Source organism: Dromiciops gliroides, chromosome 1 (assembly GCF_019393635.1).
Source record: "Dromiciops gliroides isolate mDroGli1 chromosome 1, mDroGli1.pri, whole genome shotgun sequence".
Classification (NCBI taxonomy): Eukaryota; Metazoa; Chordata; class Mammalia; order Microbiotheria; family Microbiotheriidae; genus Dromiciops; species Dromiciops gliroides.
The window spans coordinates 171,542,171-171,686,349 of NC_057861.1; the positions used below are offsets into that span (position 1 = coordinate 171,542,171).

At 37.7% G+C, this 144,179-nt stretch overlaps 1 pseudogene; it reads left to right on the forward strand.

Annotated features, from left to right (window-relative positions):
- Positions 1-4,035: 4,035 nt before the first annotated feature.
- LOC122746855 lies at positions 4,036-75,656 on the forward strand (annotated as a pseudogene).
- The last annotated feature ends 68,523 nt before the right edge of the window (positions 75,657-144,179 follow it).

A 144,179-nucleotide genomic window follows, 5' to 3' on the forward strand; every position in this document is an offset into this window, starting at 1 on the left:
GTGTCAGAATGAGTCAATTCTTTATCATTGACTGGCAATTTCATCTTTCTGCTGGTAACTCATCTTCAATTCAATTAATGAGAGGAAGGAAGAATTGTACAATTCATATGATGAGTAGGTTATATTTATAGCTAAACAATTCTTAATGTTCTGTTACTAATGGAAGTGGGATACAGAGAATAAATGGGGGGGAGTGGTTCATGGGATGTTATGGGAGGACTAGCTAGCACCTATGGTGTGTGGGCCCGTTAAGGCCTTTTTCAGGGCTGCTCATCCACTTTTGGGGTCCACCTGTCACTCAACTCTCACCTGTGGTTCCAAGAAATCATAGGATCACAGTGACCACACTTCTCTTTGTAAAAACCATCTCTTCAAATGAGCTAAAACAGGTTGAGGTAACTTAACAGGCATTAAGCCTCTCAGTGAATTAGGGGGATGGCCACCCTAAGTATGTGAAGACTCCCCCTGGTGGAATGGACAAAGGAGAATAACTTGTTCCAATGGCTATGAAGGCTGCAGAAGCAGGCACTGTGGAATGCTTAGAGTTTGGTCAGATATCAAAGACACCAAGGTCACACACTGTATCCTGGCCTATCACCAGTTATCCTGACTTTTGTGTTGCCACTGGACTTTGATGACTAGAAGAGGGAGTGAGGCTGATGACTTTGTGAAGCTCTTCTTCATTTAAATCTAATTCACACACAAGTCAAGACATCACCCCATGATGTCATGGGTCCTTTTCAAAAACGAAGGATGAACAGCAACAATCATCTGTAGTAACTTGCCAACCAAAACTTCACAACATTAAGAAGAAAAAAATTTTCACTTATTCAAACATTCTGTAACTTGCTCATATTATGGTGTAAAGGTCATCAAATGGTTAAATTGCCAAGCCAAAGAGTGAAGCTCTAGTTAGGAGTACAGATCATCCCTGACCTAGATAATTAAAGGCTAACTACCTTTTATCTACCCATGATGTGACATAATCTTATTCAATCCTATTTCTGCCTTAAAAATATATCCATTTTTTTTTACTCTAAAAATCAGTGACTTTAAAAACCACAAAACTTAGGAATTGAAAGAAACCTCAGAGACTATATAGTTCACTCCATACATAAAGTGAATCCCTACAACATCATACCTAACAATTGATCATTCAACCTCTGTTTAAAGCCCTACAAGGAGAGGGAACCGGTCCATTCCACTTTTAGATAGCTCTAATTGTTAGGAAATTCCTTCTCACACCAAGCCTACATAAGATGCTGCAATTTCTACCCCTTGTTCCTGGCCCTGCCTTCTGGGACCAAATAGAATAGGTCTAATCCCTCTTATGGCTGCTAGGTGACTCAGTAGTTAGAGCACTCGGCCTGGAGTCCAGGAGGCGCAATCTCAGACACTTTCTAGCTCTGTGACCCTGGGCAAATTTCTTAATCCAATGAAGAAGGAAATGGTAAACTACTTTGGTGTCTTTCCCAAGGAAAACCCATGGACAGTATGGTCCACCGGGTCACATAGAATCAGACATGACTGAACAACAACAATACCTCTTCTATATGGTAACCTTTCAAATACTAGAGTTGGCGACTTTTTTACTTGACTTAGAAGATATTACCTTTTCCCCCTTCATTTGGCTACATATCCCCATTCCTTCAACTATCCTTTATGATATGGACTCAAGCTCCTTTGCTGTGATAGTTGTCCTCCTCTAGACATTCTCCAACTTGTCATGGCATCTGGAACTGAATCCAATACTCCAGATAAAACCTGATGAGGAGAGTTCAGTGAGATTATCACCTTCTTATACCTAGAAACTGTGCCTACTCTGTTATTGCATCCCAGGATTGTATTAGTTTTAGGGAATGTCACATCATTCTTTCAAATATTACTAATCATGTCTCAGAAATCACATCTCTTGGAATTTAAATGGGGCCTTAGAAATAATATAATAGAAATGTCTCATCTTAAAGATAATAAAACTAAGATCCAGAGATGATAAGTGATTTACCATAGTCACATATCTAGATGGTTGGAGAGCTTGTATTAGGACTCAGAGCTACTGACTCATGATTCTGAGTTTTTTCTTCTGCACATTTGTGGAGACTCTGACCCCATATAGGGCCAGGACTTTACTCCTGCCCCAAGGAATGTGTGGAGAACCAATATGAAAGTAGGAAGGTGGATCCCATCCCATTATCCAAGTGATAGCCCATCATAAGGCTTTATCTTCAACACAATCTGACTTAACTTTATCTCCTTGACTCCTAAACTCCATTCTCTCTTTCCCATAGTGAGATCTTAACCTCCCTCCTTGCTTCAGTCACATGATTATAACCTAAATGGAACAGAAACACAACAACAGAAGTGGAAAAATTCCACACAGTCCCAAAGATAACCAACATCACCTTGTAGCTACAGTAGGTACCTTAAAGAGAGGATTTTGTACCCTGGGGGAGTAAGAGTCCTACCCCCTATCCTGATCTTTTCATTTGGGGCAGGACAGAGTGAGTGGAACAGGCAGGGATGGGTTGTTATTTGTAGCAAAGATCCCAATATATCACATCCAAATCCCACCCCACTCCATGCCTCCTTTCTTCCAAACCTCCTTACTACCATCCTTTCACCCAGATCCCCAGGTATTACCTGCAACTCTTCAGTCTCCCTCACTACACTTAACCAGAGTTACCAAATCTCATCATTTCTTATATCTCTACACCTTTCTCACTGCTCACTCAGCCACCACCTTAGTTCAGGCCCTTATTATATCTCAATTAGTATATGGTAATAGCATCCTAATTGATCTCCCTGTTTTCTCCCCTTTACCATCCCTCTTTCACATAGGTCTGACTGTTTCACTCTCCTGCTCAATAAACTCCATCAGCTCTTTATTGACTCTAGGGTCAACTTCAGATAGATTAGATAGATAGAAACATAGATACATAGATACACAGGCAGATGGATAGATATATAGATACATACATAGATGATAGATCAATACATATATGATAGATACAGACATAGATACATATATGGTACATAGATGCATAGATACATACATAGATACATAGATGATAGATAGATAGATACATAGATGATAGATGAATAGGGATAGATAGATAGATACATAGATAGACAAACAGATGGGCAGACAGACGGATGGATTAATAGATATAGATATAATGTATCTGTGAATATATGTATAGGCACATATATAGATATGTATATATACATAATTCTTTTTAAATCTTAATTTTCATATAAATTTTATTATACAATAATAGGTAATAATAACTAGTATTTATATAGTGCCTTAAGGTTTGGAAGGAACTTTACAAATATTACGTCAATTTATCCACCTAACAATCCTGGTAGATAGATGGAAAAGAAACAGACATTTTTTAAACACCTAACAAGTGCCAGTCACTGTTTAGCAGTTTACAAATATCGAGTCTGTTGATCCTAACAACAAACCTGGGAAGTAGTTGCTATTATTGTTTCCATTTAATAGATGAAGAAACTGAGGCAGACAGCAATTAAGTGTCTTGCCTCTAGGGCTAGATATGAACTTGGGTCTTTCTGATTCTAGGCCCAGTTTTCTCTCCACTACATTACCCATTTTATAGATGAATATGCTGAGGCAGAATGAAGTCAAATGTTTTGCCCAATGTAATACATCTAGTCAGTGTCTCAAGCCAAATTTGAATTCAAATTTTCCCTGACTCCAAATCCAGCAGAATATCCACTGAACTGCTTTGCTACCTCTGTATACACAACTACTAGAATCATATTACACACATTAATTTATGAAGTAAATGAGCACCCAAAAAAATTCCCAAGGAAAAGAAGAGCAAGAAAGCAAAATGGCTGTCTGATGAGGCTTTACAAATAGATAAGGAAAGACAAAAAGCAAAAGATAAAGGAGAAATGAAAAGATGTACCAAATCAAATGCAAAATTCCAGAGAATAGCAAGGAGAGAGGTTTTGTTTGGTTTTTTTTAATGAGCAAGGCCAAAAAAAGAAGAAGAAGAAAACAATAGAATGGGAAAGACAAGGGATCTCTTCAAGATAATTAGAGATATCAAGAGAATGTTTCATGAAAAAATGGGCATGATAAAAGATAAAAATGGTAGAGACTTAACAGAAGTAGAAGAGATTAATAAAAGGTAGCAAGAATACACAAAAGAACTTAAAATAAAAGATCTTAACATCATGATAACCGTGATGGTTTGGTTACTCATCTAAAGCCAGACATCCTAGAGAATGAAGTCAAGTGGGCCTTAGGAAATATTACTAACAATAAGACTAATGGAGGCGATGGAACTCCAGGTAAGTGATTTAAAATCCTAAAAGATGATGCTGTTAAAGTGCTGCACTCAATAGGCCAGCAAATTTGGAAAACTCAACAGTGGTCACTGGATTGGAAAAGATCAGTTTATGTCTCAATCCTAAAGAAGGGCAATACCAAGGAAAATTCAAATTACCAAACAATTGCATTCATTTCACATACCAGGAAGGTTATTCTTATGCTTCTGCAAGCTAGGCTTCAGCAATATGTGAACCAAGAATTACCAGAAATGCAGGTTAGTTTTTGAAGAGGCAGAGAAACAAGAGACCGAATTGCCAACATTAGCTGGATTATGGAGAAAACATGGGAGTTCCAGAACATCTACTTCTGCTTCAAAAAGCCTTTACCTGTGTGGATCACAACAAAATGGGGCAAGTCCTCAAAGAGTGCCAGATCATCTTACTTTTCTCCTGAGAAACATGTAAACAGGCCAAGAAGCAAGAGTTAGAACCTAACATGAAACAACTGATTGATTTAAGATTGGAAAAAAATAGCAAAGTTATATATTGTCACTTCATTTATTTTACTTATATGCTAAGTACATCATGAAAATGACAGGCTGTATAAATCAAAAGCCAGAATTAAGCTTGACAGGAGGTATATCAACAATCTCAGTATATGCAGATGATACCATTGTAATGGCAGAAGGTGAAGAGGAATTAAGAAGCCTCTTCTTGAGGGTTAAAGAGGAAAGTATAAAATCTTGAAGCTTAACAACAAAAAAACTAAGGTCATGGCAACTGGTCCCATCCCTTCCTGACAAATAGAGGAAGATGAAATGGAAGCAGTGTCAGATTTTATATTCTTGGGCTCACAGGTCACTGCATACGGCAACTGTAGCCAGGAAATAAAAATTGTTTGCCCCTTGGAAGGAAAGCTATGGCAAGTATGGACAGCATACTAAGCAAATATGGACATCACCTTGCCAACAAAGATCCATATAGTCAAAGCTAAGTTTTTTCCAGTAGCAAAATATGGTTGTAAGAGTTGGTCAAAAAAGAAAGCTGAGCACTACAGAATTGATTCTTTTAAATTGTGGTGCTAGAGAAGACTTTTAAGAGTCACTTGAAAAATAAATAAATAAATTTTTTAAAAAATAAAAAGAGTCACTTGAACAGCAAGAAGATCAAATCAGTCAATATTTAAAGAAATTAATTTAGACTATTCCTCGGAAGGTCAAACACTAAAGCTGAAGCTTAAATACTTTGGCCACATAATGAAACTCATTGGAAAAGAACTTGAGTTTGGGAAAGATTGAAGGCAAAAGGAAAAAGGGACAGCAGAAGATGAGATAGATAGATAATATCTTGGATCCACTTAGACTGACTTCAAGAGACAGTGGAGGATGGAAGGTCCTATGTCCATGGGGCCACTGAGTCAGACAAGACTGAACAACATCAAAATAAACACACATTACGTGCTCAAACATATTTTACTAATAGGCATGTACATTCAAAAGAAGTTTGGAGATCAATGTTTTACAACAGAATTTTCCACCTACCTTCGCTCTTTTGGCTATTTCACATGGTATGGAAATTCCAGGCCTTCTAATCTTCATAGGTTTCACAATACCCAGAATACCCCATAGATCTCAGAATATCTGTCCTTTCAGAATAAATCTGAACATTTTAGTTTCTTTTATTTGTTCCTTCATCTCTGCCTCTTGATTTTATGAAGAAATATTTGTTTAATAATTGATTGTTAAAAAATATTGAGGGCAGCTAGGTGGTGCAGTGGATAAAGCACTGACCCTGGATTTAGGAGGACCTTAGTTAAAATCCAGACTCAGACACTTGACACTTCCTAGCTGTGTCACCCTGGGCAAGTCACTTAACTCTCACTGCCCTGTCAAAAAAAATTGAAAAGTATTTCTTCTCATTCCATTTCTTCATCTTTCCTTTGAAGCAGGAAAATTTCTTGGGTCTTTTCTTTTCAGTTTTCTTCTAATCATGTTTTCTATAAAAATTTGGAACAGCAGCAATTAACAACAACAGTAATTAATAATAATAATAATAATAATAATAATAAACATTTGAAGGTTTCAAAGTACTTTGTATAAATCATCTCATTTGATTGTCACAGCAACCCTCACCATTTTATCAATTTAAAAAAAATAAGGCCCAATGAAGATGAATGACTTGCTCTGGGTCACAGAGCTAGTCAGTATCTGAAGTCACATTGGAACTCAGGGCTTCCTGACTCAAAATCTTGTTCATCTTCCACTATGACCCCAGACTCCTCTTCTGGGGAGCTCACATGAAAAGATGCATAATACTAACTTGCTTCTCTAAGCATACATTTAATCTTGTATCTTCAAGTTATTAGCACAATATCTTGCAGATATTAGTCATTTAAGAGATGCTTGTTGAATCGAATTTAGTTGAACAAAGAAAGATAGCCCAGTGTGGTAGAAAGAATGTTGTATTTAAAAACAAAAAGACAAGAGTGGGGCATCTAGGTGGCACAGTAGATAAAGCACCAGCCCTGGATTCAGGAGTACCTGAGTTCAAATCCGGCCTCAGACACTTGACACTTACTAGCTGTGTGACCCTGGGCAAGTCACTTAACCCTCATTGCCCCACAAAAAATTAAAAAAAAAAAAGACGAGTGAAAATCTGGCTTTGTTATTTCTACCTCTGTGACCTCAGACAAAATTGCTTTACCTTTCTGGGCCCCAATTTCTTTCTTTGAAAAATGAGTGAGTTGAGAGCCAAGATGGTGGAGGAAAGGCATTGAGCTCTCAAACCCATGACACAATCACTCCAAAAAACACCAAAATAATGCCAAAGGACAATTCCTGGAGCAGCAAAACCCACAGAAGTATATGCTGAAATCATCTTCCAACTAAGGACAGCTTGGAGGGTCAGAAGGAGGGAGGTGCTGTGCTGAGACAGGAGTGCAGCCCAACCACACAGTTACCCTGACACAGATCCAGTCTCAGGAAGGCCTCTCCAGAGAAAGAGACCCCCCCCCACCCACCCACCCCAGAGCCTCTGAATCAGCTGCAGCACCAGTGTTGTCTAGAACTAAGCTCACAGTCTGGTGAGAGGGCTGAGCCCTTGGCAGGGGGAAGATTACAAGGATCTATCCTGGTGCTGAGGCAGAACTTGGGTTTTTCACCCCTGCTGGGAACCAGGAGGTAGGCTTAAGTAGCAGTGGCCCAGGTTGGGGAGGGGCACAAGCCCATTGGAGCTGACAACCATGACGTACAAAGATGGCTGATTGGCAAGTTGGTCTGGGGTCATCTATGGACCAGGGAACAGGCCAGGCAAGTGAAGAACCTGCTCCTCCTTAAATTATACCATCTGGGACCTTCTGAAGATTGGGATACTGCAGCCTGGAAACAGTGCCCCACTTTAAGGAGCTAAAAGTCAAGTAAAAGAAAGGCAAGATGAACAGACAGAGAAAGGTGAGGACCATAGAAAGCTTCTTCAGTAACAAGGAAGACCAAGGTGTACCTTCAGAGGAAGATGTCAATATCAGGGCCCCTATATCTAAAGCTTCCAAGAAAAATATGAATTGGTCTCAGGCCATAGAGGCACTCAAAAAGGACTTTGAAGATAAAGTTAGAGAGGTAGAGGAAAAAATGGAAAAAGAAATGAGGGTGATGCAGGAAAGACATGAGAAAAACATAAACAGCTTGAAAAGCCAAACTGACCAAATGAAAGAGGAGGTACAAAAGCTCTCTGATGAAAATAATTGCCTAAGAATTAGGATTGAACAAATGGAAGTTAGTGACTTTATGAGGAACCAAGACATAAAAAAGCAAATCCAAATGAATAAAAAAATAGAGGGCAATGTGAAATATCTTTTGGGAAAAACTGTTCACTGGGAAAATAGATCCAGGAGAGATAATTTGAAAATTATTGGTCTACCTGAAAACCATGATCAAGGAAAAGAGCTTAGACATCATCTTTCAAGAAATTGTCAGGGAAAATTGCCCTGATATTCTAGAAGCAGAACGAAAAATAGAAATTGTAAGAATCCACCAATCACCTCCAGAAAGAGATCCCAAAAGGAAAACTCCTAGGAATATTATAGCCAAATTCCAGAGCTCTTAGGTCCAGGAGAAAATATTGCAAGCTGCCAAAAAGAAAGAATTCAAGTACTGTGGAGCCCCAGTCAGGATAGCACAAGATCTAGCCACTTCTACATTAAAGGACCAGAGGGCATGGAATATGATATTCCAGAAGGGAAAGGAATTGGGATTACAACCAAGAATCAGGTATCCAGCAAAATTGAGCATAATCTTTCAGAGGAAAATTGGGAAAACAAAAGTGAGTGAGTTGTACTACATGAAGAAAGGAAAATGTGGTACAGTAGAAAGAATATTAGCTCTGAAGACACAAGACTCAGGTTCAAATTCCACCTCTGACATTTACTATCTGTGTAATCTTGGGCAACTCATAACCTACCTGGACCTTGGTTTCTTCATCCATCAAATGAGGGAAATGGACTACATTTTTTCTGAGGACCCTTCCATCTCTAGGGATATGATCCTATAATCTCTAAAGGAATCCCTCTATCTAAGTCAATTTGTAAATGAAAATGTTCCCCGCATGAGAGGCTGTTTCAGAATTTGGGATTCTTCCCTAGAGATAACTCTCTAAAGGTTAACAAAATAAAGCAATCCTTGAGAGGAAAGCAAGTTGAAAAGATCAAGATTCCAGGAGTTCTACCCACATCAACAGAGCTATGAGACGTAGGGATACTTCTGACCCAAAGAATGGTACTATTCAGGAATCCAAAGAGCATAGCAGTAACCATGGGTGTTTAAACAGACTCTTGGCCACCCTAAGGGATCACTATTATCTGTACACATTCTCACCTGCTCACACCCTGTCTAACATTAGATTGGGGAGCTCTAGGTAAGGATGAGGTGCCTAACTATAAAGTGTGGAAGTAAAAGCCAGTGATAAAGGGAGGGGAAGGGGATAGTATGGATTAGTTCTACTATTGAGTTATTTGGTGACTGAAACAAAAATCTCTCTCTCCCCATTGATTTATTTCCTAATACTGGCTTCTGACACTTACTTGCTGTGTAACCTGGGCAAATCGCTTAAACACTGTATGCCTTGGTTTCCTCACCTGTAAACTGGAGAGAATAAGAGCACCTACCTCCTAGGATTGCTGCTAGGATCAAATGAGATAATGTTTGTAAAGTGATTAACATAGTGCCTGGCACATAGTAGGCCCTTGATAAACACTTGTTTCCTTCCTTCCTTAAAGGGACTACTTTGGGGATACATTTCTCCAGTGTCATTTCCTTTACCTTCTTTTGGGAACCATGGGCAATGCAGGCAATTCCTAGAATCATGAGATCTTAGAGATGGAAAGATCCATAGAGGTCATCTTGTCCAGTCTCTGTTAAAAGTGATGCACCAGGAGATGAAGTGATTTGTCCAACACCTTGGCAGAGTCAAGAATCAAATATCGGGCAGAATTCGCTCCACTATTCTATTCTCTGTCTTTTCCATGGCTCGTTTTTCTCATAAAAATTAAAATCTGTGGGAAGGAGCTAATTTTGAAAGCCCACAAAGGATTACTCAAGAAGCCATTAAATATTTCCCCCACCACCACCACCATCACCCCCTTGGCAGAAAGAACCAATCTGGCATATAAACTGCAATAAGGAAAGATGAATTTGAATAAGGAGAGGCTTGTGATCATTTACTTAAAAGTTACCACATGTGAATGCATGGGTGGGGAGTATATGTAACCCTGAAAACATAAACTCATCAAAAGGAAGTGAGTTAGTACTCCAAAGTATGATTTCCTTCATTTAACTCAGTTCAATGTATTGCCTCCTATGTGATTTAGCCTGGGTTCAAACTGCCTTGATGTTTTTTTGTTTTTGTTTTTTTGTTTTTTTTTTAGTGAGGCAATTGGGGTTAAGTGACTTGCCCAGGCTCACACAGCTAGTAAGTGTTAAGTGTCTGAGGCTGGATTTGAATTCAGGTACTCCTGAATCCAGGGCCGGTGCTCTATCCACTGCGCCACCTAGCTGCCCCCTTGATGTTCTTTTTAAGACTCTGGTCAAACTCTGTAAATAACTAATATTAACATTTTTCAGGAGAAGAATATACCAACCATCATCCTTCTTGAAACAAGAAAATAGCAACCCATTCATGGACTTTAATAGATAGTTGCTATGCTGTATCATATAGCCAACATTTAAATAATGAGCTTCTCTGAACTCATTGGTTAGTGCTAAGAAGACACACACAAAGTCAGTCACTAGGGCCAGAGCTGTGACTTGGCATGTTTTTTACTGGGGAAAAAATAATTTGAGAAGGGGATGAGAAATGGAGAAATTCAGAGAACAGTCTGACAGTGAAGGGAGGTGCAGCATAAGGTTCTATCATTGATACATTAGCACTAGGGGAGGGGTATTGTGAATATTCTCTGGTACAGCTGACCCATGTCCTCTCAAGGTTAGAGGAAAGACAAGCTTTGGAAGAGGGGTATTATCCTGCCAAAATCCTATGAATGCTAGTCTGAATACACTGAAACTACAGCCTATAGCACAGACCAGTGGAGCCCAGGGATGAACCCCTAGACTTTGTATCTTTAGGCAAAGCCCCAGTAACCCCACCCTCGTTACGATTCTGACTAATGCCCCTGCTTAAAGTCTTTGTAGCATGGTAGTACTTGCTAAAACTTGTACTGTACTCAAATATAAAGCTTTGAAAACAAGGTCCCTCCCAGGCATGAAGCCTTAGAATAGGACTCTAGAGGAAGACCAACCAATGTAATTTGATAAAATGAGAAGTAAAACAATAATGACACTTTCTGGAAAAGTATTTTCTAATAATTAGGCCAAGGCTATATTTTCCACTTAAGCACAAAATCACTACTGGACATTCACTCTTGTTTTCACAATGCATGAAAAGACAGCTACTGAAAAATTCCAAACAATAAAAATAATAACTTTTTTTTTGTCCTAGTGCATCATTCCAAGATTTGGTGTATAAAGTCTATGGGAGCATACAAAGTTGGTAGCACACCATGCACTGGGCCCACACTCTATGCATGTCTATGAGACACACACACATACACATATACATAAATATACACATACATACATATAACAAGAATATTAAACAAACTCAAAGTTAGATATAATTTATGAGATTTATGAAGTCAGAGTTCAGGCCCTTCTTCTGATGCATCCTGACTGTATTACCCTGCATAAATCCCTTAACCTTTTGGTGTTCTAGCTAACTCTCTCAGATTGAAAATTGCAAGGGAAGCTAGGTGGTGTGGATAAAGCACCGACCCTGGATTCAGCAGGACATGAGTTCAAATCCAGCCTCAGACACTTCACACTTACTAGCTGTGTGACCCTGGGCAAGTCACTTAACCTTCATTGCCCTGCAAAAAAAAAAAAAAAGAAAAGAAAAGAAAAGAAAATTGCATAAAATGTTTTAACCTGTGCTGATAGAGGGAGTTTTCTCATCTGGGAGTTCCTTATAGAAATGAAATCACAGGACCACTCCATCTATATGGTTTTAAAAATCATAACAAATAAAACTGTATCAAATGTTATGGGCCATTACATCAGTCATTTCTCCTAGCATCTAAAGCCAAAATTCTTGGGCTATGGGTTATATTTTCAAACTCACCAAGGAGAACTAAAACCAGAATAAAATCCAGAAATATAGACAGAATATCCCCAAAATCTTAGTGCAGTTCCAAGCTTTAGTAGCTTAAAACTGCATTAAGACTTTGATGTCATTTTACACATACATAGATGTACATATGTGTGTATATATATTTTGTATGTATATGTAGGTGTTTAGATTATGTGCATTTCCAGTTTTTAAACCATAACAAATAAAACTATTGAATGTTATATGCCATCACGCAGGGTATTTCTTCTAGCTTCTAAACCCCAAATTCTCAGGCTATAAGTTATATTTTCAAGCTCAGTGGGGAGAAATAATAACAGACTTACCTCTAGCTCCATATTCTAACGTTTCATTTTATTGTCTGTCCCCTTGTTTTCTTCTGCTCTTTTTGTGACTATTGGCTATTTGAAAAAAAAAAAAAAGGCTGCCTTTAGGAATTTGGTGTGGGAGATGTAGTCTAGGGCTTGAAAATATTTCTAAGTTCTGGCACAGTTATACACTCTTCCCAGTTGACTTTGAAAGTACTGCTTTGTATTCTCCTCGATGACTCTCACTTCAGATATATTAGTCATCTGACTAGTTGCGCTCAGGACTGTGGCTAAGCATTCTTGTTCTTAAGGGAGGTTCTTGCTAAACTTTTTGGCCACAGACAAAATACTAAATTGCAAAATGTATTTCTCAGCCCTGAGCATAATTAAATTTTGATGATGATTTGATTTTGTAGTTTGGTAAAGAGAACGCTGGCATAATTTAGGGTAATTTATGACCTGCTTCATTAAGAGTGAGATCCCAGATACTTAATGGGACTTCTAAAATTTTATATGCAACTTTGCTCTCCTAACACATATAGCACTGGATATTTGTAAATGTGTCTGCAATGTATTTTGGGGATGTAGGAGGTGGGGGATGCAAACCTGTGATTTCATCAGCATAGGAAATTCCTTGCACCAATGAAGACCAGCAAACAATTCTGCCATTTAAAATATCTGCTAGTTGTCTGGGACACTAAGAAATTTAAAAACTCAGTATGATCACCCAGCTAATGTTTTGGAGGCAGAAAGGCCAGCGCTCAGATCTATCATGACACACAGACTCTCTACATAATGTATAATAAATTCCAGAGACAAGAAAATGCAATTGTCCGCAGAGTTAACTCTCAATTAGCCATGCTAATTAATAGGAGCTTCAATTAAAATCCTCTTCCAATGCCTCAACTTGGCATTGAGGTGACCCTGAGTATCTGAAGGCTGTGCTTTCTGCTAGAAATGCTTCCAGAACCATCTGGCAATGGAGGCATCTGTTGTCTAAGGACTAGCCTGGCTAAGTCCGTCAACAAGTTGGCCACAAAGTGATGAACTCGTCAGGCACAGCAATTCTCAAAGCCCCTACTGAGAAAAACAGAAATCTCCCAAGTATTGAAATAATCAAGGGAAAAAGGGGGTATTAAGTAAATTTAATTGGGTAATTAAGGCAGCTGATGTATCACTCTTTGAGCTGTTATTATGTTGTAATGCAAAGAGTGCTGAATCCAGAGTCATAGGCTTGGGTTCATATCCTGCTTCTGTGTTATTCTACCTCTGTCTGTATGTGTGTGTTTCTAAGTCACTTCATTTCTCTGGGACCTCAGTTAGCTCATCTGTATAGTGAACATTTTGGACTGGACAACTTCTATGGTCCCTTCTAACTCTAAATCTATGTTACTGTATTTTTATCTTGGGCTATAACCTCATTCAGAGAGATCTATATATACACTCAAATGTAAAAAATACAGGAAGGAAGGAAGGGAGGAAGGGAGGGAGGAAGGAAGGGAGGAAGGGAGGGAGGAAGGGAGGGAGGAAGGGAGGGAGGAAGGGAGGAAGGAAGGAAGGAAGGAAAGAAGGAGAGAAGGGGAGAAGGAGGGAAGAAGAAAGGAGGGAAGGAAGGAAGGAAGGATGGAAGGAAGGAAGGAAGGAAGGAAGGAAGGAAGGAAGGAAGGAAGGAAGGAAGGAAGGAAGGAAGGAAGGAAGGAAGGAAGGAAGGAGGGAGGGAGGGAGGGAGGGAAGGAGGGAAAGAAGGAAGGAAGGAAGGAAGGAAGGAAGGAAGGAAGGAAGGAAGGAAGGAAGGAAGGAAGGAAGGAAGGAAGGAAGGAAGGAAGGAAGGAGGGAGGAGGGAGGGAGGGAGGAGGGAAGGAAGGAGGGAAGGAAGGAAGGAAGGAAGGAAGGAAGGAAGGAAGGAAGGAAGGAAGGAAGGAAGGAAGGAAGGAAGGAAGGAAGGAAGGAAGGAAGGAAGGAAGGAGAGAAGGGGAGAGGGAGGGAAGAAGAAAGGAGGGAAACAAGTATTTCTTAAGCACCCACTATGTGCCAGACACTGAACTAAATAGCAAAATGACCCAAGATCATGTAGCTTTAGCCAGCATCAAAGAAAGGACTAGAACACTGTCTAATCCAATGTTTTTCCTCTACTAGTTCACTTCAATTTCCCAGAACATAGTTTGTTTGTTTGTTTTCAGGGTGTATTTGAGATATTCAATAAAAGCAAATGCTTCATCTAAAAATAGAAAATAAAGTCCCCACCTCTGACACAAACTTTGTGACCCTGGGCAAGTTAACCTCTCAGTGAGCCGAGAATATAAAGGTGAAGAATGGCTGGGACCTGCACCTTATACTGTAAACTCCCTGCACTGAAAAAATCACAGGTCTGAACCCCATCTTCCCTCACCACAGGGGAAAGTTAAAAAAAAAAAGTTTAGTATACCTAAATCTATACTTGGTTTCAAATCCAGCTTCCTTATGTCAGTTAGAATTTATTTCCCTTATCCTGTACTTTCTACCAGTCAGTCTCATTACTTGTTAGTGGTCCTTATCCTCTGTACCAATATACATATAAAGAATTATTTTGGAAGGAAAGCTGTTTAGCTCACCAAGGATGTTCTTGACCAATGGCTAGAGACACTGGCAGGGCTCCAAGCTCATTGTCCATTGAAGTTCATGTACTCTATGACATGCAGTTTTGTGTGTGTGTTTTTTCAATTAAGAATCTGAAAGTACTAACAAGATGAATTTTCTAAAATCCACCTTAAACGAATAGCAAAATTTTGCTTGCAATGTTTCAAAGTTGCTGTTTTGTTTTACTCTTCCTCTAAACTATAGAACAAAAATACTGCTCTGATTTTTAACACTGCAGTTTCCCACTCACCTACTATTTATCCTTCTTAATAATGGTGTGTTATTTACAACTCTCCTTCTAGGCTGATATTGATGAGGTGGTAGAAAAAATAATCACCAAGGGGGAAAAAATCTGTGGTAAATTGATAGAATGATTATAACACAAGTAAATAATAATTACATGATGCTATATTTTGTGCTAATAAAACTTATTCTGCCCACCGAGCCTACAATTAGTACCAATGTTTTTAACACCAGCCAAATTAATTTCATAACTGACATTTCAAGCACAAAACATTAGTAATTTGCAGTCTTATGGCTTTTAATCCCAGCACCACCTACTAATGCTATAGAATGTTTAAAACTACCAACAACACTGATTTAGAGCTTCTGAATTACATTGTCTTTAAGTGTATGCTATGGCAGGTGATGTTTATGTATTTTAAAGGGATGCTTCTCAGCCCTGAGGGATCAGCCTGATCAGAATTGATCTTCTGGGAGAACAAAATGGACAAGAGCCATAGCTAGGGGTAGGAGAAAGGTGGCATTTCAATATTTAGGAAACTTTACTTGATTAAAAAGAAGATATAATTTGTGTGTGTGTCTCTTTTTTTTTTTTTTTTTTGGTGAGGCAATTGGGGTTAAGTGACTTGCCCAGGGTCACACAGGTAGTTAAGTGGCAAGTGTCTGAGACTGGATTTGAACTCAGGTCCTCCTGAATCTAGGGCCAGTGCTCTATCCACTGTGCCACCTAACTGCCCCTAATTTGTGTCTCTTTAAGACTATCTATATAAGGGAATTTGGGACTAGAAGACCTGGTTTCAAATCTCTACTCTGCTACCTGCTACCTCTATGACCTTGGGCCAGGTCTCTTGACTTCTGTAGGCCCCAATTTCCTCTACTATAAAGTGAGAAAGTTAAAAGAGATGATCTGAAGGTCCTTTGCAACACTAAGTTTATACCCTGGAACATAAAAGATATACCTCTAAGACTAGAATACTTCAGATATTAAATGAAACTTTACAGAAAGGGGAGGAATGAAAAACCCACAAGCCTTTTTAGAATTATAAAATTATATAGGATTGTATTTGTTATTAGTTTATTTTTCAAGTAGTTTGATTTAGTGTGGGTGTCTAGCAAGTAGTTCACCTTGTTTAAAAAAAAAAAAAGATAGCTACTACTAATCTTAAGGTTTGTTTACCACTTGACCTAAATCAAAACAGTTTCTCAAAATAGCCAGAATAGGGATCTATTCTATCTGAGGATAGAATATCTATCTATGTATACTATCTGAGGAGTTCCTTTTGGTTTCACTGATAAGTCCAAGATAATTGGGTTATTTTGGTAAGAAAATAATGAATATAATAAAATATATATAAATATAATAATAGTGAAGATAATAAACAGAAGAGCAGTGGAAATTATTTTATAGATTGTGATTATTAATAGGCTGGAGATAGGTTTACAGGATCAAAAACTTATTTATTATTTCATTAATTTCAACATTTTCACCTCCTTGAAGTTTGACAATGATTGTCCCAGATTTTCCTTTCTCTCAGCAGCTCATGGAGATAATTAGAACTGAGTTACATCTGAAATAAGTTTGAACTCCTTCTATAAGGCAGCTAGGTGGCACAGTGAATACAGGACCAGGCCTGGAGTCAAGAAGACCTGAGTTCAAATCTAACCTCAAACATTTACTAGCTGTGTGACCCAGGGCAAGTCACTTAACCACTATCTGCCTCAGTTTCCTCAACTGTAAAATGATAAAAACACAACTCACAGGATTGTTGTGAGGATCAAATGAGATATTTGTAAATCCCTTTGCACTGTCTGGCACACTGTAAGTGCTTAATAAATGCTTCCTTTCTAGATTTGTAGGCATCTACCCTACAACCCTATTAATTCCAACAAACATTCATTAAGCATCTCCTGTGTCCATAGCACTGTGCTAGATGGTAATAGATAAGTTATAGTAGCTACATTCATGGAGTGTACTAGGATATGAGATATACATCTTTAACTCTAAAACAAAATAATGTTAGAGAAGTTCAGAGCAAAAGTCTATATTTTACTTAAAGTTTGCTGAAGCTGACTAGAGCAGGAATACCATAAAATCATAGAATGTTGGAGAATAAAGAAATTATCTGATCTAACTCTGTCATTTTACAGATGAGAAAACAGAGACCCAAATCATTATAAGTAATTGACCTGGCACCAAAACCTAAGTCTCTTGACCTCTCAGTTCATTGGTCTTTCAATAATAAATAAAGCATAGAATAATAGAATGTCAGAAGGGGGACCAGGAAGGGACTAAGCATCTACATGGAACCTACTGTGTACCATAGTGCTAAGCATTTTACAAACAACTCATTTGATCTTCACAACAACCCTGGAAGGTAGATGGTATTATTATCCCTATTTTATAGTTGATGAAGCTAAAGCAAGCAGAGGTTAAGTGACTTACCCAGGGTCACACAGCTAGTAAGTGTTTGAGGTTAGATTTTAACTCAGCTAGGTGGCACATTAGGGGCTGAAGTCAGGAAGGCTCATCTTCCTGAATTCAAATCTGGCCTAAGATGCTTACTAGCTGTGTGATCCTGGGCAAATCACTTAACCCTGTTTGCCTCAGCTTTTCTCATCTGTAAAAATGAGCTGGAGAAGGAAATGGAGAACCACTCCAGTATCTTTGCTAAGAAAACCCACATGGGATCACAAGGAGTCAGAAATGACTAAACAACAACAAAAGTTTCCTGACTCCAGACCCAGCACTCTACCTACTGAGCCACCTAAGCTGTCTTAACTGAAATAGGAACTCAAAGAGACATGAGAGATCATCTAGTCCATTTCCTCTTCATTTTACAAACAAGGAAACTAACATCCACAGAGGTGAATTGTCTTGGCCATGGTCAGACTCCATACAAAGAAAAACTTTTTAAAAATCACAGTTGTCTGAAACTGAAATGAGCTGCCTTGTGAGGTCATATTCTCCTCATCACTGGAGTTCTTTATCTGGCCACTCTATGACCACTTGTGATGGGCATTGTAGAAGGAATTATTTTCCAAGAATGGGCTGGACTAGATAACCCCTGAGATCTTTTCCAGTTTTCCTAGTCCAATGTGGTTTCTGTATACTCTGTCTCATAAATTTGACCAACTTCTCCACCACTCCACTTTTTTCAGTAGATTATTAATTCATTCGTTTTCATTAATTTCAACATTTTCAGTTCCTCCAAGTTTGATAATGAACTGTGAACTTCTGCAAAGAAACTAGAGCATTCAACAAATACTCTTTAAAAAATTATTTCCCAAAGATCCTGAGTTTCTCCCAAGGAGAACCTCATTAACCTGAGTAAAGGCTTAGGCCTCATTAGTAGGGCAACTGGAAGAGTACATTTAGTTTAAAGAAAATTTAATGACTTGTTAAATAATATTTTGTATTTTCAAGGCTCTTCTTCATTCCCTCTTAATTTATTTGTAAGAGAACATGATCTTACTCTATTTTTTTAAATAATCCAACTGCTTTCAAGTTAGTAAATAAAATGGATTCATGGCCTTGTGGACCATTTTTCTTGAATTATGATGCTCCTAGATCTTCTATGACAGACGAAAAGGTCCATATTGAAGAGAGACTGCTTTATTTTTTAAAGCACATAGAACATACTTAACATTTTTATCAGACTTGAGGTAAATTTAGATCTTTTGTTAAACTTCTTTGAGCAATTTACATAGCATTTCCTACCCTTTTGTTTAGTGATTCTTACAATTAAATTATAGAATTGTGTGATAGCAATAATATTATTGTATCAACTTTTGATGTATGCCAAAGCCACTCTAGGCACTATTCTAAACACTAACTAGGCACCACCTGTACCTAGAAGTCTAGGATCTTATTAAGGAGCAGGCTCTTCATTCTATTATTAAGAACTTAGACTTCTAGGTAAGAAATACATACATATATACAGACATACACATACATATATACACACTTAGGTATGTGTATGTGTATATGTAGCCTGCTCCTCAATCTAACTATATAGGAATATATATCTTAATTTTATATATAAATATGCAAAACAACAATAAAAATATTCATGTACATATACATGTGTATATTCACATTCGCATATACATGCATTATGTTATTAGTAGATGTTTTTATATACAAATATGTATATGTTGCATGGTGAGTGTGTACATATATCGTGTGGATGTGTGTAGGTATATATACATATGTACACTCATCCACATGTATTAAATGTTATTGTGTATATATATATATACACATATATGCATGCATATGCCTATGTGTACCATGCACATATAAACATAGATAATTAAAATGTACTACAACTATAAATGACCTCTAGCTAATAATGAAATATAATAGCTGCTGAGGCGACATTACAGCCCAGTAGACAATAGCTATATTCCTGTTACATAGTAGAGATGTTCCTTTAAAAGTTATTATGTAAAGGAAATTTCTGTAGATCAAATTCTTCTAAATGCATAAGGAAATGTACTTATTAATATATTCATTTTTAAGTGTAAGGTAATTTCCCCTTAAGATACTGCCTTAAAAGATATTGAAGCAGTTTGTTCATGAGTTGTATGCTATGACCATTTACTTTTGTGGGGCATAGGTCTGTATGCTCAGACTTTTAAGAGAAACGAAAAGAAAAAAAAAAAAGAAAAACAGGTTTGCTTTTGTTTATTTGTTTTGTTTGATTTGGGGTTTCTTTTTTCCTGGCTTGGAGTTCTGAAGTAGGATTTCTCATTTTGAACGTGACAAACTATAGTATACTAGAGCAATATGGACGCCATAATTTTTCTACAATTAGGGAACAAATGCAACATATCTTATTATTGATAGAAGTTGAGAATGTGGTTGCTACAATAAACTCACATGGGGTTGTTCACATAGAGAACCCAGAGTCTGAAACCAAAAGGTGAAAAAAAGAGAAAGAAGTAAAAGCATCAACTAACTTCGAAGCTGAAAGTGATAGATGTGATTGACAGTCTCTGTTAAGGATCAGATCCAGTTGAGCAGAGAAAAATCTTAGAAGCAGAGAATCAGAAAAATCATCCAGCAGACAGATCATTTAGGTTGAGATCTATCCAGTGACACAATATGAATCAATTCAGATTATCACTGGATGCCAATTTTTAATGCGGAGGTTATTTTCATCAAGGAATTTTTTGAACAGTTTTTGAAACAGAGTATATCATAGTTTATGATTCCAAAAGTATGAGTTATGTACAGTGTGTGTTTTCTTTACTCCTCAGCAGATTTCTATAAATATAGGCCCATTATTCCCCACAAATACTGAGTGCATTGCTTGGAGAATGTGACATAGGTTTATGTGTGGGCGTGAGAGCTGCTGAGCTGCTCATCCTCCTTTGGTGTCCATCTACCACCCAACTCTCACCCTATAGCTCCAAAAGACTGTAGTATACACAATGACCACACCCCAGTAAAACCACCTCAGCAGACAGGCTAAACCAGTTAAGGGTAACTGACAGGCATCAAACTCATTGTTGAATTAGGGGGATGTCTACTCCAAGCATGTGAAGACTACTCCTGGTGGAAGGGGTTGTTGAGAACAATTTGTTCCAATGGCCATGAAGATAGCTGAAGTAGATGCTATGGAATGCTTAGAGCTTAGTCAGACATCAAAGATGCCAAGGTCATTCACTGCATTCCAGGCCATTACCATTTGTCTTAACTTTTGTCTTGCCACTAGACTTTGATGACTCTGGAATTGAGAGTGAGGCTAAATCTAATTTATAAGCAAGTCAAGACATTACCCTGTGATGTCATTAGTCCTTTTTCGAAAATCAGGGATAAACAATAATGTACTTATTATTTCTACATTTGCTTAAATATATGAATATTCATGATTTTTTACTTATTCTTATAGTGTAAATGGAAGCTCATCCATAGGGGCTAAAGATCTATTGTAGCAAAGATGGGTAGTATAACCCCTCAACAAGGTTACACCTAGAACCCTGTGTAAAGAATTAATTGTTATTTGAGGTTTTTATGACCCCATCTTTTGGCTGAGAGACTAACAGTATAATTTCATGATAGTGGTCCTTCTCTGAGTACCCAAGCCAGTCAATATAAGGACAAGTTGAAATGATAAAGACAGCCCACCTACTCTGTGTGAGTGACATGACATCCTACACTATTAGTACCCACCCCATGCACACCTACAAATACTCTATATATTAGTTTTATTTTTATACCACACACTTTCTAATATACCCCTACTACTACTAAACCTTTCCTTATAACAACAAAAAAGCATTTAAGAAAGAACAATTAGGGGGGCAGCTAGACGGTGCAGTGGTGAGGCACTGGCCCTGGATTCAGGAGGACCTGAATTCAAATCCGGCCTCAGACACTTGACACCTACTGCTTGTATGGCCCTGGGCAAGTCACTTGACCTTCATTGCCAAGCAAGCAAGCAAGCAAGCAAGCAAGCAAGCAAGCAAGAAAGCAAGGAAGGAAGGAAGAAAGGAAGGAAGGAAGGAAGGAAGGAAGGAAGGAAGGAAGGAAGGAAGGAAGGAAGGAAGAAAGAAAGAAAGAAAGAAAGAAAGAAAGAAAGAAAGAAAGAAAGAAAGAAAGAAAGAAAGAAAGAAAGAAAGAAAGAAAGAAAGAAAGGAACAAAGGAAGGAACGAAGGAAGGAAGGAAGGAAGAAAAAAGGAACAAAGAACAATTGACACAGTGACCAAATCTCTGTGTATTCCTCATCCTGTTCCTAAAGCAGCCCCACCACTCTATTGTTCCCCAGGCTGAGATAGAGCATTGAAATTATTCAGTGTTTGACTGCCTTTTAGTGGTATTATAATTTATATTATAGTAGTCATTATGCATATTGTTCTATTGGATCTACTTCATTGAATCTGTTCATATAAATTTTCTCATATTTCTCTAACTTGTTCATATTTGTCACTTCTCAGGATGTAATCTTAATGTAAGAGTTCTTAACCTGGAGGGGATAGTGAAGGAGTGCTATGAAATTAGGTTTTTTTGAATGTATTTTTATGACCTTATTTCAATATGATTGGTTTCCCTCACAATTCTATGTGTTTTCTTTTATGCATTTGAAAACATTGCTTAGAGAAGGGAGTTCATAGACTTCAACAGTCTGGCAAAGGTGTCCATGATCCCATTTTGAGATTTAAGAACCCCATGATTTAAAGAATGCTTATGGTGAATCCTTTGGAAGTACATGGGAAAAATGAATAGAAAGCTAATAGCTAGGAGATACATATATACATGTATACATATTATTAATATGTATGTATACATGTTATTTTAAGGTTTAAATTTTACAAGTTTTATTACATTTTATCATGACAACATCTGTGGAAAGTAGGTGTCATTATTATGCCAATTTTAAAGATGATGAAACTAAGACAAATTAATTGACTTGCCCAAGTCACAAAGCTTGTCAATATCTGAAGTCACATTTGAACTCAGGTCTTCTTGACTCCAGCTTTAGCACACTATCTACTGCAACACCTAGCATTTCAATTTCATATGCTCTACATTATTTTCTTTCTTTTTTTTATTTTTACTTTTGGTAAGACAGTTGGGGTTAAGTGACTTGCCCAGGGTCACACAGCTAGTAATTGTTAAGTGTCTGAGGCTGGATTTGAACTCAGGTCCTCCTGAATCCAGGGCCAGTGCTCTATCCACTGCACCACCTAGCTGCCCCTCTCTACATTATTTTCTTAAAGCAGAGCAGGTCTATATATTATAATTTACCATAGGAAATGAATAAGGGTATGTTGGCATATTGAAACTATAGAGAATCTTAAAATATGGAATATTACTATCTTAATAAGAAATTGGATTAAGGTTCTGGAGTTATATTTCAGCATCCTTAGGAAAAAGTCCATCATACCTTGCTTTTCATGACAGAATTCAGCTACCTGCTGTGATTTGTTTTAAAAAGCTTAAAGGAAAAAAAAAGCTTAAAGCCAAGTAGAAGGGTTCAAGGGAAAAAGAAAGAGCATAGAAAACTGATAGCATTGTGAAGAAATTCTCAAATCTTTTCTGTGCTTTAAAAGGATGAGACATGTTAGAGATAAATGTATCTTTTGATTTTTAGTTTAGTTTTCTTTCCCACCTATAGTTTTATTTAGTCCCACTGTGTAATATCTCTCAATATAATGCCAATCACAGAGCAAAATTGTTGAATAGTCCATTGGCAGACTCTAGCTACACTTACTTATATATGCTTATGTATTACCAGCTAGGTGGTTCAGTGGAAAAAGCACTGGTCTTGGAACGAGAAGATTCATCTTCCTGAGTTCAAATCTGACCTCAGATACTTACTAGTTCTGTGACCCTGAGCAAGTCACTTAACCCTGTCTGCCTCAGTTTCCTCATTTGTAAAATGAGTTGGAGAGAGGCAGCTAGGTGGCGCAGCGAATAAAGCACCGGCCCTGGATTCAGGAGTTCCTGAGTTCAAATCCGGCCTCAGACACTTGACACTTACTAGCTGTGTGACCCTGGGCAAGTCACTTAACCCCATTGCCCCGTAAAAAAATAAAAAAAGAGCTGGAGAAGGAAATGGCAAAGTACTCCAGTATCTTTGCCAAGAAAACCCCAAAATGGGGTCGTGAAGACTCAAACATGACTGAAACAACTCAACAATGACAACAACAAACATTACCATGTTATGTCTGAATGCACATGGTATATGTGGTCTTCCTGACTCCAAGATTTGGGTTCCAATCCTACCTCTGACACATACTATGTGACTATGAAAAAGTCACAGTTCTTCTGTGGGAGAAAGCATTAGACAGTACAAAAAGTGCAGGGTTTGAAGTTCAGAGGACCTAGGTTCATATGTGAGCTCTTCTACATGCAACCTGTATGCCCACTTAACCTCTCCAAAAATAGTTTCTTCATCTCTAAAATGAAAGGGTTGGGCTAAATGACCTCCAAAGTTCCTTCCATGTCTAAATCAATGATCCTATGATTGGTGCCCCCAGACAACTGTCTAAAAATACAAGTTATTTTTTTTTAAGTTTACTATCTGGGGTAGCTAGGTGGCTCAGTGGATAAAGCACTGGCCTTGGATTCAGGAGGACCTGAGTTCAAATCCAGCCTTAGACACTTGACACTTAACTAGCTGTGTGACCCTGGGCAAGTCACTTAATCCTCATTGCCCTGCCAAAAAAAAAAAAAAGTTCACTATCTTCATGGGTAGGTTGTTTGCGTACCCAGGGTTCTCCAGATGAATGATGTCACAGGTCTAGAGGGACATGTATGTATACATCCATGTTTAGACATATATGTGTTATATAAGTAGAAACACATAAAAATATGAATACATTTTATTTGTATAGGTATATCTGAATATTGTTCTTCCATTCTAGGCTATTGCTTTCCTAACCTTTCTATTAAATAAGCTGGTTTGGCCAGCTGGTAAACCATGTTTGTTAATTTAAAATAACCTGTTTCCTAATTACTTTCAAGCCTAGTCATTTGGTTCCTACACCTTGAACCCTAAAGGTAGTTTGGAAAAAATATGTCTGAGAAAGAGAGGTAATTAATGCAAGCAGGCAGCCATGACTTCCAGGCCCAGGTCACATACAGAGTGGGGGAAGCAGTGACAAAGGTCTGGACCTAGTATGCATGCTCTGAGGAACTGTTCCTGCTGCTTTGTCATTGGGCTTCCTCTCCTGTTCTCTCCTGCCATCTAGTTGCAGGCTACAACTGGCACCTCCTGCCAAAGGAGGGGGAATCCCATCAGCCCTCTGGCACACTGTGTTGATCAGTAGATAAACCTTTCCGGCAGCAGCAGCAACAGCAGCAGCCCAAGCTGTCTCCCCTGGCCCAGCAGTACTGCTCAGTTTACTAAATGCCTTTCCACCTGCAGCCACCTCTTTCTAGGTCCCTGAAGGTTCTTATTGCTGATAGTTACGGTGTCTGCTTGACCCTAGGCCTTTAGGCTGGACAGATTCCAAAGAGTTTCCCTAATGACAAGGTTTATAGAAGATTGTGTTCATTAGATTCTGAGAACAGAGCAAAGAGAGAGAAGTGAAGCCATTTGCAATAACCCAGAACCCCAGCTATTCCCTGCCAGATAGAAATTATATATTTCCTCCACTAGTCCCTCACCTTCCCTTCCCCAATCCCTTGAAGAGTGAGAGAGATACACTGTGACCAGCAAAGAAAAAAAAAATCATTCTCCATTTTCTAGGGCAATGTATTTGACTTGCTACACCCTCAAAATAGGAAACAACTGGCCTGTGAGTAATTTAGACATGAGTGTAACATTTGAAATACAGGCAGCACATACAGACTTTATCTGATTGATGTTCCTGTAACCCTTTGAAGTCCTCCAGCAATCTAGGTAGTTAAATCAATTTATAATTTTTCAATGACTTTTTTTTCTTGTGGTGCCAAATGAAGGATGGCATCAGGCAATGGTTAATGGGATGTGAGGTTGTGAGTACAACAAAAACTGTACTTCGAAGACTGAGTTGACTTAAAACCAGTCAGACTTGTTTTCCAGTAATATATGCAGCACTTTCTGAATGAAGTGGGTTTTTTTTTCCTCTTAGAAACCACATTTGTGTTTGAATGCGGTGGTAGAGAATGTGTCATGATGGTGTGATTGTGCCCAGTTTCATTAGGGTTGAGAGCTAGAGGAACTGAGGTGATGGCTTCTGATGTTTTGAGGGGCCAGTCACGAGCTTTATTGATGTTTCACTTAAAATTGGTAGAAAACGGTAATATTGACCTGTACTTGTCCTTCCACAAATTAAACACATTTCCATTTAATGATATGAGGCCTCTGACTTTTAAAATGACCCCTTGATGCTCTGACACATCTTGAGAAGATTAAAACAGTGACAAAAACAGTTTCATCATTTTGGAAGGGATCTCGGAGGTCATCTGGTCCATCCCCCTTCTTTTACACATCCGGAAACTGAGGCCAGATAAGTTATGTTGTTGTTCAGTCATTTTTCAATTGTGTCCAACTCTTCATGACCCTATTTGGGATTTTCTTAGCAAAAATGCTGGAGTAGTTTGCCATTTCCCTCTCCAGCTTGTTTTACAGATGAGGGTTAAGTAACTTGCCCAAGGTCACATATCTAGTACATGTCTGAGGCCAGATTTCAACTCAGAAATAGGAGTCTTCCTGACTCCAAAGGTGGCACTCTATCCACTGTGCCACCAACTGACCCAGACATGTTATATGATTCACCTAAAATCACATGGGTAATAAATGGCAGAACCTAGGCCTGAGCCCAATTCCTCTAACTCCAAACTCACTACTCTCTACCAAAGTACCACAATGTCCTCTTAATGCCTTAAAACTCCTAGTGAGCTTATAATATGAATGTCACATTTTTCCAAAAAACAATCTGATCAGGGGCAGCTAGGTGGTGCAGTGGATAAAGCACCAACCCTGGATTCGGGAGTATCTGAGTTCAAATCCGGCCTCAGACACTTGATACTTACTAGCTGTGTGACCCTGGGCAAGTCACTTAACCCTTATTGCCCTGAAAAAAAAAAGAAAAAGAAAAACAAACAAACAAAAAAATCTGATCCCTGATACATAAGGTCTGGAATGGACCAGGCCAATGGCTCCTCTGGGAAGGATCCCTGTATCCTCCAAACTCGGATCATGATGAGCTGAAGAGATAAGTCTGATCTGACTTGTCCATGTCTATAGTCCTTGGTGAGACTTAGGTCCATTCTAAAGTCTGTACTACCCAAGGCTTATTCAAACCCTCATATTGTTCCTATAAGTACTTTAGCATATGTCTCCTGGATCCTTGGGACATTAGATGACCCAGGGCTAAGCCAAGCCCCTAAGTCCTGCCTAGTATAAGGGTCTAAAATTCTAGCTATACTATCTAAAATCTAATGAGTGGTCACCAATAAATTATAAGCTTTAGCAAGAGTATTTAAGTGTTTAAGTATTTACTACAAAGCATTAGGATCAGAGAGAAAGGTAAAAATCTAACTACTTCTAAGAGACCCCATCATCTGACCCACCATGGCAAGGTCAGGAACCAAAAGAGACTGAACCCCTCCGCCAGCATCCGCTTTCTCCTTCGTGTCCTCCTCCCAGAAATGGGAGGCTCCTCAAGTTGATTGGGTGGTAGCCTTGATAGACAGTACCCACGAGCAAATGTCACTTCCTGACGCTAAGGACCTTGACCACATGGCTTGCCCTCAGAGTCCTTCTCCTCATAGAGGAGCTTTGCTACCGTAAGTCTCCAGCAGGTGGCGTCATTCCAATCATTACACTAGTGAAGACTTGTAACCTTGGGTCTGGGCATTACCCAGACTGGCCTGCAAGACAGGAGAACATCAACAAGTTTGGCTCATCCTACCATGACATAGTCATACTGCTAATCCATCTGTGTCTCCTTTCTCTTTCATCATTTTATTTACCTAGTTACCAGCCTTAAGGCAAAATGAAATACTACTTTCATTTTGTGGGATTTTGTGATCAATTCCTATAGCTTATAACAACTTATATTTTCATGATTTTCTACTAAACATGTCCACAAGTACTTTCTATAATTGGCTAGCTAGTTCTTTAAGCGCTAATTAATTAAACAAACATTATTGTGGGCTTTCTCTACTTGGCACTGTAGTAGGTCAGAGTTGTTATCCTTGTCTTACTGATGATGGCTTACTTTCCATAAGCAATGACTAGTTCTCACCCTCTCGGATAAAGAAATTATTGAGAATATATTGTAAATTCCTTCAACCCTCATGTATTCTCCCAGAATTTTAGAAAACTTTTTTCTTTAGATCCTTCCCCAAAATGGTCAGGTATTAAGTTTGAGAAATTCTCTTCCCAGGTTTACTCCCATGAAAAGCTTTAGAATCAGAATCCCCATTCTAAACATAGTCCAGGGCTTCTTGAACTTTTTCCACTTCTGACCCCTTTTTACCCAAGAAATTTTTATGTGATCCCAGGTATATAGGTATATAAAATAGATATATAAAACCTTTGTTGCCAATTTTTTGTGACCTCCACATTCAATTGCACTACCCCATTGTGACCCACAGGTTAAGAAGCTTTGCTCTAAGTCATGTTATTCCAAACTACATAGTAGAATTTATCAAAGAATACTTATATCACCCAATATCCCAAAGATAAGACCTTAGTTTTAAATACAGTATGCTAACTCACTCAAATGTTCTAAAGAGGTTCTCTGAGTTTTCTAAAGGTGTTATGGCTCATTATGGTTTTATGTGTATATATGGCATGGTTTTTCTGTCTTTCACCTGGACCAATGATTTCATCCATATGGAGAACTCCCAGTGTGGAAATTCCCTCCACTGGTGCAAATCAATTTGTCATCTCACCTTAGAGACTTGCCTGGGACTGTGAGAAGTTAAGTGACCTGCCCATGGTCACCCAGTGGAAGGACTTGAATCCAAGTCTTCCAGACTCCAAGGCTAGCCCTCTAGTCTCCATGCTATACTATCTCTCAACAGCCACAGTGCTGTTTCATTTTCTTCAAGCATATACACAACAAGCAAGCCTTTTCATACCATCTTCGATTAACTTGATTTTTGGTTTTTTGGTTGTTGTTGGTTTGTTTGTTTGTTTGTTTGTTTGGGTTTTTTTTTTTTAGCTGGGCGATGAGGGTTAAGTGACTTGCCTATGGTCACACAGGTAGTGTCAAGTGTCTGAGGCCAAATTTGAATTCAAGTCCTCCTGAATCCAGGGCCAGTGCTTTATCCACTGTGCTACCTAGCTGCCTGATTAATTTGAATACTGTAATTCTATACTCCCTTCAGAATAAAACTAACAAAGATAATAAAGAGAGTGTGTTTTTAGCCAAAAATTATATTACACAGAGATATTTCTGGCTCCCCTTTTACCTCTCCCACATTTCCAAATCCTCTTTCATTCTTACTACATTTTCCTATCTGCTTTTTCCCATTTCTTCTTAACTTTAGGGCCACTCCCTTAACCTAAACTTCTTCACCCTGAGCTCATCAAAGCTCTTTCCTTCACCCTCTCTTTCAAGTCCTTCCCAAAATCTTATCTCTTCCACTAAGTCTTCCATGACTAAGGCAGAGAGCAATGATGACCAAGATTCAAGGCACACCCTTTTACACAACTCTTGACCAAAAAAACAACTGGCATTTGCAATTCAGGAACCCCATCTTTCACCAACTTGATGTGCTATAGTAAGAGAGTGCCTTGATGGGAAGATAAAATAGTATTTTAAAAACTGGGCAGTACCTGAGACTGATTTGATAATTATGTTTCTTTGAATAACATATTTACATAGCACCTTCCTTCTGAAATGACCAGAGTGCTTTAGAAACATCAGTGCAATTTTTTTTTTACCTTATTTCTTTGAGATACTTATCAGAAAATGCCAGCATTCACACTTTTGCAGACAGGAGATGAAGAAGAAATAACTTATCAAAATAACATGAAAAGTCACACAACTCCAACTGATGGAATAGGGCTAAAAGTCAGCTTCCCAAATCCCTACCCTTCATCCCATTGGATAAAACTACAGTTTAAAGACTAAAGACATATTTGACTTGAGACATATTTGCTCTGCACATAAAAACAAGATATAAAAGAGAGAAAAGAAAGAAAAAAACCACATTCTGCCTGATAATCCCTGACCACAAATATAGGCTAATCTAAAAACAACAGTTAATAGAATTAAAATGGGAAATAATATGAAACAATTGTAGGTTAGATTAATCTAGGGCACTTGCTACTGAGGCATAAAGAAGAAAGAAAATAGACATGAAGGACAAAGGGAAGGTCATTCTGCAAGACCAGATACAGAATTTCCTTTTCTTGGCCTCAATGTGGATGTGTCATTGAGGAAACCAAAGACCTTTAAAAAGCAGGTCACCCACTTCTTGGCAGAGACGTGAATAAGGTTTTGGCCCTTTTAAGAGCAGAAGGAATTTGCTGTCATGTCCTTCACCAAATTTCTGAGACCTTGCTGAAAACCAAAGAAGCCCCATGTATTTCTGCCAAGCTTAGGCCACACTATTACAATAAGATTTGTTTATTCATACTTATTTTTCTTATTTTGGTTTATTTAAGGATAATATAAATAATACATTTCTAGTAGCAGAAATTTCTCATGTAAAACTGTTTGTTATGACAGATGCTCCCATTAAAATGAATGGCCCTGCCTTCTTATTCAAGGTTGGGAGTCACTACTAGATTTATTGCATAGTATTGCAACATATGTTATGTCACATAAAGGTGGGTGACAAAGATGATTCTCACGGTGTTTGAGTGTCTCTGCAACACTCATTTCAGTGGAAGTTTGTGCCAGCAGACAGTCTTCTATCAGATTGTAATGTCTACCATGAGAATAGAACATTTTCTCATACGTTTCTGTAAAGGGAAGAGATTCAGTCAGTAATTCTGTTTTTTCTAATCAAAGTCTCTATGGCCAGTCAATTCATTCAAATGTCATCATGTCTCTGATAGTAACAGTTCCCTCTGAAGAAATGAGACATTACATTCCTTTCCTGTCACTAAGGGAGGATCCAAAGCTATTTTTCTTATTTTGAGATCCCTGACATTTTGATTCTTTTTCACGCTATGGATTCAGCCTAACTTCCATCTCTTAGAATAAATCCACCTTTTAATTTTTCAGTCATCTCTCCAGAAATTTATAAAAGGTTATAGTAAACAATAATTTAGTATTGTGACTTTGAACCACAGCTTTTAAAAACTTCACCCAGCATCCTTTGCATACTAGTTCTAGGTTGTTGGATGTTATGTTGTATTTTATTTTGTTTTGTTTTGTTTTCAGTGTGAGGGGTGAGGGAGTTGCGTTGTTCTAAAGAGATACAAAGACTAGGATTTCTGGCCATAACTGTCTCTTTAATTTAGGAGATAGAAACAATTCTCAAAAAATTTTTTTCAGCAAACTATCCAAATCATTATAAAGAGTAGTTTTTTGCCTAAATAATTCAATTTTTTGTCTTCTACTTTGTGCTATATAGACTTGAACAATGGGTCAGTGCATGATTGTGAGCTGTGGCTACCAGCAAATAAAAAGCTAAGTTATCTGATCCATAAACTTATAGTCTAATAAAAAATTATTTGAGTGATGGGGAATAGAAGTCAAAATGGAATTTTGACATACTACAACTCATATTTCTAACTCAACCCCACCTACAACAATTGAAACAAAATGTTTGTGTTCCCCTTTACTATCATTTCAATAGAAATTCATCTCTGTGAATGGCAACTATTCTCAGCAAAACAATGATCCAAGACAATCCCAAAAGACTAATGATGAAGCATACTATCCACCTCCAAAGAAAGAACTGATATTGATTGAACACAGACTAAAGCCTGCTATTTTTCACTCTTTCATTTTTTCTTTTATTCAAGTTTTCTTAAACACAATGACTAATATGGTAATGTTTTACATAACTGCACATGTATGACCTATATATGATTGCTTACTGCCTCAGGGAGGGGGAGGGGAGGGAGGAAAGGAGAGAGAAAATTTGGAACTCAAAACTATAAATAAAAATGTTTATTGTTTTAAAATTTTAATTTAATTTAAAAAAGAAATTCATCTCTATAATCTATAGACAGGTATTTTCTCCCTTTTGTTAGGATGTGAGGGGAGGGTGGTAGGGAGAGGCAAAAGTAACCATCTATATATTGTTTCTATTTGAAGCTCTTAGAGAAGAATGGGGAAATGTTGGAAATGGTTATCAAGTATGTAGGTGACTCTTGGGACAGCAATACAAGCATGGAATTGAGTATAGGCTCAGCTTAACAGGCAACCAGGTGATTCATTGTATAAAGTGCTGAACCCAGACTCAGGAAATTGTTTTTGTCCAGTTGTTTTTCAGTCATGTCCAAATCTTTGTGACTTCATTTGGAGTTTTCTTGGCAAAGATACTGGAGTAGTTAGGCATTTCCTTCTCCAGATCATTTTACAGATGAGGAAACTGAGGGTAAAGGGTTAAATGACTTGCCCAGGATCACATAGTTAGTAAGTGTCTGAGGCCTGATTTGAACACAGAAAGATGTTTTCCTGACTCTAGTCCCAGCACTCTACGGCCACCTAGCTGCCCTAGAGTCAGAAGACCTGAATTCAAATCCAGCCTCAGATACTAGCTATGTGACCTTGGGCAAATCACTTAACCAATGTCTGCCTCAGTTTCCTTATCTGTAAAAAAGAGATACCCATAAAACCTACTTTCTACAGCTGTTGTGAGAATCAAATGAAATAATATTTATAAAATATTAACAATGCTATAAACATAGTAAATGCTTGTTTTTTTCTTTCCTCTGAGTTTTGGGATAGGTACAAAATATCTTTCTTTTCTCACTAAGGTAGAGGTGAATGATGCTCAAGATTTACCATTATCCAATATTCCTCATTCATTTCAATTCTCTGAAATTCAAAATCTTCACTCAAGTAATACTCCTAATATACCCTATTTATTTAATTTTTTCCACCTGTAAACTATTTCAGATAGCTGTGCATAATGGATGTGGAGTAAAAGCGGTCCTGGGTTCAAATGTTAACTTTGTTACTACCTACATGTTCTTGGACAAGTAATTTGCTGGAGAAGTAGCTAAGTTAGCTCTCAGTTCAATGAACTGATAAGATGGTCTTACTCTTTGCTTTTAGAGACCACTTGCCAAAGCTTGCCAATTTTACCTTTGCAACATCTCCCCCAAAACACCCCTTCTTTCCTCTGACACTGCCACCCCTCTGGTGCAGACCCTCATCACCTCATATTTGGACTGTTGGGTCTACCTGCCTCAAGTCTCTCCCCACTGCACTCAGTTGCCAAACTTATCTTCCTAAAGTACAACTCTAACCATGTCACCTCCCAACTCAAACTCCAGTGGCTCCTTAACACCCCTAGAATCAAATATAAATGCTCTGCTGTTCAAAGTCCTTCATAACCTGCCCCCTCCTACCTATCCATTATTCTTACACCTTACACTTCCTCACCACTGCTTTGCACTCTGTTATCCAGTGACAATGGCTTCCTTGCTGTTAATTAAATAAGATACCTCATCTCCTGACTCCAGGTATTTTCACTGGCTGATCCTCATGCCTGAAATTTTCTCCCTCCTCATCTCCATCTGTAGCTTCCCTGACTTCCTATAAATACCAGCTAAAATCTCGCCTTCTACAGGTAGCCTTCATCTTACACCTTTTCCTTCTCCAAGTAGCCTTTCCCTATCTCTCTTAGTGCCTCCCCTCTTTGATTATTTCCAGTTTATCCTCTATATAGCTTATTTACATATTGTTGTTTGTGTATTGTCTCTCTCCCATTAAACTGTAAATTGCTTGAGGGCAGAGCTTAGCACAGTGCCTGTCACCTAGTAGGTGCTTAATAAACATGTATTGACTGACAGAGTAACATAGTTCAGAAGTAGGCAGGAAGTGGTCAATAATGGAAGTGAAGAGGGAGGGAAGTAATTGACATACTAAGAAGGGCTGTTTCATCCATCCACTCAAGCTTGCACGAGTACAAAACTAAATAAGACTAAGTTACTCTCTTTTTGGGTTGTCAAAGCATTTATGCCTGACAGAAAAGGGAGGGGGTGGAGAGGGCGAGCTGAGGGGATGACTGATATAGAGACCAAAACTTAAAGCAGAAAGAAAATACTTCAGACTGGAGTTCTTTTTGTAAAGGTTAGGTCAAAACCTTACAAGGGTTACAATATGGTCATGAAATATTTGGCTATATTAAATTTAAACTTACAAAACCTAAATTTAGGGGCAGCTAGGTGGAGTAGTGGATAAAGTACTGGCCCTGGATTCAGGAGGACCTGAGTTTAAACCCTGCTTCAGACACTTGATACTAGCTGTGTGACCCTGGGCAAGTCACTTGACCCTCATTGCCATGCAGAAAGGAAGGAAGGAAGGAAGGAAGAAAAAGAAAGAAAGAAAGAAAGAAAGAAAGAAAGAAAGAAAGAAAGAAAGAAAGAAAGAAAGAAAGGAAGGAAGGAAGGAAGGAAGGAAGGAAGGAAGGAAGGAAGGAAGGAAGGAAGGAAGGAAGGAAGGAAGGAAGGAAGGAAGGAAGGAAGGAAGGAAGGAAGGAAGGAAGGAAGGAAGGAAGAAAGAAAGGAAGAAAGAAAGAAAGAAAGAAAGAAAGAAAGAAAGAAAGAAAGAAAGAAAGAAAGAAAGAAAGAAAGAAAGAAACCTAAATTTAAACTTTAAAAACTTAAATGTTTTAAATACTGCTCATTATTCTTTGAAAGAGATAGAAATTCCACAAATCCTAGGAACCAGAAGTTCTAGGTTCTGATTCCAACTCTGCCACTGACCAACTGTGTAAGTGCATTTAAGTTACTTAACTTTTCTGGGTTTTATCTGTAAAATGAAGGAGTTGATCTTTAGGATATAAGAGTCAAGATATCTCAAAATGTCAGTGAACTACACCAATACTTTAAGTCTTGGTGTACATTGGGGTGGGGACAAGAATCAAGAATAATAATAAATAGAATTTTTAAAAATAAGTTTATTTATTTTCAGAGTAGGATAAATATTAGATAATTTTTTAATAGGAAAACAAAAATCTAGAGGAAAGAAAAAGAATTCCTAGGCTAAGGTGGGCAGGCAACAACAATAGTGATAACAGCTAATATTTACATAGCATTTACTATGTACCAGGCACTTTGCTAAGCACTTTAAAATTATTATCTCATTTGATCCTCATAACTTTGGGAGAGAGGTGCTATGATTGTCCCCATTTTTTGCATAAGGAAACTGAGGCAGATGAAAGTTAAGTGGTTTGTCCAGAGTCACATAGCTAATAAGTGTCTATGAGGCCAGATTTGAACTCATGTTTCCCTGACTCCAGGTCCTGTACTCTATGCATTGTGTCACCTCGCTGCCAGCAATGGTGTAATCCAATTCAATCCAATCCAGGAAACATTTCTTAAGCACCTACAAATGTGCCAGGCACTGCTCAAAGCTCTAGAGATACAATTAACAAAAAGATAGTCCCTGCCCTGCTTACAATCTAAGGGATGAGACAAAACACACAAGGAGGCAAGAAAGCAGGTAGCAGGAAAGAGGAAACCAATAATTCAATCAAGTCAAGAACCCTGTATGGGAAGACCAAGGTAGGAGCCAATAGAATGATGACTCTCTGCTTCATTGTACTAAGGTCAATAAAGCAGAGTCATAACAAGGAAGAGTAAACCTGACCCCTGCCCTCCAATGATACAATAAGTTATGGTAACCGGAAAAATCTGGAGAGGTAATGGTAACTAGCAATTCTATCTTCTCTCCCTATTTGAGGCAGCAGGTTCAGTGCCAAGGCGGACAAGGCTAGTCTGAGGCTATAAGTCTAAAGACTTCAGGAAACGGGAAATGAAAGTTCATGCAGGGAATGGATGTGTGTCATGCTTTCGAGTTTATTCTGCATTATTAATATTTTCTCAATCACTTTATTAATAAAGTCTAGACAATCAACAAAACAATAAATTAAGCCCTCATTTGCAGTATTTGCTGAAAATTCAAGCTAGCTCTAGTGTACCCCTAAGTAAGTCTGAAGAACTAAAGAAATCCCCTTGGGGAAGTGGCACACCAGAAAGGGAAGAGATCAAAAAATTATAGGTATAAAGCTGGAAAGGAACCTTTTCTGTCATTAAGAATGACTCCCTTTAGGGGCAGCTAGGTGGCACGGTGGATAGAGCACCAGCCCTGGAGTCAGGAGGACCTGAGTTCAGATTCAGCCTCAGACACTTAGCACTTACTAGCTGTGTGACCCTGGGCAAGTCACTTAACCCCAATTGCCTCACACAAAAAAAGACTCCCTTTCCCATCACTTTACAGTTGAGGAAACTGAGGTCAAGAAAAGTGAAGTGATTTGCCCAGGGTGAAAAAATGATAGGGTTTTGGAAACACCCAAAGGCCCCCTCAGGGGACTGATTGGATTAAGATTGATTGGATTGACTGACTTTGCTGATTAACTCACTTAAAGTTAATTCAATTAAAACCACACCTGCCTGGCCCTCAAGAGGGTGTATTCTCAGAGGGTGTGAACTCTGACCTCAACACAGGTCCACCATCAAGTCCAGTGAACCAATAGATTTGGTTGACGCTAGCCAATTAGCTTGAAGCAGTATGTAAGTACTGCCTCTCCTCTAGACCCATAAAAAGCTTCCACATGCAGTCATTCTCAGACATTCGCAGACATTCTCAGGTGCTCTTAGTGGCAGAGGACTTGGAGGAAGAAGCAGGCCAGGCTGAACTCTATTCTCTCCTCTAGACTAGATAGGCCTTTTCTTAACTTTCTGACCCAGGTGTACTCTCTTTACTAATGTCTAATATACTTTAATAAATGCTTAATGCCCCAAAACTGGTGCTAAAGCTTCTAATTTATAAGTAACAACTATATTAGAAACTCCAGCTAATTTTCCCCAAACTTGGGATAGAATTAAGGTGACCACATATAGTTTTACTTGCCACAAGGGTCAGCTGATGAGTATCTGAGGCAAGATTCAAATCGAGGTCTTCCTGACTCCATTTCCAGAGCTCTAACCACTATAACATAATGCCTCTTGGAGAGCCATCTTGTTTATAAGCTTAAGTAAGAGTCTTTCCATTTTCTGAATGGATAAATAAAACTTGCCCTATCTTGATAGCTTGAATAGGAACCAAGGGCCCTTTTCCTATTTTGTAGAAATGTAAGCATGCACCAAATTATGATATTCCAAGGGGAAATACTGGATGGGGGAAAGATGAGTCAAATTCTGATTTTCCTAAGGGAAACCTTATGCAGGAAGGAACACAAGCCAAAGAGAGAAAAAGCTGAAGCTAGTCTATGTGAATCCGGAGCTGTGGTTCTGGGTCATGTAGGATACTTCCAAGGTGTTCCAAAAAGCAAGGATATTTTCTGAACTAAGCCCATTTTTTAAAAGGAACTTAATATTTCCCTTCTAACCATAATGTATGTGAATTTAGTGATGCTGACGGCTAATCATATAGTTAGACTGCATGCAGTTCTGCTGATTAAATGCTAATCAGAACTATGACATACTGATTCACTTCCTAAAGAAACCTTATGAAAAGGCACCTTCTATGATCTCCTCTAGCCTGGCCAGCCACACAGGCTACAGCATCAGTAGTCCATAATTTAGGAAGTGGCCTAAGGAGATTCTTGATCATCTCATTAGAGCTGTAGTGAGCTGCTCACCAGAGATTTAAATTCCTAGGCATAAGGCCCTCTAGGCTGACTTGAAACAGCTCAAGAACCCAATGCCATTCACCCATTAAGCTTAGGATGAAAAGCAGGCTGGGGAAAAAAAAAGAAGTGGAATAGAGAAGAGCATCACCAGGCCCCCACCCTTCAGGATCGAAAAACACAAAAGCTATTCGTCATTCCTATCTAGTTGCACAAAAAATGATGCAGGGAGGGAGTTCAGTTCACAGGTGATACGCATAACAGGTAGAAGAGGCTCAATTTAGTCCGTCCTTGGGTCATTTGTATGACCAAAGCTGTGAAATTATTTAGTAAATGATTTAATAGCACAAAATGCCCAGGTACATATTTTACCCTTCCTTAGCTTTTGTGAAGATGTTTTCGATCTAGTTGACTTCTGCCAGAAATCTGATGTTTATTATGGGTGCTTACCCAAATTTAGGTGCCTTAAATCCAGTTTTTGTTCCAGCCCTTTCTTCCAATACATGGATTCTCCCACCACCATAATAACAACAACAACAGCTAACAGTAGCAATTTACAATTTTTAAACTCTTTATGCAAGCCTTACAACCCTATGAAGTAGGTGTTATTATTATGCGATCCCTAACCCTAATGCGAACCCTAACCCTAACCCTAACCCTAATTATACAAAAGAGGAAACAAAAGGCCAGGGAGGTAAATTGATTTGGCCAGGGTCTCACAGCTAGTAATTGTCTAAGACAGAATTAGAATTCAAGTCTTCCCCGGCTCCAAGTCCAACCACCTATTTATCCAGTAATGGTGCCACCCAGTAACAAAAAGATTTATGTCAGAAGCAAAGTAGGATGAGTCAGAGGGAGTGTCTGTGACATAAGGTAACAATCATTTTGTTGTAGATTCAACCCCTCATTTTTATTTAAAACATTTAGTGAATGCCTACCTGTGCTAAGCATTGTGCTAAGGACTTTGAATATACAGAACAGAGGAGGAACAGTACCTGCCCTCAAGGATTTTACTATCTAGTGGATGAGATTGAATATACACAAAAAGTAATAATAAAAAGGAGCAGCTAGATGGTGCAACAGATAATGTGCAGGGCCTGAAGTCAGGAAGATTCATCTCCCTGAGTTCCAAACAGACTTTAAACACTTTCTAGCTGTAGGACCCCGGGCAAGTCATTTAACCCTTTTTGCCTCAGTTTCCTCATCTGTAAAATGAGCTGGAGAAGGAAATGGCAAACCACTCCAGTATCTTTGCCCAGAAAATCCCAAATGGGGTCATAAAGAGTTGGACACAACTGAAATGACTCAACACAACAACAAAATAATAATTTTAAAAAACCAAAATGTTGTAAAAACCAGAAAGTGGGACACAGTAGTATGAGAGTTCAGGAAAGGGAAAATTTTCTTCCAACAGGACTCAAGGAGGGTCTTTGGAGGAAGGAGTATTTTAAGAAGGGGGATGGGTAGACTATCTAGTGACAAAGAAAATGAGATGTAAGGAGTAGTGTGAGAAAAAGCACAGAGGAAAGTTCAGGGAATGGCAAGTGGTCCCTCCAGCTTGATTGAAGTACAGGATATCTGAAGGCAAATAGATTAGACTGGAAGGAAGGGTCCAAACTAAGTTATGGAGGACCCTGAAGACCATGATAAGTGGTTTGGACTTTATCCAAAAGGCAATGGTCAGGGGCAGCTAGGTGGCACAGTGGATAAAGCACCAGCCCTGGATTCAGGAGGACCTGAGTTCAAATCCAGCCTCAGACACTTGACACTTACTAGCTGTGTGACCCTGGGCAAGTCACTTAACCCTCATTGCTCGGAAAAAAAAAACAACAACAACAACAACAACAAAAGGCAACAGTGAGTCATTGAAGATCTTCTTGAACAGGAGAGTGATAATTATAAGACCCACTTAGAATTATTCTGGTGTCAGTGCATGGAAAGGACTTAAGGGTCTCCAGTTTCCTTGTGTATAAAATGAGGGGCTCATACTATCAGCTGATCTCTAAGATTATTTCCAAAGCTAGATTCTATGTGAAAAGAAGAAAACAGAGAAGGAGCAGTTGCATCCCTAAGAAGGGCTATTGGGGCAGCTAGGTGGCACAGTGGATAGAGCACCGGCCCTGGAGTCAGGAGGACCTGAGTTCAAATCCAGCCTCAGACACTTAACACTTACTAGCTGTGTGACCCTGGGCAAGTCACTTAACCCCAATTGCCTCACTAAAAAAAAAAAAAAGAAGGGCTATTGTGTGAACTTTGAATCAATGTTGAAAAAATATTGCTTCCCCAATTAGGGAGGGAGAGAGAGAGAGAGAGAGAGAGAGAGAGAGAGAGAGAGAGAGAGAGAGAGAGAGAGAGAGAGAGAGAGAGAGATTGGATAGGGAGTGGGAAAGAGGAGAAAAAGAGGGAGAGGAAAGAGGAGAGGAAGTAGAAGGGAAGGGGAGAAGGAAAAGGAGGAGGAAGAGGAAAAGCAGAAGAAAGAGAAGGGGAAGAAGAGAAGAGGGAAAGAGAAGAGATGGGAAGAAAAGAGAAGGGAAGGGGAAGGAAAGAATTATCAAATAAATTAATTATAAATAGTACTTTGTACAGTGCTTTAGCACATAAAAGGCATTATATAAATTCTTATTCCCTTTCCTTCCTCTAACTTCTGATTCTTTACACCTTCACACCCATTTAAGAAACATAGATTGCAAATTGTTTTAAGAACAAAAAGATTAAATCTACCTTGGTCAAACCTCTGAATCTATAATGAACTTCCTTCTAATGTTTTCCTTTTTTTGCAAGTATTGAACCAAGTCAAATCAATTCAACAAGCATTTATTAAGTACCTACTATATGCCCGATACTGTGCTAAGACCTGGAGATACAAAGAAAGTCAAAAACAATCTATGTACTCAAGCTCAATGTAATAAGGGAAACGACATGCAACTAACCATGTGCAAAGAAGCTTTATATAGAGTAGATAGAAGGTAATCTCAGAGGAAAGGCACTAACCTGGTGAGGGACAAGGGGAAGGAGTCTGGAAAAATTTCTTGCAAGAGGTAGATTTTGACTTGAGATTTGAAGGAAGTCATGGATGCCAGGAGGCTGGAATGAGACAGGAGAGAATTACAAGTATGAGGAACAATCAGGAAAAAGGCATAGAATTGGAAGATAGAGTGTCTTGAACAACAAGGAGGCTGATGTTGCTGGACTATAGAGTGGGCAGAGGTAAGTAAAGTGTAGGAAAACTGGAAAGGTAGGAAAGCCTCAAGCTACGAAGGACTTTAAAAACCAAACAGATTTCATGTTTGCTCCTGGAAATAAGAGGGAGTCAACAGAATTGATTGAAGAGGTGGTGTTCTTTAGGAAGATCACTTTGGCAGTGAGAAGAGACTTGAGGCAGGGAGAGCAACCAGATCCTGAAAGTCTATTGAAAATATAAACCACAATTGGTAGCAGGGGAGACTGCTGGTGGAAGGAAGGAAGGAAGGAAGGAAGGAAGGAAGGAAGGAAGGAAGGAAGGAAGGAAGGAAGGAAGGAAGGAAGGAAGGAAGGAAGGAAGGAAGGAAGGAAGGAAGGAAGGAAGGAAGGAAGGAAGGAAGGAAGGAAGGAAGGAAGGAAGGAAGGAAGGAAGGAAGGAAGGAAGGGGAAAAGAAAAAGAAAAAGAAGGCAATTTGCTGAGTACAGAAATGATAGCCTATCCCATCATTTTTGTCACAGACCAGGAATAGCAAGTGGCTGAGCAGCAAGATGTTGGAGATAGTGTCATAAATTGATCCCAGATCAGGTTATTAAGCACAATAATGTCCAAAATTATAATCATGATTGTTATTGTACCTTACAATTACCAGTAGCTTAATTAATTCAAACTTGGGAAGTACTTTGAGATCTTTAGATGAAAGGTGCTGTGTGTATATGAAGTATCATTATTCTCCTACTGCTCCTTTCATCCAATGCTATTATGGCTCTTCATAAGCATTAATTAATCCTCATAACACCCCCAGAAGGTAGATAAGTGTGGGAGTCCTTACAAGGTGCAAGTCGAAAAGTTTGCCAAAGTATTTGAGTAGCGGCTGTCAGGTAGTCAATCTGGCTGCTGAGAGGTCCAGAAATCAGACGAGGGCTTTGTGGCCTGAGTCTTCATTTGGTATAACCCAATGAAGAGCACATGGCTGATGCTCAAGAGCTTAATACATATCCATTTTACACTCTGCTTTATGAAAAGTTATATCCTCAAAGACTTAGCTGAAGAGGGAAAGAAATATTTAAGGACTTTTTTTGTAGTGTGACAACCTCGGAAACAAGCAAAGTATTCAAAAACATGGCAAAATTACAGCATATTAAAGATCGAAGGAATGTTAGAGACCTAGTCCAACTGGCTTATTCTACTGAAAAGAAAACTTAAGCATATGAGAAGTAAAAGTACTTGATTCCAGTCACACAATTGGCCAAAAACCTACCCCTAAAATATTGCCATGCGTCTGCTTATTCCAGAGTATCCCATAAAGAGAAAAGGACTTCCAGCAACCAGGGCCTATGAATTGCCCCTTTACCTCATATATTCTCTAAACTTGAACCCATTTTCCCCTAGCTTCTATATGTAGTTGTGGAAGAGGATATCACTGATTTCGGAGGGGTTAGAATTCAGTGTTTGGATCAATCATTCTTACTGTGCCACTTTAGTAAATATCTTTCTAAAAACTAATTCATGTTCATTGTTGAAATGAAACCGGGGGACTGGAAGTTAACATTGAGACCTACACACTGGAATAGGGGCTTGAGTCAATAGCATTAGAGTATAGCTCCTGTCCTTCAGGGATAGCCCTTAGAACTGTGAGGAGAGATGTAGCCTCACCAGAAGACCTAACTCATCAATGTTTGAGTTTATATAAGGATCCTCAGAACTTATATGATTTCCCTCTGACCCTCAGCAGAGCTTTTTTTAAGACCTTTTTTGTTATCCTTAACATTCTTTGCCAGCCTTGGTTCATTCTGGGCTTTAGTGTTTCTGATAATATTCTCACAGGAACATGGTGCTCTTTTATATTCATACTCATTACCTGCCCTTTGTTTCACTGACTGTACATTTTTTCAAATCTAAACTTTTTGATGAATTTCTTGTACATCTACATCAGTTTTTTGATATAGCTTCCCTTTACTAGAATAATATGTGTTTTTTCAATATTTCATTCTTGCTAGCGCTCAATTTTTCTTGCATGTATTTTAATCTTTAATAACAGCAACCATTTTAATGAAAACTACTCATATTTATATATCATTTTCCACATTTTTCTATAATTTTAGACTATGCCTTTCTATCAATTCTTTCTTTGAAATCTGCTTTACCAAAATCTAGGGTGTTCATTAGATTATCTTCTCCTCATCTGTCATAAACTGTAAGATGGACTGAATCCCAAGGTTCCAGTGCTTGCTACATAAATATTCACTTTCTTTTTGCTGATTAGAAACTGGTCCAGAATAAGAGTTCCCCTCATTGATTCTGCCATCTTCTGAGGAATTAAATTTCCATTAAATGAAATAACTGGCAATATTTTTACCTGGGGCAAACAGGGAGAATGTAAATCTGGGGGAAGAGGAAGTATGCCACAGGCAACAACCAAGGATACAGCTGCTATGGGGACGAAATACACCCTGGGACACCCAAGGTTTGTGTTCTCCTGAAAGGCCAACCTCCAAGAGAAAGAAACACACAGACTCTGCCACAGGAAGAGCTAGGCAGGGCAGAAAAAAGGATAAGGCCAACAATGACTGCTATCACCATGGCTTGAGCTGGCAAGGGAAGAAGGACATCCAAGGAGGAGCTGCTGGTGCCCTCTAATTTATCCACCCTGAGGCAGAAGTTTGACTGCCCCACCTTAGTTATAACTCTGTTTAGGGAAGACAAGAATTTAATAGTTACTCTGTTTTTAGCAGAGAGAGAGCTGCAGCAGATGTCTAGATAGCCAAAATCCTCAGCATTTAGCAATTTAAAAGCCATTCAGAGGGCAGCTAGGTGGTGCAGTGGATAAAGCATTGGCCCTGGATTCAGGAGGACCTGAGTTCAAATCTGGCCTCAGACACTTGACACTTACTAACTGTGTGACCCTGGGCAAGTCACTTACTCCTCAATGCCCTACCAAAAAACAAAAACAAAAAGCCAATTGTATTGTTGAACTACACTTTTCTTGGGGAGTAACTCTTGAGGTGATTATTAATACTAGCATCACAAGTGACGATGATTATTGTTTATTACTATTATTGTTCTTCCTGCTTCTTTTGTTGCTGTTGCTACTGTTAAGTGCTGAATAATAAAATTATAATCACTGTATGAAGTTTATTGGACTTTAAGAAACTCAGAAAACCCAGAGTCAAACAAAGGCCCTAGCTAGTAGGCTTACAGTTTAAAGAGACAGAAAAATTCTAGTTCACTTTAAGAAAAGTGAAGAAGATTTGCCTTTGTTCACAGAATTTCTAATATTTTCCTTTTTTCCTCTATCCCAAATCAAAGAAATAGAGGAAACTACTTCAGTAATATTTGTCTGCTAGTAGTCAAGTCCAAGTCCTTTATAGGTGATGGGGGGGGGGCGGGCAGCTAGGTGGCCCAGTGGATAAAGCATTAGCCTTGGATTCAGGAGAACCTAAGTTCAAATCCAGCCTCAGACACTAGCCGTGTGACCCTGGGCAAGTCACTTAACTCTCATTGCCCCGCAAAAAAACAAACAAACAAACAAAAATAAGTGACAGGGAATCTGAAAGGATTGACTCCTATATTTCTCAGAACTTTTCTCCCTGAATCTGTAAGTCTATCACTTATACTCTATGTAGTACAATTGGTTTTAAGCAAAAGCTTCAGTAAGTCATGTACTTTCAAATAATTCATTTTAATTTAATAAGTATTTGTTGTATATGCACTCAATGCCCAGTATCAAGGTACTGTTACCAACTTTCTATATAGCTTATGTGATTCAAGCAACCATACTCCTCACAAATATTCAACTACAAAATCTGTTTGGGGAAATGTACAAATATTTTAAAGCAATTGAGTGGGAAAGTGCTGCCTTGCAATGCTAGCTCAGCGCATAATAAGGCTTCATTCTAAATCAAAGTGATGAAAAGATTCTTTAAAAAGATCTTTCTCCATGGCAAAAACTAAATGGTCTCTAGAGATAAGTTTAAAGAGGAAGCTTTTGAACATTTTAGTAGTTTTGCTAAACACACACACACACACACACACACACACATATACACACACATATACATACCATCACCAACACCACCACCAAGGACATTAATGGTTTAGTGCTATTGTTTGCCAGAGTGACTAAGCCCTTTTAATAATAGCTTATTTTCCCAACTTTCGGGATAAATATAATGTTGGGTAGTGAGTAAGAACATGAAGACAAATTGCTTTGACTGCAACAGAAAAATGCTGCTTGCCATCATTGTTTTTTCTGTATATTCTTTCATTTCCAAAGGGTTCTATTACTGCCCTTGAAGGAATTTAAGAAAGGTTCACCACTACTCCCACCTTTTAAAAAATACTTAGATAACTTGGTTCAGTAATATCTGCCCTGCGTGTCTACCTCTTGACATTTTTTTAATAATACACCTTTTTATTTATAGTTTTGAGTTCCAAATTTTATCCCTCCTTTTTTCCCTGCCCTCACCCCTCTCTGAGGTGTCAAGCAAACAGATATGGATTATATATGTGCAATTATGTAAAACATTACCGTATTAGTCATTTTGTACAAGAAAACTTGAGTAAAAGAAAAAAATGAAAGAAAGCGAAAAATAGCATGCTTCAGTCTGTAATAGTATGTTTCATCAATAGTCCTTTGGGATTGTCTTGGATTATTGTATTGCTAAGAATAAAGTCATTTACAGTTCATCATCAAATAATATTGCTGTCTCTGTGCACAATGTTCTCTTGGTTCTGCTCACTTCATTATACATCAGTTCATACTAGTCTTTCCAGGCCTTTCTGAAATCTCTTGCATGTCATTTCTTATAGCACAATCATATTCCATCACCATCATATGCCACAGCTTGTTTAGCCATTCCCCATTTGATGGGCATTCCTTTAATTTCCAATTCTTAGCCACCACAAAAAGAGCTGCTAGAAATAGTTTCGTACAATAGGTCTTTTTCTCTTTTTAGCAATCTGACATTCTTAAGATACTATACATTCCACTTCACAGTTTCCAGCCTCCTGCCTAATACCACCACCAAATACATCCTACCTTTAATTTGACTGGGTAATTAACACCTGAATGTGTCAGGACACATCCGGAAGACCAACATCTTCATCTTTGTTTTCCACTTCCTGTCCCTCTTGACTGTCGGTTGGGTAATAATCAAGATAGAAGATTCTTCCTGCTTAATTTTTCTTCTGGGAATGAGAGGCAGATTTGCATGTGGCCTGAAGTAGACTGGGTGTGGAGCTACTTCCTCAGGTGTCCTTGGATAGGTCACGTCATATAATAGTTTCTTTTTGCATAGAGTGTATTCAATCAACTCTAATATCCCTTCAAGTTATGACATTCCATAGTTTCCTTAGTTATATTTTAATTGCAGAACCACCACTTACAAGTGGAGGTCAAGAATAGACTAAGGTCTATCAATGAACCAATCATTTTGTTGATTTTTTTTTTTTTTGCTGAAGTGCTTTTCTTTATTACAATGTGGGGTTCAATTGAGGGACATATAAAAAACCAAAAAATGACAAATTTTTTTAAAAATAAAAAGTACTGTAGCTTTCTTAAATTCCTACTGTTTTGATAATAAATATTGGACCTTCATGTGACAAAGCACTAAATTAATAACCCTATTGTATTTTCTTGTCAAACTTATTTTGAAACAATTAAATATCTATGCATTTTATTTTTTATAAAAGTATTTTATTTTCCAGTTACATGTAGAAATAGTTTTCAACACTTGTTTTTATAAGATTTCTAGATTAAAATTTTTGTCCTCCTTCCCCTCCCTCTCCCTCCCTCCCCCTCCCCAAGAAGCAAGCAATCTGATATGTTATATATGTACAATCATATTAAATATATTTCTGCATTAGTCATGCTGTGCAAGAAGAATCAGAGCAAAAAGGAAAAACCTCATAAAAGAAAAACAAAAAAAATAGAAATAGTATGGTTCAATCTGCATCTAGATTCCATAGTTCTTTTTTTCTGGATTTGGAGAGCATTTTCCATCATGAGTCCTTTGGAACTATCTTGGACCCTTGTATTTCTGAGAAGAGTCAAGTCTATCACAGTTGATCTTGTTGAATATTTTTTTAAGGATTTAAATATATTTATTTATAGACTACTGCTCATAAGTTGTCCCAGTATTGTATGTTTTGTTACATAAAGATGTATACCGGGGGCAGCTACGTGGCACAGTGGATAGAGCACCAGCCCTGGATTCAGGAGGACCTGAGTTCAAATCCAGCCTCAGACACTTAACACTTACTAGCTGTGTGACCCTGGGCAAGTCACTTAACTCCAACTGCCTCACCAAAAAAAAAAAAATTGTATACCTTCATTATGTGATGTTTTTTTTTTAACCAATATAAGTGTAGCAAGTATTTTCTGACCTCACTCTCCCAGAGCAAAGCCTGCCACAGTAAACTCTCATGGTTCTAGGACACTCTAAAGTATTTAGAGTCTGTCTTTTCTACTGACATCAACTTGAGCCCCAAACTTCTGTGTTCCCCCAATTATTCCATGACAATGACTTGCTTTTACAAAGGGATAGTTACTTCAAAGATATAGCAAGAGCAAATGTATAAACATTTTCCCCAATACCTTTGGGGCATACTCATAGCTCAATTCCTACTAACATTGGTTCCACTAATTTCATGTCCAGATGTGGCATGACTGGTTGCTGATTTCTCATCTCAGCTACTTCTGGGCTACCATCCCAGTGGTCACTTGCAAACACTCCTTATTCTTTTGGGTACCAATGCTGAACTGGCTGCATATCCAGACCCTGCAATGAGGCACTATCCCGACCTTTTGAAATTCTCACAATCAAGATCACAAACTTCAACTTGAAGGGAAATGGACAAAAGCAGAGGCCTGGAACCAGTTCCCATTTCTAAAGTACACAAGGACTTAAAGGGGAGAAGACCTCCAGGACTCTCCCTTTATTTATGGAATTGTCTCTCATTAGAAGCTGTGAGCAAAGAAATCTAACCACATACAGAGTTAAAAGAAACGAGGCAAAATAATAAGCAAAAGCTGAATCATCCTTTTAGAAAATACCTCAGGGGCAGCTAGGTGGTGCAGTGGATAGAGCACTGGCCCTGGAGTCAGAAGTACCTGAGTTCAAATCCGGCCTCAGACACTTAACACTTACTAGCTGTGTGACCCTGGGCAGGTCACTTAATCCCAATTGTCTCACGAAAAAAAAGAAGAAAGAAGGAAAGAAAGAAGGAAAGAAAGAAGGAAAGAAAGAAGGAAAGAAAGAAAGAAAGAAAGGAAGGAAGGAAGGAAGGAAGGAAGGAAGGAAGGAAGGAAGGAAGGAAGGAAGGAAGGAAGGAAGGAAGGAAGGAAGGAAGGAAGGAAGGAAATAGCTCCATGTCCAAATATGGATCAAATAAAAAAACAATTCTCCTAATGGCATAGGTAGCTTATTGGAATCAGTTATACCATGTCTATACATGTTCCAAAATTTCTTGAAGCCATTTTAATTTTAAATCATTGAAACTCTCCTAGAAGCAAGTTCCTCAACTTCTCCACATGGGAAGACACTATTACAGGAACTCTGTACATATGCTATACCCCTGATACAAGATAACTGCATCCTAAGATTGTGGCTGTGTACAGTTTTGCTATCTGAGAACTCTGAAGATCACAGCATAAACACAGTAAATGAGATTAGTTGTGTGAGTCATAAATAATGTAGAATAGCAGGTAGCAGTATTGTCTCATTTAAATACTATGGGCTGGGGGGCAGCTAGGTGGTGTAATGGATAAAGCACCAACCCTGGATTCAGGAGGACCTGAGTTCAAATCTAGCCTCAGACACTTGACACTTACTAGCTGTGTGACCCTGGGCAAGTCACTTAACCCTCATTGCCCCAGAAAAAAAAAAGTTATTGCAATATTTTAAAGAGGTGATGAGAATCTGAATAGGACAGAGGATGTGTAAGGGTAGAGAAGTGAGCATATATGAGAAATATTATGGAGGTAGAGGCCAGGATAACTCTAAGATTGTGAACCTAAGTGACTATGAGAGTGATAATACCATCAACAGAAATGGGGGAGTTTTGAGAAGGCATAGGTTGAGATGAGAGGCAGGGGAGAGACCATGAGTTTAAGTTCACACTTGTTGAGTTTGAAGTGCCTATAGGATATCCAGGCTTCATGTAGGTAGAGCTCACAGGTATATGAGTACTAGGACCAGAGAGCATGGTGTTAGAAGGATCATCGATATGGATATTAAATTTTCTAAGGCTGAAATGGGAAGGAGTGAGAAAACCATGAGACTGATACCAAAATTAAGGGAAAGAGTCAAAAAAAAAATGAAAAGAATTTGACAAACAACAGCAACAATGGAAGAGAATAGATGGCAAGAATTTCAAAAGAGAGATTGTTGAATAATGGTGGCAAAGAAAGATTTTGAAAGTCTTCCACAGGGGAAAAGGGCACAGTAAGTAGCAGAGATTTGTAATGGAGAAGCTCAAGGTTAACCATTCAGAATAGCTGAAGAATGGATGGTGTGACATAAAATACTCCCTATTAAATTATAACCTGATAGGTGAAACTATTCCTTTGATTGACTGAGTGATTTATCCATAGTATTGTTGTGGCAGAAGGACAATTCAGTGTAGGGGAATGGAGAGAAAACCATTTGGAAGCTTTCAAACCAAATAACTAGGGAGTATTACTAAATTCTGAGATCACATAAACTGGGTTGATTCTAAGGGCATTAGAAAAATCTCTTTGGCTCACTTTGCCTCCACTCACTTCTATCCCTGGGATTATCCTATTTTGAGCTGTGTCACTCACTAAGGACTCTGAATGCACCTGTAGGCACTAAGGCTAGCATAACTGAATATAGGACATGTGTCATTTAACCTGAGGAAAAAACAGAGCATTTTCACCACAGCCCATAAAAAGTCAAGACAGATTATCTTCTTCCAATGGGCCATTGCCTTCCCTAGGAAGTTATACTGTATCCCAATTTGATATTACTATCCTGTCTGGGACATACACTCTAATGCATACACATGCACACACACACACACACATAAAGAACTTTAACTTTGCTAGAGGATCAAACAACTCTCTTCCTTCTGGTGAGCCCTTCTTTGCCTGGGAATCTATATAATTTTTCCTGAATTATAGTACTACATGGGACCCAAACTCAAGGGGAAAGAACCCCCATTAAACTGTAAGGTCCTTGAGAGCGAACTATATTTTGACTTAGTACTTAGCACACTGACTGGCATATAGTAGGTGATTAATAAATTATTGCTAACTTATTGACTTTATTTGATTTTAATAGTACCTTAATATAAAACGTTTCACCTTTCCTACACAATCCACATGGCTCACAATACCAATAATGGGAGAGGTCAACTAAATGATGATATACAAAATGTCTTCCATGCTATATGTGTATACATAAGTGTAATTCTGAGCAATGCACGCTCTCTCTCTCTTTAATAACATTTAATATGTTTTAATAAATGTTTAATGCCCCAAACTGGTACAGTAGCCTCTAATTTATAAGCAACAATATATTAGAAACCCCACCTAAGTTCCCTATAACTTAGGACAGAGATAGGCACCCCAATATATTTTCAAACAACACAGAAGCATAAGGTAAATTCATGAGTTGCCTTTTGGTAACAGGACAAAGGAGTCATGAAGAACTCAAGTATTTCTCTTTTACTACAACTCAATTGTACATAAGTTATTTTGGTGGAGAGTTATTGCTATATAGACAGTGCTTCTACAGGATTGCTTTTTTAAAAATTAATTAATTAATTAATTTTAGTTTTCAACCTTTATTTAGATAAGATTTCCAATTTCAAAATTTTCTCCCTCCCTCCCTTCCCTCCCCCTCCCCTAGACAGCAGGTAATCTGATATAGGTTATATATATATATATATATATATATATATATATATATATATATATATATATATATATATATATATGTGTGTGTGTGTGTGTGTGTGTGTGTGTGTGTGTGTGTGTGTGTGTATATGTATGTGTGTGTATATATGTATGTGTGTATATATATGACATTAAACATATTTCTGCATTAGTCATGTTATACAAGAAGAATCAGAGCAAAAAGGAAAAACCTCAAAAAAGAAAAACAACAGCACCAAAAACAAAAGAAATAGTATGATCCAATCAGCATCCATATTCTACAGTTCCTTTTTTTTTCTGGATTTGGAGAGCCTTTTCCATCATGAGTCCTTTGGAACTTTCTTGTACCATTGCATTGGTGAGAAGAATCTAGTCTATCACAGCTGACCAACACACAATGTTGATGATACTGTGTACACTGTTCTCCTGGTTCTGCTCATCTCACTCATCATCAGTCCATGCAAGTCCATCCAGGTTTCTCTGAACTCCTCTTGCTCATCGTTTCTTACAGGACAATAGTATTCCATTACAGACATATACCACAACTTGTCCAGCCATTCCCCAATTGATGGGCATCCCCTCAACTTCCAATTCCTTGCCACCACAAAAAGAGCAGCAATAAATATTTTTGTACATGTGGATCCTTTTCCTTTGTACAGGATTGCTTTGAAGGAAGACATCCCAGCTACCCACGGCTTCATTCCCCTCCAAACTACACTCCAGCCTCTCCTCCTTCATTTTCTCTACAATGGCTTGGCACCATCATTCCATCATATCTCACCCCTTTCCAACTTCCTTTTTTTGTGTCTTATTCTTCCATTAGAATGTTATCTCCTTGAGCGCAGGTACAGCCTTTCTTTCTGCTTGTATTTGTATTCCCAGGGCTTAGCATAGTTCCTGTCACACAGTAAGCATTTTTTTGTTTGTTTTTGTTTTGGTTTGGTTTGGTTTTTTTAGTGAGGAAATTGGGGTTAAGTGACTTGCCCACGGTCACACAGCTAATAAGTGTTAAGTGTCTGAGGCCGGATTTGAACTCAGGTACTCCTGACTCCAGGGCCAGTGCTCTATCCACTGTGCCACCTAGCTGCCCCACACAGTAAGCATTTAATGCATGCTTGGTGACTTAATGACTTGACCTTGTTATAGAGAATTCTTGTAACCAGATCAACAAAGCAGTTTCTATTGACCATCCCTTTGACCATAGAAATAAATTTGTTTTAAAGAGTTTTCTTCATAATTGGCTTTAATGTAAAATGAAATTTGTTCATACCTCTCAAGTTTTTCCAGCTGTCAATTCTCCTATAGTGCATCTTCCCTCTTTGTAGAGAATATATGTGCATACCTTTTAAAATTACATTTTCTTTCCTTACACCGAGATTTCCTGGGCTCTCACTCAAATGAGACATTTCAATAACCCACTGACCATTTTCTGATCTCAGCCCAAGGTCATAATTAACTGGAGTACAGAGCTTTAAGTATCCAGGATGTTCATTCAAACCAATTGCCACCAAATCTAACCTTGTTGATCCCTAACAAGAACACTCGTCAATAGTATTCAGACACTAGAGCTTCCTGGCATAAAAGGATCAGCACTTGTCCCATTTGCATCTTATGGCTTGACATATGACCCCTAGAATGATGCCAACTATTCTTTACAGATGAGTCAGGTAGTGCCTTGCTTGTTCAGGGATATGGCCATCAGACACTGTTACTCTGTAACTGCAGCAGCATCAAACTATCAAGGACCAAATTACATTCTGGTTCATGGTGTATGTTTCCTAGGAATAGGTTGCATGAATGCTTCTAGGTTATCAGTCTATCACTAGATCAGTTATTTTCCTGAATATAAGCAAATGGTTTGAGCATCTGCCCATATTCGCTGGTAGGGTCTAGTAATTATCAACTTTGAACTAGAAACAAAAGACCATCATCCACTCTGGGTCAACCCTTTTCCTAGACTATTCTATAAAACCCCCAATTTAAACTTAAGTATCTCCTCTACCCATTTAGTTTGAGACAAATACTGGACATCCCTATGTCTGTGCTCTTGTACTGAGATGTGATTCCCAACTGGCTAAGAGAGAAAGGAGCTATGCAGTTTTGTAGCTATGTGAGTGGTGAAAGGATTTGTTGAAGTGAGAAGAATTTGAGGGAAGAAAGGCATTATTAACATTTGGATAGCTACCAGCGGTTCTCCAAGTCACAGACACCCTCCACTCTACACCCAGATTATCCTCTGGTTGGTACCTGAGATCCTATCTTGCTTCCAGAGTTCCTCTGCTCTTGTGTTTGTTTTTGCCTACTCTAATCTTCATAACTTGCCTGATTTCTTATTACTGCTTACTTTGATAAAAAAGGTGTTAGTTATGTATAACCTATATCTGATTGCTTACCACCTCAGGGAGAGGGGAGAGGAAAGAGGGAAGAAGGGATAGAATTTAGAACTCAAAATTTTAAATAAATTTTTTTTTTATTTTTTTTAAAGAGGTGTGTCAGCTCTTAGTGATAGTCTTTCATGTAACCAGAATTTGGTTAGGAGAGAGGTAACTTGGTAGTAGTGAGGTATTACTCTCCTTTTGGCCTGGGACCCAAAGTTTTATACTCCTAGAATGCCAATATTTGAAGTATGGTAGATAAATATAATCCTAATCCTATATCCCTCTGGAAAATATGTGAGGGAAGGGTGCCACACCACAGTCCTTCACCTGCTCCCCATAAAGGCAGCCATCAAAGTTTCCACTGGAGAGAAGTGAGCCATATCTCAGATTAATTAACAATCTCTTGGCCATGAGCCAAGTTCTCTTTCTATATTTTGACAGAAACCATACATATGCTTCAAATTTACATACATTTTTAAAAGTTAAAGTCCACAAATAAAATATCAACTAGGTTTATTTGGCAGTATAGTATAAAAAAAGAAACTGAAGTGGGGGTGGGAAGAGGAGGAGGGCAAGTTGAAGGAAACCAAATACTTGATCAATGGAAGGAAAGAAAGAAAAGAAGGAAAAAATAACAACCAAGTAGCTGTGCTCAGAAGGCAGAAGATCTGGGATCTATCACTGACTGTGCAACTGTAGGCAAATCACCTTACCTCACTATGCCTCAGTTTTCTAATCTACAAAAATGGGCCTAATAATACCTGCCTAATCAGTCGTGGAGGTGTCGAGATCAAAGGAGGCTACTGACATGAAAACACTTTACCATGTCAAAATTGTCATACAAAATGTAAGTTCATCATCATCATTATTCTGTTATTATATAAAACAGGGCTATCAGATCTATCTAACACAAAACATCCACATCTTCATTTCTGAGCCTAGTTCTAATATTCTAGTATGTATTTCTTATTTGGAAAATAAATAGGAAAACAACTTAGCTTATCAGGAAAGAAAAAAAACAAACTGCCCGATTCGAGTTCTTTTTCACAACTGCATCTTAGAAGCCAAGATGATCACAATATGGCATATGAGGTCAATATACAAGGTGTGTCATTGGCATGCTGATTGTCAGAGACGATATCATAATGATTGTCCCTGAAAAAGATGGCCTTAGACAGACACATGGGCAGAGGATGACTTCTGGGAGAAGATATCCCACTCTACATAGTCAAGTAAAACCCCTATAATTTAAGGGTGGTAGGTTCTTCCCTCCCTTCAACAAATAGTTCTGAGTGGATTAGGATAGGAAAACACTTTAAGCTATCAGTCCATCAAACTTTAGTATGTCTAAAGGATCCAAGAGCAGATCTTGTAGGAAGGAAAGCAAAAACACCTTGAGGGCACTGCTGGGAGGGAAAATAAACCTACAAGGTGCTTTACAGAGTAAGAAACCACAGAGAGGCCAGGAGAACATTCCACAACTTCACACTGTTTCCTAAAGCCAGGCCTGATTCAGAAAGTAAATACTGGAAATCAGCAGGAATTTTAATTTTGTCCCCTTTCAAGACCTCTTTTTGAAGCTGTTTTTATGACTGAGCTATGACCTCTATTGACGTGTTTCAAACACCTTCTGAAGGGTTGTTGTTCAGTCCTTTTTAGTCGTGTCTGACTCTTCATGACCCCATTTGAGGTTTTCTTAGCAGAGATACTGGGGCAGCTAGATGGAGCAGTGGATAGAGCACCGGCCCTGGAGTCAGGAGTACCTGAGTTCAAATCCGGCCTCAGACACTTAATACTTAACTAGCTGTGTGACCCTGGGCAAGTCACTTAACCCCAATTGCCTCACTTAAAAAAAAAAAGCAGAGATACTGGGGTGGTTTGCCATTTCCTTCTCCAGCTCATTTTACAGATGAGGAAACTGAGGCAAACAAGGTAAAAATGACCTGTCCAGGGTCACACAGCTAGTAATTATCTATGGCCAGATTTGAATTCAGGAAGATGAGTCTTTCTAACTATAGGCCCAGCACTCTTTCGCTGCACCACCTAGTTGCCGCATTCTGAAGGGACTCATACCCTTTTCCTCACTTTCCCTTGTCCTTCCTTCATGTTCCTGTACTTACCCAAACCTATTTGTTATATTAAACCTTACCTGGTACAGAGTGTGCATCTCCCTTTTCTTTCTTCTGAAACTCAGGATGAATGGAATGACTATTTTTTTTTTAATATTAAACATAATGCTAAATCCTCTCCTTTCTGCTCTTTACTTAGAATTTTTAAAAGCAGACATCTCTGGAGGCTGCAGGATGGAACACAGTTGTAACTGTGTGATGCATCATTTAACTAGCCTGCTGGAGGGGGGAGGTAAGAAGAGTAGCAATATTGTGCCACACATGGAGAGCGATTCAATGAAAAAGAGAAATAACAACATCTAGCATTTATATAGAACTCAGAGATTCACAAAGCACTTTACATATATTCCTTCCTTTGATCCTTCCGATAACTCTAAAAGATGGGTACTATGGTTTTCCTCATTTCACAGTTAAGGAAACTGAGGCAGTTAAAGATTAACTGATTTGCCCAGAGTCACAGAGCTAATAAATGTCCGAGACTAGATCTGAACTCAGGTCTTCCTGAATTTCAGCTAAGTGGCACAGTGGAAAGAGCACCAGGCCTGGAGTCAGGAAGACCTGAGTTCAAATCCAGACTCAGACACTCACTAGCTGTAGGACACTGGGCAAGTTGCTTAACCTCATTTGCCTCAGTTTCCTCATCAGTAAAATGAGCCAGAGAAGGAAATGGCAAACCTCTCTAATATCTCTGCCAAGAAAACCCCCAAAGAGTCAGATACTTCCTGACTTCAGGTCCATTGTTCTATCCTTAGCTTTTTGAAAGACAGAGTGAAAGAGGCTTTCATTTTAGTAAATTTTCCTATTCTCAACCTTGTGGAACTAACTTAAGCACAGCCCGTTTGTCTACCCTAACCATTTTATGTGTTTCTATATAGACAGAATAAATTTGTTTCTGGAGAACTGGGGGGTGAGGGGTGGAGTTGACTGGCAGGTAACATTAAAAAAAAAACCAACAATCCTTGCAAACTGCAGAGTTTGCAATACCGATCTAGATGCATGATTTGAATTGACTGAGTAATTCAGAAGTTGAGATGAAGAAAATCAAACTCTTTTTTGCTCCCTCCCTCCCTTCCTCTCTCCCTCTCTCTGTCTATTATTGATACTACTCTGCTTTTTGATCTCTGCTCTCCTTTGTTTTGGCTTCCCAGGTGCCAAGGGAAAATGGCTAGCAGTGAGTTCTTTAGCTCTTCCTATTCTGCAGCCCCTCTGGCTCAGCCAGCTGGATCACACTGAATTAGTCAAGTACTTCATTATCTCCCCTCTCTGCACATTTTGCTCCAGGTAATAAATGCCCAAACAAGAGAGCCAATGCCTTCTGCTGCACTGTCTGTGAAGTTTCAGCGTTTGGGCCAATTCTGCATATCAGCATTGTGCTATGGGAGGGCATCACTTTTCATCCCTTGCCTGCAGTGCTTCCCAATCTCCATTTAGTCACAGCAGTTAGCTAACCATGTAGCTGTTGATAACAAAGCATGGCTTTGGAGCCCTTGAGCCCTCCGGAGGTCCAGAATTTCCCTGCGCAGTGTAGACCTACAGAGGAAGAGTGACTAGCTGGGAGAGCCAGACCAATTACATAGTTGGGAGAGATGTAACACTACATGGAAACCACTCTTGTTAACAGGCAATGGGGTGTGGGAGCTTGCACTGGGGCGATTCTGACAAGAGTGGCACAAAAACATTTTTAGGTTGAGTGGATAAAACCACAGGATTAAAAATTTTTTTAAATAATATAATTTTGTACCAAGTGGCTACCCTTCAAGAGGAATTTTGGAATAAACTACCATGGTCTTGAGAGACTATTTAATAGTTGAGTTTAAAAAAAAAAATCTGCATCCCTCTGTGAATTCCATACTCCCCCCCCAAAAAAAGGCTTTTTATTTGTTTGTTTGTTTTCTTTTGACTTCTGCCTGTGCAATCTTCCCCACAAAGACTTTTGGTTTAAGCTTGAAGTCACCTGGAGGCAGACTTGTCTGGTCTCCCTTCTGCAGATGGATAAATGCACCTGTATTTCAAGCCTACAGAGTAGACGCAGCGGTGCTGTGCTGTACGTTTTCCTAGCTAAGCCTGTGAGCACATCTTACCTGTGATGACCACAGCTGGGAGACTGCCAAACTTTAAATACATTTTGAGAAAACCCAGAAGATGGCTAGAGAGAGTGGTGTTATAAAGGTATCAGTTTTTCTGTTTAGAAGAACTGAGGATTCTCCATTGCAATTTCCCAAGGAAAGAAAAGAGAGAGAGAGCTATGTTGAAGATCAAAATCTGGGTTGATGGGCATCATTTATTCCCCCCCTCTTTTTTTTAAAAGCTGTGTTTTCCAAATGCCTAGTCTAAACTATTTAGTGTGGTATCAGTGTCAAGGGGGGAGGGAGGCTGGTGGGCGAGGTTAGAACCAGATCATAACATACCAAGCTGGAAGTTAATGAATTTCACTGGCAAGGAAAAGGGAGGGGGAGAATCTCTGGGGTGAGGTGTGAGGGGGACCCCCAAGGATAGGCAAGTACTAAATAACAGAAAGGCAGCTTTCCTGACAATGGAGGTCCAGACTGCAACATTTAGATAAAAATATCAACTGCAAAATACTGCTAAATTAATCCAACTTCTTTTGATTATTGATGCCCTACTGTTTTGTGCCTGAAACAACACACAAGATGCATCAGTCATCCATAAATTATTCATTCAGTTATTTTGGCAGCAGTGTCTTTCCATTTATCAACTGATAAATGTATGGAAGATAAGAAGGGTAATTTTATAGCCCCTTGACATTTACCTTTGACATGATTTTCATATTTAATAAGGGGAAAAACACTAATGAAATATGTCTGACAACACCGTAGGCATCACAGATTAACACCAGCTAGAGTGAGCCATGGGCACCTGGTTTCCCAGCTCTGGTCAAAAACTCTCAGCTTTGTAGCTGCCCTTCCAATGCCTTCTTGACTCTTGGTGTATCAATTAGATAGAAAAATTTACAACTAGATTCTATTTTTTTTTCCAAACTGTTTTGTTTTCTCAAACAGATCAGTGCAAAAGAAACTCAACAATTAAGAAAACCACTTGCAGGTTGGCCTTATCTTTTAGGCCAGAATAGTCCATTTTAGAATTATAGAAATTCAGAGATGGAAAGGACTTAAGTGGCAATCTATTCCAACTCATAATAATCAGTTCTATTTATAGTATTCTTCAGTCATATCTAACTCTTTGTGACCCCATTTGGGTTTTTCTTGGAAAAGATAAAGTAGTTTGCCATTTCCTTCTCCAGATGAGGAAACTAAGGCAAACAGGTTTAAGTGACTTACCCAGGGTCACACAGCTTGTAAGTGTCTGAGACTAGATTTGAACTCAGGAAGATGTCTTCCTGACTCCAGGCCTGGTACTCTATCCACGGGTCCACCTAGCAAGTTCACTTATAGGGCACTTTAAATTTTAAGCATTTCTCACACAAGACCTCTAAGAGAAGGGCAGCAAAATCCCTGAAAGTCCCACATAAGATTCCCTCCCAGAAGCTTTGATAGATAATATTAATGTTGCTGTTGATAATCTATCAACCAATCCTACCCCCACAACCCCTACCTGCTCCTGGTCACAAACATCCCTATTTGTCCCACTTTCTAACAATCTATTTCCCCTTCCCACTCTTGACTCTTGCCCACATGGTCATTTATGCCTCATTAGTCTTGAGGCAAGGAGGAAAAAAGGGTATGGGATGGGGAAAGACAATTAACCTAGGAGCAAGAAGCTGAGAGTGCAGATAGGGAGTTCTACAGGTATATAAGGAATCAACCCAAACAGGTGCAGATATCACCTAAAGATATTAGATAAAGAATAGCAATAAAATGACATGAATGAAAGAGTGCATGCAAGAATGCCTCCTGTCTATGAGTCTAGACTCTGGTCAGTCAAAGATGAAGAAAAATAATAATAGATCTTATTTATCTAATGCTTTATAGTTATTAAACATTTTTTATATTGAGTAGCTCATTTAATCATAGGATCCTTTCATTTAGAACCACAAAAAAACTAAGAAATCAAAGTCTGAGAACTGGAAGAGCCTAAAAAGGCCAACTAACCCAACTTCAAATTGGCCAATTACACAATGCTTCTTATATTTCTACTTATAGGTCTCTTCCTTTACAGTTTTCCCTTCTATATCTCAGGTGTTGGGGATGTGGTGCCCCTGTGATCTGAAAATTCTGCATAAAAACTTTTGATCCTCCCTTCATACCAGAGAAGTCTGAATTATTATGATATTAAAAGATAAAATATGTTGATATTTATACTATACATATGTTTTATTCATTTCTGAATCTCTAAACGTTTTTCTGTGTCATCCTGGTCTTTATGTGTCATCTGCAGCTTCCACAAAATTCCCTAAAAATTCCCATTTAATTTCTTATGCTGACCCAAGATATATCAAAATTGTGATGGGGAAAGTTGTGAGGTGGGATGGATCGCTATGCTATTTTTAAATTACTCTATTTGGAGTGGTTTTTCCATAAATCCAGGTAAAAATCTATCTCACTGTAATTTCCCCCATTGCTTCTAGTTCCACCCTGTGGAAGCCAAGCACAAATCTAACATCTCTTTCACATGGCAGCCCTTCAAATGCTTGAAGACAGCTATCTAAGTCTTCTCTTCTTCTACCTGACCGTCCTATCCTTGTCTCTATTCTTTCTTCATTTGGTATTCTGTATAGTCCTTTTAAATATTGCAATTACCATCTTCTGGGTATACTCCAGTTTGTCTATATCTTTTCTAAAATATGATCTCTATAATTTAACATGGCGCTCTTGATAAGGCATAACCAGAACCTTAACTAGAAAGCTTTGTGTCTGAGACAATTACCCCAAATTCTGCTAAAAACCAGCAAATGGGAATAAGGTTTCATTCGAATGAGGGATGGAGAGGAACTGGACTAGAGGACATTATCCTGTGGAGGACAGAGGGCCTGCACAAAGTATGGATATGGAGTTGGAGTGGGGAAAAGAAAGGCCAACAGGGAGAGACAATAGCTGACTATCTGGTAACTTACTATTTTAACTATTTATTGTCATTATTTCTATGCTGTTGAAGGATGGAAAGTGCTGTCAGCACCCTCTATTTTTGCCATACTTTAAATCCAGCATGCTCTAAATTCAATGCCCTGAGGCAAAGCTCAATTCACCCTGTGCTAGTTACAGCTCAGGGTCTAACCAAAGCATAATGTAGTGAAACTAGTCATAATAGCACCTAACTCCCTTGGTTGTTGTGAGGATTAAATGAGATAACATATGTAAAGTGCTTTGTAAACCTTAGAGCATTATATTAATGCAAGCTATTAGGAAGAAGAGGAGGAGGAGGAGGTAATACTTGTTCTCAAGTCCATAATTGGCCATTGTAGTACTCACATTAAAAGAGGCTCCCTCAAGTCAACTTTTTAATACAAATTCGATTGAGTAGAGAAAACCTCAGAAAGAAATCTAAGAGCTCAAGACACAAAACTCCATAGTATAAAGAGACCCTGGAACACAATCACATGGGATGGGAAACAAAGACCACGGACAATAGCTCCTATAAGATGAGACCCTTTGATACTGTGAAAACAATTGCTAGGGAAAGAGATAAATTGAGGCCATTCTGAAGAGGAGCTAAACAGGGATGCAGCCAACCTCCATGCCTTCTGGCTTGTTCAGTACATTTACTATCTGAGATGGAGGACCTCAGGAGCCACCCACTGGAAAGTTTAGTCATTGGCATAATCACACACACACACACACACACACACACACACACACACACACACACACACACACGACTCAACTAGTAGTATTGGTAAGTATGTGGACTATCAGATTCTGAATAAGAGAATTAAGGTGAATCAATATATCATCCCACAAGTTGAAAACTCCCTGAATTGTCTACTAGCCAGCCAGGGGTTAGCAGTATTAGATCTGAACAGTGAGTACTTTCAGATATCCATAGTAAAGGAATGCTTGGGGGGGGGTAGAAATAGCCTATTATTTGTCCAGTAGAATTCTAACAAATAGAGTAAATCTCTAAGGGATTTATAGGATACTTGCCCCCTATATAGTGGTTCTTAGGAAAGGGGATTGGTTGACATGATTTACTAAGAGGTGTTGGTGCATTATGATGATCTTATGGTATTTGGAAAGATGTTGGAAGAACCTGAAGAAATATTACTGTACGTATGTTATAGACTAGATGCCCCTAGTCTATTTGTCAATAACTGCTTGTTTTGAGGAGTTTGTGCCAAAGATATAGGGCACATAATCACTCTGCAAGGAATGAATAGCAACCCTGGACAGAGAGAAACATCCACTGCTTGGATATTTCCAAAGAATTCTATCAACCTAAAGTCATTTTAAATATTGACTGACTACTAACAGAAATTTATAAAGAAATTATGTCACCATTACAAAGCTTCTCAATGATATCATTTGGTATATGACAAAGAAGAAAAATGTAGAAAAGAAGAAAAGGACATTCTGACCTGAACCCTCTGGCAACAATTAGAGATTGCTTGAACAAGAAATGGAAACAGGACTTTAAGGTAAGAAGCCTTGCATAGATTAGTATTGGCTTTTGCAGATCCAAACAAATTGTTTGTGTTACACATTAATGGTAGTTTCTTATACTGTGGGGTCATGTAACTGAATGTGGGGGTTATGAAAAATTTGGCAACAATAAAAGGTTAAGTATACCTATTTTATATACCTATGTAACCAGGTTCACATAAAAATTTCTTAGGTGAAAAGGAGTCACAAGTAGAAAAAGTTTAAGAAGTCCTGATCTAGAGGACTTGGTAACAGTTATAGACCAGAAAAGTGATGACTATCAGAAACCCATTGCATCGGACTCACTGACAGTGGGGGCAGCTATCAGGCATAATGGATAGAGTGTCAAGCCTGGAGTCAAGAAGACTCATCTTCCTGAGTTTAAATATGGCCTCAGACACTTACTAGCTGTGTGACCCTGGGCAAGTCACTTAACCCTGTTTGCTTCAGTTTCCTAATCAGTAAAATGAGCTGGAGAAGGAAATGGAAAATAACTCTTGTACATTTGCCAAGAAAACCCTAAATGGGGTCACAAATAGTCAGATACAAGTGAAATGACTGAATAACACTGAGAGTGAGATTTATTATCCTATCCATAAATTAGAATTAATGGCTTTTGCTGCTTGTAAGTTCTATGTCTACATAGAGCTCATTTCCAAGTATATCCCCCACATCCCGACAAGAACTAAAATGGATACTATTAAGTGAAGGTTTGAGGCACTGGCCAACTACATTATTGACCAAAAACAAAAAACAAAAACAATGTAGATGCATATGACCTGTGCTATAGTCTCTATCCATCAGAAACCTTGGTGATTCTCATGGAAGAGGCCAAGGTGATCTGTAATATTTAAGGAGTAGGGCTGATTCCACAATTGAATACAGCTAAAAGTCTTGGATTTCCTCTAAAGAATATACCATTGAGGGGACAGCTAGGTGGTGCAGTGGATAAAGCACCAACCCTGGATTCAGGAGGACCTGAATTCAAATCCAACCTCAGACACTTGACACTTACTAGCTATGTGACCCTGGGCAAGTCACTTAACCCTCATTGCCCCACAAAAAAATAATAAAAATAAAAAAGATATCAGTAAACATTATACCATTAGACTAATCCTACTTGCTTTGATTGATAAATTGGGACCTAGAAACAACATCATTCCATCTAAACCATTTATTTGTCCATAATTGGCATCATAGTTCAGTGGTCATGAGGATAATGGCCTGATCATGCTGGGGAGAATACTGTAGTTATAGATATGGCAGTGGGTCATTTTGGAAGTTTCACCTAGGCTCATCCAAGATGCTCCTGAGAGAATGGATGAAGATATTAGGCATATAAGTCACTAAAGGAGTACAGGTAAATTAATCTTTGGATAAAATGTCAACATTCCATTTGGGCCTGTTATGTAAAAATGTACTTGTAAGAGATTTATGTATTTGGACTACTGTATGCACCTCCAATTTGGACATTATATAATATTTACTTTCATGTGGTCCATGCATCTAGCACAATTATTTGGGAATGTCACATGCAAATTAATGGATATCATAGGATATGTCCCTATAATTGTATATGTATCCCTATTATAATGTGCATGGATTGTAAATTTTTAATGGGGAAGATACAATAGCTATATGTCTGATTAGGAGGGTTACATTTCTTAGCATGGCTGGGCCCAGGGCATGATTACTTATTGGACAGTCCCCACGACTTCACTTCCCATGAGACCATATGCCTGGATGCAGAATGATTTTATCTAAAGGGCATAATACCTATTCTATACACATGGTCTGTGAGCATGGATGTGGAATGAGTGAGACAAGGTTGTCAGTACAGACAACCCAGGAACTGGACAGTACTTGAGACCAGCCAAGCCAAGAATTACATGGAGAGGTGGAATAAAAAGGCAGGCAGAATACCCTCCAGGTAATGGCTTGCAATCTACAATGAGAAGACTGTTCCCGCTCATACTAGAATGTAAGGCTTAGATGAATATTTTTCCTTTTACTTGAGAGGGAAAGGTAAAAGAAATCATATTCCTTTAGCATGTGAATCAGATTATTTCTGTTACTTTACTATTTATTTAAATCACATTAAACATTTTACTGATTCAATCACATCTTTTGCCTGTGTTCTGTTAGCACACTAGACCACTAAAAATCTTGACCTGAATAACATGAGAAATTCTCAGTTTCAGATTGGATGAGGACAAAAGAGTCACGTGAAATAGATGATCATTTCAAAGAATCCCACAATGAACCTTGATCTATATGAGTGCAGAGATAAGCTACAAATTAGTTATATATTCTACCAGAGCCCCTAAAGATTTCTGAACAGAATAGTAACACAGGCAAACCTGTGCATTAGAAAGATTACGTTGGGAGCCCTGTGAAGAATGAATTAGAGATAGACAAGAGGAAGGGAGAACAGTCAGGAAGCCATTATAAAAAGTCTAAGTAAAAAAAAAAATTATAAAGATCTGAATAAGGAAGGTAACAGTAAGAATGGAGAAGAAGAAACACATATGAGAAATATTGCGATGGTGAAATTAACCGGGCTTGAAACCTGATTGTACGTGGGGGATGGAGAGGCAAGGTCAAAAGTGACTCTCAGGTAAGGTGCCTTAATGTAACGGCTAATGCCATTAACAGAAATAAGGAAGGTGGAAGAAGGGTAGGATTTATAAGAAAGATTACATGTTTCAGACATGTTCAAGTTATATTACTGGTGGCACATCCATTTAGGTGGAAACATTTAGCACAATAAAACACGTGGGACAGGCATTCAGCAGTGAAACTAGGACTAGAAATATAGATTTAGAAATCACAATAGTGATAATTGACATATATAGGATTTTAAAGCTTGCAAAGTACTTTACAAAGACATTATTTCATTTGAGTGCCACAGCAACATTGTCATAAGTATTCTAAGTATTATGTCCTCTTTATATGTGGGGAAACTAAGGCTCAGAAACATTAAGTGACTTGCTCAAAGATAAATGAAGTCTTGGGAATAGAAGACATAAACAAGGCAGAGAATATATATATATATATATATATATATATTATATATATATATATATATATAGGAGAGAAAAGAACTAAGGACAATTTAATTCAACAAAAATTTGGTGGTGCAGTGGATATAATGCCAGGCCTACAGTCAGGAAGATTCATCTTCATGAAATCAAATGCAGCCTCAGACATTTAATAGCTGTGTGACTCTAGGCAAGTTACAACCCTGTTTACCTCAGTTTCCTCATCTGTAAAATGAGATGGAGAAGGAAATGTCAAACCACCCCAGTATCTTTGTCAAGAAAACCCCAATGGGGTCACAAAGAATTAGACATGACTAAAATGACTGAACAACTCTATACACAGTACTGTGTTAGGAACTGGTGAAAATTCAGAGTTCAGATGTGATATCATTCTTCTCTTCATGGCATTTACAGGCTATAAGGTCAGAAATACAAATAATTAAAATATACAGTGTTATGTAAGTTCACTGAAGACTTGTAAAACAAAATGCTATGTGAAGTCTATAGGAAAAGGTTGTCACTAACCAGGTAAGTAAGGGAAGCCTTCATGGATGAGGTGGCATTTTAGTTTGGCTTTAAGGGATGAATAGGAATTCAACAGGTAAAAAGGGCAAGAGAGGAAATTCCCTGAAGACACAAACTTAAGGGTACCCTACACTTGTAAAGTTAGAGGAAAGGAGGGAATCAAGGATGCAAAGTACAGAGCATATCCATGGCAAGGAGAGCCAATTAATCCTGTGAAACTAGAAAAAGAAAGGAAATAATGAATAAGTATGTAAAGGGAATTTGAAATGTGGAAGAGGAGGAGCAGCTAGGTGGTGCAGTGGATAAAGCACTGGCCTTGGATTCAGGAGGACCTGAGTTCAAATCTGGCCTCAGACACTTGATACTTACTAGCTGTGTGACCTTGGGCAAGTCACTTAACCCTCATTGCCCTGGAAAAAAAAGAAAAGGAAAAAAAAGAAATGCAGAGGAGGAGAAATTAAGAAAGGTCATAAAATAGTTAAAATGTATAGTGCGGTTGAAAGTATTTTGTAAATGCCCTATACATTTGATTCCCGGAATAACCCTTTGAAGTCTTCCTAGTCACAGAAGAAGCAGGATCACATACTTACAAGCTTTTAGCACTGTGAGGGCCAAATTTAATATCTGGAGAATTAATTGAGTGGCTCACCGTAATATTGGGGTCCCGGAAGTAATGAGGGACCTCTAGTTCCAAAGCTCCCTCCCCTGTGAACTGCCTTTTTAGATATTTCTCCCAGACCAATAAGAAAGGAGCTTTACAGCCTTTTTTCCACAAATGGATCAGATCTTATTAATTGGGAATAAAATAAACAGCAAAGGGAAAAAGAAATACAGATAATCCTCCCAGCTCTAACCTAAATCTATACAATCCCCAACTTGCTTCCAGTTAAGCTAATTTAAAAGAAAACAGGGCTTTTATGTTTACTCACCACCTGGGCATTTACTCCTGCTGCTCACACCACCCGAAAGGAAGAAACTCAGGAAGAGCCCCAGACTCCCCTCAGCGAGCGTTTAATTTTCCTCCCCCAAAAGGGGAGGTCCTTCAAAAACTGCCTATGGAGAGAGGTTTTCTTCTTCTGATATCAGTAGCATACATCACTTCAGGACAGGACAGGTGTGCCCCCTCCCAATGAAACAGCCAAATTCCAATAATCTTACCACACTACTCATGATTAATTCTTATGTTCACATTCAGACTCTGAGTCTGTCTGCTCCTCTTCAATAGTTCTGTTTCCCCCTGTGAATACTGGGACTCACATCTCCCAAAATGCTTATATTGATCTATGGGAATTGGCTCAAAAACCCCAGACATACAGTTTCTCTGACCAGCTACACAGACAAAAGTTCATAGGATAAAAGAATTAGAGCTGTAAAGGACATTAGAATTCATGGAGTCCCACATCCTCATTTTACATATAAGGAAACTGAGACTCAGAAAACTTAAGTAACTTTTCCAGGACCACCCATCTATCTAGTAAGTATCTGAGGCAGGATTTGAACTGAGGCCTTCCTGAGTCCAAGTCCACTACACCACACTCAAGTACTTGCTTGTCACTTCCTGTCCCTGGAATCTACTTCCCATGTACTCCATGCTTATACAATCCACCCTCAGACCATCTCTCTTACACTTCTTCCCAGTGTTCAACACTATGCATGTATCCAATATCTGTTCACTGTCATTTTTTTCCTACTTTACTTACTCAACAACTACCCTCCTTTGTTCATCTGATCGGCTTCTTTGTGATGATACTAGAATGGTGGGTGAATCGGTGAAATACTATTGATGAGTTTTACCTAGATTTTAGCCAAACATTCAACAAAGCTTTTCATGAGTTTCTTGTGAACAAGATAGAGAGATATGGGATAGAAGAATGTATGCAGAGTAGATATGCATGATTTGATTATCAGCTTGGAAGAAGTTTCCTAGTGTGGTGCCCTACAGATCTGCTCTTGGGCCTGTGCTATTTAATAGTTTTTTCAGTGATCTGGATAAAGTTACATATTTCAGATGACACAAAGTTATAAAGTTTGGCTAACACATTGAATGTCCGAATGAAAGAGATCTTGACTGGTTAAGACTTTTATCTGTGTGTGTGTGTGTGTGTGTGTGTGTGTGTGTGTGTGTATGTATATGATGTGGGGGATAGAGAGGAAAGGGTCAAAAGTATAATGTAATGTGGTGTAGTGGACTTGGACTCAGGAAGGAATGTAATGTCTAATACCATTAACAGAAATGAGGAAGTTGGGAGAAGGGTAGGTTTTACAAGGAAAATTACATGTTTTAAACATATTCAAGTTGGATTGCTGGTGGCACATCCATTCAGATGGAAACATTTAGCACAATAAAACACGTGGGACAGGCATTGTGTGTGCGTGTGTGTGGGTGTGTGGGGGTGTGGGTGTGTGTGTGGGGGGGTGTGGGTGTGGGTGTGGGTGTGTGTGTAATTTTATACTTGGGTTCAAGAAATCTTCACAAGCACAAAACAAATGAGACAGCAGTTTATTTGAAAATAATATGGACTAAAATTTCAGTAGGAGTCAATGGTGTTACATGGTATGCATACAAAGAAACCTAATGAGATCTCAGAACTGTATTAGCGAAGGCATAGTATCCAATACTAGGAAGGTTGTAATCCCACTATACTACTTTGGGTTTACAAGGCCAAATATGAAATACTGTATACAATTTTGGTAGCCATATTTTAGGAAGGCTATTGATAAGCTAGAGAGTTCCAAAGAAGAATAATTAGGATAATGAAGTAACTTGATATCATGGTTGAAGAGAATTAGTTGAAAGAGCAAGGAGTGTTTAGCCTGAAGAAGATTTGGCAAAGACCTCACAGCTGTATTCAAGTATTTAATGGACTGTTATAGGAAAGGGGTTAGAATTGTTCCAGTTGGCCCCCGAGATAGTAGTTGGTAGTAGTCAGTGGAAGTTTTAAAAAGAGGCAGATTTAGGCTTAACAGAATGAGAAATTTCCTAGCAGAGTTATCCAAAACTGAAAGGAGGTATCTCAGAAGGTTCTACCCCAACAGGGGTCTTAAAGCAGATGTTAGATGACTACTTCTTAGGATGATGTGAAAGAGATTCTTGTTCAGGCACAAGTTGAAGTAGATGGTCTCTTAGGTCCCTTCCAATACTTAAGGATTTTTTTTTTTTTTGGTGAGGCAATTGGGGTTAAGTGACTTGCCCAGGGTCACACAGCTAGTAAGTGTTAAGTGTCTGAGGCCGGATTTGAACTCAGGTCCTCCTGAATCCAGGGCCGGTGCTCTTTCCTCTGTGCCACCTAGCTGCCCCAAAATCCCAATTTTTCTTTTTTTTTTTTTTCCCCAGGGCAATGGGGGTTAAGTGACTTGCCCAGGGTCACACAGCTAGTAAGTGTCAAGTATCTGAGGCCAGATTTGAACTCAGGTACTCCTGAATCCAGGGCTGGTGCTTTATCCACTGCGCCACCTAGCCGCCCCCATCTTCCAATACTTAAAGTATAAATAAATACCCTCTATTCTATCACAAATGCAATCACCCTGGAACACCATTATCAATAGCACATATTGATATTCTTTCAATATCCTAGTGGAAAAGTTAATAGTAACAGTGTAGTAATGCTTTCTCTAGTGTAATAATGCCTTAACCAGCATTCTCAATGTTAATGCAATGAGAGTAAATTAATTCCTCATGGACATATAGCTAGTAAATAATAGAAGAGAGATTTGAATCTAGTTCTATAGCTAGGTCCCAATTAGTGCTAATAATGAATCCCATGATGTGGTGAATCCACACTGCCTATTTCCATTGGGCTGCAGCCAATTACCACATTTTACACAATTCTAAACTTTGAATAGTGAGAATTTGAATACATATTACCACTTCACAGGATTCTTTATTCACACTAATTGGGACCTTGTGTTCCCAACTTAGAATACAATCTGCTTTCTGCTACATCATGCTACCATTCAATACATGGTATCAGTCTCCTCAGTAAAATAGTAGGTCATAAGATGAAGTATCACAGATTTAGAGTTGTGAAGCATCTATCGAATCCAATTATGTCATTTTATAGTTGAGGAAAGTAAGGATTAAGGAGGTTATGTGATTTAATCAATATCACACTAGTAGTAAATGCCAGAGGCAGTATCTGAACTCATCTAGTGACTCAGGAGTAGCTAGATGACACAGTGGATAGAATGCCAGGACTTGAGTCAGGAAGACATTGTTTGTGAGTTCAAATCCAGCCTCAGACATTTATTAGCTGTTTGATTCTAGTCAAGTTACTTAATCATGTTTGCCTCAGTTTCCTCATCTGTAAAATGAGCTGGAGAAGGAAATAGCAAACCACTCCACTATCTTTGCCAAGAAAACCCCTAATAGGGTCATAAAGAGTTAGATACAATTGAAACAACTAAACAACAACCACTGATCTAAAGCAAGTGTTATTTCTTTTTTAACTTAACTTTTTCCAATTAATAATAATTTACTTTTTCTCAATTCCACATCCCCTGCCCAACCATTGGAAAAAAGAAAGAAAAACAAAACCCTTGTAAGAAACATGCATAGTTGAGTAAAACAAATTCCTATTTTAGCCATGCCAAAACAAAACAAAAAACACTATGTTTCATTCTGCCTCTTAAGTCCATCACATTTCTAGTGGGAGATGAGTAACACACTTAGTCATCAGTCCTCTGGAATCATAGGTAGTCAGCAAATTGATCAGAGTTCTTAAGTCTTTCAAAGTTATTTGCCTTTGTAATGTCGTTATTATTTTATAAAGTGCTATTCTAATTATTCCCATATAACTCTATATCAGTTCATAGAATTGGTCCCAGGTTTTCTTGAAACCATCCCTTCTATTATTTCTTATAGCACAATAGTATTACCTTACATTACATTCAAATACCCTCATTTGTTGAGACATCCCCAACTGATGGACATTCTCCTCCAAGTCTTAAATTTCTAGTTCTTTGCCATAAGATGCTATAAGTATTTTCATACATATAGGCCTCTTTCCTCTTTTTTTATCTCTTTGGGATTTAGGACCCATTTATACCTCCACCTGCATTAATATGCCTGTTTTTCCACATAGCCTCCAACATGTATCATTTTCCTTTGCTAATCTAATGGATGTGAGATGAAATCTCAGAGTTGTTTTAATTTGTACTTCTGAAATATTAGTGATTTGAAGCATTTCTCATATGTCTTTATAGATTGGATTTTTCTTAGAAAAATGCCTATTTATTTCCTTTGACTACTCGTCAAATGGGGAATGACTCTTATTCCTATAAATATGAACCCATTCGTTTTACACTTTGAAAATGAAACCATAAGAGAAACTTGCTTCAAAGATTTTCCCTCCAGTTAACTGTTGCTTCATATTTAGCTGTTCTGGTTACATTTGTACAAAAACTTTTTAATTTTATGTAATCAAAATTGTCCATGTTATCTTCTGTGATCTGTGTTTGGTCATGAATAAATGCTTCTCCTCTTCCTACATCTGAAAGATAATTTCATCCTCATTCCTTTAATTTATTTAGGATGAAACTTTTCATACCCATGGAATGTTTCCATTTTGTTTGTATGATATGAGCTAGTACTCTTTCCATTGTACCACATTGGTAAAATAATCTTAATTTAATTTAACCTTTAACCTGAGAGACAGGAGGTTCGGGTGGAGCTGAAGATTTAAAGAGAAAGAATAACGTTTAAAATAGCTATCATGAGGAATGTGGCGGAATGTTTATCAGAGCTGAATAAAAGCATTGCTCCTGGAATGAGGAACCAACTGAAAATATAGATAACATGAATTTAGAATATACCTAAGAAGGATGGTTTTGTGACTTCCTTTAGTAGCTCTTACTGCCTCAACAATAGTGGAGGAGAAAGGGATTATTGGAAATTAGCAGGGTAGGAACAGCAGAACAGCGCTAATAATGAATCCCATGAAGGCTTCAAGGCCTACAGGATGTGCCTAAAATACATCAAGAAGCATAGCCAAATTCCTTAGAACCTAAAGTCTTACAGATTCTCCAAACAGTTGGGTCCATCCCAGCTTTAAAGTATTTGCTTCTCACCTGAAGTGTCATATGTCAGAAAGTTGAAAGGAAAAGAAAATCTCCCTTGTGTGTCCATCAATCAACATCTAAATATAGTTTGATTGTCTTAGAATTGTGAGTTATATTTTATTTTTTTATTTGTCATCAAGTTTGCTCTGTACAATTAACTCTAACTGTAGGAGTTATGAGGAAATAACTATTCAAAAGTCACATTTTTGAAGGGCTTTTATTTTGTAGCAGGGAAACAGATAAACACATAGCATTGTGTTTAAATCTGCCACTCCTATTATTTGTATAGTAAAGTAAAAGTAAATAAATAATGCATTGGGTGTGCATATGTCTATGTAAGCCTTAAACATTTACTAGAAAAGTTACACCTACAGAGAAAAAAAAGGCCATATCTAGTAGATTCATTCCTTTCAGCTATCTTTATGATCAGCACTGATCATCACAGCCAAACTGATCTTGCAACAATTCCCGGAGGTAAAATCAATGGTGTACTAATCATCACTGATGATGAGGACAGCCAAAATGAATGGATTGATGTATCATAGCCCATTTCTTTGGCATACATAAATGTGTCAGAGCAAGGCCAGCCAGATTCAAGCCTATTCATGAATTCATACACACCTGGTTGGAGAAAGAGAAAATTGTTTAAGGACTGAGGCATGATTGGGAAGCAGCATAATACAGTGTAACATAGAAGGATCTGAAGCCAGGACACATGACTCCAAATCTTGGCTTTGCTACATGTTATATGGGTGACCCTGAGCAAAGGACTTCAACCTCAGTTTCGGCATCAAGAAAATAAAGGGTTGAATTGGAAACCTTCTGAGGTCCTTCTCATTCTAAAATCCTATGAACTTATCAGTAAGGCCTCTAGAAACAACATTCTTGATCAGATGCCCAAACACCCTACTGAATACCCAGATACCCTACCTATATCATGATATTAATTGTTCTGAAAAGTCATTTTAGTTTCATTTATTCTTTTTTTTTTTGCAGGGCAATGAGAGCTAAGTGACTTGCCCAGGGTCACACAGCTTGTAAGTGTCAAGTGTTTGAGGCCGGATTTGAACTCAGGTCCTCCTGAATCCAGAGCTGGTACTCTATCCACTGCACCACCTAGCTGCCCCAGTTTCATTTATTCTAAACAAGCCAGTCCCTAAATTGTCCAAACCATTTCTTGATTTAATGGAAAGCACTGAAATTCCAGCTCCACACTCAAATAAACTGTGTGACTCACTAACACCCTGCCTTCTGCAGGAAGCCTTTCTTGATCTCCCTTACTTCTAGTGCTTTCCCTCTGTTTGTACATAGTCATTTGCGTGTTATTTCCCCCATTAGATTGTGAGCTCCTTGAGACCAGCTACTTGTCTTCTACTTTTCTCTGCATCCAAAGCACTTAGCACACTCCTTGGCATACAGTAGGCACTTAATAATGTTTAGTGACTGACAGACTGGTCATGGGGAAGTTATATAATCTATCTGAAAACCAGTTTCCTCATCTGAAAAGGGAGAATAATAATTCTAGCACAATCTACCTTATAAACCAATTGAGAACAAAGCTCTTCATAAAGAGTAAAGCACTTTATAAATATGAACTACTATTGAGACAAAGGAAATGCCAGTCAGATTCAACTCCAGAACAGCAACAAAGGAAAAAGCTCTAGTGGCAGAGGTTTGTTGTTATTCAGTCATTTCAGTTGTATCCAACTCTTTATGACTCCATTTGGAGTTTTCTTGGCAAAGATACTGGAGTAGTTTACCATTTCCTTCTCCAGCTCATTTTACAGATGAAGAACTGAGGCACATAGGGTTAAGTGACTTGCCCAGGGTCACACAGGTAGTAATTATCAGAGGCCAGATTTGAACCCAGGAAGATGAGTCTTCCTGACTTCAAGCCCTGCACTCCATCTACTGTACCCTAGAGGCAGAGGACCTGGATTGCAACCCTGCTGCTGATGCTTACCACCTGTATGATGTTTTGTAAGTGACAACCACTTCAAGCCTCATTAAAATGAGGTAGTTAGGGGCAGCTAGGTGGTGAAGTGGATAAGGCACCAGCCCTGGACTCAGGAGGATCTGAGTTCAAATCCAGCCTCAGACCCTTGACATTTACTAGCTGCATGACCCTGGGCAAGTCACTTAACCCTCATTGCCCTGCCCAAAAAAAAAGGGGCAGTTAGACTAAGTGGTCATTGAAGTCCTTTAAGCTCTAGATCTAAAGGTAGACAATCAATACGACTTCACCATTTTTTTTTTCAGGGATCTAGAGTATGATTTCATTTCAAGTAATCATCGTTAGTGAGCCTCAGTAGATTCTGAGTTATGGTTCACCTCAGTTAAACATCTAAAATAAGTATGTTAAGATGAGAGGCCAGTAAGCTAAATATCCCACAACCGCTGGGGTTATTCTATGATCCTTTGTTATCTGGCTTGAAGTAGACATGGCTGTGCAGTGTTAGCAATCCATGAAGAGTACCCTAAGTAGCAGTCCAGTAAATGCAACAGAAAACAGGGTGAGCAACTCAGTCAATAGATGGGCCTCTGATTTCTTAGTCAGATGGGAGCAGAGAATGCTCCTGAAGGTCCCCAGACACCACAACACTGCCTGAGAGGCTGATGACTAAGGCTGCTATAAAATGAAACTAGCATTCCCCCTCTGTGCTCATTGACTGCCCACGTGACATTTGGGGGTGAGAGCAGTGTTGTTAACCTCCACCCTGGACAAAAGCCAAATCCAATCCCTCTAAGCGAACTTCACTAGCTTTCCTCAGAAAATACATCTAGAGAGGTCTCCCTCCTTCTCTGCCCTCCATTGGTTTTCTGGGTAGAATAGCCAAGTGCTCCTCAGAAAGGGGGTGGGGGGGATGCAGAGCTAGTCATGTTCTAGCCTAGAACTGCTGAAATTGCCTCCCCTTATCTATCTCTCCTGAGTGCTCAGTCTGGCTTTAATTAATGTTTGTCAAACTCTTTGAAATGCTCAAATGAAAGGGATTGTGGAAGTGCCAAAGATGATGATTACCAGGAGCTTATCTGAACCTCTTTGGTTTGGAAATCAGCTTAGATATTTCACAGGGTCGAAGTTTCTCATGAGACTTCTCAGTAGGATTATAATTCTAAAGCAATAAGGAATCTCAGAGACCATGGAGTCCAATACCCTCATTTTACAGATAAGGAGACTGAGCCCCACGTTGGTGAAGTGACTTTTGAAATGTCACACAGGTGGTTAGCATCAAGTCAGGATTTGAATCCATGTTCTCTATCTCTAAAGCTTGTGTTCTTTCCACTGTACCATGATTCTATCTATTCTTACCTTTTTCAATTCTTCCTAAGGATTTCTGGAGAAAAAAAAAGAACCAGCAGAGGAATAATAATAAATCGATGGTATTTATACCAAGCTGCACATGTGATCTGAACCTTCTTTTCAAACTAAACTGTTGCTCTTTGGCTTGAAAGTACGTGTGTTGCTTTTCGATTCAGCGCTGGTCTCAGCAGGTCCCAGCGTGTCCAGAAGTCGAGACGGAGCCGTTCTGCGCACGCGCGCCCCTACGACCTCTGCCATCCCTCCCCCTTGCGTAAAAACTGCCAATAAAGAAGGTTCCCAATGTCTCAAAAAAAAAAAAAAAAAAAGAAAGAAAGAAAGAAAGTGTGTTGCCAGTTCTTCACTTTTTTTTTTTTTGGCGAAGCAACTGAGGGTTAAGTGATTTGCCCAGGGTCACACAGCTAGTAAGTGTCAAGTGTCAGAGGTCGGATTTGAACTCAGGTCCTCCTGAATCCAGGGCCGGTGCTTTATCCACTGCGCCACCTAGCCGCCCCCACCTTCACTCATTTTTAACAACGCTTTTCATATTTCCGTGGATGGAGCAATGACATTTCACATTCTTGTCCACTTTCCTGGATGTGTGGGAGGAAAAGAAGAATATAGATACTTCCTGACCAACTTCACACACCCAGAAGGACTTTTAACATCCCCAAACCTAGGATTACAATGCTTTAGGTTCCCAGTTGTCCAAACACTCAAATTTTGTTCTATAGAACGTATGTAGATACAACTGAAGCAAAACCAAATCACAAAATAAAGTACCCTGACCCTTCCTTTCCACCACTTCTAAGTGTAGGTCTGGTGTGGAAATAAATGCTCCCCTGTGACTCAGCTTTTCATTTGCATCTTTCTGACAGGTGTGGATCTTTCCTGCTTTTGCTGTATAACTTGCCGGCAGGATGATTTCCTTGCACTTGTTGGCTTTACTGATGTATGTGTATGAGGGATGTGTGGGTGTCTGAAATCAGGTCTGTGAAATCATTGGCTTGGCACTTGCCATTCTTTGCAAGGAAACCAATAACCAAATCAGAGAGTCAATCAGTGAGCCCCATTGCTCTTTGGCAATAAGGATCATGTCTCACTTCCGTTTGTTGCAATAAACAAAGATTCAAAATGGGCCAAGGCTTAAAGGTCAAACTACATTTTTCGACAAGCTTAGGATGGCAGAGTGGAGCAGCCTCCACACAACTTACAAACACAGAATTGTGGCCAAGGAGGTTCCCCATTTGCTTGAATTGAAAGAAGGGGAAATTGAGCAAATTGAGATCAGGGGCTAAAGAGGAAAAAAGGGCCCTCAAAGTCCTGTGACCTGTGCCTAATAGCATTTAGATGCTGTGGTCAAGGCTAGGGTGAGGCATAAACCCATCAAACACTGATGTGAATTGCCTTCTAGTCCAGCCTCTCACCAACTCATTGTTCTGAATTAACTCATTCCCAATATGACAAATCTCCATGACTGAATGTGGTCCGGTAAGTGACAAAAGAGCTTTTTTAGAAATTCTCACAGACAGGCACACTCTTTTCATTTCTCTCTTCCCATCTTTCCTGGGCTTCCCCTTTGTTTGAAGGAGTGACCTGTCTTAAAAAAAAAAAAAAAAAAAAGTCCCATCAGGGAAAAGAAAGCCATGAATGTTTCTTTCAGAGAGTATTTCAGATTATGCAAGTGGCCACATTTGTTGGTTTCTTAAGTAAGGCTAAAGTTTTGTTTCAGTTACTGTATGGCAAGCCCCAGGGCTCAACTCAGATAAGTGCACTTGTGTTCTACTGCCAAAAAAAACATCCGTTTTTCTGCAGTCACCGTATAAACCAGCCACCCTCGAAAAACCAGCTCTGTTGTTGAAGGAGCTATTATTGTCAGAATATTTTACTTGTAGGTGAAACCTGAGAGGCCTTCTTCCTTTCTTTTAAAACGTGTCATGGGGAACTTCCTCTATTTGTTATTTTTTCTTCCATTTTTAGCACCTGAGTACTTATGGGATCTACAAAAGTACATATTGTGATATGCAAATAACATACAGCATTTTGGTGTCAGATGCAGGGAAATTAAATCAAATAAAAGGGGGGAAAGAAAGAAACAGTGCACTAAAGCTACCTTTATGGCCCCAAGCTGTGGATAAATTGTGGTCTGTGGTAGCTAAACAACAGCTGTTCAAATTTAAAACAAAATTATGAGAAGGATCCCCAGAAGATAACACCTCTTGAGATAAGAGCATTTACCTAAATGCATCTGTTAGCATCCAACATTGACTTCAGAGTGTTTATGTGATAGCTTATTCCCATTTGTTTTCTTGTTTCCTCACCATTCATATTTCTCATTTCAGTGATGCAGAGGAAAATTTACACTCAGGATCCTAGTATAACCTCTCCTTCCATGTCTGGCTAGCAGGCAATACCTGTTCTAGCTGTCAACAGTCCACAGGTGGGACGGAGATGTAATCACTCCGTGTGTACATCATGCCAAGCAGAAAGATTAAAGAGCAAAAAGAGGGCATACTTCTACAGTCAAGGGAAGAAAACAGCAGGGCTCACACATTTTAGCAAGGGTGCACTCATTCAAACTCTGTAATCTTTATGCTCTTTGTGAACAGAAGTCCTTTAAGAGCTTTACACCCAATAAAATGTGAACTTTTATATATGTTTTCTTTATTTATTGCATGAGGGTTTTATTGTAGACATGTAGCAAACTATCCATATGGAATTTCTAAAAGTGGCAACTGACATTTGCCTGAAACCCCCAACCTATCTGTGCCTGACTGCAGGCCAATCTGACTTCACCCTTCTGTATATCATAGAGCAGTTAGGAAAGTGCCAAATTCTAAATCTGACCTTCTATCCATACATTGACAGGTAGGATTTGCCTAAACTCAGAAAAAAAAATGTTTTTTGAGGCTTTAGAACAATGAAGTTGTTTAAAAGGGAAAATAAAATCATTTCATTAACAAGTGGTTGGCTTTTATGTATCAAAGACTAATTTATCAATTTCATTTTTAATTCAACAAATTTTAACCTTACATTTTCATTTGTCCTGAAGAATTTCTATAACAGATGATAGCAGATAGATAGAAAGGAAGGAAGAGAGAAAAAAGAAAGAGAAAGGGAGGGAGGAAAAAAGGAAGGAAGAGAGAAAAAGAAAGAGAAAAGGGGAAAAAGAAAGGAGAGAGGGAAGGAGGGAAGAAGGAAGGGAGAGAGGGAGGGAGGAAGAGAGAAAAAGAGAGAGAAAGAAAGGGAGGGAAGAAGGAAGGAAGGAAGGAAGGAAGGAAGGAAGGAAGGAAGGAAGGAAGGAAGGAAGGAAGGAAGGAAGGAAGGAAGGGAGGGAGGGAGGGAGGGAGGGAGGGAGGGAGGAAAGAATGGTTTTGTTGTTGGTCTTCCATTTTCAAAGAGGATCAGTGACATAACAGGTGATATCTTGACTTGTGCATGAATTGTATTTAAGTGAGGCAGAGTTACACAAAGTTGTCAGCCTCACTCTCTTGCCAAGTCATCAAAGTCCAGCGCCGAGACAAAAGTCAAGATGACTGGCGATGGTCCAGGATGCAGCAGATGACCATGGTATCATGTATGTCTGACCAAGCTCTAAGGGCTCCATGGCCCCAGCTTCTGCCACTTTTGTAGACATTAGAACAAATTTTTCTCATCTGACCATTCCACTGAGGAGTATTCACATGCTTGAGGTAGACATCCCCCTAATCACCAATGAGTTTGAGGCCCCTCAACCTGATTTTGCTCATCTCCCAACCCATGTTACAGATTCTTGGAGCCACAGATGAAAAGTGGACACCAAAGGTAAAAGAGCAACCCTGAAAAGGACTCAGCAGCCTTCAGACCAGAGGGATTAGTCCTCCTGGTCACCCCATACACACCAGATAGATAGAAGATAGCTTAGTCTTATATATAGGTCAATCCATTTGCAAATTGTGGAGTAGAATGATAGACTCTAAGAGCTGGGACAGATCTCACAGATTATCAACTATAACCTGTATTTGAGTATTTTCTCCAGTTCCTTTAAGCATCTTTATGTTCTATCTTCATAGAAAAACAAGGTTTCCAGTTTCCTGCATCATTCTGAATCCCCACATTTGGACATTCTAGAGCTTATTAAGGTCCTTCCTAAAATGTGGTTCCCAAAGCAGATTACCCACATTGTTACAGAATCACAGACCATAGAAATCAAAGCATCCCAGAGTTGGAAGAGATCTCAAAAGTCATTTATTTAGTCTGACCTATGCTCAAAAACTCATTCTCTCAATAACATCTCCATTGGGCAATCATCCAATAACTGTTTCAATACTTGCAATGATGAGGAGCTTATCACACCCAGAGTCAATCCATTCCAATTGTAGACAGCTCTAATCATTATCTTTGTTTGTATAAAGCTGCCTTTCTACAACTTCCACCCATTGCTTAGCGTTCTGCACCCTAGAGTTTAAGTAAACAAGTCTAATCTCTCTCATCAGCTTTTAAATATTTGAAGGTAACTCACCCATCTCTACCTCAAATCTTCTCTCCTCTAAGTTAATTATACCCAGCTCCTTCAACAGATCTTTGTATGGTATGAGTTCCATTCTCACGGTTCCTGATCATCCTTCCCTAGATATGCTCCAAATTGTCTTCCTAAAATACGCTTCCTAAATTTATTCTTCCTAAAATATGACACTTCAATTGAATTCAATAATTTGTAAGTAGTCTGTCCAGGACAGAGTACAGTAAGATTATGTCTACCTTATTCTAGATTTTTTTTTTAAATCTGGACCTATGATTTTACTGGTGTAGGGAATTCTTGACAAAGAAACTTCCTCTAACTCTGCAGATTAGCAACTGCTCTGCAATTTATAACCTTACAGCATTTCCTGGGGGAACTCTGAGGTTAAGTGCTTTTTTTCAGGGTCACATAGTTCATAAACATCAGAGTAACACTTGAATCCAGGTCTATCTGAGTACAAGGCCTAATTTCTATGAATGAAACATCATAATTTTTAAATTACAATATGATTTTTGGATGTGTAGTATAGTAAATGTAGCACTAGTTTGGAAAGTCAAAAGACCCAGAACTGCCATTAAATGTCTTAACTGTGTAATTTTTGGCCAAATCACTCAATACCTCAAGATCTGTTTCCTTATCAGTAGAAATTAGATGTTTGAACTAGGTGATCCCTAAGGCTCTCTCTAGCTCAGGATTCTTTGTACTGAAGTCATAAAGAAGACTCCTAGTGAGCGTACAATCCACTAAGACCCCTAGGTCTTTGTCACACAAACTTTTCTTTATCTATTTCCCTCCCCTTTTTTAACTGTATGCAGCTGATTTTTTAAAAATTCAAGTATATTCCTTTAAACTTATTCTATTAACTATTTGCTATGTAACCCTAGGTAAGTCACTGAACCTCTCAGTGTCCCCAGGCCACTCACTAAGTGTGTAAATTGAAGAACAGGTGCCAATGCATATTTGTAAAAGGATTTTCCCCTCTAGGAGTTCCCTTTCCTATAATGAAATCACATATTTGGTTGGAAAGAAAAATTTGTTTTGCCAAAGTTGGCTCATTGTTTTAGGCCAGAGGTGTTAAAAATGTGATCCAGGGCTACTTGTGATCCATAAGGCTCCCTAGTGCAAGGAAACAGATTAAAATGTAATTGGAAAGTACTTACCAAAATAAATAAAAATAGATAATGGTAATGTGTGGTTTTCTAAGTCAATATGTGGCCCACAGGAATCCTTATGTATGATTTAGTGGCATTTCTATCTGAGTTTGACACCCCTCTTCTAGACTATAGAAATCTTTTTGGATCATTACTCTTTTATGCAACAGATTAACAATTCTTTCTAGTTTCATGTCATCAGTAAATTTAACACATTTAACATCTCTCCTTTCATCCAAGTCACTGACAAAAATGCTGACATCACTCCATAATCACTTCTGGGTGGGGTCAATTCATTAGGCCACTTGACTGTTATATAACCCACATCTTCTATCTTGTACAAAAGGATATCTTGAAGGATTTTTCCCAATGATCTGTCAAAATCCTAATTTACCATGTATGTGACATTCCCTCACTAGTAACCAAGGGAAAAAAGGAAATGAGACTAGTGTGGCATGAATTGCTGTTGCTGAACCTATGCTCACTCAGGGAGATCTTTGTTTTTCCTTTGTAAGCACCTACAAGATTTAATAATGAATTGTAGAATTTTAACAGGAAGTTCACTGGTGATAGAGGCAGTGGGTTGAGTGCTGCACCTGAAAACTTGGAGGCTTGGATTCAAATCCTACTTCATACTCTTATTGATTATGTGCCCCTGGACAAGTCTCTCGACTGTTCTGTGCCTCAGTTTTCCTGTCTATAAAATTAGGGGACTGGACTATATGACCTCCAATTTCCTTTACAGCTCTCGATCATACTTCCTTCAGTTTAAAAAATTTTTACCTCCCCACCTCCAATCCTTCAATAACTTTACCATTCATAATTATCCCAAAATCTAAAGGAAGAACCAGTTATAGAAGTAAAAATGATATGAACCTTAAGAAGAAGTGGTCATGCTATCTTAGAATCCATGACAGATATTCGCCCATGGCATGCAAAAAATTTAAAGAAAATGTTGATGTAATAATTAAAGACATTATAAATTTAATTTTTAAACTTTCTGAATTGAACAACTCAGAACCCAAAAATAATTGTTAATAAGAAATACCCTCTGTTTCTTGTTAGATTCCACTCAAGCTTTCTCATTTTAAACTTTCTAAGAATCATTCAAATATATAAGAACAAAAATTTAACATATAAGAGTGTACCTCTGTTACTTATTTTGTTTTTTAAAATTCATATTCATTTTAATAGGTTAGTTGTAAGAACAAAAAATTTGCTTCCATGTTCCCCTATATACTCTTTTGCTTCCATATATATATAACTGGATAGGAAACATTAAAAATGAAATAATTTTTTTAAATTTTCAAGTGAGACTTTTGTTCAATCAATTGGAGTTTTCTTACTCTTTAGTTTTTTAACTCAATGAAAGTAGATTTTTATTCTTATTCTTCTAGTTATTATTATCAATTTCATTATTATTGATACCCTGAATTGAACCTTCCTCAGTGACTGGGCAGTGTCTCTACAAGACTATTTTCAGATTCGTTGGCCCATTTGCTAATAAACCAGTTTCTGCATACACAGTTTTCTATATTTAGAGGCCTAACTAAAACTCCAATTCATACTAATGTGCCTAAACCCAAAATAATTAAATTAATTAATAGTTTAATCCATTAAAGTGACTAATTAGGGTCCTGTTAATAATTCTTTTGTGAAAGACAATCATTTGTTAGCTGAAATCAGACCATGGCTTGAAATGGAATTCTTACCATGTAGAAAAATTGAATGAGGCCAGTGGCCCCTGCTAGAAAAATCTAAGACAAGTTCGATTGAAGCATATTATTTCCTATTATACAAAGTTTTATACTTAACATTAAAGTGTAAACATGAGCTACTTAGTAACGTTATTTATGTAAGAAATATGGCTTACACCAAACAGTGTTTGCCAAAAGTTCATTTTTAGATATAGTCAATATCTAAAACACAAATCTAAAAAATATACACTCAAAACCCCCAAATATAATTCAGCCCATTTACAAATTTACTCCTGCCTTCCTGTAAATTGGCATGGGTAAACAGTTCAAGTATAGAAAATAACTTGATATAAGGTTTAAAAAAGAGAATAAATCAAAGTATGTAAAAATACTATTTATTTAGCTAAAATTAGAATTTAATAACAATTGAGATATGAAAATGTGGGGGTTCATTAATCCAATAAAAATTGTTATTAACTTAATTATTTTTATTTAACTGTTATCATAAAGATGAATTATCTTAAATCAAGCTAATATTTTTTGTGCTCAAAAAAGCATTTTAAATTTGTTCCATGGTATTTGAAAACTGGAACCAATCTTTTGTCAGCAGCTGATCAGGTCCCATATGCCAATTTGAAAATGTACCTATTTCTGCATATAGAACTTACAGATGCATAACCTCTTCTTTCCCTTCTTATTCCTCCCAACTTCTCTTTTTTTCACTCCTTTGGTTTTTTTTTAGTTTCTCAATTTCTACTTTATATTACGATTTGAAAACCCAAATAATACAGAAAATGTTGATTTCAACAAATTTAAATTAGACAAATAGTTATAAAACTACTTATAGGATTCAGTTGCTCAACAATACTGAGAAAATAAAAGTATACTCTGTGTGTGTGTGTGTTTGTGTGTATGTGTGTGTGTGTTTCTAGGAAAGAGAATGTAGTTAGAACAAAACTTGTTGATGACTCTTTTCATTGTAGGTCTCTCCCTTCCTTTTTTTTCTTTTTTTCTTTATACCATGATAATTTGTCTACTGAAGGAAAGGAAACCTTGGATCTCACCAAACAGCTAGTGACCTTTTCCCCATCCCCTCCCCAAGAGAAAATATTTTTGACAGGGCCTTCCATTCAAGCTAACACACTCCATTTTACTCCTTCATCCTCAACCCAGGTGTGGCCTGACCACACACCTGCATGGCACACCCTTCCTCAGCAAGCCCTAGTTTAGTAACACTAACTTATCATCCAAAGAAACATTAATATTTTACCTCAGTTACCAAGTGCGCCCGTTCAAACTTTTATCTAAAACATTCTTTATCATCTTTTCATTAAGTTCTCAAGAGCTAATGGTTTCTGAGTTCCCCGGGTAAGGATGATGTCCTGAATAATGAAAGCTCATTATTTCTCCACAGAATGCTTGTTAATTCAAATGATGATATTAAAACTATAGTAGCCTTTAGCGCTGGGGTGATTTCTAGCATACTTTATCATGTATCAATATATACTCTGTTTGTCAAAACTGCCCAGGGCTGGGGCTGACATTCTCTCTGGAGGAGTCTAGTGCTTCAAAAGGCTCTGAATACACCAAGGTGACAACTTGCAGAGTTTGCGCCTCTAGGAAATGGAAAGATGAAACTTGAAGTGCCATTGTCCCCCTTGATTTCCTTATTAGTATTCATAAAGAGACAGTGCCCTCCTCTTTTTAGTCCTCACAGGCCTCCCTTTTGAATGAAATAAAAGGATATCAATTTTTTAAAAGGGGGGAAGCAACCAGACTGAAGTTCTATACATGAAAGATTATTTGTTTTCATTTAAGTGATCCCACAATAATTTCCATAGTAAAGGAAAATAGTTGAGATGAGATCCCTTCTAACTCTATGTGTGTAATGCCAGATGTTGCTTATTCACTAAGAAAGAGAGAGAGAGAGAAACATATATTTAGAACCAGAAAGGACTTTAGAGAAGCATTGTACTACAATGAAAAGGAGGACTGGAAGTGGAGTAACTCAGTTCAAGTCTAGGCTTGATCATTTTACTACCTGTGTGATCTCAGGCAAGTCCCCTACCCCCCTCTTGGCCTCAGTTTCCTTATCTGTAAAATAAGAGCTTTGGATGAGATGACCTCAGAGTACTCTATCAACTCCAGATTTATGAAACTAGTCTAACCTTCCTGTTTTACACACAAATAAATTCAGTGAGATTAAGGGTCTTGGCCAAGATCACAAAGACAGTTAGTGATATAGCCAGAATTGGAACACAAGTCTTCATAATTCCAATGCCAGCAACTTTTTGCAGATGGTTTATATTAGGTATATACTGTTATTTTCAGCATAATTTTTGGCAATGTATTATTTCATTCATTGGATAATGGTCCTCTTTAATTATGTCTTCCTTTAAAAAAAAAAATCCAGTTCTTCTGAAGAAGCAATATCCCTTAGCAATATGACTGAGAGCTTCTTGACACCAGTCCCAGCACCCTCCCCCCTCCTCTTGGGTATTTTGAATAGTGCCTAGGTCGTTCTTCCCCTTCCCCTTCCTTTTTTTAGCCTCTTGAGAAAAATCTCAAAAGTGTACCACATACTTGCCTGCCAAGCATTCTGAAAACACAGTCACAATGAAATGGTCAATTAAGTCTGCTAACAGTGTGAAATACATATCTCCCAATCAGGGGGCTTCCTGTGTCATTTCTCTACTCCCTCCCCACTCCACCCCGCCTTGACAAAGCTCTGTGTGATGCAAGGGATTCCTCATCTGGCAGCTGCCAAATGACTGACCTGCGTTTGGAGGCATCAGAAATCCCAAGACCCAAACAGATAGACAAAGACCGTAAGATGCTTTCTAAGAGTGAGTTCTCTGCTTGCCCCAAATGGGGTAAAATGTGGGCCACTTTATCTGTAGTTCCCTCTATAAGCCAGGAAGAAATGTAATTTGGAGTGCCAGGCCAATCTCCAAGCTGCTTGGAGCAGAGAGGTCAGCACACCAGGGCATTCCTGCATGCTACAACATACATTGCTGTACAACTGTCTCATAATTATCTCTCTTGTGGAAGATTTGCTGGACTCCTGCCCACGGGCACTATCATTCGAATGTGGTAAACTTTCTGTGCTCTCCCCTTACCCCCTCCCACTATCATCATTATAGTCTTACAATAATAACTACCTCCCATGACCAGCTCTATGGCCAATCTTCTGGGAGAGCTAGTCAATATTTCCTCAGTTTTACAAAGGGTTTCATTTTGCCTCTTCATCCAGTTTGTTTTGAGAAAAGGTTGTTATTACATGATAAAAATCTTGCTTATTCTAAAGACTAAACATTATCATATGTATTAAAAGAGTTCATTGTGGAACCTAGTATCAGCTATTTTTCTTTAGAACTTTTTTTAAAAAATCATTTAAGTTGTCAACAGACAAATTTTCAGAACATTTCAGTGGACAGGATCAGCCTAGAATAAAGACGGAAATCTGATACCATAGCAAACCCATTGACCCTACAAAAATGGTTCTCCAACTTCAAATGTATCCCTCTCTCCCCAAATATATCAACAAGGCCAACTGGACAAGATGCTTTTCAACCTCTGCCCTGGCTGACAAAAAAACTACTAAAAATTTAAAAAAGCAATTGACTCCCAGACCATTCTTCATTCTGTTGTGGCCTTTTAAGTGCTCTTTCCTTTAAATGCTACATAAAACCTCAGCTTTGGGGGCAGCTAGGTGGCGAAGTGGATAAAGCACTGGCCTTGGATCCAGGAGGACCTGAGTTCAAATCCAGCCTCAGACACTTGACACTTAACTAGCTGTGTGACCCTGGGCAAGTCACTTAACCCTCATTGCCCTGCAAAAAATAAAAAAAAATAAACCTCAGTTTTTATAAAATAGCCTTCACTTATATCATAAAAATAAAATGCAAATTGCTTGAAAGCAGTAATTATTAATTTCTATCTTTGTATGTCTAGTGCTTAGCGCATAGTGGCTTAAATAATGGTGCTGCTGGTGGTAGTTGCTTGTCCTTTGGTTTTGAAGACCAATGACATCACGAGTCCTGACTTTTGTGTGGATTAGATTTAAGTGAGGCAAAGTTGCACAAAGTCATCAGCCTCACCCTCTGGTCACTGAAGTTCACTGGCAAGATAAAGTCAGGACAACTGCCAATGGCCCAGGATGCAGTGGATGATTTTTGGTGTCTTTGATGTCTGACTAAGCTCTAAGAGCTCCATGTCATCTGCTCCAGATGCTTTCGTGTTCATTGAAACAAATTGTTCTCATCTGCCCACTCCACCTGGGAAGTTTTCACATACTTGGGGCAGATACCCCTGTAACGGGGTTTGTGACCCATCAGTTACCCACCACCTGGTTTAGTCCATAAGCTAAGATGCTTTACAGGGTGTGGCCACTGCACGTGCCACAGCTTCTTGGAGCCACAAGTGAGAGTTGAATGCCAGGTGGATACCAAAAGTGAATAAGCAGTCCTGAAAAGGGCTTAGTGAGCCCTCGTACCAGTCCTCCTTGAGCACCCATACCCCTGTACATAATATTTATTAATTAATTGACTAATGTCATGCATTAAATTTACAAAACATTTTGCATCTATTATGACATTCGATCTTCAAGATAAATTTATGAGATTACTACTAAAGGTACTAATTTCTAGAAGTGAAAACAAAGGTTCAAATCTCTATGAGGCTCAGAAATGTTCTTACTTCTTCAAAGTCACACAGTCAGTATTTAATTGTACAAAGACTCAAACCCACATCTTCTGACTCCAAATCTAGTGACTTTCTCCCCCACTACCTCTCAGAGATAAATAAGATACTTCTTTTTCCATCCAGGCCATAGTTACCAGCTCAGTTATGCTTTCCCTAGAAGGTTGCTTTGGAAAATTATATGGAACTAGTAGAAGCTGGTTTCCCAATGCACATGAATGTCACAATAATATTCAAAAGGTGAACTTGCATGGGGGTGGTAAGGTGAAGTCCAGATGGCATAGACAGTGCAGATTAGAGAACAGCCCTATGTCACCTTCCCCCCCCCACGCCATTCCATTTTCCAACTGCTACCTAATCTCCAGCTTCCAATGATTCTTTATTATAGATGATAGAATGATAGTTTCTCAAGATACCCAGACCTCTTAGAAAACATATTATTAGACATCAGCTATGTTTGTGGCATGATTAAGCCAAATAAAAGTATTTCTACATCAGGTATCTCCATAATTAGACTACTATTTTACTGTTTCCTTGTTTGGGGGTTTTTTGTTTTTGTTTTTTTCAGGGCAATGAGGGTTAAGTGACTTGCCCAGGGTCACACAGCTAGTAAGTGTCAAGTGTCTGAGGCCGGATTTGAACTCAGGTCCTCCTGAATCCAGGGCCAAGTGCTTCATCCACTGTGCCACCTAGCTGCCCCCTAGGCTACTATTTTAGAAATAATAAGGAGGAAAAGAGGAGAAAATTACTTTTATCCAAAATTGAGTATATCTAAAAAGTTAGATACACCAATATATCTGCTTCCAAGTAGATTGGGGAAGATATTGTGTATTTGTATTGTTTTTCTTTTGTTGGGATGTAGAATATAGATATGTCCTTTCACTGAGACTAAAGTACAACTGCTATCTATACTATCCTTTACAATCCAGAATTTATTTCCCCTGACCTGGAATTCATCATTGTAGAGGGAACTCCCCATGTGGACATGCCAACCACTGATGCAGATCAGTAACTCCTTTATAACTTGTTAGTGTTAGAGAGTCGCCTGGGGGCAATAAGGGATTCAGTGTCTTCATCACTGTCTTGAAGCTAATGTATAACAGAGGCAAGACCTCTTCCTCCATTGACTCTATCCCTTATGCTATGCTGCCTTTATCCAGAATATATAGTGACATCTCATTGGTTCAGTGGATAGAGCACCAGGCCTGGAGTCAGGAACACTTGAGTTCAAATTCTCTCTCAGACACTTACGAACTATGTGGTTTTGGGTGAGTCACTTAACATCAATTTCCTCATCCATAAAGTGGAGGTGATAATAGCATCTATCTCACAAGGTTGTTGTGAGGATCAACTGAGATAAAATTTGTAATGTGCTAAGCACAGTGCCTGGCACATAGTAAGTGCTATATAAATGCTAGCTATATATAAATGCTATTATTATACTAGTATTCTATATCATAACTATGTTAAACAAATCTGGCTATAAGCATGAGCCATTAAACCTCTTCAGAATTTTCAGCTGTACTTTAAAAGGTAATGCCAGCTATGTTTTTTCTAGGCTTTGTAGACTGTTTTTTAAAAGAAAAAGAAATACCTTATCTCTCCTCTCATGCATTTTTATTTCTTCTTTTGTTAACACTGTACATTTGGCATCTCTATAGCCTTGAGGGAAACTAATGCTTTGGCATGTTTTAAAATCATTGGTTTACAAGTAGTGATATTAGAGCTATTTGAAACCATTCACTCACTAAGAAAGTCCCAGCAATATAATTGTATTATGTGACTCTATCTTTATCCTCATCTATATTTATATTTCAAAATTCTATTTAGAATTACTTATTGGTTAATAATAGTGACCTGGATCCTCTCCCCTGAATGTAAGGACATACAATCAGCCAGCTAACTTGTGGTCAATGGGGCTTTGGGCCTATAACAGCTAGTCAGCCTGCCATCAGTTAAAAATGCCTTATTGTGATTGAAGTTTGGCATTAAAACTAAATATTTACTCCAACCAGAGAACTGCAAACCAATGCCATCCATTTGTTTTTATTCACTAGAGTACCTTGTAATGCTTGTAATTCAAGACTAGGTGATATCAAATAATATGGTAAGTGTCCTAAAAAGAATTAGTCTATTGACCTGATATCCCTAAAATTTGCATTTAGAGAAAAAAGGGCACTGAGAAAACCTGATTCAACACTCTCTAGTACTTTGGGTTTCTGATATTATATCCCACAAATTTTATATGGGTAAAAGATAAAGAATGTACATTTCTTGAGGGCCCAGATGGTTTCATCTAGTACTGTAATACTGTGTATATGTGTATGCATTCTGAAGAAGTATAATGGATTATGCCTATAGCCAGATTTATTTAATAGCTATGATCTAAATAGTTAGCATTTATATAGCTTCTACTATGTGCTAGGTACTTCAGTAAGCTCTTTGCAACTATCTCGAGTAAGTCTCACAACTTTGGGAAATATAGATAGAAAGATGGGTAGAAAGATAAATATAGATATATATACATACATATGAACATATGTATGTGTGTGTGTGTGTGTATATATATATATATATATATATATATATATTTCATTTGAACCCTACAACAATCCTTTAAGGTAGGTGTTAGCATTATGTCATTTTATAGATGAAAAAACTATAGTTCAAAGAGATTGTGACTCCCCTGAGGTCAAAGAGCTAATAAGTATATAGTCTACATGTTCAGTCCAGTGCTTGGCACTGTGTAATTTAAGATTCTAAATGTGGATTCTAATCTGTTCCCCCAATTTTGGGGGAAACTGACTAAAATCACTGATAAAACGAGTTTAGGTTTTTAAGGGTTTATTGAAAAATAGAAAGAAAAAGATTGAGAACAGAATTCCAACAGCCTGGCATTCCTATCTTTCCTCAAATTTCCTGTGAAGTCCTCTGCTGCCACCACCACCATCAAGTCAGGAACCCAAAAAAGCGAGAGCTCTCCGCGCAGGCTCTCTTTCCTCCTTCCTGTCTCCTCCCAGAAAATAGGAGGCTCCTCAAGTTGATTGGCTGGTAGCCTTGATAAACAGCACCCATGAGCAAAACGTCATTTCCTGACGCCAAGGAAAAGCCACATGGCCTTGCCCTCTGAGGCATTTTCCTCATAGCGGAGCTTTCCCACAGCAAGTCTCCAGCAGGTGGCATCATTCCAATCATTACAGCGCTGTGGGATACTGAAAAAAGTACAAGATAAAGTCCTTGCCCAGAAGGAAATTATCATCTAATTAAGGTAGAAAGCCCAACACATATATACACACACACTCATACAATGAATTCATAATTTGAGAACCATACCTATTAGATATAACAGATAAGCCTACATGCTACATTGACACCCACATAATGGCAATAGGACCAATGGGAGCCAGTACATGATCAACTGATAGATTATATAGTATGGAGAGCCTGTATAGTAGCACAGTGCCTGTCACATGGTAGGCGCTATAAAAATATAAGCTATAGGGGGCAGCTAGGTGGCACAGTAGATAAAGCACCGGCCCTAGATTCAGGAGGATCTGAGTTTAAATCTGGCCTCAGACACTTGACACTTACTAGCTGTGTGACCCTGGGCAAGTCACTTAACCCTCATTGCCCTGCAAAAAAATAATAATAATAAGCTATAACTATTATTAACAGACATCAGAGAAGAAAGAGGTACATATAGCTGGGTGGAATAGATGAAGTTTTCACTAAAAGGTAGCACTTGGACCTGACTTCAAGGTATAAGATAGATTTTAGATAAGCAGAGAAGGGAAGGGAAGAAAATTCACAAAAAGCTTATTTGTCTATGATGCTGAAACATGAAAATGTTCTGGAATGTTTTCCCAAAGACAGCAAGCAACTGATTATTTTCTTTTTCTTTTTTCTTTTTTCATTTTTTTTGGGGGGGCAGGGCAATGAGGGTTAAGTGACTTGTCCAGGGCCACAGAGCTAGTAAGTGTCAAGTGTCTGAGGCCTGATTTGAACTCGGGTCCTCCTAAATCCAGGGCCAGTGCTTTATCCACTTAGCCACCTAGCTGTCCCACTTATTTTCAATCAATTCAATAATGCAACTAGTCCATCCAGTGGGAAAAAAAGAATAAAAAAGAGATAAAATTTGAAATATTTGTCTAATGATCCATTTTAGTTGTTAATCAAAGATGAATTTTCTCCTTTACTCTGTGAGGGCACAATGAAAAGAATAGATAAATACAGGAAATATATTTGTCTATATATGCCTATACAGAAAAAAAAGGTCATTAGTTTCTATTGCATTTAGAAATACTATTGCAATACTCGTGCTTGTCTCCTCAGCACTTAGCATAACTCCCGGTATATAACAGGTATGTAATAAATACTTGTTGCTTGATTGGTCCATGCTTTGGTCCAGGCTTCTCTGCTTTTGTGGCTCTATATTAAAAGAAACATTCCAATAAATATCATTGTTTAACAGTTTTTATGCTCTTCATTTAACTGTTCATTATAGGAAGAAGCAGGCCTTTGAGTTTTTCAGAGTCCTCTTTGAACTCAGCTAAGTATTCAAATAGCCATGCCAACAATGATAGGGTCAATCCACACTTATAAGCTCCCTAAAGACAGTATCATGTATTATCTAAACTTTATTTATGTCCCCCAATGTTTAACATGGTGACATACGCAGTAAAATAATTATTGAATAAGCCTAAATAACATTTTCTAACTTCATATCTGAACAGAAGTCCATGATAAAGGATCCTGGTGACTATAAGATCACTGAAAAGCAGTTTGATCTATCTAGCTTCTCAATTTCCCCCTGCTTTGGTTTCTTCTTCCAAAGAAGTTATTCAGGGTTACAGAAAAAAAAAAACCAGAATCATTAAAAAGGCTTAAAACCCTACCAAGCAGAATCATCATTAATAAGAGTTGGACACCTGGTATAATACACCAGGATATAAATGTGCTACTGAGTCCCAAGGGTAGACAGGTGTTCACTGACATTTGGAAACAAAGCTAAACTATGTTTACTGTGCATGTCACATATAGTCTCTGTGAAAGTGTGTGTGTGTGTGTGTGTGTGTGTGTGTGTGTGTGTGTGTGTGTGTGCCGCACTGCTTAAGCTGCTGCAGAGGCTAGCCCTTTGGCAAATTCATTCATTTTAAGAACTTCCATTAATTCTCCACAAACTCCATAGATAATAGAGTTAAATAACAGATTCCCATGTCATCATTTCCTTCTCTAAAGGGCTTTGATTTACATATTTCTTATCCAAATCCAATCAATTGTTAGTTTCATTCCTAGGAAAGTTGTTTTATTAGCCAATGTTAGCAGCGAGAGCACATTTAAGTCAAGTCTGTATGATTACAATTACCCTCATATGGTAGTGAAGGGGTGAAAAAATCCCTGCTTAACCCTAAATATTGCAGGATCTTAAGAGCTGGAAGGGACCCTCTAGTGTGGATTGTACTGGATTAAGAATCCCCTTTCAAACCTTGTCGAACTATTGTATTTAAGGCCTCTGGTTAGGAGGAGCCCAAATTCTCCTGAGACAATCCACAGCAAGGGAGTTAGCAAATTATATCAGTCATCCAGCCTCCAGACTTGACTTCTAGCAGGAAGAGAGTTTTCAGCCGGAAGTGCTGAAAGAGATGACTGCAGATTGACACGAAGGCAGGTAGGGCAGCTCTGATAATGAAAATGACATGACTAAATAAATAAAGGCTGTAGTTAGGGATTTGTGTGTGTGTGTGTGTGTGTTGTTGGCCAAGGGGGAGAGGGAGAGGAGCAAATAGGCTAATTTAGCTAGATATGTTCCATGTCAGGAATTATAAAGAGATGAAGTTGGACATATGAAGGTAGAGGAGGGCACTTTACAGAAAAAGTTAGATGAAAGACTAAGGGAATTAGACATGATATAATAATCAATCAATCACTATTGATTAAGTACCCACTATGTGCCTGGCACTGTGCTGAGTACTGGCAAAAGATAGTCCCTGCCGTCAAGGAGCTTGCAATCTAATGGGGGAGACAATGTGCAAAACAAATATATACAAACAAGCTGCTGTTGCTTGTTCTTCATTCTCCATGACATTAGGGTGATGGCATGACTTGCACTGAATTGTATTTAAGTGAGAGAGGGCTGTGCAAGGTCACCAACCTCACTCTCTCCTCCAGAGCCATCCGGGTGCAGGAGCAAGATATATATCAGGACAACTGGAGATGGCTCAGATGTTTTAAGGCAATTGGGATTAACTGACTTGCCCAGGCTCACAAAGCTAATTATGTCTGAGGTGAGATTTGAACTCAGTTCTTCCTGACTTCAGGGCCAGTGCTTTATCCAGTGCACCACCTAGCCATGTACAGGATAAATAGGAAATAATTAACAGAGGAGAGGTACTACAATTAAGAGGGGCTAGGACATAAGGGAAGCCAGGGAAGTCAATAGGTGGAGCATTCCAGAAATGTGGGATAGACAGGGAAAATGTCTAGAGTACAAAGATGAGAGTATTGTTCTTGGAACAGCCAGGAGACCAATATCACTGAAAGAAAGTAGGAGGCCAGGAATAAGGTATAAAAAGATGGGAAAGGTAAGAGGGAGATAGGTTATGAAGGCCTTTGAATGCCAAACAAAGAATTTTATATTTGATACTAAAAGTGAAAGGGGGGGCACTGGAATTTATTGAGTGGGATGAGGCTGAGTGGGGGGAAGGGGGTGGCAACACGGTCACAACTACACTTTAGGAAAATCACTTTAATGGTTGAGTGGAGAATGGGTTGGAGAGGAGAGACTTGAAGTCCAGACCCACCAGTAGACTATTGCAATTTTCCAGGTGTTGAGGGGATAAGGGCTTGTATTAGAGTGGTGGCAGTGTCAGAGAAGAAGAGGAGTATTAGGGAGATGTTGTAAAGGCGAAATCAACAGACGTTGGCCAGAAATTGGATATGGGAGCTGGAGATTGAGAGTGAGGAGTTGAAGAGCACCCCTAGAACTGTGAGGCTGAAGGACTAGGAGGATGGTGATGCCCTCTACAATGCTAGGAAAGGTAGACACTAGGATTCTGCTATGGGTTTTTTGAGCCATAAAGTGATGAAATTTGGTATATTTGAATTAAGCTAAACTTGACAGTGGGCTGGTGTGCTTTCCTAGGGAAAAAAAATGTACACCGAACATACTTTTAAGTTTAATCTGCATTATAAACATTTTCTTCATCACTTTCTTTAGTCTAGGCAATAAAATAAACTAAATCAGGCCTTGAATTGTAGCTTTCACCAATTTCTAAGGGAGAAATGCTCCTATTGTTTCTCAACAACCCTCCAGTAGGAGGTGGCTCTATCATACCCCAGTTTATAGTTCTGCATAAGAAAGACTGTACAAGGGAAACTAGAAACCTAGAGATGAAGTAGAGAAGCCTAAATATGAAGTGTGGAAGTGCTCTGGACTTATGCTTACCTTTCCTTGGGAATATTGCAGCTCCAGGAAACTGACTCTCCTTCCTGACTTCCCTGTGGTATTTATTGTCTATAGGCATTCCATGATCCATTTGTATAATTTATTTTATTCACTGAAGCCATTTATGGTATGTTCTGATGCTATTCTCTATTTCATTTATGCATGGAAAATTTTCCCAACAGTCAACTCATTTTTTTTGGACAATTACTAATTGCAAGGCCTGGGACTAAAGACTAGTTAAAATGCAAAGTGTGAGACATGCTTCCTCTGCTCAATTCTATGAACAATTATTAAGCACCTACAATATGCATGGCAGGCACCATGTTAGCCAGGTGCTAGGGTATAGAGCTCAAAATGAAATAGTTCCTGCCCTCAAAGAGCTGAGGCTTTTCTGAAGTGAGACAACATAGACTCAAGTAAGTCAAATAAAGTATGTACAAAGTGATTCCAAGAGAAGGGGGAGAGAGGGAGGAGGAAAGAGACAGAGACAGAGAGAAAAAGACCGGAGACAGAGAATTGACTAAAGGAATCAGGAAAGAACTTAGTCTGTTTGGAGAGTTTAAAAAGATGCAAACAGAAAAATTAACTAGCAATAATAACTATCTCCTTGAAAGCAGAAACTATGTAATATATTTTTCTTGGGAAGTTTTTTTAGTGGGGGGGGAGGGGGTGGCAATTGGAGTTAAGTGACTTGCCCAGGGTCCCACAGTAAGTATCTGAGGCTGTAATATTATTTTAAAATCTCCCACTGTACTTAGCACAATGCTCAAAACATAGCAGGTCCTCAGTAAATGGCTGATGGGTAAATTGAAATGAAATTAATTGAATTGAAATCAGTTGAACAAATAACATGACACACTCAATAGTAATCCCTTACACTAGGGTCAAATGACCTCTTGAACCTCCAAGTTCACTTTAGTATCAAATATGACTTTATGAAAGCAAAGAAATAGATGCTAGAGGTTTTTTTCCATATTTATAAAGCCCAAACAGGTTAATGCACATTTTTGACATTACAGTCTTTTATTTCTATGTTTAATTTACTTTCAGAAGGCATGTATAACTATAATGTGCATGGTGGGTAAATAATTTTATTCATATGTTTGGACATAAAAAATATCATTAGGCAGCCTAATAATCCCAGCTGACAGCTGGAATCATTTTTTTAAAAAACAGATATATTGAAAAAGAATTCAAGAAAAGCAAGACCAGCGTTCAGATCCAGTGCCCCTGCTTCACTAGGTGGCACTGATTTATACCAGCAAATGCTGTAATTTGCAAACCCATTTCATGATCAATGCCCAGCCTATCTTGCATTTATACAACATCATGAAAAGTTGCCCCAGCATTAGCATTTGCTGGAAGCAGACATGCAAAGGAACTCTGACTAACTGTACTTTGCAGGCAAGTGAGCAGATGGTTTTATAATATTTATTCTGAGATTTGGTTTCCTTTTTACTTTTTGTGCTGTGAGTTGACAGCATAGATAGTGTTCTCTGTGCACATCAATATCTATCAATTTGGAGCTGAACTCCAAAATATACACCTTAAACTTTTGTTGTCCAGATGGTTTTCAAGCAAAAGGGGAGGGTAGTATCCCACACTTCAATAATTTGGACATTTGCTAGAGAAATCCAGCATCTTCCTTTCTATATCAGATAGTAACAAGAGAAGTAAATTCCACACTAAGCCTGGCTAATATTTACCTTGGCCCCATCTGGCTCATCTTTTGGTTCTGATAATTGTTCATTTATCCTGTTCCTAGGTCACTTCAGACACTAAACTGTCTTGTGCCCTTTGGTAAGTCACTTTGTGCCTTGGTTTCCTCATCTGTAAAATGAGGAAGTTGGACTCCATGGCCTCTAAGACCCCTTCCAGCCCTAAAGCTATAATCCTATGATTCTGTCATTGGAACTAGAACTTTGTCCCTTCCTGTCACCCCAGTGCCACATATTTTGTGTATACTTATATATATATATATATGTCTCCTCCAATAGAATATTAAGTTCCTTGAGGAAAAGGGTTGTTTCATCTTTGCTTTTGTGCAGGGCACCTAAATGATGGAGTGGATTGAGTACCAGGCCTGGAGTCAGGAAGACCCAAGTTTAAATCAGGCCTGAGACACTTAGTAGCTGTATGACCCTGAGAAAGTCATTTAACCCCTGTTTTCCTCAGTTTTCTCAACTGTAAAATGGAGATAATAATAGCACCTATCTCACAGGTTTGTTGCAAAGATCAATTGGGGGGGGGGGAAATGAGGGTTAAGTGACTTGCTCAAGGTCACATAGCTAGTAAGTGTCAAATGTCTGAGGCCGAATTTGAACTCAGGTCCTCCTCAATCCAAGACCGGTGCTTTAGCCACTGTGCCACCTAGCTGCCCTTGTCAAATTTGATAATAACCGTAAAGAACTTAGCATAATGCTTGACACATAGTAAGTATTATATAAATATTATTATTATTATTATTATTATTATTATTATTATTATTATTATTATCCCCAACACCTAGCACAGTGCCTGGCTAAAAGATGCTTAATAAATGCTGATTCATTTGTTGTTTAATTTATCCCCCCAGAAAATAATGACTACTTTGACTTTTAATATAATTAAAGTAACATATTAATGAGTGACTTTTTTTTCTTTTTATCCACACCCTTTCTTCAGACTTAAAGCATGAGCAAGCATTGATGTCCACAGCCTTCTCCACCCTGCTCACCAGCCCCTCCTTTTGGATGGGCCTCAGCTTCATGGCAAGGTGTACCAGAGAAACTGGTTTTACACACCCAGGGGAAAAATGACAGCTTTTCAACTCATAAACAGAGGGGAGAAGCTTCCACACACGCCCTAACCTGCCTTTTTCAAAATGCCTACACATCCAATATGGCAGGGAAATCTTCAAGGCACATCAGGCACTCTTTACATAACTTTCTGTGTGAAGTGGCTTTGTAATGTTTACAGCCCAAATAGGTCACAGGTGACAATTCTGCCATCTTCGTGTTTAAAAGTTAATGACCTGCTTGTTCCACAAGGTCTGCTCTCTGTTTCCCCCCTTTCCCAGAAGAAAGGTGTGTGGGGGAGGGGAGAAAGTTTGCTGATTGAAGAGAGGAGCTAGCTCACTTTGTTAAGAATGAAGTGTCCAAAGGCATGGCAAGAGGCCAACTCTTTATGCCTTGAGGTAAAAGCCAACTGTTTTTCCGGGAGCTTGCTCTGAATTTCACACCCCTTTCTGCAAATGTCTGCTATACCCGGAGTACATGAGCTCACGTGCCCAAAAGTGACAAAGTACACAACAGCTATCATGTATTTATAAATACATGTGCACGGAGAGAAATTAAATTCATTCAGGGCTTAGCTACTATGTTGCTCATTAAACGCATGTGGCATGTAATAAAGTATTTTTAAGTAACCATTAAGTACCTTTAAAGATCAAATTCAAATCTAGAAAATAAATCTATTGTTTTCTAGATCTAGGCAGGGTCTTAGAGACTATGTAGTGCAATACCTTCATTTTATAGATGAAGGGAACTGAGGTAAAAAAGGCTAAGTGACATACCAAGGTCCCACAAGTGGTCAGTGTCAGAGATGGGATGGGAACCCAGGTTTTCTGACTCTGTGGCAGTATCCTTTCCACTGTACCATATCTCCATATTTGGTGGCACAAACTCAATGACATCTTAGAGTTAGATCTAAAAACTATATCTCAACTTCTTAGAGAATATAAACAATTATACCAGGAATGGATGCTGCATGCTTCAAGATTTTCAGCCTTCAAGAAAAATGTTTATTGCTTCTTTTAGATTCGAGGAAGGGAAAAATTCCTCAACAATCATTTTTTATGTTTTGATTTCCTTTTGTCTTAATGGAATTTTTAGCTTGATTAGTGTGGAAAGTCTAGTTGTCTAGCACCAGGGTCCAAATATGCTTAAGGTTTGCTCTGGGGTCAGAGGGCCTTTTAAGGGTTAGCAGAGCTTTGTGTATTGTTTTCAATGTGCCTTTTATAACATTTACTGCAGTGGTTTCTTAGCAAAATTAGTAGGAATGCAGTTTCAGTGTTCAAGAGCCACTGGCCACAGTGAATTTTAAATCGAAGGGATATAAGCAATTGAAGTTTCCTTTGGTTGGGTACAAGAAGGAAAGCCCCCCCCCCCTTCTGAGGAGGAGCTTTTTCATCCTCAGTCACTGTTTTTTAAAAATCAGTATCTCCACCTTTAATAACTTCATCTGTCAGGTTTTTTTGTTTTAGTTGTCCCCCACCCCCCCCCACACACACACACACTCCAGGGATTGGATAATTCCGATATGCTTTTAAGGGGGTAGAGGAAGAGAGAAAATCAATTGTTTATTTGTTTAGAGTTTTTAAGGAATACATTTCCTAGAGGAAACTGCCCAGGGCATTCAGTAGTAAGATAATTATAAACAAATTATGTTTTATTATTTTCCTACAAATGAATACAAGCACATGAAAATGAAGACATTCAAGAAGATAAAAATAGAAAATTGTACCCCGCCTCCCCCATCAACATACAAAATATTCACGATAACAGAGAAAGGAATTTTTTTTCAAAACCTGTAATTGTGCCCAGCTAACTTAAGGTCATAGTTAAAACCTGGAAGTGCCCACAGAAGTCATCTGGTATAATGCCTTCATGCAGATGAGGATCCTGAGGCCCAGAAAGGCACCAACCAAAGTCATTCAGTTCCAAATTCTGCCCATGCTGCCTCACAGAGAAGTTTTGAGGAAATCTCTTTGTAAAACACAAAGCACCAAATAAATGTCAGTTATCTAGTATTTATATAAGTGTATACGTGTATGTGTGTATAATATACACACACATAGGCACCTATGTATATATGTAAGTATATGTGCATGTATGTGTATTATATGTGTGTATGTGCTTACACACACCGATACCCACACAAACACAGAGGGTTTCCCAAAAGTCTTAATATAGTTTTAAGCTTTAAAAAGCTTTATAAGCTTAAAAAAAAGTTTTTAAAGTTTTTAACTACACAAAGACTTTTGGGACACCCCATAGATGTATGGATATATAGACAAAGGAGGATTCTGGGAAGATGGCAGAATAAGCCAGGAAATAACTTGGATGGAGGAAAAGCACAACTAGTAATTATGACTTTAATTGTAAATGGAATATCATCATATTGTCCACAAAGAGAGATAGTTTCCATAAAATGGAAACGGATAGCAGAATGGATTAAAAAACAGAATCCAACAGTATGTTGTTTACAAGAAAAATATTTTTAAAATGAGAAATACACATAGAGTAAAAATAAAGAGCTGGAAGAGAATTTATTATGCTTCAGCTGATGCAAAAAACAGCAGGGTTAGAAATCATTATCTCAGACAAAATTAAAGCTAAAATAGATTTGATTATAAGAGATAAACAGAAAAGCTACATCATGATAAAAGGTACCATAGATCCTAGTTTCCTAAACTGTGGGTTACAACCCCATATGGGGTCATGTAACTGAATGAGGGGGTTGTGAAAATTTTGATAACAGTAAAAGTTTATGTATACCTTTTTGATATATCAATATACCAGGGATTGCATAAAATTTTTTCAGGTGAAAAGAGGTCATGAATGGAAAAAATTTAAGAAGCCCTGCCATGGATAATGAAGTAATATCAATACTACAACAATGTGCACCAAATGCTATAGCATCCAAATTTTTAAAGGAAAAGCTAAATGAATTATAGATAGAGAGCAAAACTACAATAGTGGAGAACTTCAAACTTCCCTTCTCAGAACTAGATAGATCTAACAAACAACAACAACAACAAAAAAAAAAAAACAAGAATGAAGTCAAGGACATGAATAAAATTTTAAATGAGCTAGATATGAAAGATATCTAATGAGAACTGAATGGAAACAGTGGTACATGGTACCTTTACAAAAACTTATCAAACAATAAGGCATAAAAACTTTGTATAGTTAAATGCAGAAAAGCAGAAATATTAATGCATCCTTTTCAGATCATAATATAATAAAATTATATTTAATAAGGGACCATGGAAATATAGATTAAAAATTAATTGGAGACTAAATAATTAAAGAATGAATGGGTTAAAGAACAAAGTCATAGAAACAAATAATTTTATTAAAGAGGATGACAATAATGAAATAATATATCAAAACCTATGGGAAGAAGCAAAAACAGTAATCAGAGGAAATTTTCTATCTTTAAATGATTACCTCAGTAAAATAGAGAAAGAGCAGACCAGTGAGTTGAATGTGTAGTTTAAAAAGCTAGAAAAAGAACAAATTTTAAATCCCCAATTAAACACCAAATTGAAAATTCTAAAAATTAAAGCTAAGATTAACAAAATTGATTGTAAGAAGACCATTGGATTAATAAATATAACTAGAATCTGGTATTGTTTTAAAAAAACAATAAAATAGATAAACTGTTGCTCAATATGATCAAAAAGAGAGAAGAAAACCAAATTACTAGTATAAAACATTAAAAGTACAAATATATCACTAATGAAGATGAAATCAAAGCAATTATTAGGAGTTATTTTACCCAATTTTATTCCAATAAATTTAACAATTTAAGTGAAATGGAAGAATATTTACAAAAATGTAAACTGCCTAGATTAATAGAAGAGGAAATAGAATATCTAAATAAACCTATTTTAGAAAAAGAAATTGAACAGGTCATGAATGAGCTTCCTAAGTATCAGGAACATATGGATTTATAAATGAATTCTACCAAACATTTAAAGATTAACTAATTCAAATATTAAATAAATTATTTGGAATACTAGGCAAAGAAGGAGTCTTACCAAACTCCTTTTGTGAAACAAACAGTGCTTATACCTAAACCAGGAAGAGAAAAACAGAAAAAGAAAATTATAGACCAATTTCATTAATGAATATGCATGCAAAAATGCTAAATAAAATATTAGCCAGGAGACTACAACAATATATCACAAAGATTATAAATGGTGACCAAATGGAATTTATACCAGGAATACAGGGATGGTTTAACATAAGGGACACTTTTAACATAATTGATTATGCCAATAACAAAAGTTAAAAAAACTCATATGATTATATCAATAGATGAAGAAAAGGCTTTTGACAAAATATAGCACTCCTTCCTATCAAAAACACTTCAAAGCATAGATATAAATTGATTTTTCCTCAGAATTATAAGAAGCATATACCCAAAAACACCAGTAAGCATTATTTGTAAAGGGGATAAGTTAGAAACCTTCCCAATAAGATCAGAAGTGAAACAAGAATGCCTACTATCACCAATATTATTCAATATTGAATTAGAAATGCTAGCAATAACAATAAGATAAGAAAAAGAAACTGAGTGAATCAAAATGAGCAATGAAATAACAAAATTATCTCTCTTTGTGGACAATATGATGATATATTTGGAAATTCTAGAGATTCAACTAAAAAGTTAGTTGAAACAATGATTTTAGCAAAGTTGTAGGATATAAAATAAATTCACATAAATCATCAGCATTTTTATATATTACCAAAAAAAAAAAAACACTGCAAGAAGGGATAGTAAGAGATGCCCTATTTGACATAACTATAGATTATATAAAATACCTGAGAGTATGTATGCCAAGACAAACCCAAGAACTACATAAACATAATTATAAAACACTTTTTATACAAATAGTCAGATTTAAATAATTGGAAAAATTAATTATTCATCAGTGGTCAGAGCCAATATAATAAAAAAGATAATTCTACCTAAACTAAGCTAGTTATTCAATGCTACCCCAATTAAACTACCAAAAAATTATTTTATCAAGCTAGAAAAATAATAATAAAAGCATTTGGAAGAACAAATGGTAAAGAATATCAAAGGAGTTAGTGAAAAAAATGTAAAGGAAAGAGGTTTAGCAGTCTGAGAATTTAAACTATATTATAAGGCAGTAATTATCAAAACTATCTGGTATTGGCTAAGAAACAGAAAGGTGGATCAGTGGAAGAGAGTAGATAAACAGATATACAATACATCGTAGTAAATTATTATAGTAACCTTGTATTTGACAAAAGTAAAAATTTAAGCTTTGGGAATAAGTACATACATACATACATACATACATACATACATACATATATTATTTGATAAAATTTGTTGGAAAAATGAAAGCAGTCTGGCAGAAATTGAGTGCTCTCTCTATATATATATATGTATGTATGTATGTGTGTGTGTATATATGGCTAAAATGATAGTAGGAAAAAAATGACAAATGTTGTAGGGGATGTGAAAAATTGGGACACTAATACATTGTTCATGGAACTGTGAACTAACCATTTTGGAGAATAATCTGGTATTATACCAAAAGAGTAATAAAGCTGTGTATACCCTTTGACCCAGCAATACCACTATTAGATCTGTTTCCCATGATGATCAGGGAAAAAGGAAAAGAACCTATATATTCAAAATATTTATAGCAGCTGTCTTTGTGGTAGCAAAGAACTAGAAATGGAGGGGATGCCCCTCAATTGGGGAATGGCTAAATAATTTGTGATATATGATTGTGATAGAATACTACTACACTGTATGAAATGATGAGCTCAATGATTTCAGAAAAACATGTAGACTTAGATGAAATAATGAAAAGTGAAGTGAGCAGAACCAAGAGAATGTTGTATATAGTAACAGCAATATTGTTTGAAGAATAACTGTGAACTACTAAATTATGGGTGCTATGAATACTCAAATCAACTATGAAGGACCTGTGAAGGAAGAGGCTATCTACCTCCAGAGAAAGAACTGATAAATAGAAGTATGCATTATAAATATGTATCAAATAGTGGCCTTCTCTTGTATGAAGCATGAAGGGAGGGATATCGTTCAGAACTTAAAATGTAATTAAAGAAACAATTAAATATATAAATAAATGATTTTTTAAAAAATTAAAAAAACAAAAAAGAACAAAATGACACTCATAATGACCAAATCTGGCCACAAACAAGAGATGAAAAAAATGAATCTCCCTCCTGTCCTTGCAGAGGTTGGAGACTATGGATGTGGAATATCCCATTTGACTAGGTTGATATATTGGTTAGTTTTATTAAGTTAAATTTTTCCTTTTTCTTTTTTATTCCGTATTAAAGAAGATAGAAAGCTGGGTAATAGAGAGGGAGAGAAATATTTGGAAATTATGGTGATATGAAAGCATATATGTGTGTATACACACATATGTGTATCTGTGTATATGTATCACATGTCTGTGCATGTCTACATGTACTCCACATGAACATAGCATCCCAAAAGTCTTAGTACAGGTTTAAGATTTAAAAGAATATTTTAAGTGTCTAAAGCTTTAAACTACACCAAAACTTTTAGAACACCCTGTATAGATATAAATATATAGCTAGCTATAACTAGCTTAATGTAGATAAAGAAAATTATAGCTATAAATACATATATACATATATACCTATATAGTGTCATTCAGTCATTTCAGTCATGTCTAACTCTTCATGATCTCTTTTGGATGGGTTGTTTGGTTTTTTTGCAAAGATATTGGAGTGGTTTGCTATTTCCTTCTCCAGCTCATTTTACAGATGAAGAACTGAAGCAAACAGAGTTAAGTGACTGGCCCAAGGTCACACAGCTAGTAAGTGTCAGAGGCCAAATTTTAACGCAGGAAGATATCTTCCTGACTCCAGGTCCAGCACTCTATCCACTGTACCACATGTATGTGTATGTATATTTATTTGTATATATGTATTTATCTATATCTATATGTCTATATATACATATGTACACATACACATGTATACAGAGTATATACACAAATATATACACACATATATACAGGTGTGTATAAATACATATATACATATATAATTTTTTAAAGTTTTAAATCCACTAAAAGAAAATATTATTTATATTGTATTCTGAGCAATAACTGACACATCAGCGGCATCCTTCTGATATTGTTGTTCACAAAATGAATACATGCTGAATCTGGAGTCAGAAGACCTGGGCTTGAATCCCAGTACTGATACTATCTATGTGACCTTGGGCTAGTCATTTAACTTTTCAGGGCTTGGTTTCCTCATTTGTAGAATGACAGGATTGAACTAAATGACCTCTGTATAGATATATGGATATATATGTATGTATGTGTGTATGTATGTATACATATGTTTGTGTGTAGAAATGTGTATGTGTATATACACACACACACACACACACACACACACACACACACATATATATATATATATATATATATATATATATATATATATTACCACGAGTTCCATACAAACATGAAACTGAACAGCCAGTAAAAGTGAGAAATGATTAGCTGATTAGCAGTGAAAGTGAATTAATCTGGGATTAGATCTGGCCTTTAATGTTACTTAAATGTCCATTTAGGAATTTCATCATCTGTTACACTATATTTTGTGAACTCTACAATACTAGGATCTCTAATGCTTTTATACTAAATATAAACCTTAAAGTGTTACAGAGAGTGGCCTAGCAATCTGTGCAGGATTAAAAAACAACTAAATTAATAGAAAGTATCTATTATCCAGATTATCACATAACCTGAAGTGACTAATCCTTTGTGTTAGAACATCAATACATGGATTTGAACCAGGAACTGAAGTTGAACAATGAGGTGGGGCTAGTATTGACCAGACCAGAAAGAGTGGGGTGAATTTCACTGAGGGATTTGTTCACTGTTCTTAAAGATCTCAAGATTCTTTTAAAAAAAAAAACAAACAAACCATAAATATCCTTCCAGTGGGAGGGGGCAGCCAGATGGCACAGTGAATGGCATGCCAGCTCTGGAGTCAAGAGAACCTGAGTTCAAATCCAATCTCACACACTTACTAGCTGTGTGACCCTGAGCAAGTCATTTAACCTTGTTTGCCTCAGTTTCCTCATCTGTAAAATGAACTGGAAAAGGAAATGGCAAACCATTCCAGTATCTCTGCCAAGAAAACCCCAAATGGGATCATGATTGAACTACTGAAATGACTGAATGACTGGACGACAACAACAAAATCCTTCCAGTGAGGGTCTATGGTCATGAATCTTGAAACATCACAATCTCCAAGGAAGTAAAATTATGACAGTATTGACCATCAAACATTTGTACAACCCTTCCCCAAAATGAAAATCCACTCCAGATCTTCTATAAAACTCTAGAAACTACAGGGACATCAAATGAATTCTATGTAGACATTCTGCCAGAAATAATGTATTTGAAAAAGCTGCTAGCTTTTTATCTTCATACTTGGTTTGCCATATTAATTCAAGAGCCTCCGAAATATGAGACACAGTGGCAATAAGTCAAAATTTTTCATTATCTGCTCTTTGATTTGTCATCATTTGTCATAACTGCTAGCATATAATAAAGGACTTGCTTGTATCTTTCCATCAATTTTATTTTTTATTCTTTTTTTGTACTATTTTCAGCCCTGGACCACACTGGTCCAGTCAAAGGTTCTAGCTTTCATCTTACCTAAGACTGTCTTCCTCCATTTGACAGAAGTGTTATTATTCACCACTTTGAGACTGATTCTGAGATCATTCATCCTCCAGAAAAATTCCTCATATTACTTTGAATCATGACTTTATAGAATGGAGTAGAACCAAACTTTTCTATCCCACTGCTTCTATTAGTTTTCTTACTGAATGTTTTCACAAGCTCATAAAAAACTATGAAGTGATATTATTAAAAGCAAAGGAAAATAGTTACCAAATAAAAAGGAGACTAGGTGACATATGAATTGCAAGGCTCCCCTGTAATATCCATGAAATTATAGTTGGATTATTCTTACATCAAAAGAGATACACCCACAAGATCCATTGACTGCAAACTAAGGCCCTTTCCCCAGGTTCAGAATGCTCGCTAGTGCCAGGAGCTTTGTCTTTCTTGTCCTGCCTCCTTCTTTCCTTAGTCAAATACAAACATTTGGTCAGCCTTATGCCAGCTTACCAAGATGAATAGATCCAGTTGCTGTTATTGGCCAAAGCAGCATATGAATAAGCACTAGGAACACAGGGAAAAGTAAAAGACAATCCCTAACTTCAAGGAGCTCACAATCTAATGGTTCAATAAATCCCCTTATATTATTCTGACACCCGTATCTCCCTGCTTGACTTGATCTGCCACTTCTATCCACCCATGTTTATAACCTTAGTACCAACTTTAATGCCTTCCTTTCCCTCACTTCTAGTAGCTAATCACTTTCTAAGTTCTGAATGTTCTATTCCACAATAGTTCTGGCATACATTATCTCTCTCTCTCTTCTGACTGTCACCACCCCAAGGTACATCCACTTGACCTCTAACCTGAAGAATTGTAATAACTTTCTGATCCATTTCCCAACCTCCACTGTCATATTAATAACAGGAACTGGCATTCACATAGTGCTTAAAGGTTTACAAAGCACTTTACATGCAGTACCTTTTTTAAACTCAAAACAACCTATAAGTTGAGAGTATAGGGATTATTACCTCTCTTACATATGGAGGAAACTGAGGCACAAAGAAATTAAGTGACATCCATGGTTACACAGCTAGTTGCTAAGTCAATATCTTCTGAATTCTAGTCATACACTCCTCCTACAATTCCATGCTACCTATTTCCTGCCATTCTTTTCTCTCATATTATTCTCAAGCTCAAAACACTTCAATAGATAACTAGTGGGGAAAGGGAGGGAGGGAGCAAGCAAGCACTTCTTAAATGTCTACTACGTGCCAGGCCCTGTATTAATCCCTTTATTCTCATTTATCTCACTTAATATTGAATAATAAAATACCAACTCCTCAACCATACATTCAAGATCCTCCATAATTTCATGCAGCTTTGAACCACTACCCACCCCCTATACTATACACTCCAACTATACTTGACTACCCAGTATACCCTGAAGAGATCTTGATGTGCTTTCTCTCTTCTGCATCTTTGCTTCCTCATTTGTTCCACTGTCTATCTCAGTAATGCCTTCTCCCTTGATCTCCATTATATAAATTCCCACCTCTCTTTCAAGGACCAGCTTAGATGCCACCTTTTCCATAAAGTCTTTCCCGATGTTCTCTTTTCCACCATTCAAAATGATCTTTCCTTTTTAACAACTCTGTATAATACCTTGCAATTCATTATCATTTGACATATAATTATTTGTGTTTCTTATTTCCCCTACCAAATTATAAGTGGATCAGAGGACCAGTGCTAAGTTATATTTATTTTTCTCCCCCAGCAACTGTTCATATCTTTCTAGTCCATAAAGACTCAAGTTCATTGCCACTTCCTCATGAAGCCTACTCTGAACTTCCCAGATGGAAGTGATCTTCCTTCATCTGATCTCATAGCAATCTTGCCTCATCTTGCCTGATCTGAACTCATCTCATTTATGCTCTTCTTATTCATTTATATTCTAATTTCTGTCATATTCATCTGTATATGTATCATCTTCCAGACTGTCAACTGCTTTGAGGATTAAAATTGCATTTTGGATCTTTGTATCATTCACAGCACCTAAAACAAATAAATATTTATTAAGTTAATAAATCACTGTGAGGATTTTTCTGGGGAAAACATGGTTTTTCAATAAGACTCCTATCTGAAAAGAGAGTAGTGGTGAAATAATTAGAGAAATTCTGATTTCTAAAAAACAAAGATATCAACATAATTTATTTTTAAAAATCAAATAAGACTTCTAAGTTCCCATGTAAAAATATGAAATTTGTAAGCAAGTGTTGTCAATTTGGTTACAGCACTTATGATGGAGACATCACGGTAGAGACTAGAATTCTTAAATCCTATTCCCTTGCCTTGAATGGTTAACCAAAATTTTATGCTTTGCTTACCCGTATAGCTAAGGATAAAATTATTACCATCTCAATGTTTTATCCATCTAATTACTATTTTCTTTTTTCTTTTTACTCTATTTTTTTCAAGATATTCAAAATTACACAATAAACTAATGATAGATGGTTTTCCTCCTGGCTTTTTAGTGTGCTTTACCTAATCATTAACTGTTTAAAATAGTGCAGTATTAAATAGATGAAGAATAAGATGGCATATTTATCAAACTTTTACATCGTACAAAGGTAGAGGGATAACTAGTTTATTTAGTGATATAATTAGGATCCAGATTATCTCATTTAGCTATGATGACAGTTTGAAACTGACTAAATGAAATTTAGTAGGACTTAATGACAAATTGGAATGCATCCAGTGGCAGCTGACCAGGATGATAAATAAATTCAAAATTATGTCATATGAAGGTGGATGGATGGAATTGGAGAATTTTTTACTGGATAGGTGAAGACTTAAGAGAACATGATATGCCTCATATGATATGTCAAGATTTGTTACAACGGAATACAATTCACACATAATAGATAGATAGATAGATAGATAGATAGATAGATAGATAGATAGATAGATAGATAGATAGATAGATAGATAGATATAGAAATATATATTATGTATGTATAAACAAATTATAGGAGCAAGGAGGCAATTTCTTTTTATATCAATGGATAGGGGGCAGCTAGGTGGCGCAATGGATAAGGCACTAGCCTTGAATTCAGGAGGACCTGAGTTCAAACTCAGCCTCAGACACTTACTAGCTGTGTGACCCTGGGCAAGTCACTTAAACCCCATTGCCCTGCAAAAAAAAATAAATAAAATCAATGGATAGGGGAAGTGTCTGTGGCCAAAAAAGGCCAGAAAAGACCATAGCAGAAAAAATGGATAATTGTGATTACATAAATTTTAAAAGGTTTTGTACAAGCAAAATCAATGCAGCTATAATTAGAAGTAGTTAAATGGGGAATGGAGGGCGGGAATCGTTGCAGCAAGTTTATCTGACAGAAGTCTCATTTCTAAGATACATAAGGAATTGTTTCATGAGCTCCAATAAATAAATGGTCAAAAAATGTGAACAAAAAGTTCTCAAGAGAAGAAATCCAAGTTAGGGACAACTATATGAAAAATGCTTCAAATAATTTAAAATTTAAACATGCAAATTAAAACGGCCCTAAGGTTCCAATTTATACTCATCAGATTGGCAACATTGACCAAAAACAGGGTAAATGACAACTATTAAAAGGGCTTTGGGAGAAACAAATACATATGCACTGTTGGTGGAGTTGTAAATTGGTACAGATATTCTGGAAAGCAATTTGGAACTGATCAACACAATGGTTAATCATGATTCCAAAGACCAATGTGAAAAATGTTATCCATCCCCTGACAGAGAGGTAATAGATTAAACAGGGCTGAAATCCCAGATCAAAGGGAAGCCTTCAGTTCTGTCACTCTGAACCATCAGAGCTTCCCAAAGGATTTATAGGGACTGAGTCTAGCTCAGACTGAAACCCAGGTAAGGAACTTACAGAACCCAGACCACCTTGGGAACACTGAAAGCAAGTTTGTGTGTTTCCAGTCTAAACTATCCCTGAGATCCTAGAATCTACTATCTATCCCAAAAGAACACTAACTATCCCGAAAGAATAGTAACAAGATTGACCCAGACCTTCCCTCCAAAAGTCTCACAGAGCTCAGTCCTAACATCAAGTTGGAAATCAGGAATAGGCTAAAAGAATTAACAAACAAACAAACAAAAAGGAATCTCACCATAAAGAGGTATTATGGTTACGGGAATGTTGAAGATAAAAACCCAAAAGGAGAGAATGACTCCAAAACATTGGCAAGCAAAGCCTCAAAGAAATACACAGCTTGAGCAGAACTAGATTCCTAGAAGAAAGGGAGCAAGAGTTTTAGAAGGAGTTTAAATGTTTTAAAATAAATGAAATAAGAATATGAAAAATGGCGAAGAAATTAGAGCTATGGAAGAAAGAATTGGAAAGGGAACTAATAATTTAGTATAAGAGCTATAAAACCTTGCGCAAAGCAACAAACTCCCCCGAAATTTAGAATGGACCAAGTAGAAGCTATCGAGGCAACCAGAAATATTAAAACAAAGTCAAAATACTGAAAATATGGAAGAAAATTTAAAGCATCTCATAAGAAAAACAACTGACCTGGAAAGCAAATTAAGGGTTAAAAAAATAAGGATAATTTGAGAAATCCAAAGAAAACTGTCCAGATTTCTTAAAACCAGAGGACAAAACAGAAATAAAAAGAATCCACCAGTCACCTCCTGAGAGGTGATAGTCCCAGGAATATCAAAGTCAAAATCCAGAACTTCTAGATCAAAGAAAAATACCACAAGCAGCCAAAAAGAAAGAATTCAAGTGGCAAGGAGCCACAGTCAAGATCACACTTTGTTTAGCAGTTACCATTATAAAGGAACAGAGAATTTAGGATATGGTATTCTAGAAGGCAAAGGATATATAGGCTTACAGCCAAGAATGAGCCTAGGACTGAGTACAAAGGGGGAAATGGATCTCTAATAAAATAGAGGATGAAGATTCTTGATAAAAAGACCAGAACTACTTAGAAACTCTTAAGAGGAGTTAACAGAGACATAAAAAGGTAAAGCCAAGCAAATAATGATAAAGGACTAAACAAAGATAAATTGGTTACATTTAAATATAAGGAGATGATAAATATTTCCCCTGGGATCCTGATTACCATCAGGAGTCTAATTAGACAAGTTCTGGGATTGGTTCCATTATGCCTTGATGACCTTAAGAGAAGAGTAGAAACAGAGAGAAAGAAGAATATACTGGGAGAGAAGGAGAAGGAGGGAAAGCTAGGTAAAGGAAAATTATCTCACAATCAGGGTGTGCAAGTAGATATCTATAAAAACAAGAAGAAGGGCAGCTAGATGGTGCAGTAGATAGAGCACCAGCCCTGGATTCAGGAGGACCTGAGCTCAAATCCAGCCTCAGATATTTGATACTTACTAGCCGTGTGACCCTGGGGAAGTCACTTAACCCTCACTGCCCTGAAAAAAAAAATAGAAGGAAAGAGAGAGAAAGAAAGAAAAAAAGGAAGGAAGGAAGGAAGGAAGGAAGGAAGGAAGGAAGGAAGGAAGGAAGGAAGGAAGGAAGAAAGAAAGAAAGAAAGAAAGAAAGAAAGAAAGAAAGAAAGAAAGAAAGAAAGAAAGAAAGAAAGAAAGAAAGAAAGAAAGAAAGAAAGAAAGAAACACAAGAAGCAGGGTGTCATGGGGACTGACTGACACTTGAGCCTCATTCTCATCTGAATTGGACAAAAGATGGAAGAATACACACATGCAATGCATGTAAAGTTAGGCACAGAAATACATTTCATTCATCAGAGAAATAGGAGGGAACAGGAAGAAAAGAGAGGGGGATATTAAAAAGAGGTATTAGCTCTAAACAAAACAACTCTAAGCATATAGAAAAATATGTATAGCTTTTTGTTTTTGTTTTTTGAGATGGCACCAAATGAAACACTGAAGAGGTGCTTATAAATTGGGAAATTTCTTTTTAAATTACTATATAAATATGATGGAATACTATTTTGCTATAAAAAAAATATGGGGGCATCTAGGTAGCGCAGTGAATAGAGCACTGGCCCTGGAGTCAGGAGGACCTGAGTTCAAATCCGGCCTCAGACACTTAATACTTACTAGCTGTGTGACTCTGGGCAAGTCACTTAACCCCAATTGCCTCACTTAAAAAAAAAAATGATGAAAGGAATGGTTTCAAGGAAACCTCAGAAGACATATGAACTGATACAGAGTAAAGTGAACAAAACTAGGAGAACAATTTATACAATAGCAACGATATAGTAAAGACAAACCACTTTGAAAGAATCGAGGTTTCTCTGATCAGCTTATTGACCAACTATGGTTCTGGAGAACTTAGGATGAAACATGCTCCCCACCTCCTGAAAGAGACATGAAAGAGAGTATATAAAGCATATTTTTTGGACATGGGCAATGTGGAAATTTGTTTCATTTGACTATATGTTTGTAGCAAGGGCTATATTTTTCTTTCATTCTCAGTTAGAGGAGGGTAGTATGAGGGAAGAGAGAAAGCACATTTTTGTTGGTAGAAAAAATAAAATATAATTTTTAAAATAGTCAGTGAGAGACAAATCAAAGTATTTTCAAGGAGCTGCAAGAGCAGAATAAAATGCATAAGTTTGCAGTAGGCCAGTACAGTATGATTTCTTTTTTTTTCCATCAATAACCTATGGCTCAGAAGTGGAGGAAAAGAAAGGAGACATGCAATGATTCAAGCTTCAAGAATTACACAGAGGCTATAATGATAACTACATGTAATAATGATATGATTACCCAGTCTGGAAATAACTGATAGGCTAGTTCCAAATCTCTCTCATCTTCATTCTTCTTCTATTGTTCCAGTTTTAAATAAAGGAACTGAGAAATTCCTAAAACATTCATATATTTTCATCAGTGCCTGGGCCCAGAATTCTTCAAACTTTCTTAGCCATACCTATATAGTATTTCTTGTGTAAGTTATATTTCATTGAATATTTCATATTCAATTTTCTAAAAGTGAATAGAATCATTAAAGTCTTTTTCTTCCTATGTGGAGCTTCATTACATGAAATTTAAATCAAAGCTAAAGCATAAGAAAAGTAAAAGTTGAACAAATCAAAATATTATTTTAAAAAATAAATGTGTGTAAAGTAACCATTCCTAGACAATCATTTCTCAAGTAATTATGAAATGTAGTCAATAGTACCTTATTTGGCTTAGAATTATGTATCCGCCAATTTTAGAAGGGTGGAATGCAATCTTTAAAAAGCACACCTTTTTAATCATATAAAAATAACCAACTATACATAAAAATCATTCACTTACTTTGAAATTTTATAAAACATTCTTTTCAAATATCAATGCTATCGAAAATTAGTATTCTTTGTAGAATACTACCTAAAATATTTAATATGAAGGATTTCTTATAAAACATCAGCTAGAAGCCACTCCAAAAAAGCTACCCCAGCTATAGGCCAGTGCATGTGGTGGACAATGGATAACAGCCTGATAAATGATTCATCAAATTCCCTGGCCAAAAAAAAAAAAAAAAGGTTATTATGAGTAGGTTAGGAGTCAGGAATATTACCCTGGCATGTTCTAGATCAAGAAGACCTAGAAATGGGGCAGCTAGGTGGCACAGTGGATAAAGCTCCAGCTGTGGATTCAGGAGGACCTGAGTTTAAATCCAACCTCAGACACTTGACACTTACTAGCTGTGTGACCTTGGGCAAGTCACTTAACCCTGATTGCCCTGGAGAGGGAGGAAGACCTAGAAATGACTTTTGAGTATTTCTCTGGAATGGCAGGGTCAACTTCAGTTTGCCTATTACCTGACATGCAGCCTTGGTTGCTCTTCACAATGGGATTCTAAAACCCAGGGGTGATAATATGTTTTGCATTGGGCTCTAGGTTATCCCAATCTACCAAACATATTTGGTTGCAGTTTATGCTGGAATAGCACAAAATGGAGCATTCCTCTCCTCCTGAACAAAAAGTTTAAATTCCTTCTACCTCTCTTACCAGTTACTGGAAGAATAGTACAGTGGTTAGCCATAGAATTGAAGTAGCTTAGAAAGACATTTGAGGCTCAGTTTTATTTGGGGGGGGGGGGGGGGTTGTCTTTGTTTTTGTTTTGTCTAACATAAACTCAGATTCCCCTTGTTCTGAGATATACTAAATTTCCAGTGTATAATGATGCAACTTTTGCCAAAGTAAGACATTTGCTTAACTGATTCTGTTAATTTGCTTTTCCAACTATGCTACTCATAGGAGCTATTAAGGAGTTGGTTTAATAGCATCCTCAAAGCAACTTCTCTATGTTCATCAATAAAGATGCAAAAATTATGATAATTCAAAGACATAGAAAATCAGTGGATTTATTGTCTTTTCAGTGGCTATTTGCTCACAAAATCCAAATGATATTTTCCCATAATTCTAATTTCCTTATGACACTGGTATGGGGCTATTTAAATATCTCAGGTGGGTTTCATCCTTTGAAGATTCTCAGCTTTCTCTGGAAAGAAGCCCCTACATTTCTATGTTTTGTCCTCTTTTTTCATCTCTTTCTTCAGGAATAATTATTTGGTTGGTTTTTTGCTGCAACAAAGTTCTAATACCCTTAGCCCCCCCCCCCCTTTTAGCTTCTGCTAGGTAAGCAGTTTATATCTCCTTTCTCCCCTGTCCTTCCTTTATTTCTCTGATCTTTGAGTCCTAGGTATAAAAAAAAAACCCTTTTTATAGTACTTTCACAGCAAAATTGTACATACTTGTCAGCTGTTGTCATTTTTTAAAATTATGAACTTAAACACCAAATAAACAAGGCATTTCCATATACATTCTAGAAAAGAAAAGAATTGTAAATGAATCTGTAAATAGATCTCTATTATGTACAATTTGTTTTATTTTTTTAATATATAATAAAATCTAATCCATGGCAGCTAGTTAATGCAGTGGATAAAAGTGATCCTAAAGTCAAGACGTGAATTCAAATCTAGCCTCAGACACTTACTGGTTTCATGACCCTGGACAAGTCATTTAACCTCTATCTGGCTCAATTACCTCATGAAGACTATAAAATCATAGCACCTACCTCACAAGGTTGTTGTGAGGATCCAATTACTTAGTATTTGTAAAGCACTTAGTGTAGTTCCTGGCACATCTTAGACTTTTTAAATTTTATTTTATTTTTGGTGGGGCAATGAGGGTTAAGTGACTTGCCCAGGGTCACACAGCTAGTGTCAAATGTCTGAGGCCGGATTTGAACTCAGGTTCTCCTGAATCCAGGACTGGCGCTTTATCCACTGCACCACCTAGCTACCCCACACATAGTAGACTTTTAACAAATACTCATTCCCTTCCCTTCCCATGCAACTTTCAAAGTTGTGATTGTTTCTATTCTCTTCTTCGTGTTCTTTTTAATGTTACAATGACCATACTTTTTCATTCCCTTTCTTTTGCTATCTTCTCCCTCCTACCTACTTCCCAATTGAAAAAAATAGATAATAGAATAGATAGAATAATAGATTAATGAATAAATAAATGGGTGACTGGATAAATAAATGAATGAATGAATGAATGGATAGATAGAAAAATAAATGAATAAATAAATGGATGAAAACCCTTGTATGTAACATGCATAGAGAAGCAAAATGAATCCTAGTCATGGCTATGTTTGAAAATATAAGTCTCATTCTGCATCTTAAGTCTATTACCTCTCTAACAGGAAATGAGGAACACAGTTCTTTACCAGTCCTATGGAATTATAGTTGGTCATTACACTGAATAGACTTCTTCTGCCTAAAGCTTTATAATTTTTGTTGTATAAATGATTTGCCTAGGTCTGTTTATTTCACTTTGCATTAGTTCACACAAGTCATCCCAGATTTCCCCAAAAATGTCCCTTTCATTATTTCTCACAGTACAAGAATATTCCATTATAATCATATTCCATAATTTGTATAGCAATTTCCCAACAAATAAGTACCCCTTTACTTTCCAGTGCTTTGTGTAATGAAAATGTTTCTCTTTACAATCCTTTGATTCTTAAACTAGGTAATTTTCTAACATCTCCTAAACCTTATCTCAGTATTTAACACTTAGCTTACAACTTTAGTTTGTGACTCAGATTTAATTTCCTGTAGAAATTTCCTAGCTGCTTTGCTAAAAAAAACAACAACAACAAAAACCATGTCCTGACCTCCCCTCATTCTGTATCCTGATAGGCTACCATCTTGAACACAAAGCCAACTCTGTCAAGGTGGCCATGAATCTTGGACATTGGTCAGCCCTTCGGGAACCTACATCTGGAGATAAGTCCTCTGGTGGCTCAGATGTTAAGAGAGAAAGGCCTTATCTTCTCTTTGAGGTCAAGGAGAACCTTTCCCCCCCACACTTTGAAGTGGGGGAGAACACCCCACTCCCATCCAGAGGACCAAAGAGAGGAACATGCCAGAAAAACCCTGTATAAACCATACTGAAATACCCAGCCAGCAGGGCAATCTCTGACAGTTCCTTGATTGTCTCCCATTCTTGGATGATCGCCAGAAATCTCCCCCCTCCCCCATTCCTCAGGGATCACTTAAACCCCTGTTTGGAATTGTGCTAGATCCTGCCCTTCTTCCTCTTCCTTATGCCCAATTAGGTTTTACTGTTGTTATGCCAACTGCCTCTGGAACCACTGCTGCTTACCCACTGACTGCTGGTGCTGATAAGTGTCAAGGAGCCACAAATAAGGCCTCCTTTGGTGACTCCCTTCTCCAGTTGCATGGGCAACAGGTCATGCAAAGGTCATAGGTGCCTTCTTTAAGTCCATGAGCCACTGACCAGAGCTGTGACTAAGTGCCCTGACCTCTGTACTTCCGTAAAGGGAAGGAAAGGCAGTCTCGCTGTTACTTCCCATCCATCCAGGAGTAGGCAAAAGTCAGGCCATGGAACATCATGCTCCCAAGGTAGGATCCCTATATCTCTGCCTTCCAAATAGAGATTACTCAGTCAGGGGGCAAATCCTGCTGCCATCATGATGGGCGTGGCACTGTCATTTAGGACACAAAAGTAAGAAGTGGACCTTGAGTTGCAATGGGAGAGCTTTCCTCATCCCACTAGATCCATAAATTGCTGACCAAGGATGGCTTTAGAACCCTTGACAGGGGGCAGCTAGGTGGCGCAGTGGATAGAGCACCAGCCCTGGAGTCAGGAGGACCTGAGTTCAAATCTGGCCTCAGACACTTAACACTTACTAGCTGTGTGACCCTGGGCAAGTCACTTAACCCCAATTGCCTCACTAAAAAAAAAAAAAAAAAAAAAAAGAACCCTTGACAGACACCCCAATATCCTGATGAGCATGACATTGTGTTTCAGAATGCTAAAGCAAGGGTTGGGGCTCTCAACTTCATACCTCATAATTAGCGATCTCTTTATTCCCTTCAGACCTATGAGTGCTGACCAAGACTATGCCTAGGGCCTCTGGCGGCTTCTAATCAGGGCCAGACTCTGAACAGAGAATCCCTTCCTTCTGTTGAAGCAAAGCCGACACCCTCTAGGCAATGTAAGTGACTACATCAGTAGAACTGACACTACCAAAACACTTAGTTAAAAATATTTTTGTACATATGAGTTCTTTTCCTCTTTCTTTGGTCTCTAGGGTATGGGCCTAGTAGCAATATTGCAATGTAAAAGGGTATGCACAGTTCAGTGCCTTTGGGAACACAGTTCCAAATTGCTTTCCAGAATTGTTAGACAAATTCATAGCTCTATCAATGGTGCATTAATGTACTTATTTTTTTCTCAGCTTCTCCAACAATTGTCATTTCTTTTTTTTGTCATCTTTGCCAATCTGATGGGTGGAACCCCAGATTTACTTTAATTTGCATTTCTCATATAGTTGCTGACAGTGCAGATTTCTTCCTTTGAAAACTTCCTCTTCATATCCTTTGACCATTTATCTATTTGAGAATGGCTTTGGTCTTATTGATTTTAATGCATTTCTTAGCTTGAATATGAAATCTGTAGCAGAGAAACTTACAGTAAAGATGTCACCTTTCACTTTCTGCAGTTTTAGTTCCAACTTTTAAACAAAGAATCAATTTCATTTCATTTCAAAAGTATCTAGAATATGGCAATGGTTTCTGGAATTTATGTATCATTTTAATAATAGCTTGTATTTATATAATACTTTAGCATTTTACATACTTTATCTCACTTTAACTTCGCAAAAAAAAAAAAAGCAATAATGTGATGATTATTATTCTGATTTTACAAATGAGAAAACTGAGGTTTAGGGAGGAGGAATGACTTCACCAGACTTGCCCACCATCACACAAATGTCAGAGCCAGAACTAGAACCAAGATTATCTGACTTGGACTAGGAAGTCCAGAGTTTTTTTCTTTTCCCCCAAGATGTTTCTCTACCCCAAAGGTGGAATTTTTAAGCTGCCTGTATTACTGTGAAATGCTATAAAAATTATATCTTCTGTACATATCCCTAAAAACTGAAGATTGGAGCAATGAGAAATGACAAGGAAAGAAAAAATGAAAAATTCATGTATGAAAAAATAAGGCAACATAAATAACATCTGATTTATTGTGTCTTACTTATATTACTAATATTAATGACTTAGATTAGTCAATCAATTAGCATCAGTGACAACTATGTATCAGGCACTGTGCTAAGGATGGTGGATTATAAGAAAAAGCATGAGACAGTCCCCTTATCACCTCAACCCTCGATTATCACAATAGCCTGCTGGTTGATTTTCTCTGTCTTGTCTCTCACCGCTCCAGTCCATCTCCATTCAGCTATCAAACTAATCTTCTGAAAGTGCAAGTCTAACTATGTCACACACACCCACCATTCATTAAACTCCAGTGGCTCCCCTATCACCTATCTGATCAAATATAAAATCTTCTGTTTGGCTTTTAAAGTCCTTTGTAAATTTTCCCCCTCCTTCCTTTCCAGTCTTCTCATATCTTATTTCCCTCCACATAGTCTGACAAAAAAAATTGATAACAGTCAGTGCTGGAAGGGTTGTGAAAAGATAGGCACACTAACACTTGTGGTGGAGCTGTGGTATGGTACAACTGTTTTGGAAAGCAAGTTAAAATTATGCAAATAAAGTGATTAAAATGTCCAAACCCTTTGAACCAGAGACTCCATTACCAGGCGTATGCTCCAAGGAAGCCATTAATAAGAAAAAAGTCTTCATATACTCCAAAATATTTGTAACAACACTTTTCCCAATACCTAAGAATTGGAAACAAAGTAGATGAACATCAACTGGCAAAATGGTTAGATAAATTGTCATACATGAAACATTAGTGTGCTTTTAAAAAATGGTATGTCTAATAAATAGAGAATCATGGAAGAATCTATGTGAAATAATGCAGAGTAAAGTAAGCAGAGCTAAAAAAACAATATACACTGTAACCACAATAATGTAAATGGAAAGAATGACTGTATAGGAAAATAAATGAAAGTAAATAACAAAATTATGAAAATCAAGAGGGACACAAATGAAGAGTTTGAGAAAATACTCCCAACTTACTTCCTTTTGGAGGTGGGAGTTTCACATTCAGCATGTTTTCAAACTTTTTCAATGTGCCTATCAGTTGCACTGACTTTTTTTTTCTTCTCTAAAAAATGCTATTTATCATATGGGACAGCTTTCTAGGAAGGGTAGGGGTAGAAGATACATGAGATACGTATGGTAACATAAAACTGGAAATAGCAATAAAAACTTATTTTTTTAAATTCCAAGGTCATTGGTAAAGAAACTAGGAAATGCTGTTAGAGTGTTAGAGATAGGAGGGAACTTAAAACTCCTCTAAAGGAGGGATTCTTAACCTTTTATGTCATGGACCCCTTTGACAATCTCATAAAATCTCCAGATCCCTTTTAAGAATAATGTTTTAAAATAATAAGAAGAAATGCTAAATTTCAGTTAGAGGTTATTGAACTTGGCATGAACCCTAGAAAAAGGCCTTTCCTCTAATCCAACTACTCCATTTTACAGATGAGGAAACTGAAGTGCCATTTCCTCAAAAACCTCCGAGGTTAAGTGATTTTCTAAAGATCACAAAGGTAGTTGGTGGCAAAAATAGACCTAGAAGCTAGGTCTCTTAACTCCTCATCAAATACTTTTTCCACTCTACCAGACACTGAGATACTTCTATATGAGTTATTAAGCCACAGCTAAAAATACTTCCTTTCCGGGAAAGAGATTGTCACAAGGAAGGCTTCTAGACACCCAATTCAGGAAATAGGTTACCAAGATCTGCTCAAGTTCTGCCAGGCTTTCTACCAAACGATTAACTTGGCACTTCCTAAGTTCTTCACAAGAGCTAGATAACTGTCTATAGAACAATCTGTCTATAGTACAGGGGCAACTATAGAACTAGACAACTGTCTATCATACATCTTGTCAAACCTCTATCCAATAAGCTAAAGACAAAAATCTTCCTCCTTGAAAATGGATAGTTTTCTAGCATGCAGGATTGAAATCCACATAGATTACTATGGAGAAAATTTATTTGAAAAACAAACATGCCAATTACCATAAAAACTATTTCCATGGGTGATTTTTACTCTAATACAAAATCCTAAATATCTACTTATTCATATTGTAAACCAGATATGTGATTTCATGGTATAGCAAAATTCTAAGATAAGGAAAACACCCTTCTTCTAATGCAGATTCATACCTATTCCCAAATTTATAAACATAGAGAGTTTCCTTGACTCTCCCTTGGATTCCCAATAGCCACAAAGACTAATGACTTGCCCAGGATCTGATAGATAATATGTAACAGGATTTAAACCTAGGTCTTTCTAATTGAAAGGCCTAGTTTCTTCTTCTCTTCTTCTACTACACCACACTACCCATCCTTCCACTAAGTAGAAGCATGTACAGAAATAAGGATATAGACGGGAATTATGTTTTTTCACTGGATCCTGATTAGTCATCTGGTCCTTATGCCTGGATGCTCCAACAATCACAATATTCCAGGAGGTAGCATCAGCCCAGACAAAGAGCCTTCTCCAGAGACTACTCAGGGCCCACCAAACGCACCCTCTGACTTGATTACCACATAACTAGAGAGTGTGTGGAGGACCTGGGGACCCATGGATTGTGAAGGAAGATTGACAGGATGAGCGAACAGAGTGGAGACATACTATTGTGAGAATCAGGTGAAGGAACTGGAAACACAGACTAGAGATACGAAGAATGAGGGAACCAGGTGGCTCAGTGGGTAAAGCACTGACCGTGGATTGAGGAGGACCTGAGTTCAAATCCGGCCTCAAACTCTTGACACTAGCTGTGTGACCCTAGGCAAGTCACTTAACCCTCATTGCCCTGCAAAGATAAAAATAAATAAAAATTTAAAAATAAAATAAAAATAAAGAGATACACAGGAAACCTGGAGAAGGAGGCATAATTGTTCTCTTAAAGAATTTTAAGGGGCTACCATGTATAAGAGGGATTAGATTTGCTTTACCTGGTTCCATGGTACAGAATTAGTAACAGTAAGTAGACCTGGCAGAGAGCCAGGTATAGGCTCATTAATAAGAAAAAAAATTCCTAAAAATTAAGGCTATTCAAAAATAGAAAAGATTGTTTCTGAGAATTTGGAATTTCTATCCCTAGAGATCTTCTGGCAGTAACTGGAGGACCATTTGTCATCCAATCATGAGGGATATTGTAATGGGGATTGCTATTCAGGAAAGGGTTGGACTAAATGACCTATTATAGCAGTCCAAAGAACTTAGCTCCTACAGGCCTCTGTGACCCAAGAAACACAATTTGGACAGATTCTTTTTCTTTTCTTTTCTTTTTTGGAAGCAATCGGTGTTAGGCAACTTGCCCTGGGTCATGCAGCTAGTAAGTGTTAAGTGTCTGAGGCCAGATTTGATCTTAGATGCTCTCCTGACTCCAGGGCTGGTGCTCTATCCACTGTGCCCCCTAGCTGCCCCTCCCCCCCGACTCTTTTTTTCATGAGTAAATATGACCCTCCTCATAATCACTCATCCTCCTTCCAAGAATTGCTCCTTTCCTGAGACTGCATGCTGTTTATAGTCCAAATAAGAATCCCATCGCTAGGCAGACAGCTTTTGCTTTGATGCCTACCTTGTCTTAAATCTGAATCAATCATTAAGTTTTTTTAATTTGCCTATTGTGTACCAGGCACTGTGCTAGGCAGTAGGGATACAAGTGAAAATAATAAAACATTCCCTACTTGGAAAGAGCGTATATTCTAATGGGTAAAACAGTAAGTATATATAAAAATGTAATCAGCATAAATATAAAGTTTAATAAAGTATATAAAAAGTATATTGCATAAGATATGATATGATTAATGTAGTGTTATAATATAACATAATATAATGTAATGTAATATAAAGTATATACAATTAAATACAAGGCAGTTTGGAAGCAAGAGTACTAGCAGTTGGGAATTTGAGGACAGGCTTCATGCAAAATATGGTGCTGGAGTGGTATCATAATGAAAGAGAAGGACTCTGTGAGGCAGAGGTTAAGAATGGAGCACATTGCACTCATGAGGGATAGCCCGTAAAAGGCACAGAGGGAGGATAAAGAGTCAGAAGTATCATGCAAGGGCTAAAATGACATGATCTGATTGATTTCTAAATTCATACTCCAACCAGCTTATTTGTAACAGAACTTAAGTATATATTATTTAGGAGATCCCATTAAAGAATTCCACACTGCTTGCTTATGATCAGGAGATGCTTCAATCTTTGACTTTGTAGCACTGAACCATTTCACCTTATGAGACTAATGGCTAATAGTTACAGGACCAACTTCTGCTGATTCGTGCTTCTAAAAACTGTATTAAACCCTGCACATTCAGCCTGTTCCTTGCATCAGCTCAGCTTGGACAGAAGAAAGTTCTCAAACAGGGTATCAAGGCCAGAGAAGAGTCTCCAGTGGTAGCAAACTATATAGCCTGAGGGGTAACACTGCCTAGAGCTATAACACAGTGGAGGCCAGCCACCCAGCTGAGGATTCTGCCACTGTTTAGAAGACAGCTAGTCCCCATCGGAAGCAGACACCATACTATTCCATTATGCTCAGGAATGTTCTGGGAGCCAAAGTGACTGTGGGTGAAGGGCATGTGGTCCTATTGGCTATCACTGCTAATAAGAAACCTGGATCAAGCAAACCGTGAATCTGATTTCCTTCCTCAGCTTAATTGTAATTCAAAATCCTAATAGATTCACTTAGCTGACACAGATTTCAGCTCACCCGTCCTATCTGACCCATACTCTGGTAAATTTCCTTCCAATTCAGGCATATCTGTGAAATGTAGTAAATGTTGATATATCTTTAGATTTTTCTCTAATCAATTTAAGCCAGTGGGTGACAAAGGAATTTTCAGACTGCCAAAAGGACAGAAACTCACTACTGGGAAATGGCTTGAGGGGTCAGGAGACCTCTGGACACAAAAGTAATTTTTTAAGCCCACCTGAACAGGCTTTTTCAAGCCAAACATACTTCCATTTTCTATGGGTACAACCTAATAATGCCTCATAATCTAGAAAATATGAGTATTTTACAATTGTGGACTAAGAAAATATGAGAAATTTAGTCACTGACAGCAGTTTAGACTAGCAGGTAGGCCCCAATCTGTGCCTAGTTGCTGTATTTCCTTACATTCTATAGCTGGTTGCTTATAGTTTAGTTCAGTAAAGAAACATCCTACTATTTTAATGAGGAACTATATCTATCTATATAGCTATTTCTATATTATTTTGATAGATGGATAGCTAGATGATAGATAGATAGATAGATAGATAGATAGATAGATAGATAGATAGATAGATAGATAGATGATAGAAGCAATAATGTCTAAATCATGTGCTTAATCCCACAATGCTATTATCCAAGTGTATAGTTAAACTGATTAATGGGACTACTTACTGCAAACAAGTACCACCATGTACTTACTTGCATGCATAGTGCCTGGAGAAGACTACTTTGAAAGGGTTTCTCTTCTTCCTTTTTGCCTCATAGAGTACCTCTCAACTGCTAGTGCCCTTCCTCCCAAACTACCTTGTATTTAACTATTTTGCATATATATTTATATGTTTCTGTTTACTAACTTCATATTTATGCTCTACATATATTTATTTGTATATGTACCTGTTATCTCCCTTGTTAGAATGTAAGCTCACTGAATGTTAAGTATCATTTCATTCTTTGTCACGGTATTCCCATTACCTCACACAGTACACGGCACATAATAGACACTTAATAAATGCTTGTTTGATTGATTATTTGAAAATTCAAAACTAACCAAGTCACTAGAATCTTCACAAAGTTCAATTCTTAATAAACTCAGAACATGAGCTTGCAAATTTCAGTGCATAGTAATTATAACAAGCAAATAGAAAAGAAATATACATTTCATTGATTTTATTACCTTTTTTAAGGAAAAAGGCAGGCAGATAAAAAATAAGTCAAAAGTTGTTGGCTGGTAAATATTTGAAACTTCCTCACAAGGCTGCCAGACTGTGTGCGGCATCCCTATTTTATCCAGTTCAGCAGCTTCAGCGCAGCCCTGTCCCTCTGCCTGACCAAGGTTGCCCAGGGTAATGTGAGAGAGCTTGTGGAAACCATGATTAATGGTTTTTACTTATCTTCTATTAAAATGCCTAGTGGCCCTTGGGCATAGGTGCCTGAACATTTTAAATTTATTAATTTATTTTTATTAGAATCAGTGTATCCTGACACTGAATTGCTTTAGCATTTTGCAAAGATTCTAGAAAACTAATTTATGAGGTAACTTTTTTTTGGTAATGCATAGCCTGTACTTTTTTTAATAGCCAACTTTTTTTAAGAACCCAGAGACTGATTTTTCCTGAGTGTAATTTCTTTCCATAAACGTGCAACATTCTCCCACTTGCACTTACCCATGCATTGTTGGGTATGTCCCAGGGATTGCTTACCCCTAATAAAAGTGTCTGGGAGACAGCAAAAGGGAAAATTTGATGCCAAATATAATAAGAATGAAATCTTTCATGCCTCCTGGTTAAGAAGATGGAATAGAGAATAAATATTTGGCAAGATGTTTATAAGAATAATATTTACTAAACAAAATAGAAGTAGTCATCAAAAAACTCACAATGTGAACCTTATTTCTTGTTTTCAGTGAACACTAAGAATTTTTCATGTTATAATTTTCTTTCCTATTTTAGAGGATAGTCTGATAATCTGGATAGAAATAATGTACTATTCATCAGCCATCGTTTATTTAGGGCCTTCCTATTTTGTGCAAAATAGTGAGCCAATTTCTTAGGATACAAAGACAGAATTTTTTTAAGGTACTTGCCTTCAAGGACCTCAAATTGCATGGGGGAAGTGGGGAGATGGAATGCAAACAAGCAAAAAATCAGTAAATACATGATAATTTGAGAAGAGAAAGTCCTGACAGCTAGAGGGATCAAGAAAGGTTTCCTGTAGGAAATGATACATTCTAAGAGGTAGAGAGATGAGAAGGGAGTGCATTGCAGGCACAGAAAGCAATTTATGCAAAAGGTACAAAGGTGAGGAATGAAAGGTTGGGTTTGGGGAACAGAGAATCAGGCAATTAAGAGTAAGTGAAGGAAAGAAATGTGAAATAAATCTGAAAAGATGGTGGCTGTACTTCAAACCAGATTCAGACATATCTTTATTCATTGTTTCATAATCATATATTAAGTCCTATTAAGAATCATCTTTATAAATTACTACCTTGGGGTACACTCTGATAAGTTCTCTTAATGCCTATAAGAACAAAAAGAAATTTAACTACTGTAGCTTCTCCTTTCAAATTATCCAGAGGATAGTCTTTGGATCAGAAGGGATCTTAGAGGCCTTCTAACCCAACCCTTACCTGAGCAAGAATCTCTTTTACAATATGACTGACAAAGGACCAGTCAGTCATTGCCTGAAAAACACCAGTTAGGAGATGCCCACTGCCTCTCCAGTGTGTGTGTGTGTGTGTGTGTGTGTGTGTGTGTGTGTGTTTAATTATTGCTAAAATGATATTTAATTAAATTGTTATTGTACCCGTTTTGGCAGTAAGCATATATTCTTAATTAATATTATATATCAGTAAAATATTGACTGTGTGTCTAATTTCTCATGGTCTCAGGCCTTCAGACCTACATTGTCCTAAGAAGAAGAGCATCCAGAGCAGAGAGAGCGAATCAAGAGAGTGAAATCCTGGCTAGCCAAGGGTTTATCCTCTTTTTTTTTGTCAAAGAGGAAATGAAAAAAAAAATTTTTTAATGGGTTTATCCTCTTTTGATAGAGGAAGGTCATTATACATTGATCAAAACTAATTGGTTAGCATCATTCAGTTCCATGGATTGACAGGACTTGTGGATGATCTAAATTAAAATGAACTCAACAAATGAGATCTGGGAAGAATATGCAAAAGACCCTCTCTAAAGGGCTAAGGCAAAGGCTACTATCTAGGTGTGGTTCTTCACTGAGCTAGACAAAAGAGTCTATCTCCATTTCTTTTGTTCCCTTGGGCTTGCCCCAGACAAGATTTGCTGAAGTTCCACAAGAACTGCACTTTCTGGAGTGTGTGTGTGTGTGTGTGTGTGTGTGTGTGTGTGTGTGTGTGTGTATGAGGGGGGTGAGGGGGGGGATAAGGCAGGGATGGGGGGGGGCTGAAACTGATTTCTCCCCCCCCCCCAAGAAATCCATTGTTAATAATTATTTTCTCACACTAGACAGCTTGTGACAATTTTGGATAGCTCTAATTATCAGGATGCTTTTCCTTATGTAACCCCAGACTGGTTTAAGCATGGCTATTTCTAAAATGGAGAGGGCCTGGAAGGGCCCAGTACATGGAGTTGGGCTCCATGATAGACAAACTGGGCATGTGCAAAGGTAGGCCCTCAAAGTTGCTTCCATGTTAGAACTGGACATGCCTAGACCGGCCTGAGGTTGCACTCAAATCAAGCTGAAATCCTCCTCTTTGCAACTTCAACCTCTTAATCCTTCTTCTGCTTTCTGGGACCAGGCAGAACAAGCCACAGAACCCTAAATCTAGAACTAAAAGGGACCTCAGAGGCCCTCTGGTTCAATTCCTCTCATTTTACAGATAAGGAAACAGAGGCCTTGAAAGGTTATGTTATAACCATAGTCACACATGTAATAAGCATTGGAAGCAGAATTTGAACCCAGGTTTTCTGACTGAGGTACCATGATGATCTTTGCGTGTGTCTTGCCACCTCCTTTAACATAGGATAGCCCTTTTGGCAGCTAGGTGGCCCAGTGGATAAAGCACCTGCCCTGGATTCAGGAGGACCTGAGTTCAAATCCGGCCTCAGACACTTGACACTTACTAGCTGTGTGACCCTGTGCAAATCACTTAACCCTCATTGCCCCACCCCACCCCCCAAAAAAACAAAAAATATAGGACATCCCTTCCAATACTTGAAAACAAATACTTTCCTAAATCTCTTCTCCCAACTTAACATTATCAGTTCTTTCCACCCAGGATCTACATACAGGTCCTTCACTAGTTGGTTTCCCTCATGAAAATCTGTATCTCACCAAAGGTAGAAAAGTTAGGAATTTAAAAACCAAGGGAACTGACAGAGAAGAAAAACTACCAGGGGGAAAAAGGGGTATCCTCCTTCCTAATAGTCACTCTTTTTTGCTATTGTTTTTTTTAATTCAATTGTATTTTATTTTCAGTTCTGAATAATCTCTCTCTCCACTTTCCCTCCAGATAAGAAAGCAAGAAAAACAATATTTTTTACAAATATTTATAGTCAAGCAAAATAAATTCCCACATTAGCTATGCTAAAAAAAAAAAAAAGCTTCAATCTTCACTGAGTCCATCACCTCTCTAAGTAGGGGTGTGTAGCATGTTTCATCATGATCCTTTGGAACTACCACCTCTCATTCTTGATCCTTACCCAAGATTGGGACAGCAGGGTGGGGGTAAGCACAGAAGAGAAAGGCAAAGGCCTCTTTAAGATCTGCTAAGGATCAGTGGATAGCATCATCCATGGTGCTCACCTTTCTGGCCATTAACCAAGGAGAAAGTACCAGGTTGGAGCATGAATGAACTGTGCCTGTCAAGTTTCCAGGCAGATAAGAAGAAGAAAATAAACACTACAGATTCCAGAAGGAAGCTTGTTGTGACAAGATTTCTGGCCAACGTTCACTAAAACAGTGATGTTTGGGGAGCCAAAAGCATTTGGAATGAATATCAGAGCTACTCTATGCTTTTCCAAATGGATCCTGTGGGCCTCACTTACCACAAAACCGACAGCCCCTGTCTCCACACTAGAGGCAGAACAGGTGGTTCTGTATAGTAGGCTTGGAGGGGGGTTGGGGTGGGGGTCTTTTAAAAGACCCCTCCCCCATTCAGAATTATCTCCCTTCCTAGTCATTGACACAGTGCCTACCACCACAAATTAAAGAATTACTCCTCTGGCTTCAATCCAGTTCAACAAACATTTAGGAAGCAACTACTATGTGCAGTGTCATCCTATGTGCTGAATGTCTCAAAACAAAAACTCAATGCTTGTTTTCAAGGAGCTTACAATCAAATGTGGGAGAAATGAGGTATCAAAAAATAACCATGATATAAGGTAGAAGGTGTTAAGAGCAAAGAGGAGGTCTAGACAAAGCACCATAGAAAATATGACAAGGAAGGGGCAGGAAGGAGTCAGGCAGGAATAAGGGAAGACTTTGTGTAAGAATTTTCTGTTAAAATGTAAGTGTAGCTGGATGTAGAGCTATTTCTAGGATATAGAAAATCAATGTTGATCACATCTGTGATAACTGTCAATATGGAAGCCCCTTGCCTCCCTCTTCCAATTGTTATCTCCCTGTCAAGCCACAAATTAGCTACCTCCTACAATATTTCTTCATCTATTGTCACATATTTTCAGAGCTACCCTAGTCAGGGTGATGGTAGACAAAAAGGAGCAGATGATCTGATGCCCCAGATCTGAGGAAGAGAAGAAAGAAGTTAAAGGGGAATCATTCTGTAGTAAAATGTCTCAGGAGTTTACATCAGCTGGGACCTTCTGTTCATTTGAGCCCGAGTTCACCTTCCCACCCACCAAAGATGCCCATAACTAGAGGTAACATGAAGCCCATTAATATAATAAGAGTTTAGAACACTTGAAAAAATGATTTTCCAAAGTACAAATCCATAACAAGGACAGGGTGACTAGAGCATTGCCCCAGGGTACCAAATTTTGAGGGCACTGGTACAATCCATTCCTCCAATGGCATACAAAACAACAAGACTTAGCATCTCATTAGTAAGAACAAGTCATTAAAACAGAAAGCCCACATGGAAGACCAGGTAAACACCTTGCCTCTTTCCTATTCTGTTCCCCCTTCATACCTAAGGCAGCATCCCCAGCAGCAGCCTCCTCATGGGTGTCCTATGGTCTCTATTCAATTTCCTTTACCCTAGGCAATGTTCTACTCTTCACCTCACCCCCAACAGAGAACGTGCTTCATGTCACTTGCCTAAGGCATGGTTTATGATATTTGCCCCAGATACAATAATTCATGAGTACCAGCTGTGCCAAGATGACAGGGAAAAAAATACACAAAGGAAAGTTTTTCTAAAGAGAAGGAAGGGTCAGGAAATTAAGAGCCTGACTGAGAATGGAAGGCCTGGATGGAGAATCATATTAAGAGGCTCTGAATAGGCAGGAAACAGCATGGAAGGTCAGTCAGTCAATATACATTTATTAAGCACCTACTATGTATAAATACTATGCTGTGCTAGGAATACAAATACAAAAGAGGAAGAGGAAGAAGAAGAAGAAGAAGAAGAAGAAGAAGAAGAAGAAGAAGAAGAAGAAGAAGAAGAAGAAGAAGAAGAAGAAGAAGAAGAAGAAGAAGAAGAAATTGTCAATCTCTTCTTTCAAGGAGTTTACAGTCTAATAAGAGAAAACAACACCAAAAGGAAGTCAAAAAGGAGAGGGGGGTGGAAATATCCAGAACTGGAGGGTGATGGGGTCCTAAGTGCAGCTAGTTGGGAAATGAGACAGCTAGCCTGGGAACCCTCTCTAAATGGAGGTTTAGGGAGGACCTTTTTGCTCTGTCCTCTAATCAGAAGGTCAGAGGGTACTAATGAGGGATGGGTACCAATAAGTTTCCTGATAATGAGTTTCTTGGAAACATAATTAAGTTTAAAGGATTATTGCCAGATTAAAAATGATGAGGCTTCACTCAGGAAGACTGGGTGATGGATGAAAAATGCCAACAAGGAAAGTTGGAAGGATATCAAAATCCACATGTTGACTATTTCACCACCTGGAGATATAAATATTTAAAGTCCCATAAACCTTGCCCTCAGGGTGCTTATAATCCAATATGAGCATAAGTCATACACAAATAACAAAGCAAGTTAGAAATCACAAAAGGATAGGAGAGTGTTTCAGTCATTCAATCAATAGATATTTATTAAGCAACTGCTATGTACCATCATTTTAGAAAGCTATTCCTGAGGTATTAATTTATTTATGCTCCCCAATTTATCTTATATTTACTTATATTCTAGTGTGTTCCCCTCAGTAGAATGTAAGCTTCCTGAGGGCAAGGACTACTTTTCAATGTTCTTTGTGTGTTTGTAACCAGACTGATGATTACTAGCTATGTGGCATAACCCTCATTGCCCCACAATAATAATAATAATAATAATAATAATAATAAGAAGAAGAAGAAGAAGAAGAAGAAGAAGAAGAAGAAGAAGAAGAAGAAGAATGTCTAGGTTCTTTCATTGATTGTGGTTTTCAGGTAGTCTGATAATTCTTAAATTATCTCTCCTCAATCTATTTTCCAGGTCAGTTGTTTTTCCAATTAAATATTTCAAGTTTTCTTCTATTTTTAAAATTCTTTTGACTGTTTTATTGGCTCCTGTTGTCTTATGGAGTCATTAGCTTCCACTTTCCCAATTCTAATTTCTAAAGATTTTTCTTCAGCGAGATCTCTTTTTCCACCTGACGAATTATACTTTTTAAAAGTTATTTTCCTCAATATTTCTTGTTCCTTTTATTTTTGTTACTAAGCTGTTAATTGTTTTTTCAAACCTTTCTTCCCTTGCTCTCATTTCTTTACTGAATTTTTCCATTAATAGCCTTATTTGATTTTGAAAAGCAATTTTTAGCTCTTAACTTGTTGGCCTTGTATTTAATTCACCTAACACTCTATCCACTCTACCACCTAGCTACCTCATATAGAAGGAGGGGGCAGGGAGGGTAATAAAAGGGAAAATGGATAAAGAAAGGCAGTGGTCTGAAGCAAAATAAACTTTAGAGAGGGACACAATAAAAAAAAGAGAGAGAAGGATAAATGGAAGAAAATAAGATGGAGGGAGATGAAGTTACTAATCATTAACTGTGAATGTGAATGGGATAAATTCACTCATAAAATGGAAGTAGTGGATAGCTGCTTCCAAGGAGAAGAACCAAATCTTAGAAAAGTTAGATATGTTAGACCACTGGAGAAAATTGAAGGGCAATAGAAAGTATACCTTTTCAGCTGTACATGGCACCTTCACAAAAATTGACCATGTGTTAGTACATAAAAACTTCACAGCCAAATGCAGAAAAACAAAAATATTAAATACTCCCTTTTTAGACCATAATGCAAATAATAATAATAATTTAATAAAATGTTGTGAGAGATTACAAAATAATTCATGATAATGATGTTCAGTCATTTTTTAGTTGTGTCTGACTCTTGGTGACCCTATTTGGGCCAAGATACTGTAGTGGTATGCCATTTCCTCATACAGTTCATTTTAAAAATGAGGAACTGATGTAGACAGGGTTAAATTATTTGCCCAGGGTCACACAGCTAGTAAGTGTCTTAGGCCAAGTTTGAATTCATCTAACTCCAATCCCAGCACTCTATCCACTATTGAATAGAATGACAACAATAAGATAAAACACCAAAAAATGTTTGAGATGCAGCTAAAGCAGTACTTAAGGGAAATTTTACTTCTAAATGTGTACTTTAAAAAGAGAGAAAGAACAAATAAATGAATTGGACATGCAATTTAAAAAAAGAAAAGAAAAAATAAATAAATCCCCAATTTAATGCCAAAATGGAAGTCCTGAAAATCAAGGGGGAGATTAATAAAATTTAAAGTAAAAAAAAAATGAGCAAAGCCATAAAGTAGTATCTGGTTTTAATTTTAAAAAGAAAACAATAAATTAAATAAACCATTGGTTAATTTGATTTGTAAAAAGAAAGAATAAAACCAAATTACCAATATCAAAAATGAAAAGGGTGTATGGGACCTCAATGAAGATGAAATTAAAGCAATTATTAGGAGTTATTTTGCCCAATTATATCCCAGTAAAACTCACAATCTAAATTAAATGGATAAATATTTACAAAAATATAAACCCCCCAGATTACAAAAGAGGAAATAGAATAATTAAATAACCCCATCTTAGAAAAAAGACATTAAGCCACAAATGAGCTCCCTCAGGAAAAAAAAAATGCCCAGGACCACCTGGATTTATAAGTGAATTCTTCTAAACATTTAAGGAACAATTAATCCCAATACTATATAAACTATTTGAAAATTGGGAGTCCTACCAAACTCTTTTTATGACACAAATATAATTTTGATACCCAAACCAGGGAGAGAAAAAGAGAGAAAGAAAATTATAGGTCAATTTACCTAATGAATATTCATGCAAAAAATTTAAATAAAATACTAGCCAGGAGATTATGGCAATATATCACAAAGATCATACTATGGCCAGGTAGTATTTATACCAGGAATGCAGGACTTTAGTAAAACTATAACCATAATTGACTATATGAATAACAAAAAAAAACCAAAATCATATAATTATAATTGTTGCAGAAAAAGCTTTTGACAAACTTCAACACTCATTCCTATTAAAATACTAGAAAGCATAGGAATCAATAGAGCCTTTCTTAATATAAGCAGTACCTATCTGAAAAACAAAAGCAAGCATTACATGTAACAGAGATAAACCTGAAGTCTTTCCAATAAGATCAGGGGTGAAACATTATCACCACTATTATTCAATGTTGTACTAGAAATGCTAGTTATAGCAATAAGTCAAGAAAAACAAATTGAAGGGATAAAATAGGCTATGGCGAAGCAAAATATCTTTCTTTGCAGATGACATGATGGTATACTTAGAGAATTCTAAAGAATCAATCAAAAAACTAGTTGAAACAACTAACAATTTTAAGCAAAGTTATAGGATATAAAGTAAACCCACACAAATCATCAGCATTTCTATACAGCAGAAAGTAATAGAAAGACAAATTCCATTTAAAATAACCAAACACAATATAAAATACTTGGGAGTCTAAATGCCAAGACAAAACTAAGGACTATATGAACACAATTACAAAATGCTTTTCACACAAATTAAGACTGATCTAAGCAACTAGAAACATATTATTCGTTCATGTATAGTCTGAGTCAATATAATAAAAATGACAATGCTACCTAAATTAAACTTCCAAAGAATTATTTTATAGAGCTAGGAAAAATAACAAAAATCATGTGGATCAAGAATATCAAGGGGGGACAGCTAGATGGCGCAGTGGTAAAGCACCGGCCCTGGATTCAGGAGTACCTGAGTTCAAATCCGGCCTCGGACACTTGACACTTACTAGCTATGTGACCCTGGGCAAGTCACTTAACCCTCATTGCCCTGCAAAAAAAAAAAAAAAAAAAAAAAGAATATCAAGGGAATCAATGTGGAAAAATGTGAAGGAAGGCAGCCTAGCAGTAACAAATTTCAAACTATAATACAAAGTGGTAATCAAGAAAACAATCTAATACTGCCTAAGAAATAGAGTGGCAGATCAATGGAATATATTAGGTATACAATACACAGTAAGACATGACCATACTAATCTAGTGTTTGATAAACCCAAAGATCCAAGCTTTGGTAGCAAAAACTCACCATTCAACAACAATTGTTAAGATAACTGGAAAGTATTTTGACAGAAAATAGGCAAAGACCAACATCTCACACTGTACACAAAGATAAAGCCAAAATAGATAAATGATTTAGACATAAAGGGTGATAGCATAATTAAATTAAGGGAGCATTGAAAAATGTCAGATCTACAGTGAGGGAAAAGTTTATGAACAGACAAGAAATATGAAGGATCACAGGAAGTAAAATGGATAATTTTAATTATATGAAAATAAAAAGGTTTTGCTCAACAACAACAAAAAACTAATGCAATTAGATGGAAAGGAGGAAAATGGGAGATAAATTTACACCAAGTTTCTCTCATAAAGACCTCATTCCTCAAATGTATAGGGAACTGAGACAATTTTTTTAAAAAGCCATTCCTCAATTGACAAATAGTCAAAGGATATGAACAGGTAGTTTTCAGAAGAAGAAATCAAAGCTATCAATGGTCAAATGAAAAAATGCTCTAAACAACTAGTTAGCTAACATGACAGAAAAGGAAAATGACAAATGCAAGAGGAGATATGGAAAAACTGGGACACTAATGCACTGTTGATAGAGTTATGAACTGGCCCAACCATCCTGGAGAAAGATTTAGAACTATGCCCAAAGGCCTCTTAGCTGTGAATAATCCTGGACCCAGCAATGCCACTACTAGATCTGTATCCTAAAGAGACGAAAGAAAAGGGAAAAGGACCTATTTGTACAAAAATATTTATAGCATCTCTTTATGAGGTGACAAAAATTTGGGAATTGAAGGGATGCTTATCAATTGGGAAATGGCTAAGCAAGTTGTTTTATGTGATTTTGATGGAATACTATTTTGCTATAATAAATGATGACCAAAATGGTTTCAGAAAAACCTGGGAAGACATATATGAACTGATGCAGAATGAAATGAACAGAAGGAGGAGATCATTGTACAGAGTAAAAGCACTATTGTAACAATGATCAACTGTGAAAGATTTAGATACTTTGATCAATACAACAATCCAAGATAATTCCAAAGAACTCATGAAGAAAAACATTATCCACTTCCAGAGAGACAACTGATGAACTCTGAGAGCAGATTGAAGTATACTTTTTTAAACTTCTTTTTCTTTTTTTTTTTGGGGGGGGTGGGGAGGTTCTTTTGCAAGATGACTAATATAGAAATCTGTTCTGCATGACTTCACATGTTTAATAAATATCATAGTGCTTGCCTTTTAAATGGATGTGGAAGGGTCTAGAGGGAAAAAGAATTTGGAACTCAATTAAAAAAAATTTTTTTTAAAGTAACGTCATTGGTAAATATTTAACAAAACAAATAATTTTTAAAAGATTATGCTACATGGTATATATCAGTTAGGACTGGGTCTGACCCTTTAGAGTATTTATTTGCTACTGGTGGATGTTGTGGATGTCTGCCCCTTTCAAATGCTAATAATTTTTCTGCCCTCTCCATTTTACATGCCTGTAATGTTCTATCTCTAGATTAAAATTGATTGTGTAATGTCAAAAAGGCTAAGGCATCTTTCTGACCCATAGTTTTGTTCACACATAAAAGTGTGTTTCCCAACCAATCCCATAGGCTCAATGTGGCTAAAATGTTGGTGACATTCATAAATGCCTGATTGTAGCCTCTCAGAAGTTTCGGAAGTTAGCCAAGCTATTTGACTGATTTAGTGCTTTTTATTAACACCATGAACTTGTATCATTTATTTAAGATTACTAGAATATCTGAAAACATTTATTCTCATCAAAGTTTCACTTAGATTACAAGATCCACTCTTGATAACATATATGCTCTGTGGTATTTGCTACAACTCTCAAAAAGTGCTTCAAAGGGTATAACAAGCTGGGTACAATCCAAATAGAATAAGAAAGATTAAATAAAAGGCCATCTTTTCTGTTCCAAGTCCTATAAAATGTTCAACACATGTTTTCAAGTTTGATTTTTTAAAATAAGCACTTTAAAACGTGGCTTTTGTAAATATTTGTGCTGTCCTACTTGACATCTTCAATTAGCTCTGCAAACACATGGCATTAAACAGAGAAACATTGCAGGAGGTAGCTAATTTCCTATCTGGACCTCCAATATAAGTCCCTGGCTCTCAACTGAATAAAACTAGCGCAGAGTTTTGTGACATCACTGTTGGGTTTGGTAATAATTTATTTATTATGTCATTGTTGGGGAAAAACATCACTTGGGAGAATGTTATCTGGAGTATTCTTCTACCTTCTTTCCAACCCAATTGATGTTTAATGTGCATCCTCCTTAAAATGGTACATATTGCAATCCATTCATTTTTTTCTCATTCTGTGTGATTTCTTATCATTTTCCTCTCTAAGATTTCTATACAGTATCTATGCAACATGCTAGGGGCCTTCCTTTTAGTCGTTTTATATCCTGTGGGTATCAGTGCATCACTGACCATGTGTTTATCTTTTGCTGTCCCTGCATCACTGTCTCACAAACTTTTTGATCAGTAAAGCATTAGCCTTTTCCCTACTACAGTTTTTTTTTCAGCCTTTAACACAACCTGAAAGAAGCAACCTTTCCATGATGAATGAAAAGAAAGCATCCAGAAGATATAGGTTTGTGTTCTATCTCTGAAACATACTTGCTTTATGACCCTAGCCAAGACAATTAACCTTTCATTGCCCCAGATAATTCTCTAAAACTATAAATTGCAGAACAGGTGCTTGTCTTCTTCCATTATACAGATAATTTTCTCAGTGGGATTTCCTAAAATGAATATAATCACAAATCTAGACCACATATACATGTATGTATATGTATATGCATATGTAGGTGTATATATTTCTTTCATGACACCTTTATGGTTCACAAGCCTTGAATATCCCCAGAAAGGGATAAACAAAAATGTATTCAATGTACAATATAAATCGGGTATGGAATAGTTAATTTATCCCTACTCAACCATAAGCTCACTTAGTTGTAGCCCCCATCACTAGCTGTCATATGAGTGGAACTGCCTATTTGATACCAGATTAGAAAAGGACTCTATCCTTCATCTCCCCTCAGTGAAGTCACATCTTGCCAACTTAGAGTTACAGCCAGAGACCAGAAATGGAAGCTCTTTGTTATTTAAATAAACTTTTCCCCACCCCAACCTGCTTTCATCAAGAAGGACTACTAAAGGTTTTCCATTTCATTCCAAAATTCTAAGACCATTCAGAAATGGTTCAGTTTTCTACAACCCACTTTATAGATTTGTAAAATCCCATGATTCACAATCATGTAAAGTCATTGGAAGAATACTGATATTCAAAAGATGATGTTTTGTTGCAGAGGACAGCTTGGGGTCATTCAAAGTCCTGCACAACTTCCCAAATGTCATTCAGCATTTATATAGTAATTTGCTGGTATCGATTAATTTATGCTGCATACCTGTAAATTCATCATCCCCGTTTTAGTGGTAAGGAAATGTGAATGCAGAGGTTAAATGACTTGCCCAAGCGTAAAGGAAATAAATCAACAGCAAAGCCAAGAGCTACTGCTTACATTATTTTTTAACTGATTCCTTTTCCTTTTTCAAACTATTGAGCTATACCTACATCAACCATGGTACATTAGACTTAACCAGTGAGCTTCACAAACTTATTATATTTAATCAACTATAATAATCTTATAAATGTATTCATGTGCTTTCCTTCCCAGAGCACCTCAGATTTTTATACTTTACAAATTGTCCTGAAAATTGTGATGGTACATACCAAGGGAATAATTGAATAGAGACAATTCTTTACTCTCCAAGCAGGCGGGTTTCAATATTGTTTTAGCCATATGCATCTTAGAAAGAAAGAAAGAAAGAAAGAAAGAAAGAAAGAAAGAAAGAAAGAAAGAAAGAAAGAAAGAAAGAAAGAAAGAAAGAAAGAAAGAAAGAAAGAAAGAAAGAGAAAATTCAATAAACATTAAGTGCCTATTGTGTGCAAAGCACATAGTTTTGGATTAAAGGTATAGATTAAATAGCTGTGGATTAAAGATGAAAATTACACATTTTCTCCCTGCAAGGAACTTCCAGACTAATAAGAGAACATGGCATGTCCATAGATATGAAGGTAGAAAGGAAATGGACAAAAAAGACTATGACCACCTTGAGAGTAGAGGCTATTTTGTTTCTGTTTCTGTGTCCTCAAATCTAATGCAATTCCTTGACATGCAATAGGGACCTAATAAGAGTTCCATTGAATCAAAAGAAGAAATCTAACACCCTCTAGGAAAATTTAATCAGAGAGAGATCACGTTGGAGAAAGATGCCATCAGATAAAGCCTTGGAGAATGGAGAAGATAGAGAATGATTTCTGTAAGCAGAGATAAAATAAGAACAAACCGGGATGGCCTATGCAAATGTACCAAAGCAAGGAGACTGCGAAACAAGGTTAGAAAACAATTAGCTTATCCACAATGTCAGATGCCAGATCAGGAGAGCTAACTGATAAATTTTGGACCTTGGAAATAGGCAAACTACAAATCAGGAATTGATTTACTCTCTTGTTGATTGTCTAGATTTGAGAAAGTGATAAAAATTGTTAATAACGCAGAGTAAACTTAAAAGTATATGCTCAGAAAGAGGGCATCACTCTAAGAGGACAGTACACTGCCCCTAAACCCTTTCACATATCTTGACTCCACTCATATGCACATTGCAAGCAAAGGGAATAAAGTTTGGTCACCAAAAGACTGAAATGATGATTTTTGCTGTTAGAATATCATAGTCATTTCCCCAAGAAAAAAAAAAAAGATATTCCTGGATAAAAATAATTGCCATCTTTCCCCATTTCCATTGCAGCTCTGCATCTAGCACCTACTCCTAGCTAAGAGAGGAAATTTCTATGGGGCTAGGAGAAAGGACCATAGCATTCTTGTACAGAAAGGAGCTGATTTAGCCCAACAGCCCCTAAATTAGGTTGGTAGACTAAGTTCTATTTGTATCTTTATTTGATAAACCTCAAAGTCAGTTGTTTCCATTCTTTCATCTTCCTCTCTTTCTTGACACTCTATCAGAATTTCAAACAGGGAGGAAGACAGTTGGAAACACTGACTCCTTTCCCCCAATTCAGTCATGGAATCAAAAAATGTTATGTTTCAGGGGCAGCTAGATGGAGCAGTGGATAGAGCACCGGCCCTGGAGTCAGGAGTACCTGAGTTCAAATCCGGCCTCAGACACTTAACACTTACTAGCTGTGTGACCCTGGGCAAGTCACTTAACCCCAATTGCCTCACTAAAAAAAAAAATAAATGTTATGTTTCTGTAATGAAGGGGCTAGACAATGAAGGACCATTTGTGGGGGTGTGGGGGTGTAAAGACATACACAGAGAAAGAGGAGGTGGGGGAGGGAGACAGAGAGAGAGAGAGAGAGAGAGAGAGAGACAGGGAGACAGAGAAAGGGAGAGACAGAGACAGAGAGGGAGAGAGGGAGAGAGAGAGAGACAGAGAGAGAGAGAGAGAGAGAGAGAGAGAGAGAGAGAGAGGCCCACTTCTGAAAGTTTGTGATGACATGGAATGGGGGGACTAGGCTCTCTACTACAGAGCTTGGGTGATGATAAGGCCTTTTTATTGGCCACTAAAAGAGAAATTAAAAGAAAATAATCTTTCCTTCCTATAGCAAACTGATATAGACTTCCATTACTAGACCTCTGCTCCTTTGACCTTTCCAAGATTCACAAGGATTTTTACAAAAGACACAAATGAGAAGAAGCTCCATTTCAGATACAGGCTTGCCTAGGAAGCCATCTGCTCACATACCAGCTCTGTTGGAGGGAAAGACATTTTCCATTCCCCACCCATCCATCCCAATCCTCTCTCCAGAGTTCATATAATCATCCTTAGACCTCAGGGCCCACAAAAAGGAAAGAACATGAACTTCTCTGTTGAGGCTTTTCATGTGTACTTTTAGTTCAGACTCAGCAGTCAACTAAAATACTTTACCATACCATAAGGAGACAGGAGATAGAGAATACTTGAACATGCTATGGAGTAGAGTGCAAGATCTTTCCATTCCACATCCTCACTTATGTCCAGAAGCAAGTTCATCCAACCCAAACATTCTCAAGACTGGGAATTCAGTGACCCATCTTTCCCTCTCCCCTTTGGTACTCCCAATAACACTAAGAAAAAACCTTAAAGATCATCTAGTTGGGGGCAGCTAGGTGGCGCAGTGGATAGAGCACCGGCCCTGGAGTCAGGAGTACCTGGGTTCAAATCCGGCCTCAGACACCTAACACTTACTAGCTGTGTGACCCTGGGCAAGTCACTTAACCCCAATTGCCTCACTAAAAAAAAAAAAAAAAAGATCATCTAGTTCAACTTCCTCGTTTTACCAGTGAGGAAGCTGAGACTAAGAGAGGATAAATAACCTTAATAAATAATAATAATAATAACAATAATAAAGTTTGAGATTCTTTCCACCCTCAACCCCATCAAACTCTGACTCAAAAACATTAACTTTTCCCACCTACTTGTTGCTCCCCCAAGACTCTGTGTCTCGTATATGCCATCCTATACCATCAATTCATAAACATACTGAGGGACTTTCCCATCAGCATTGCATTTCAATTATCCAAAGGATTCAGGGAATTTAAAAGTAGCTTCTCTTAAAATTGTTTGGCAATCCCAAAATTAGTCCAGTGAGAAAATATTCAATTTCAAAATGAGAGTCCTAAGCCTATTCTGACCAATCACTCAATCACAAAAAAAAGTTAATTCAGTTAAAGAACCATTTTAACTCAGTTCTAAAACCACTGAATTTGTTGATTGACTAAACTGACACCAATCTTTTTTTTTTGACATGATGTAGGTACAATCTGCAACAATAACTAAAAGGGATACTATAGAGTACAGATTCTTGCAAGAGCATATGTTGTATTTAAATAGCATCTTTGAACCAAAGATATCACAGATTTGCCTTAGCATTTTACAGATAATGAACAATGTCATGGGAGAAGGTCTTTCAATCAACATTCAACTTGCAAATGACTATAATAATAATTAATTCTAGTTGACATTTATGTAGTACTTTAAGATTTGTAAAGCAGGGCAGCTAGGTGGCGCAGTGGATAGAGCACCGGCCCTGGAGTCAGAAGTACCTGAGTTCAAATCCGGCCTCAGACACTTGACACTTACTAGCTGTGTGACCCTGGGCAAGTCATTTAACCCCAATTGCCTCACTAAAAAAACAAACAAACAAAAAAAAGATTTGCAAAGCAGTTAAGATTCATACATTTCACTTGATCCTCAGAACAATCTTGTGAGATAGGTGTTATTATTTTTCTCATTTTATAGCTATGGAAACTGCTTCTCAGGTTACATGATTTGTCCAGGGCCACACAACTAGTAAGTGTTTGAGGTGAGATTCTAACCCAGGTTTTCTGGAGTTGAAGTCCAGAGCTACAAGAGAATTGGTTGTTGAATTGGCAAAAAGGATTCCTTATTCTACCCTACCATATACCTAATTTACATTAAAGCAAACAAATAAACAGAATTCTTATGGGTTCCTTTGCTAATCTGATGTCTTGAGTTGAGCTAGAGCTACATCTGACAAATGTATCTGACAGAAAATTGGATCTAATATCCTTCTCAAATGACTCCTAACAAAAAGCCTTGTTAATAGATAGGTGGGAGGATTGTGAAAAAGAATCACGATTATATGACAGTGGCTCTGTGGACGTGAATCAAAAGATAAGTTATATATTTGAAACTACTCCTGTATTAAATTGGATGGTGTAAGACTTCATTGGTTAAGGTGGACACCAAGGAGCAACATTTTAAAGAACCTATCTTTGGTGTTAATACAGAGCAACTCAAAGAGTCCAGTAAGGTACACTACTTTGCTGTCTCCCGGCTTGCATCTAAATATTACCTAATTTGTGTCTACTATCTTAAGTTTGAGTAGTGTGTGAAAATGTAAAATGTAGAACCAAGGCTATGAACTTGGCCCTTAATGCCCATCTGGTTTGTTCAAGTTTTTAATCAGGTAGATGCTAATGTTCTTGCCTAATTATACTCAACCAGGTTTACCTGGGAAAGAGTTGTGGAGAAGAAACTAGTCCATCTACAATGCAAAATGCACTGTGCCTAGAGCTCCACAAGATGCAAATCTAAAAGTGAGAGCCATTATTTCCTCCTTCAGATCCCCAAACAAGTAGCCAGGGACAAGGACAGTTTCTATATTGAAAAACTATGCTTGGTTTCTGGACTTGCAGGGATTCTTGCCATTCTTTATATTCCTGTGTCCACCATCTGACTTCTATGCCCCAAAACAAGGTCTCCAGAGGTGGAAGTAATCTCTTGAAGAGAATAATCATATTACTGGCACCAAGGGAAACTACCCCCAGAAACATTATTTCCCTACTGAGAAAAAAAAATGAGCTACAGATGTCACATAAAATATCAAGAAAGTAAGATATATGGCAACAAAGGAATATTAAAGATAACGTAGAAAAAAGATCACTTTAGAGACATTGTAAACTTTCTCAACAAGGATAACAGGAAGGATTGAGAAATCTTTTAGCTAGAATGAATTTTCTCTCCTATCTCTTTCCTAGCCTCCTCTTTTCTTTTTCTTATACATGTAAATGGTACTTAATGGGTACTTTGGAAAATGAATTGAAAGATTAAATTTATCAAGTCATCAATAAGTATTTTTTAGTGTTTACCATGTGCCAGGCACTTTTCTAAATCCTGGGGCTATAAAGGAAGGCAAAAGCCATCTCATATCCTAAGAAATAATATTGTCTGTAAGAGAATGGGTAGTTGTCTCTTCTCAATGGGGATGTAACAGTCAATCATACTCTTCCTGACCTGTTTTTAGGACAAAGGTCTCAGTTCCCCTCCACCCCATCCCCAACAAAATCACATCATTCAAGGAGCCCTGGTCTCAATAAGGTCTGCTACTGAGTTGTGTCCATATAAGGACAAATAAGGTCCACTGCTGGGTTGTGCCCATATAAGGAAGAGGGATGGGAATACTCCATTCTGATTAGCTAGTTTTTGCGTATAGATTGTAACCCTTGAGTAATCAGACCAATGATGAAAAAGGGGAGGGTCCATTCACATTAGGTACTAGGATTTAAAACAGGGCCTGCAAGCCCCCTTTCTTTGCACCCACTAGCTGCACAGTAGGGTGCCTCCTTCCCATGAGAAGGAAATAAAAGAGCTTTTGTCACATCTCTGCTGAGTTCCAGAGAATTATTGAGAAGAGGATTGTTTTCCCTTACATTGTCTTTCAGAGACAGTAAAAGGGATTTTTTTTAACTTTCACAATATTTTTCAATAAAAATAAATGCTATGCCTAGACATGTGTGAGCTAGGAGTAATGACCAGCCCTTAAGTCACCAAAGGTCCCTCCCATACCTCAAATTATGGCAAGATATCGCATGTGTTGTCTTGAATACCCCCTACACACACACACACACACACACACACACACACACACACGCACACACACACTAGAACTGTCTGAAGTATCTGGATTCTTTGTGTAGTCTGCAATTTTGATTTCCCTTGCAGTATTTATTCCATCAATCTTAGTCTTATAATATCAGCACAAATTAGTATTAAAATGATGGGCTTTTGAGCCCTGAGTTAAGTGATACTTTCTTGTCAGTGTCATCTAGAAGATACTTCCTTAATGACAACTTCTTTCCCACCTACTCCTCACTATAAAAATATCTATGATTAATCATCGCTAAGTTTATTATATTCCTAAAAAATCAGATTTTTCTGATTTTATATTTTTAAAAAGCAGATTTTTCATTGTAAACACAATTTGCTGTGAATGCAGAGATTCAAAAGTAAAATGGACTTTAGCCTGTATGAAAACATGAAGGGGGGCTTAATTTAGCTCAAAAAACTAATAAACAGTTTAGTTTCTTGTATTATGGGTAACAGTCAGTGGTTTGCATGACTAATTAAACAATCTGGAGTTTGCTTTGAAGGCTGAGCCATTCTTAATAGCTTTAAATTACAGTCTATCTATCTAAGCTGGAATTAAAACCCTCAATTGTTTAAAAAAAAAACCACACTTCACTCTGTGTATAAATACCATTAGATTGGGTTTTCATAGAAGAGTTGAACCATCTGGCAGTCTTCTGAATTAACAATACATTTCAAATACAACTCTTGATTATTCCAGAGCTTACTATCCAGTCTGTGTATTATCCAGACCTTCAGTATCCTGCTTTTTCTTTGTCCTCAGAATCCTAAAATGTTTTTCATGCCTCCTTTGACTTTGTCATCCCCTCCAGCAAAGGCTATGTAGAGTATAGAGAGAAGAAAACAAAAATTCAATTTCAATTCAATCTAACTCAAAAAGTACCTAGTATGTGCAGGTCACTATTTTAGAAAATAGTCCTAAGCAACTTAATTGAGAATACAAAGGGGAAAACAAATAGTCCCTTTCCTAAAGGAGTTAACATTCTACTTATCACCTCACCTTCCAGATAAAGTAAAGACTTGGTAGGAGACTAGGTCGAACCTAATAGGATTATGTAGGGATTTCAATGAGCCCCATTCTGATTTCTCAGTATCCTACTTTCTTGAGAAATGAATAAGGTTGAGATTTTTTTCCTCTGATCTGGAATCTTTTCTTCCTTTGTTATTTCAAAGAAAAACTTCCTAATATTGCCAAAGACAAGTTACTACAGCAGTACTGAAGGATTAGGCCAAATATGATTAGTGAGTACTTTTAACTAGAGGAATACATCATTTAAAAAGAGACCTACAGTATTAATTGCCTATCTATAAAAAGTACACTTTCCATTTCAGGGTCCCATGCTAATGTAAGCCAAACCCTTGAAAAGATTCTAATGTCTGTGTGAGAGAGCATGCACCACCCCCAAATATTTTGTAAACTTGTAAGTGATTTCACTACCAAAAGAATTCCATCTTCATTTCTCCCATTTTGCTACTGCTGCTCTTATT